General features: G+C 37.1%; 4 protein-coding genes and 1 pseudogene across 11 annotated transcripts; 2 read left to right on the top strand and 3 right to left on the bottom strand.

Moving 5' to 3' along the window:
- Positions 1–5,955: 5,955 nt before the first annotated feature.
- On the bottom strand, positions 5,956–14,937 carry LOC131153884 (uncharacterized). The gene is made up of 4 exons (XM_058106333.1): positions 14,764–14,937; positions 6,619–6,672; positions 6,306–6,464; positions 5,956–6,138 (listed from the first exon to the last, which is right to left on the bottom strand). Exons 1-4 carry the CDS (start codon positions 14,935–14,937, stop codon positions 5,956–5,958), a joined length of 570 nt encoding a protein of 189 aa, XP_057962316.1.
- Positions 14,938–34,727: 19,790 nt separating this feature from the next.
- LOC131154576 (uncharacterized) lies at positions 34,728–47,106 on the bottom strand. Of its 2 annotated transcripts, XM_058107431.1 has the most exons (3): positions 46,801–47,087; positions 36,154–36,283; positions 34,728–36,076 (listed from the first exon to the last, which is right to left on the bottom strand). In XM_058107431.1, the coding sequence occupies exons 1-3, from the start codon at positions 46,912–46,914 to the stop codon at positions 36,057–36,059; spliced, it is 264 nt and encodes an 87-aa protein (XP_057963414.1). In that variant the 5' UTR covers positions 46,915–47,087; the 3' UTR covers positions 34,728–36,056. The 2 variants fall into 2 exon arrangements, with proteins under 2 accessions (XP_057963414.1, XP_057963413.1); XM_058107430.1 differs by having other exon boundaries at positions 34,728–36,283; positions 46,801–47,106.
- A 4,646-nt stretch (positions 47,107–51,752) lies between these two features.
- On the bottom strand, positions 51,753–102,052 carry LOC131154575 (uncharacterized). 7 transcript variants are annotated; one of them, XM_058107429.1, is made up of 5 exons: positions 101,833–102,019; positions 100,623–101,694; positions 100,428–100,537; positions 82,948–83,012; positions 81,706–82,243 (listed from the first exon to the last, which is right to left on the bottom strand). In XM_058107429.1, exons 2-4 carry the CDS (start codon positions 101,680–101,682, stop codon positions 82,956–82,958), a joined length of 1,227 nt encoding a protein of 408 aa, XP_057963412.1. In that variant the 5' UTR covers positions 101,683–101,694; positions 101,833–102,019; the 3' UTR covers positions 81,706–82,243; positions 82,948–82,955. The 7 variants fall into 7 exon arrangements, with proteins under 7 accessions (XP_057963406.1, XP_057963405.1, XP_057963407.1 ...); XM_058107423.1 differs by lacking the exons at positions 81,706–82,243; positions 82,948–83,012 and adding an exon at positions 51,753–52,158 and having other exon boundaries at positions 101,959–102,052; XM_058107422.1 differs by lacking the exons at positions 81,706–82,243; positions 82,948–83,012 and adding an exon at positions 51,753–52,158 and having other exon boundaries at positions 101,833–102,035.
- Positions 102,053–103,039: 987 nt separating this feature from the next.
- Positions 103,040–103,459, top strand: LOC131153504 (large ribosomal subunit protein eL27y-like; annotated as a pseudogene).
- Positions 103,460–131,672: 28,213 nt separating this feature from the next.
- Positions 131,673–135,236, top strand: LOC131153341 (putative disease resistance protein RGA3). The gene has a single exon (XM_058105587.1). The coding sequence runs from the start codon at positions 131,813–131,815 to the stop codon at positions 134,981–134,983; it is 3,171 nt and encodes a 1,056-aa protein (XP_057961570.1). The 5' UTR covers positions 131,673–131,812; the 3' UTR covers positions 134,984–135,236.
- Positions 135,237–144,179: the final 8,943 nt, after the last annotated feature.

Here is a 144,179-nt window from a genome sequence, read left to right as displayed (position 1 = left end):
TGAAGTTCCTCTACGCTTTGCCAATCTGTGCTGCAGGCCCGCAGCTCTCCATCGGACCACCTCTCGGAGTTTACGAATCCCCTCTTCGAGTCTTCGGTAGCTTGGCTCTCTAGCCTCCCGGCCCTCTCCTTTAGATCTTCAGTCTCCTGGTTTTGCAAATCCCTCCTCGCCGTCCTCGGTTCTTCCCTCGCGGGGGCATGGCGCCGACTCTTCAGTCTTCACTCAGTGACTCAATGTCTCAGCCACTCCACTCGGCACTCAGATACCTTCGAGTCTTCGAAAGTTCAACGACCTTCCCTAATCCCCTCTTCCCCTCTTCTCTGTCTCAGTTTTTTATGTTGTTTGTTTTTTAAATATTCAAGGAATTTTATGTATGTTCTTTCACACTGTTTGATAATTATTGTGAAAAAATGATTCCTAATTTATTCTAATAAATTATTTTCCTAGATCATAATCTTAATTAAATTATTTTCCTATATTCAAGGCTGTCTGATCCTGTGTATGGTTGTCTGTCTATTGTAGTTGCAAGAAAGCAAGCCACTGGCTGCTTTGTTTCTCAAATGATAATATTTAGTTTAAATATTAGTTCTTAAAATTTAATATATACCTAGGCTCCAATTGTTTTGTTAGGAAAAAAAATAAAATAAGAGTACCAGATCATCCAAGAAGTGCAAGATTGTAGTTACAAGTCAACTTATACTGATACTATTGCATTACAAGAGCAACAGTAGTTGCTAAATTTCCAATTTGATCTCATAGATACACCAATAGGGCCTATCTGGTGCTTTGAGAATAATCACAACTCTTTTGGCCAATTCACAAATGAGTAAGATTCATGAAAATGCACATTCATGATTCAAAAGGCTGCCGTAACATGTTTGTAGGCCAAAGATGAATGAAATAAAATAATACACAAATATGATGTAAATTCAGGTTTAAGAAAATGACAAACCTTTTCCAAATCAGAGGCTTGAAAATTCAAGATCTTCATCTTTCCAACGGCCACCAAAAAGTTCCTCCTGTTCTCGAAATACTGAATGGCAAGTTGGGTAACTCCTTTTGTTGATTGCACGACAATAATGGGATTTTTCACCACCTCACATAAGAAAGGGTCATTTAGTGTCACAATAAAAAATTATGAAAAGGAAAATCATAAATGAAAACCAAAAACAAACAAGAAAATTGAAATCTAGCTACAGGTTTGATTATATTCCCAAAACTAAATTGAATGCATGCACATTTTTGTCCTTGGATCAAATAACAAATCATTATCATACCATTCTTCAATCAACAAGAAATTTTTCATCATAAATGAAATCTTAGATTATTATTGTAAATTTCATTATAAATTTTCAGAGGATTTTTTTTTAAAAAAATTTTGGATTAGTACTCTTCTATGATGGACTTTACCCTTCTTTATATATATATATAGATATTAAAGGGAAAATGAGCAAGGACTTGCCTATAGAGGTGGAGGTGCCAAACTTGGAGGATGCAATAATGACGCAAACTAATTCCCAACATCAGCCTTCAAATCCTAGCATGACAAGTGAGAGTGCTACTAATCCTCCTACTCAATTTAATCAAAAAATGAGGAAGAGAATGAGACCAAGATCTGAAGTGTGGGATCACTTCACTAAATTTGTGACGGAGTCTGGTGAAATTAAGGGTAAGTATCATTATTGTCATATAGATTACCGTGCTGATCCTAAAAAGAATGGTACGAGCACACTTAGATATCATATGGTTAGATGTGCACAAAATCCACATGTTAAAGAAACAAAATAGACACAATTAAATTATCAACCAGCTAAAAAAAACGTAGAGGGCTCAAAGGCAACTCTTACAAATTGGAAATTTAACCAAGAGGCAATTCGAAAGGCATTATCTTACATGCTTACTGTTAATGAATTGCCTTTTAAATTTGTAGAGAATATGAGATTCAAACATCTTATGAAAGTTGCATGCCCTCGTTTTCGAATTCCATCAAGATGGACAATTTCTAGGGATTGTTATGACCTTTACATGGAAGAGAGGTTAAAGTTGAAAAAGTTTTTGAAAACCTCATCTCAAAAGGTTAGTTTCACAATTGATACATGGATTTTCTTTGCAAAAGGTCAATTATATGTGTTTGACTGCACACTTTATAGATAATGATTGGAAATTGAACAAAAAATCCTTAACTTTTGTCCAATTTATAGTCATAAAGGTGAAGAGATAGGTATGGCCATTGATAGGTGTTTGCTTGACTGGGGAGTTGATAATGTGTTTACAATGACTGTAGATAATGCAAGTTCAAATGACGTTGCAATTGCCTACATAAAAAGAAAAGTTTCAAATTGGAGAAAAGACATTCTAGGGGGCAAATTCTTGCAACTGAGATGCATTGCACATATAATTAACCTAGTTGTGCAAGATGGTTTGAAAGAAATCGGGGATTTAGTTGCTCGTGTTAGAGACGCAGTCGGATATGTTAGACATTCACCTGCTAGGTTGAAAAATTTCAAGCGTTGTGCAGAAGTAGAAAAAGTAGAATGCAAAAAGATGTTATGCCTAGATGTTAGCACTCGATGGAATTCTACTTATCTGATGTTAGACACAACTCAAAGATATGAAATGGCTTTTGATAGATTTAGGGATGAAGATCCTTCATTTAGAATTGAGCTTGAGACTAGGGACGACATACCAAGTAGTTTTGATTGGGAAAAAGTCAGAAAATTTGTGATGTTTTTGGAACACTTCTATGAACTCATTATACGAGTTTTAGGTTCTTTGTATGTTACAAGTAATACATTTTTTTGATGAAATTAGTGGGATTGATTGTCTTCTAAAAGAATGAGAAAATGGTGATGATTTGGAGTTGAGTTTAATGAGCATGAAAATGAAGGATAAATACAACAAGTACTGGGGAAACATTGATAAAATGAATATGTTAATTTTTGTTGCATCTGTTCTTGACCCTAGATGTAAGTTGGGATTTGAGCAATATGCTCTTTCTACTATGTGTGAAGGTGAGAAAGGTTTATTGGTGGGGAAAAAGATTCAGGATGCAACATTTGAATTATTTGCTGAGTATAAAAAGTTGTCACAATCTAAAAATGAAGAATCAAACAGAAGTGAAACTTCAAGCTCCACTTACTCCACTGGTCAAGGTGAAGCAGCAAAACGAAAGTTCAAAGTTTTGTATCAAAAGTACAAGACTCAAATTGGAGGTGGAGATAATAAATCAGAATTGGATAGGTATTTGGGGGAGGATTGTGAAAAGGTCGTGGAGGGCTTTGATATTTTGGAGTGGTGGAGGTTAAATAGTCAAAGGTTTCCCGTCCTTTCACATATGGTTCTTGATGTTTTAGTAGTACCCATCTCTACAGTTGCTTTAGAGTCTGTTTTTAGCACAGGAGGGCGTGTTCTCGATGCCTTTAGGAGTTCTTTGACTCCTAAAATTGTTCAAACTCTTATCTGTACACAAGATTGGATCCGGGGTTCATATACTCCAATTAAGGTTGAAGAAGACATAGATGACCTTGAAAATCTAGAAAAAGGTAATATTATATTTATATATTGTCAAAAATTTTCATTTGTTCATTGAATGATTAATTATTACAACTTACAAGTGCTTCTATATAATTTTTTTTAGAGTTGTCAAAGGTTGCATTGGACTCCACAATTGGTGAATAAGCCAAACAAAGAAAGACAAAGGGTTAGTTTCATATTGAGATTATGCTTTAGTGTTTTGTCATATAAATTACATACTATCAATTATCATTATTTTGGTTTGTTGCAGGTGAAATAAGCGTAGGGAAATTGTAGTTTATATTTTGTAATGTAAGAAGATGAAGAGTGGGAGTTTCTAATATAGGAAGCCATGAAATTGTAGCTGTCACTTGTCAGCTTATGTATGAAGCATTGAAGCCCTAGTTTTTATTTTAATTTTTCAGAAATAATTTATATTTCATGTTTGTTTTTTATTTTTAGTTTGCACAAATTGTTTACATTGGTCTGTAATATAATATTAGGGACTTTGAACTCTTGAACTCAAAGCCAAGTAGACACTGCAAACCTTTAAATTTCATGCTTGGTTTGTGATTATATTTTTTTTAGGAAGATTTTCTAGATTGTTTTAAGAAGAATTTCAGGATTAAATTGATTAGAATTTCATGTTTGGTGTGCAGATGATTTTATTTTGACATTGATTAGAATTTATCTAAGCAGGGATAAGACACCTAATTGGCTAGTTGTGGGCCTCTAATGGTTTCATTATAGATTTTTTTTCCTTCAGAATTAAGAGTTTCTTAATTAAGCCGGGTAACGTAACTTGTTCAATAGTAAAATATCATTTTTATTAATAAAATTAATAGATAAGGTGTTTAATTAAGCTGAATTTGGTTAAAAAAATTATAATTGTATTCTGTTTCTAACAATTGATTTCAAATAATTTTGGTTAAAATTGGTTAACCGAATTACCCAAATTGGCAATTTGGTCGGGTTCTCGGTGTCCTCCATCAGTCCGGTCGGTTCGATTAATAGCACTATTTAATCGAATTTTTTGGTTAATTCGGTTAATTACCCAAATTTTGTTGAACCGACCGTTTACTCACCCCTAATTTAACATTCTCAAACACATGCAGAATAAATCATATCATATTTTAATTTTCAATACATTTCCAGTATTTCCTGCATCTTATGCATATATCATAGTTCAACACAGAAACTTCATTTTACTCATGCCACACAATTTAACAATATATTTCATACGTTTACTGTAAAATAAGTCAACCCACATTTATCAATCATATACTAAAAATATATATTTAATTTCTTACACAATTATCTAGAAAATCTATTTTTTTAACTTTCCATTTTTGCAAATAATATCTAGTAGCACAGTCCTAAGCTCAGAAATTTACAATTCAAACAATCGGCTTTTTAGAACTGACATGAAAATCATATACATATACACATAAAATTTCTATTTTTCACCAATTATTTTTCTCAAAAATCCTGGTTTAATATATGCCCTTTACCTGATTTCCTAACTATATCAGCAAGGACCCCAAAACGATACCTACGGCGCTCACCCGAACCCTGATTCAATAACCTTAATTTAATCAAATCAGTCTTAAATAAAATACTATTTTAACATTTCCTAAACACATAAATTTCAAATAACAATTAAACTCCCGAAAATAACTAATTTCCTTAATTCCCTAAAATAAGAAAAGATGTGCCGGGTAAAACTCCTCCCTCTGGAAGTGATTGTTAAAAATTCTTTTTTGTTGAAGTCTTTGAAGCTGAATTCCACCGATGATTTTCCTATATATGAACAGAATCAGTCAATGCCGAGCCATCATTCTCCTTGGCTGATGATCTAAAACCCAGAGCGGGAGAGATAGGGATTTATTTATTTATTTTCTGATGGCACAGATCCGCTCCGAAGAATATATTACTCGTGAATCATTTTAGTACAAGATGAATGAAAATAGTGGAATATTAGGAATGTAATAATATAAGAGTTAATTTTTTTTTTCTTTCTGGTTAAATATGTGCAGTAGTTGATTTTTACTGGCCAAAAATATTCTATCAAATAAAGATTTATTATTAATTCACATGAAAATTTCTTGAATCTGAATTCTTCAGAAAACTGAGATGCCCCTTGTACCCTAGCCAGAGCAAGGCAATAACAACAAATTAAAAGCACATGAGTGCTTTATTAATTAAGAGTTCCAGAAACCCACCTTTCTTTACATTAATTTATGCAAGAGAAAGCAGGTCAAGCCATTGGCTTAATTCCATGCATGCAACAGAACAAAATTCAAAGATAAAATGCGAGTTCATACATATATAAATAAACTTAAGAATAAAAAAAGAAAAACATTCAAACACAAATTGATGCACGAACAGATCAATGGAGCCCATCGACCAAGTTCAGTCTAAGGTGGTGAATTTATGAAGGAATTAGTTCTTGGTGTTCATGCATTGCTTCACTCTTTCTGCGTCTTGCTTGATGGATTCCTTCGAGTCTTGGGCCGCACCCACCGCAGCATTTGTAGCCTTCTGGGCAGTGTCCTTCGCCGCTCCCCATGCATTTTGAACTGTTTCGGACACCTTCCCCGCCACCTCTCTGGCGTTCTGGGTCACCTGTATGCATGCATGCGTATAAATTTACGTACGTACTTGCATGGAACCCAAAACTTGCATGATAATGTCCATATATATATATATATATATATATATAGAGAGAGAGAGAGAGAGAGAGAGAGAGGAGAGAGAGAGAGAGAGAGAGAGTTTGATTGAATATATATTACTTGTTGTGCAGTGGAAGCAGCCCTCTTTTGTATATTCTCACCGACCCCGGCAGCTTCATTGGCTCCTTGTTTTGCAGCATTGGCTACTTCATCTGTTCCTTGTTTCAGTACGTTGCTAGCGTTCTCAATTCCCGATGAGAACTGTCGACGTGAACTTGCCTGCGATGCATGCCATGGATAGCTTGTTAGGATTATGAAAGTGAATACTAAATACTATGCCCATACTTATCTGTACTCCTAATTCGATCCAACAAAAATTGTATTAAGGCAGCAAATCTCAATTTTGTAACGAAAAAACGTAATTAATCCATACACATGCTTTGCGATTTTCAATAGTTACAGTCCGCCTAGCTAGGGTTATTGGTAGCTGCAGGAAGAGGTATGTGCAGAAAATAAAAATTATCACTGAATTTTTTTAATTACTCGTTGTTTAAAAACTTTATTTTAATTATAAAATTGTGACAGGAGAAGGAATTTTTTAAATAATATGGGAACAGGGACTGAAAAAAGGCTTATTGAAAATTTAAAGAGTATTATATATCTATATTTTATTAAAATATATACTTATGGGATTATTTAAAATTATTTGTAATATTAAATGTTTTAAATAACTTAAATTTTTTTTTTATTAAATTCACTCTCTCTAATATCCTTCCCAACTAATTTTTCTTTTTTAAAATTTTTAAAAATAAAATTCAAGTAAACCTGTCTAGAAAAAGTATTAATCGTAGGAATTTTCAATATAAGACCCCATCATATCATAACTATGATAATAGGACAATTAAATCATTTAAAATTTAATTACATCTCTCATATTCCTCGTAAATAAATTTGAGGTATCTTGCGTAAATTTAATTAGTCAATTTTAATTTAAAATATGAAAAAAATTAGGATTAGATTATTCAAGCAACCTTAACTCAGAGCATGAATTTTGGATTTTAAATTTGGATACGGGCGGATTTGTGACAAATTTCAATATAATTTTATGTTACATCTTATCCAAATCCAATATAACTCTAAATCTAATGCCTCTCCAAGCATAGGGTAAATATTTTTCTCACTAAGAAAAAGTTATTATGAGTTTTATAATTCACTCATAAATTATTGTTATATTAACATTTTTTACTAAATAAAAAAGACAACATGAAGTAAAAAAATGATCCATGAAAATTGCTACAAGTGCACCCTTTTGCGTCGTAAATTTAATTGAAAAAAAATTAAGGAGAGATAGTAAGAAAAAGGAAAAGCATTCATTTGATAGTCTTTAAAGAAAAGAAAGGTTCTCTTGAATTTTGAAAAATAAATTCAAAATTTACATAAATAGTTAAACATATGTGTGCGAGTAATGAATCACCCATGTTCATACTAATTATGATTAACAACAACGTTAATGGTGCGCACAAATAATTAAGCAGAAAATAAAGTAAAATCAACTCACTTGAACAATTGCCTTTCCAAAATGACGACATTTTGGGATATAGGTGGAAGCCAAGCCAGAGAGCACCATTTCTGCTTGATCTCTTTTCCCTTTGGTTCTTGATTTGTGTTATCTGCAGATGGAGGTCTTCGATCTGTTTACAGATATTAATTAGTATTGAGCGCAGAGCAGTTGGAGCAGTATATATAAAGGAGGGGGAGAGTGCAACAGAGAAATTATAACGGGTTCCCGTTAACCGCGTTCAACGTGGGTGTTTGGACACGGAGAGTATTTTCCGCCATTGCTAGGTTTTAAAAAAGAAAAAAAACTGTCTTCCCTCAGCCCATGATCGGATGAAGGACCCAGTATTCCAGGACAGTTATATATTTACTCGTGGCCTCATCGCCATTTCTCTTGCATAACCCTATTCATGTTAAAGATTTGGTCTTCTCAGCGAATTTCGTCATGCCAGCCAGCCACACAAATCATTCATCTCCCTTATTACCAGCTGGCTAAACTAATACATAAATGATCTTATATATATATATATATATATATATGCATTGTAATAAGATAAATTAATGATCGTTCAAAAAATATATATTAAATAAATAACATATGAAATTTATAGAAAATTGTTAATTTAAAGAAAAATTTATAAGTTTTATCTGCTAGTTGGACAATCAAAGAAGAGATGATCTCTTGTTTCTTCCCGCTAGTGCACTAGAGGCCACAAGTGGAGTTTGATGTTGTCTCCCATTTGAGGATTCTATCTAGGGTGTTTAACTAATTGCAAAAATCAACCAAGATTATGAATATACTGCTTGAACCGAGGAATATTTGCCCAACTATTAGGGTGGGTTAGATCGGTTCTGGAGTACCTCCAAGGTTGATCATGAGGAGAAAGTAAACTTTCCATTCGTGGTCGAATTTCATCTAATATAGTCTTCAGTTCCATAGTTTGGAGCGGTACTGGAGATCGAGTTTTTAAAACGTTAACATATCACATCGGCAGTAATTCTTCTTGGCCATCTCCAAGACATGACTCCTAAATCAATTAAGATCCCAAGGTCAATAGCTGAATGATCTCCATAACTATCGTTGATGGGACTTTGAGCATGCCGATTTTCAAAGAAGAGAGAAGTGGATTGCTCATTTCCTATCTAATAATTGACGAGAGGAAATGCAAGAGTTCTTGCTTTAAGAGTTTGTCTCCATGTCTAGTTACTCCTTGCAGTTGCCTTGATTTTCCAGATGCTCTTACCTTTAAATTTATAAATATGAATCCAAATAACCCAAATGAAACTCTTTGAACTATAAAGATGCATGGCAAAAGGAGCTTGAAGCTTGAGATGAATTTCTAAGTCATGGAGGGGTTTGATGTTGATACCACCTTCTTTAAGAGGCTTAATTAGGAACATTACCCCATTTGAGCTTCGAGCCATAAGAGTTGTGTTTATTTCCTTTCCAAAGAAAATCTCAAATTCCTTTTCAAGGTCAACCATAGCAGATTGAGGTGAGAAGAGGGTAGAAAACCAATAACTATAAATTCTCTACAAAAAGGATTTGATGATGTTGAAGTTACCAGTATAAGAAAGGTGCTTGTAGGACCAAGTTTAGATTTTCATTGAAATTTTATCAATAATTGCTTCACAATCAACTTTAGAGATTTCCTTTTTCTCTTTTGTGACAAGAAGGACTCCCAAGTATTTGATAAGAAGGGTATCTTTATCACTTCACAATTTTCTCAATGCCCTTGACTTCATTATTAGGAATGTCATAGCAAAAGATCTCAGGTTTGTCAATATCACACTTAAGACTAGACTTCTTGTAAAAATGTTAAGGGTATGAAAATGTTGATTGCAGAGTTTAAGTACCTTTTGCAAGAATCAAGAAATTATCTACAAAACATAAGTTGACAAGACTAATATTTTTGCACCAAGGATGATAGGAAATCTTATAATGCTTAGCAAATTATTTTGGAGAAGCGCAAGAGATTCCATAACCATAACAAAGAGGTATGGGGAAATGTGATCTCTTTTTCTAATCCCTTTCCTTCTAAAGAAGAAGCTCTTGATAGTGCCACTAAAGAGAATTGAAAAATAGTTTATGCACTCTTTCACCCAATTCAGGAAGCAAGGAAGGGTTTTAATACTTTCAAATAGGCAAAGAATAAAATCCCAATGAATTGAGTCAAAAAGCCTTCATGAGATCAACTTTCACTACAAACCTTAGAGGGCTATTGTTATTATGGTAGTTGTGAAGAAACTCTTGAGCAATAAGTAGTCAATGTTTTTCCCCTTTATAAAGGCAGTTTGATTAGAACTAATAAAAGAGTAAAGGCATATTTGCAACATGTTACCAAGAATTTTAGTGATGTTTTTGTAAACCAAGTTACAGCAAGCAATGGGTTTGAAGCCTTTTGGGTATGAAGCGTTTTTTATCTTTGGGATAAGAGTAAGGAAAATGAAGTCAACATCCCTGAGGATCTAGGTATATTTGAAAAAAGGATGGCTTTGGTAACATCATGACCAACAATTTTCTGGCAGGATTTGAAGAAACAAGCATTGAAACCATCTATCCCATGGGATTTGCTATTAAAGAAGGAAAACATGACATCTTTAACTTCGGCTTTATCAATAGGATTGCTTAGAATGTTTTGTTCATCATTTGCCCATTTAAGCTCCAAAACTTTCTTGAGGAAATAAGGGTTCCAAGGTGTGACCTTTTTATACATTTGACCAAGCATCTTAACATAGAAATATCGTATGATATTAGAGATTGCCTTTGGGCCTTAGATGGATATGTCACAATGTTCCAGAGAAGGGTCTAGAATAGTGAGGGATGATAATAATGTTGATGGTTCGATGGAGTCGCCACTAACATGCTATTTTCTAAGCCGCGATTAGTTTACCTAATTACTACTCATTGATTGATCTCTAGACTAATCCTAAGTCCAAGGAACTAGTAGTCTCAATTTACTTTTACCAAAGTTAGGATCAAGAGTATAGTTATGCGAGGCGAAGATATTAGCACCTCTACACACCCGTTCTAAAAATGGTACCTAATTAACTATGAATTACCTCAAATAGAACAAATGGTCCTTAATTAACTCCTAAATAATCTAATAAATATTGAATTTCAAAAGAGAATGTAAGATCAAGTGTGATTTAAGAATGTCTAATAAAACCTCAAAAGGGAGGGGTCTTATTAAATAACCCTCCCCTCTAAAGTGTTATAAGAGGTTTGAAACACCTGTTTACCCTTTGTTTTATCATCGGGACACACACATATACACGCACACAAAACATGATATATATATACAAAATGATCATGCAAATGCACCAAATTTAAGAAAAATGATCGCCAAAACATTTTCCAAACTCCAAAAATTTTTCTAGTATTTTTCAAGATTTTTCTGCAATTTTCTAGGACTTTCAGGGAATTTTATCCAAATTTATTTATTTTTGGTATTCTTTATTTTTCATTTTTTTGGTCCCCTAAGTAAAAAATGACTCAAAGAATTTTTATTTATTTTTTCTGATTTTTACTATTTTTTTCTAATATTTGAATTAAAAATAAATTAAAAGTAACTTATTATTAAAAAAAAACAAAAAAAATTCAAGGGGCCATACCGATTCAACTGATTTGAACCGAGTCAATGGTCAACTTGAGTTGACCCAGGTCAAATCGGGTTGACTCGATTCAGCGAAGAGGAAGGTAGGAATTGGACTAGGCTACCACGTTCAGCCATTCATGGCGACGCATGGCAGCCAACGGGTGGCTCAAATTTTCTTTTCCTTCTTGAAATCTAGAAGGGTGACAAATAGTAAGGTGACTTCAGTGTGATGTCACTCGTCACGTGGTAAATGGCGATTGGTGCGGAGGGTTTAGTTGGAGGATAGACTTATGTTTAGGCTATGGGAGTTTAGGCTTCTGAGAATTTTGCTTGTTAAAAAAATTAGGCACATGCTAGGGTAAACCAAATATATCCTATAATTACAAAATCCTTTTCTATCAAGCCCAATTTCAATTTTCAAAATGCCATATTTTTCAAAAGCACTACCAATTAATTTAATCCTAAATTCTGCCTGAACATTCAACAAGTCATAATCTATAACATTCATTCTAATCATGGCCAAATCAACTCATGCTTTAGTTAAGATGAAAGAAAGAGCATTTGGATACTTGCCTTTCAAGCTCTTGTTTACTTTTGCCTAAATTCCTTTCTACAATCTTTATACTTTCTTTTCATAATCTTCTTCTGTCAAAGTCCTTTCCAATTTTTTGTCTTTCAATCTTCTGTGAGTAGCCACTATTTGCAACAATCTTTCCAACCCCTTCTCTCTCACTCCATTTCTTCATTTCTCTCCCCTTGGAAATTCTCAATCTTATTTTTTTGTCTCTCTTTTCTCAATAAAGGAAATCCTTCCACCTCCATTTTTTTTTTCAATTTTTCAATCTCAATATCCCTCTTTTTTTCCCTTCCCCATTTTTCCTAAGATCATATGCCTCCAAGGTAAACAAACCAACACAATTTAAAAAAATGACTACTCAAATTTGGGTACTAATACCACATGACTCCAAAATAGACGAACCAACAATATTTAGGAAGACAACTAGTCAAATTAGTGAGAATCAACCCTTATACCCCAAGTAGGACGTATACCATTTCAATCTCCGGAAGATAATGAATTAAAGGTGTGAAAAGTGAAATGAAAATAAAAAAATTTATGAAAGAAATTTGTATGATATGAGCATTATGATGCATGAAGTAAGGACATATCCTAATTTTGTTCATGCAATAAAAATATTGCAGAATGCATATAGAATGCTTCTTATTACTATTGAAGTAATGCATGTAATGAATGAAGATGCACAAATCTCCTCTTTAGGAATTCTTATGAACCAATAACTATCCAATTAACAAAAGAGATTATGAAACGAATCTTTACCATATCTCATTTTTGCCTCAACAGTCTTCATATTCCAATCTGTGGAGAATAGGGTTCATGCTTTGCCAATGATGCCCCTATTTAACAACTTTTAGGAGAACTATGCTTTTGAGTAGAAGATATCACCAGTTTTGTTTGATTTAACTACCTCTGGCCCTTGGCTTTTACAAGTATGTCAAAACTTGGCATAACATCTGTCCCGACCCACTTGGAACCAAGTTACTCAAGTTCACAACTTTACTTGTTAATCTCAAGAATGCTAATTAGCCGATACTTCTTCAAACATTTCCGAATAATGGTAACCCTTTAGGGACTGTACTCTTATTATTTAAATCATTTTGAAGCTAAATGAACAAGAATGCAATTAGATAACACAATCGTATTGGGGATATTAATGAAACGTTCGAACTTATCTATTTGCTTGGTTTCTCTGCTTGCTTAGCAGGAAATGACTCTATCAGTACTCTAATACCATGCAACCTTGATATCAACTTAGAACATCAAATCAATAGGCGAACACCTCTGATTTTCCCCCTACTCCAGATTCACTAATAACCTCATTTTTCTCCTCATAGGAAAAAAATAGAATTGGCACTACCCATCTGCTGCACATGCTTTTTACTATTCTAGCCAAATTTTTGGTTAGCCCAAAAGTTTAGTTGCTCCTTTCCAGCAGCTTTTTTATAGGCTAAATTTGCAGGTATATTCTTCCCCTTATCCTATGATTTCTCTTATTATTTTCAACCATTTTCATTATTATTAGTGGCATATCTAAAAGAAGCCTAACTCTAGGAATCTTCACTTTTTACTTGGCCTTTAGTTTGATCACTCTTCTTTTTTCCCTTCTTTTCTCTAGTCAGTTTCACCTTTGATGCTTGCTTCCGGTGGTACCTTTTTGGGCTTGTTTGCTGAAGTTCATCTAAGCCTTTCTACCCTTAATTATGATTAATGTCTTTTCAAGTTTTTGGATCAGTATTCTAACCTCAAGGTGGACTTTAAGGCACGAGATGAAACGTAGGCTAAATGTATAGGTTTCCAAAAGAATTAGGAGACTAAAGCTAAAAAACTTTCCCCAAAATGACATTTCTACCCCTGGTGGTGCAAGGGATTGACTGAACTTGTTCCCTCTGAACTAGCTGCCTATATGTACCCTATTAGGATCAAGTCATATCGTAGTTCAAACTCTATTAAACTTGACAATGCATTTGAGGCACTGACATATACCAATATTAGATCAAAACTTTCCTTTTGGATCGTACACTACAAGAAAATTGGTTTTTAGTGATGAGTGTATTAGTGACGATTCTATTTTTGTCACTAAAAGTTCCCTATTAGTGACGGTTTTGTCCAGTTTTCCTGTGCAAACCATGGCGGGAAACCACTTTTTGTTGGGTATTAGTGACAGTTTAAATGCGTCACTAAAATAATTTATTGGTGACGGTTAATAAACAGTTACTAATAATAGGGTATTAGTGAAGGTTTAGGCAATTCGTTACTAATAGTCCAGTGTTACTGACGATTTCATCAACCGTCACTAAAAAAATTCTTTATTTAAAAAATATTTGAACAATTTATTTGACTATATTAGTGACGATTACAAGCATTTGTCGCCATTAATGTATTATTAGTGACGGATTATTAAAGCCATCACTAATAGTGTTTCAATTTAAAAATATAAAAAATAATTTAGTTAAGAATATTAGTGTCAATTTACATTATTCGTCACTAATATTAGGGTATTAGTGACGGTTTAGAGTTTTTGTCACTAATAATCGGGTAGTAGTGACGATTTTATAAACTGTCACTAATAATTTTCTTCATTTAAAAAATATTAAAATAATTTATTTAACTATATTCGTGACGGTTTCCAAGATTCATTGTTACTAGTCCATTATTAGTGACGACTATGAAAACCGTCACTAATAGTGTTTTGATTTTAAAAAATATAAAAATAGTTTAGTTAAGAGTATTAGTGACAGTTTTGAGTATTCGTCACTAATAATAGGATATTAGTGAAGGATGGTGGATTTGTGACTAATATTCAGTTAGTAGTGACGGTTTTATAAACCGTCACTAATAATCTAACCTTAAATTCCCTCTTCCCGTGATCTCCCATTCGGCCTCTCCATTTTCCCTCCGATTTCTCTCTCCTCCCTCCTTTCCCAATCTCCCACGATAGCCAATCTCCCTGGTCAAACCCCCCTCCAGCCATTCCTGCCACCGCCGTCGCCGTTGCTTCCCACCGCTCGCCTGAGGTCATTCTGTCAAGTTTGTCTTCTTCTTCTTCTTGTTCATTTATTTATTTATTTATCTGTAAAGGTAAATGTATTAATCAAATTGAATATATACAACATTTTTTGGGCATACCCAAGCAAGCATGGGGGACAACTACCCCAATCATACTACTGAAGCAATACAATCAAAGGATAGGCTAGATGACTTTCCAATCAAAGGTTCTACATCAAACCCTCATTTTTAATAGATCATTAGAAATACATTCACATCTTTTTACTATGAGGGTGAATCATCCATTCCCAAAGTGTGACAAAGTTGGGAATTTGTAATAAAAATTCTATATACATGCATCTGGATAAATTTGACGATGGCATCAACCGACGTATCAACTTTTTCGATCTTGCTCTTGTTCCTGAAGTGCCATAGACAATACACTATTGTAGCTAGAACAACTCTCTTAGTCACTGATTGAACTCCTGTCCCCTTAGCTTCTTTTTTCATCCATTTGAGTGCAGCATTAAGTGTACCCATGGATCTTGTACATTGAAGCACCTCTTTATAAACTCCCAAACCTGTATGGCAATGCTGCATTTGCAGAAAAGATGTTCCTTTGTTTCAGCTTCTGCTTTACATAAGGCGCATGGTTCAACTCCTTTAGCACCCAGAAGCTTATCATTTGTCAAAAGCTTCTTTTTGGCATTTAGCCAAAGGATGAAGGAATGTTTTGGAGTGCATCCACTTTTCCATACAACATTGTGCCACGGTTTTGTTGATCCCTTCAATCTCCAGTAATTGTAAGCTTTTCAGCAATTTAGTTGATCATCAATTGTCCATTGACTTAACATTTGTTCAACACTTTCCCAGCTTCCACACTGCAGCAGCAACAGATTTTTGATTTCCATGATTTTCTTAAATAATGGGGAGTCCTCATGTTTTATTGTGGCCTCCCATATGCTGCCATTCCTGAGGTATATTTGGTTAATCCATTTTGACTACAGTGAGTCATTCTTTTTATGGATGTTCCATAGAGTTTTGGTGAGTAAAGCCTTGTTCCATGTCCTCAGATCAAACACCCCCAACCCACCTTCAGACTTGGGCAAACATATTTTCTTCCGTGCAACCAGTGGTTTTGCCCTGCTACCCCAAAGAAAAACTTTACATAATCTGATCACTTGCTCTAGAACTGCCATCGGGATAAGGAAAATGGACAACCAAAAGCATTCCACACCTTGCACAACTGAGTTAATTAATTCCAGCTTCCCAGCATATGTCAAAGTTTTTATTGGCCAAGACTCAATAATGTTACCAATTTTGGAAACCAGTGGGACATAATGAGTCATATTGAGTCTAGTGGATGCCAAGGGAATACCCAAGTATCTAAATGGGAACGACCCTTCTTTGAAGCCAGTAAGGATTTTGATACTCTCCAACTCAAATACATTCAGGCATGCAGTATACATATTTGACTTCATCAGATTAGCCTTCAAACCTGAGCATTTCGAAAAATTGTTCAAAGCATCCATCAGTTTCTTGATTGAGTCATAGTCACCCTTGCAAAACAAGATAATGTCATCTGAAAATGCAAGATGAGTAATTTTCAATTCACCACTTCTAGGATAAAAGTTAAATTATGGGTCTTCCTCTAATCCCTTCAACAGTCTTGATAAATACTCAAGGCACAGAACAAAAAGAATTGGGGATAATGGATCACCTTGCCTTAGTCCCTTCTTACCTTTAAAAAAGCCATACAAACTTCCATTTAGAGATAGTGAATAAGTCGTTGTTGTTACACATTCCATCACCCACTTCACTAGTTTGTCAAGAAAATTTAGATTTATCAGCATATCTTTGAGAAACTTCCAAGAAATAGAATCATATGCTTTTTTCAAATCTATCTTCAGCATACATCTTGGAGATATCCTCTTTCTGGCGTGCTTTCTTACTAGTTCCTGAACTAGATAAATATTCTCTACCATGTTTCTTTGCCTCACAAAGGCAGATTGTGTAGGGTTTACAATTTTGTCCAGCTCAAGGCTTATTCTGTTGGCTATGATTTCGCTATAACTTTATATGTAACATTGCATCATGATATTGGTCTGAAATCTTGAACAAAGTTAGCATGTTGGGACTTTGGGATTACCACTATAGTCGTATGATTTATTTGCTTCAGAATGTTTCCTTTTTCAAAGAATTCTTTTACAGCATCAGTGAAGTCTTTCCCTATTGTGTCCCAAGCAACCTTGAAAAAATTAGTAGTTGCCAATAAACAATGGTTCTTGGAATGCATGGGTGTTCAGGCTGTGTTTCAGCTACTTGACATTTACTCTAATCATGCTTCTTACATTGTTTCCTTACTTATGGAAGAAGATCTGAGGAGAAGATCATTTAAATACTTTAACATGTGGGGGCATCACTCCAGCTTCCAGAAAGTTGTTAAGAATTCATGGGTAAATGATGTTCAGGATTTTAAAATGTTCAAGCTAGCAATGAAGTTGCAAGCTTTGAAAAGCCCCTTGAAAAGCCTCTATGAGTCTCATTTCTCCCATATTTCTCCCAACTGCATGACTGATGCAGTGTATTATGAATTGCATGCTAGTAGTGGATTTAGGTTCTCGTATGCTCCAACTGAATGGTATCTGCATGATGCAGCATATTGTGATTTGTTTGCTTGAATCTATCAGGTTTTAGTGCATGAATTTTTTTGGAAATGTCCAATTTACAGATGACATGCTGTCGAAATTTCGTTAAAATTTTCCAAAAATAAAACCATGTACAACGATAATTATGATAAAATGAATGTTAAAATATTTTCAAAAGGATGAGTGAAAGTTAAAAAAATATTAAACATCATTCTTACATAATAAGTACTATCATTTCATGTGTTCATTGAAACTTAGACTCGTTCAAGAATGGTTACTATACATTCAAGACTAATCATATATGTGAGACAAATCAATTGTTAAAATTCAATTGATTATTAGTCATACTATGTAGACTAATAATCAATTGAATATGTTAATTATTTGTTTCACTTACGATTATTGATGTTTGTATTTCAACCATTCTTGAATTGTTCAGTGTGGGCAGTTTAGGAAGTTGTATTTATATTATTTTCATCGTTCATGCTTTGTTCATTGTCATTATATATTTCGAGTGTGTCTTTACTTGTCTTCTCTGGGTGCATAGTGGGGTGTTGTGGCAATTTACTAGTGATAGAAAACTAGCAGGTGATGTGCACTTCCCCCATCTCGTGTACTTGGAGAGCCATGGGAAGATGCTGCCGAAATTTATAATGACTATGATGAAGGAATTTGAGTAATTGATTGCAATGTAAATGTGACATTCTTGAATGGGATAGGATCCATACCCTTTAGACGGAAGGTGGTTGATTTTAGGATTCACGATGCATGCGTCATAAACATTCTGAGAATGTAATCAACACCATTTACTTGAACATGTTATAACGTAATTAATGAACATGGATAAGAGTTGGATGGAGGATTAGGGTATGTATTTGCCATAATACGTAAAAGGGATACATGATTTTATAGAGTTCGTGCGTCCTCTTGTAGACAAAGCCAATAGAATAAGGTGGTGTCCTTGCAAGAAATGCCCAAACTTAACATTCAAATACATTGATTTGGTTCATAAACATTTATTAGACTTTGGAATGGAGAGAAGGTACACAACATGGGTGTAATCTATCGAGTTGGAGCACAAAAGGTTACTTAGCATGCCTAGTGTGTAATAAGGATGCTGGGTCCTTATCCTTGAAGCGTGAACGCAAGTTATGATTTATGTTTCATCGTCGTTTTGGAGGAGTTTACAGAAGGCCTTGGGATCTCAACTGAATTTCAGTATCGCATTTTACCAGTAGAATGATGGACAATCAGAGAGAACAATTCAGGTATTAGAGGATATGCTGTGGGCATGTGTGCTAGATTTTGGCGGTTGTTGGATTCAGTTTTTGCCACTTGTGGAGTTCACCTATAATAACATCTATCAAGTTAGTATCAAGATGGCACCATATCAAGCATTGTATGGTCGAAGGTGTCGATCTCCGCTGTATTGGGATGAGGTTGGTGAACGACATATTTTGGGACTGGAGCTTATTCAATAGACTTCCGAGAAGATCAAAGTAATAAGGGATAGAATTAAGACAGCTCAGAGTTGGAAAAGGGGTTATGCTGACACTCACCGACGAGACCTGAAATTTGGGATAGGAGATAGGATATTTCTGAGGATTGCTCTGATGAAGGAAGTTGTGAGGCTTGGAAAGAAGGGTAAGTTAAGTCCTAGGTACGTCGGACCATTCGAGATATTGTAAAAGGTTGGTCCGGTTGCTTACACGATAACATTACTCCCAACTTTGTCTAGGATCCATGACATCTTTCATATATCGATGTTGAGAAAGTATCTCTTAGACCCTTCGCATGTGTTAAGTTATGAATTCCTGGAAATTAGAGACACCTTATCCTATAAGGAGGTACCAGTTCATATTTTAAATCGGAAGGAACAAGAACTCCGTACTAAAAAGATTCTGTTAGTGAAGGTACTCTGGCATAACCATGCAATGGAAGAAACTTCATAGGAGTTGGAAGAGGAAATACATCAGAAGCACCCGCAGCTATTCAGCGAGAACCAACACTAGGCAGGTAGGTACGACGGTTCAGGTAAGAATTTGATTGTATATATATATATATATATTGTGTTTTATGCAAGTTTTCCAGTTAAGTTTGAGTGTTTGTAAATCCATAGGTTTCGGGTTTAGTGTTTGAGTGGGGTTGGGAGAATTTTGTTGATCTACTTGTAATCTCCCAAAACCGTTATTGTAACCACGCTATTCCTCCGCCATAAGTGAGAGTAATTAATAAATGTGGGACGGGGCTGCCATGTGGGTGGCTACCGACTCTTCCTAAAGTTTGATGATCGATTTGGTAATTCCAGGAGTGATGATAAATATAAGTTAACAAATTTCGAGGACGAAATTTTTATAAGAGGGGGGGAGGATGTAGTAACCCGAACCAAGAAAAGGAAAAGAAAATAAATAAAAGAGAGAGAAAGAGAAAAGCATGGAAATGGTTTGGTTCAGCACCAAACCATCGACGGTTTGAGGCCATCTCAGAAAATCGTCGACGATTACAATGACTGAGAGCATTTTAACTGTCAAACCATTGACAATTTCATCAAGCTCAGGAAAACTGTCGACGGTATCCCGCGGCTAGCTCACCTATAATTAGAAGTTAGCTCAATTTTTTTAGAAAGTTTATTTCTCTCTCTCTCATCTCCTGCGCATGTCTCTCTTTCTCTCCCCCACGGCCTCTCGGGACTCCGGTTTGTCAGCTCACTTCCCACAGCAAGTAAAGGACGTTGGGATTTCGGTTCAAGAATCTATTAGGCATATTTCAAGAACATGTAAGGGGAATAGATTATGTCAGTTTTTTATTAAATTTGAACCTACTAAACTCGAGTATATGGACTCGTGTATGTTATACATGATTTTTTTGAATGATTCAGGCAAAGGAAAGTTAGAGTTTTGATTATTATTAATATTTGGGGAAAAACCAAAGTGAGTAGGGTTAATCATTTCCTTTTTCTTATAAAACCAGTATTTTGAGTTGAATAAAATTATAGAGATGGTCAGACCTAATTTTCAAGGAAAATATATTTTTCCCAGGTAGTTTAGTATATTATGTTTTATCAGTTAAAAATCACGTGGCCTGAGGTTAATCCAGTTTATTGTATAAGTGAATCTGCGTATTACTATGGGTACTATTCAGTGAAAAATGTGATTTATACGGTTTTATGGAATTATTGCAAATGTGATATGGGGGGTTTTGATATGACAAATGTATGCCGGGGTTTTGATATGACAGCTGTCTGCCGGGGTTTTGATATGACAGTTGTATGCCGAGGTTTTGATATGACGGTCAAATGTCGAGTTTTGATATGACAGATCTTATATGAAAATGTGAACGTGATAGGTGTTATATTGAATTATGAAATGAGTTTATATAACAATTTTTATTACTTGAATTGCATTATATGGTTTAAGAACCCTGAGGACCAGATGTGATGAGAGTACGGTACCGTAACTAGTATGTGAGATAGTGCAACTACACTGTTCTCAATAGAAGTGTTGGTAATGAAAAGTCGATTTGGCCACGGAAGGGTTGTGTACCCCCTATAGTCTAGACCAGGCTGGGTAGGCAAATCAGACTTGCAGACATGAGGTTTGACTTAACATGGTGGTAGGTGTAACATCCTCAAAATTCTCACCAATTTTTTTTTTTGTATATATAATAAAAAATTACTCCAATATTTGAATATAATGGGGCACCCCTATGCAGTGGAAGACATAAATCACATAACCACATATACATATATATATATATATACAATATCAGAATTCAGTATTTTCAACCATAACTACATAATATATCTCTCTCTCCAGTGTCAACTACCCCAAAGTACAAAACCCTACACAAAACTTACCCTATAACAAGGGTGACCAAGTGATCTCTATCCGCGAGCTTGATCTGCTCGCCTAGCTGGCTCACCTGAAAAATGTTAAAGTAATGGGGTGAGTCGACGCTCAGTAAGTGGAAATATACTATTACTAGTGTGTGGCGACCAAGTCATAAAATTATAATATTAGTATTTAAAACTGCATGATTTGGCAAATCTATAAAACACATGTATAGTAGTTTAAAACTGTATACATATAAATAACTGTACTCTTTCCCTAGAACTTTGTATGTCATGATTTTGACACCTCATGAAAGGGTTGTGCGGCCCGTAGGCGGGACTTAACCTGGTTGGACCTCCAGGTAAGTCACTATACTCTACACTATCTCAACCCGGCCAAACTGCATACTCTCCTAGGCGCGGGATTGGCTGCTACCTCGTCAAACCGCCCCTCCACCCAGCGAACTGGGGAGTTGCATACTCAACGAGCACGGTCGACGGTACCCACACACTATCTGAGATATGTGGTTGCCCTCTATCTGTATTAGAAACGGTACTGTGCTTTGTATTCTATATCTGTACTGTATCTATCTGTAATCTTTCCAAAAGGATCTGATACTATATATATATATATACTATACTCTTTATATTGTTTTCATCATATTTCCAAAATAACCATAACACTATTAATCTGTACTGTAAATACTGTAATATCTGTAGCATCTTGATGCTATAATTGTGTAATCTGTCTGTACTTTCTTTCTATATAATCTAAGAGTTATGGCATTTAGGAAAACATAACTTTCTATATATACTGAATATACTGTTCTGAATAAATATCTATATACTGATATATATCTGTCTATGTAATCATCTGAATAAAATTGTATGTGTGAACATATTCTGTCTATATAAAATCTGCAATTATCTATCTATAGCTGTATAACTTGAAATACTGAAAAACTACATATCAATATCATGTACTCAGACCACACATACTTTGAAAATTCACATTCTGTATAATATCTAGTATACATGCATAAATATATATATATATATATATATATAATTTTTGATAACATAAATAAATCTCCTAACATAGCATATTTCCCTTACCTTAAATATGAAAAGCCTTTCACTGAACTCTAGCCCTACACCCGTAGGGTTCTCCACTCAACACCCTGAAAATAAAATCCTCTAGAACAAAACATCAGTATTTTCTTACCTACAACATTTTTTATAATTACGAGGAAGACATAATCTGAATAAAATGTCTTACCCTGGATTTGGGATGAATTCCCAACCAACTTCTCCCACAATTAGCTCTGGCAGACTTGCAGAGAACTTCATCAGGAGCGTCGTGGTGGGCTCAAATCTTCAATCCGGCGAGAAATGGGGCCAAAATCGAAGAGAGAAGGAGGGAGAGACGTTTTTAGAGAGAGAGAGAGAGAGAGTATCTTTTGCTCCAGAATTGTGCTGAAAAATTAGGGTTTTCACTATTTATAGAGCCGGATTCGTCGACGAGACACGTCACCTCATTGATGAGTCCTTAAGTAATTTCGTTGACGAACCCAATCTCCTCGTTGACAAAATTCAGACTGTCCAAAAACCCCTCTCGGTATCTTCTTGTCAACGAGGCGTGGCTTCGTTGACGAGGCCTACTTATGAGCTCGTTGACGAACTCCCTCTACTCGTCGATGAGACCCTGTGTAAAACTTTCGAGTTATTACGTCCAAAGTGCAATGTTGTCGATGAACGTGGAGCATTAGTCGACTGCCTCCTTTTGTTTATGTTTCCATTTTCCTTCCTCTATATTATTTAAAAACCATTATTTTTTGGGTCGTTGCATTCTCCCCTCCTTATAAAATTTCGTCCTCGAAATTTACTATCTGTATCTCCATCTATCATCTCATAAAGGCAAATGGTCTTCTTATTTTATTACCTACCCTCACTTATGGCGGAGGAATATCGTGGTTACATTATATGTTCTAAGAGATTACACATATAAAACTAAAAACTATCTACTAATTAAATCCATACATGTACCTGCAAAAGAAACTTATCTAACTATTATACTTTACCTGATTACCTCTATACCTCTTGGAACAATTGCGGGTATTTTTGTCTGATCTGCTCCTCAAGCTCCCAAGAAGCTTCCTCTATGGTATGATTCCTCCACAAAACTTTAACTAACTGTATTTCTTTAGTGCGTAGAGTCTGAATCTTTTTATCCAAAATCTGTATTGGTACTTCTTCATATGTCAATGAATCCTTAAGCTCTATCTCTGCATAGCTAATGATGTGGGATGGGTCTGGGACGTATTTCCTTAACATAGAAACATGAAACACGTCTTGAATTTGAGCCAAAGTTGGCGGCAAAGCTAGCCTATAGGCAACTGACCTTATTCTCTCTAGTATCTCAAAAGGACCAATATACCTAGGGCTCAACTTGCCCTTCTTTTCAAACCTCATAGCTCCTTTTAGAGGAACTATCTTAAAAAATACTCGATCTCCCACATCAAATTCTAACTCTCGACGGCGAGTGTCTGCGTAGCTCTTCTGCCGACTCTGTGCTATACTGATTCTTTCTCTAATTAATCGGACCTTGTCAGACGCTTGTTGTATTATTTCTAGACCCAAAACTCGCCTTTCGCTTACCTCATCCCAGAAGAGAGGAGAACGACATCTCCTATCATACAATGCCTCATATGGAGCGATGCCGATACTAGCCTGGTAGCTATTATTATAAGCAAATTCAACTAGTGGTAGAAACTGAGTCCAACTACCCTCAAAATCCAGCACGCAAGCATGAAACATATCTTCTAATGTCTGAATCGTCCTCTCAGTTTGTCCATCTGTCTGGGGATGAAAAGCAGTGCTAAAAGCTAACTGTGTAGCCATAGCCTCTTAAAAACTTTTTCAGCATCGTGAAGTAAATCAAGGATTTCGATCTGAGACTATGGATATCGGCACTCCATGGATGCGAACTATCTCCTGAACATAAATTTCTGCCAACCTGTCCTTGGAATAACCAACTTTAATAGGGATGAAATGGGCGGTCTTCGTCAAACGATCAACCACCACCCAAATTGCATTCAATCCCTATCGCATTGGTGGTGACCCCGTAACGAAGTCCATTGAAACGTGGTCCCATTTTCGCTCTGGAATGAACAATGGTTGCAACTGTCCTGCTGGTTTCTGGTGCTCAGCTTTAACCTGCTGACACGTCAAGCACTATTGTACAAACTTGGCTATCTCCATTTTCATTCCACTCCACCAAAAGTACTCCTATAGATCACGATACATTTTAGTGCTACCTGGATGTATGGTGTATAGGGATTTGTAAGCCTCCTCTAATATAGTCCTCCTAATCTCAGTATCTGCAGGAACACAGAGCCTAGCACGAAATCGTAGGGCTCCGTCATCTGATATGCTGAACTCCTCTCCCTGACCATCCCTCATTCTAGCCATCACCTCTGCCAACTCTGCATCATCACCCTGAGCTGCCTTAATCCTCTCGTATAGCGTAGACTGAACCACTAAATTGGAAATAACTGCCTGAGGACTCTTCTCTACCAATTCTATATTGAGCCTCTCCAAATCCATCAGAATTGAGTGCTGAATCTCCATAGCTGCCAGTACGGGTCCCCCTGATTTCCAGCTCAGAGCATCCGCCACTACATTCGATTTTCCTGGATGATAACTAATCGTGTAGTCATAATATTTAATAAACTCTAGCCACCTTCTTTGCCTCATATTCAACTCTTTCTGGGTGAAGAAATATTTCAAGCTCTTGTGATCCGTGAAAATCTCACACTTCCCACCATATAGGTAATGCCTCCAGATCTTGAGAGCATACACCACTGCAGCAAGCTCTAAATCATGGACATGATAATTTTTCTCATATTCTTTAAGCTGCCTAGACGCATATGCAATAACCCTGCCATGCTGCATCAACACACATCCAAGACCCTTCAAAGAGGCATCACTGTATATTACAAACCCGTTCTCCCCTAATGGAATAGCTAATACCGGTGCTGAAACTAACCGTTGCTTTAACTCTTGAAAACTATGCTCACAGTCATCAGTCCATTCAAAATTTACATTTTTCCTTGTGAGTCGCGTCAATGGACTTGATAAACTGGAGAATCCATCTACGAAGCGCCGGTAGTAGCCTGCTAATCCTAGAAAACTCCTGACTTTCTAAACATTTCCTGGCCTTTCCTAACTCATCACTGCCTCTATTTTACTTGGATCAACTAATACACCTGCTTCTGAGATCACATGGCCGAGAAAAGTAATTTGCTTTAACCAGAACTCACATTTCTTTAATTTTGCGTACAATTTCCTTTCTTTCAATATCTGCAACACTGGCCTCAAATGATGTTTGTGCTCCTCAAAACTCCTCAAATAGACCAGTATATCATCAATAAATATAACCACAAAATGGTCCAAATACTGATGGAACACCTGATTCATCAAATCCATGAATACTGCTGGTGCATTAGTCAACTCAAATGGCATCACTAAAAACTCGTAATGCCCATATTTGGTACGAAAAGCGGTCTTTGAAATGTCCTCTGCTCTAACTTTCACCTAATGGTAGCTCGATCGCAGGTCAATTTTAGAGTAAACCTGGGTCCCCTGAAGCTGATTAAATAAATCATCGATCTTAGGAAGAGGATATTTATTTTTGACTGTCAGTTTGTTTATCTCCCTATAATCAATGCACAATCTCATAGTTCCATTTTCTTTTTCACGAATAAAACTGGCGCACCCCAAGGCGACACACTGGGCTTGATGAAACCCTTCTCCAACAATTCCTGTAGCTGATCTTTAAATTCTCTCAACTCAACTGGAGCCATATGGTATGATGCTTTAGATACCGGTGCTGATCTAAGCAACAAATCTACAGTAAACTCAATCTCTTAGTCTGGTGGCAAGTTAGGCAATTCCTCTAGAAATACATCTGGAAACTCTCTCACTACTGGTATGTCAGCTTGTCTCAATTCTTCTTTTGGAAAATATTTTATGTATGGGACATAGCCCTGGCAACCACCTTGTAACAGTCTCCTCACCTGAATAGCCGACACCAACTGTGGCGAGGCACGCACACGTGAACCCACGAATCTGTATTCTTGCTCATTTGGGGGTCTGAAAATTACTTCTTTTTTATGGAGCTCTATGCTAGCGTAATGAGTAGCTAGCTAGTCCATGCTCAGTATCACATCAAACCCCTGCATATCTAGGACCACAAGATCGGCTAACAGCACTCTCTCCTGAATATTTACTAGAAAATTTTGAAGCACTTTCCTACATTTTACCACGGATCCCATCGGCGTGCCCACAGATAACTTTATATCTAATAGCTGTGTCTCCACCCCAGTTATTCTAACATAACCTGCCGATCTAAAATAGTGGGTGGCACCCGTATCAAACAAAAAAATAATTTTATATGGTAAAGAAGTAAGAGTACCTGTGACCACGTCTCCAGCCGTCTCAACGTCTCCCAGTGTCAACGCGTAGACCCTCGCCAGCGCAGTGTTCCTTTGCTGACCACCCCGAGGCACTCGATATCCACCTCGAAACGATCTGGGAGCCTATACATAATTCAACGGCATCTAACACGATCGAGCCATATGATTGGGCCTCCCGCATCGATAACAAACATTTTCCCCCAGTCGGCACTCACTAGGATGTCTCCACCCGTATCTAGGATAAATGATAGGAAGCTGTCTGTCCTAAAAGCCACCGTGCTCTACCATCTGTCTCTGGCCTTTGCCAAATTTACCCCCTCTCCAAGGGCCTCGGCTAGGACCCACCTGAAAACTCGAGGGCGTAGTCCTCTTCCTCTGACTTTGTGTCTCTGTCTCTCTGGGCAAACTTTCCTCTGCTATAATAGCCCTAACAACCAACTCTGAGAAGTCCTAGATCCTCAGTACTACCGCTTGCCTATAAATATCACGCTTCAAGTTTCTCTCAAACATTCTAGCCTTCTTCGCTTCATCTAGGACAATACAGGGGCAGAAACACAATAGCTTGATAAACCTCGCGACGTACTGCTGGACAGTCAATGATCCCTGGGACAGACTCAAAAACTCCTGTACTCGAGCATCTCTAACTAAAGTAGGATAGTATCTATTAAAGAACATGTCCCTGAATTGGGCCTAGGTCATCGGCAATGGTATCGCCCTCTGCTCCTCCAACAGTCTGGTGGCTGACCACCATCTCTCGGCCTCCCCCGCCAGCCTATATGTAGCATATAAGACTCTCTGCTCATCGGTGCAGTGAAGTGCTGTTGGAATCTTTTCTATCTCCTGCATCCAATTTTCAGCAACTACAGGATTAGCCGCTCTAGAAAAGGCCGGCGGATTCATTTTCATAAATTTCTTTATGGTATATCCTTGACCTAGAGATGGACCTCCCTGCTCTCTAGAGCTTCGTGCTATCTCAGCCATAACCTACTGAGCCACACTACGTAGCACAGCATCAGAATCTCCACCTCCTACACCAGAAGGTACAACTCCATCATCCCCACTGGCATGAGTGTTACTGCCTCCTGAGTCCATCCTGAAAACATATAGAACACCGTTTTCAAAATCCTATTTCCCACACAAATCTAGCTTATTTCCTTTAACTAAAACCTCAAATTCATTATCAACTTTTCCCCTTGATCCTATCCCACAATCCTATCCTGCAACCTAAACACATGACTCGTCGACAGTTTACTATGATTTTCCTAGAATTGTAACCCCAGGAAAAACACAGAAACAATCACAAAATCCCATATCCAGATCACAGAATAAAACCTCAAATCTTTTTCCTATATTCTGGTATTATTTTTCGCTGTACTCTAGAGTCTACAGAACCTAACAAGCTAGGTTCTGATACCAAATTGTAACATCCTCAAAATTCTCACCAATTTTATATATATATATACACACACACACACAATACCAGAATTCAGTATTTTCAACCATAGCTACATAATATATCTCTCTCTTCAGTGTCAACTACCCCAAAGTACAAAACCCTACACAAAACTTACCCTATAACTAAGGTGACCAAGTGGTCTCTATCCGTGAGCCTGATTTGCTCGCCTAGTTGGCTCACCTGAAAAATGTTAAAGTAATGGGGTGAGTCGACGCTCAGTAAGTGGAAATATGCTTTTACTAGTGTGTGGCAACCAAGTCATAAAATTATAATATTAGTATTTAAAACTACATGATTTGGAAAATTTATAAAACACATGTATAGTAGTTTAAAACATTTATACCATCTAAACTTTCTATCATTCATACTGTTATATCATACTATATACAACAAAAGCTGTAAAAATGTATAGATATAAATAATTGTGCTCTTTCCCTAGGACTCTATATGTTATGATTTGACCTCTCATAACAGGGTTATGCGGTCTGTAGGCGGGACTTAACCTGGTCGGCCCTCCTGGTAAGTCACTATACTCTACACTACCTCAGCTTAGCTAAACTGCATACTCTACTAGGCGCGGGACTGACTATTACCTTGTCAAACCGGCCCCCTCCACCCTGGAACTGGGGAGCTGCATACTCTCTGAGCATGGTCGACGGTACCCACACACTATCTGAGATATGTGGTTGCACTCTATCTGTATTAGCAACGGTACCGTGCTCTTTATTCTATATCTGTACTGTATCTGTCTGTAATCTTTCCACAGGGATCTGATACTATATATATACATACTATACTTTTTATACTGTTTTCATCATGTTTCCAAAATAACCATAACATTATTAATCTGTACTATAAATACTGTAATATTTATAGCATCTTGATGCTATAATTGTGTAATTTGTTTGTATTTTCTTTCTATATAATCTAAGTGTAATGGCATTTAGGAAAACATAACTTTCTATATATACTGAATATACTGTTCTGAATAAATATCTATATACTGATATATATCTGTCTATGTAATCATCTGAATAAAATTGTATGTGTGAACATATTCTGTCTATATAAAATCAGCAATTATCTATCTATAGCTGTATAACTTGAAATACTGAAAAACTGCATATCAATATCATGTACTCAGGCCACACATACTTTGAAAATTCACATTCTGTATAATATCCGGTATACATGCATATATATATATATATATATATATATATATATATATATAAAATTTTTGATAACATAAATAAATCTCCTAACATAGCATATTTTCCTTACCTTAAATCTGAAAAGTATTTCACTGAACTCTAGCCCTACACCCGCAGGGTTCTCCACTCAACACCCTGAAAATAAAATCCCCTAGAACAAAACATCAGTATTTTCTTACCTACAACATTTTTTATAACTACGAGGAAGGCATAATCTGAATAAAATGCCTTACCTTGGATTTGGGATGAATTCCCAACCAACTTCTCCCACGATCAGCTCCGGCAGACTTGTAAAAAACTTCGTCAAGAGCGTCGTGGTGGCCTCAGATCTTCAATCCGGTGAGAAATGGGACCAGAATCGAAGAGAGAAGGAGGGAGAGACATTTTTAGAGAGAGAGAGAGAGAGAGAGTATCTTTTGCACCAGAATTGTGCTGAAAAATCCGAGTTTTCACTATTTATAGAGCCATATTCGTCGACGAGACACGTCACCTCGTCGACAAGTCCTTAAGTAATTTTGTCGACGAACCCAATCTCCTCGTCGACGAAATTTAGACCGTCCAAAAACCCCTCCCATTATCTTCTTGTCGACGAGGCGTGGCTTCGTCCACAAGGCGTGGCTTTGTCGACAAACTCCCTGTGTTCGTCGACGAGGGCCTGTGTAAAACTTCGGAGTTATTACGTCCAAAGTGCAATGTCGCCGATTGCCTCCTTCTGTTTATGTTTCCATTTTCCTTCCTCTTTATTATTTAAAAACCATTATTTTTCGTGTCGTTACAGTTGGCCGGTTAGGGCTAGGTCTAGTCTTTGGACCGCACAACTTGATCATGGGGGTTTATACATGATGATGTTGTATGTCCAAAAGGGGGTTTCTTCTACACATATATGTGAATTTATGTAAATGATATTATTTATTGAGTTGATTTATATTATGAAGAAAATGTACTTTCAACTGTATAGGTGTGAGTTATACTGTACAATTGTCATATCTATCAGATAAAGTAAATTAAAGAATGTGTTTAAGTTCATAAAACTCATATTAGCCACACACTGATAATAACCTGTTCCGTCTTATTGAGAAGTATCTTACCCTAGTAAATATTTCAATTTTTCAGGACCTACAATAATTTGAGTCTAGGAGCTCTAAGGCCGAATCTTGACGATTTAGCCGAGAGTGGGCTTAGTAGGATACTATTTTGTTATGTTTAGTTGTTTTCGAACATTTTGGGTTGTATAATGTTTTGGGAAATTTTAGTATGACTGGATGAGAATTAGTACTCTAATATGTATGATTGTAAAAGTATATTTTGCTTCCGTTGGTTGTATGTTTAAATTAATTATGGAATGGTATGACCTGGACCTCATTGGATCCGTGGACATTGATATGGTGGTGTCAGAGTTTTATAGGGTTATTTATGGAATATTAGCACTTCGGGCCCCACTGGGTTTGGGGCGCTAAAGAATACATGTACAAGAGAAAACATAGTTGAAAACAAAGTTGTTGGCCATGCAGGAGGAAACTGTTGACGATTTTTCCAGGTGCAAAATAGTTGACTATTTTTGTCCTGTTACATCGACGATTTGGTCTCGACTTTAAACCATCAATGATATGACTGAAACCGTCGATTGTTTTGCTTGGTTACTTGGCACTAGTTTTCAAATTTTGAATTAGGAAGTTGTATAAGTTGGGTTTCGGGGCGAAAAACTCAGGGAGGGTTATACATACATGTTGTATGATATAACTCTATGTCTTTGTACAAAAGATAGTGAAAAATTACTGTTGTTTTGGTCTCGTGGATGTAGGTATTGCCGAACCACGTAATTCTTCTTGCCATTGTTTATTGCTTTCATATAATCTACGTGATTGTGTTTTCTATATATTTCACTGTTGGTTGCTGTGTCGTAAGATCGTTTATTTTTGTTGCGCATTAATTTGCACAACATAAGGTAAACCAAAGATATCCCAAAATTACAAAATCATTTTCTCTGAAGCCCAACTTCAATTTTCAAATGTCATTTTTTTTTAAAAAGTACTACCATTTAATTTAATCCTTAATTTTTCCCAAACATTCAACAAGTCCTAGTCTACAACATTCATCCCAATCACAGCCAAATCAACTCACACTTTAGTTAAGATGAGAGAGAGAGAGAGAGAGAGAGAGAGAGAGAGAGAGAGAGAGAGAGAGAGAGAGAGAGAGCATTTAGGTACTTGCCTCTTAAGCTCTTATTTGCTTTGACCTGAATTCCATTCTTCAACCTTTACACTTTCCTTTGGTAATCTTCTTCTGCCAAAGTTCTTCCCAATTTTCTATCTTTCAACCTTTTGTGAGTAGTCTCTATTTTGCTTCAATCTTTCAAGCCCCTTCTGTCCTACTGCTTTTCTTTTTTTTCTCTCTCCTTACAATCCTACTTTTTTGTCTCTCTTTTCTCAATATAGGAAATCCCTCCACCTCCCTCTTTTTTTTTTTTTCTTTCAATTTTTCAATCTCAATATCCTCTCTTTTTTTTGTCCTCCCCTTTTTTTAGAAGCTTTATTTATAGGCAAGAGGGTAAAACAATCAATCAATTTTAAAATAAATGAGAGTTAATGCTCTAACTGATTGATAGATTTTTGCATTTGATTTTATTTCCATTTATTAGCCTATTGCTAACTGAAAACTTTCCCCTTTGTGTGTGCAGGTATAAAGAATGGAAATTTTTTTTCCATGTATTTATCATTATTACATTTTTTAAAGATCTGACATGGGTTCTTATTTTTTTGTTGTTGACCATAACATAAAATAACTTATTATTTTGTTCCCCAAGTGCAGCCAATCAACCTTAGATTTCTGCTTCAGCCTTTCACTTCCAGGAGAAGCTCCTTGAACCTCCAAGAAGATGCATTTCAGTTTGCTCCTTTCTGAGACCATGCCTTGCTTCCTACATCTTTTATACCAAGTTAAGAGAAGTGCAACGTTTAGAAGACCTTCACATTTGCTTTCAACCTTTTTAGTTTTGCAGCTAAGGCGAGCATTGGGGGTTCTATTAACAATCACATTCTAGGAGTCGTGGACAATTTCAACAAATATGAATTTTTCTTTTCCAACAATTTAAGAATCTGAAAGGCCAAAGATGGTTCTCCTAGTCAATGGGCATAGCAAAGTGAAACTTAGCTGGCGTGTGATGTAAAATTCCTAGAGCCAAAAATTTAACTTTCAAACAAGGGAAAGATAAATTACAAGAAGTAGAGGTGAGGATTCTGTCAAGTTTCCCAGTAATGAAGACTTGAACTCCTTGCTACCAACAATCTCCATAGAGGAGATTTCATCACTGTTTTCATCCATTTTGTTTTTAATGACACTGAATCACCAAGGACAATCTAGTAACAACCTGCAATGGTTTTCGAATGGGAGATGAGGTCTGATCTGCCCACGAAATCCTTCTCTCCTAAATGACATTACAGGCATGGACAAAAGATATCCAGGTGTCTGTATCTACCAAACAAGTTTTGATTGTGATAGCTTGCTGGGATTTCAAAGTTTTCAAAGAACATCGAGCTGCTGCGGAGGGAAAATTTTGAGCAATACAAATTCATAAAGGCCGTGAACTGCATGTGGCAACAGTTAGTATTTGAAAGTATGAAGTTCAAGTCTTAAATTTGAATTTTTATATATTTTAAAAAATTATTATAATTTTATATTATATTTTGTCCAAGTCAATACAAATAGAAAATTCAAATTTTAAGTATAAATTTCATACTCTAAAATGCAGATTAACAAGAAAAAAAAAAATCCAAATTTTATAAATACCAAATGTCTATTCATTGAAGAGTCTTGACTCAGTGTTTGAAAGAGGACTTGAATTTAGTTTGATGTAAATTTAGATATAACATAATACATAGTTGTATTGCCTTCAATTTAAGACCTAAAGTTCATACACCCAAATACAAAAGTATATTATTTCTATCTTTTTTCTATTAGTTCATTAAAAAGATATTTCATCAAGATAAAAGAACCTGAAATTCATATACCCAAATGCAAAAGTATATTTCTATCAATTTTTTTTTTTTTTTTGTTCATTAAAAAGATATTTCCTCGAGATAAAAGGAAGAGAGAGAGAGAGAACAAAAAACAAAAATCACATCAGTAAACCCTGTCCATTCCACTGAAAATACACAAAAACATGTTCCCTTGAAACATCCAAATCCAAGCGCAAAAGCCCAAAGAGAGAACAAAATCTGTGTCATAGGCTCATAAGCCCACAACAATAATAATGTCAACCCCTTCCATCGAAAATAGGCACTCGCCTTGACAACGAAATCCCCCACGAATCAGTAAAAACTACGCATCTCCACAATTTATTTTCATCTTTACTCCTACTTTGCAGCATATTGTTGATGTTGACGCTATGAATAATTACTAATCAGATGAAAAGCTTAGAAGGGACCTTTTGCCTTCCAAATAGTGTGATGAAGAAGAAAAGACAAACAAATCTAATAACTTGAAAAAAAACGTATTCATAACAAAAAGATCACCCCAACAGGCCCAACCATTCTCCTCCCAAGCCAAAGCATTTGGGAGCATTTTTTTGGGACTTCAATTGAAATTGTATTTGGAAGAAATTCTGTATAATTTTACATTACATTTTATCCAAACCTGCACATCTATATCCAAAAATTCATGCTCCCAAATTCAAGGTTGTGCCAAATGGACTTGACCCCCAAAGAAAACCACCATAACCATTTGCCATTAGAGCTCATATTTTAGGATACCAACTTATGAAGACCCAAAACTGTCCTTGGCCTCAGATCTATTAAAAATAATAATAATAATAATAACCTCTCAACTAACACGGTACTTCTTTCTCTACCGCCCCTTGCCAAATCCTCTCAATTTTACCCCTTACCTGAACTAAAATTCTAAATAGAGATGAAAAAAGATGGTTGCAACTTGCCAGACAAGACAACACCAGCCATACAACTACCTAGAGATTAAGCCCCCTTCATACATCGGGGCATTTGGCAATTTTCAGTCACCAGAGGCCCCAAAAAGTCGAAGACGAAGGATAACACCCAAGGTAACTCTTAATAGGTAGCCAGTCTAAACATTGCACAACCAAGCCAAGAGAAGTAGCTAAAACAGTAGTCACTTCATTAAACTGCAAATATTAAATTGGTAAAACAAACTGTAAACCATTCTATCAACAATAATATAACACCACCAATCCAAACAATATTTCCCATCATATAATTACTAAATCAAATTTTACATTAGATTGTCAAGACAAACAATCATAACAATTTGTTATATAAAGTTTGAGGTCCTTCAAAAGTAAAACACAGCAGGGGGAATGTCGAAAATCAGAAGGGGAAAAACTAACTAGGCTAAAATCTCTTACACTCCAGGGGAAGGTGCTTCATTACCCACTCTCTTCCAAAGCTTGATCCATTCCACCATAGAATCAGCAGCACGAGCAAAAACAGGATGCACCTGTCCCAGCTGTTCTTTCACAATTGCAGCCATCTCAACTACACAATCTTCTACTGTAATTGCTGTTCGTGGCAATCTCACCGACTGAAAGAAAGGAACCGCTTCTTCCATCAACTTCACTCCTTCCCAATCTTTTTTCAAGCTATCAATTGCATTACCTCCTTCCTTTCTCCAAACATAAGGCAGGCCACTTTTCACACCAAGGCCCAGATGATCGCATATCACCTTGACACACATTCCGCACCATATGTCTTCAATTGTTTCCCACCTTACCTTTCCTTCACCAGCCAACCTCAAGCCTGGGAACAAAGCAGGGCCCAACAAGTTTCTATCAAAAGCAATGTTGATTCCACTCACAGGTATCAAGGCCTTTGTAGGAACTGTCAGAACCGCATCAACATACCGAGAATTCTTCTGACCTTGCTTCAGAGCTTGTGTGGGAGCATCATAGTCTGCTAAATTAAGCCAGAGCCCACATGACAGAGCACACGTCACCCCACTCCGCAGGCTAAATGGGTATCCACGAACAAAATCTGCCCCTTTGCGGAAAGGATCATAAAGTGTGTTGAAGAAGAAAGGAGTTGCCGGAGTACTTAAGTTGGTAATATGCTGCACCACAGCATCCACTACAAGGCCCTTACCATCCTTTGCTGGGATGCAGTCATCATCGACTGAGATAACATATTTCTTCCGGGAAACAAGGTAGCCGAAGTACCTGCACGAGTATCCAGAAAAGAGAACAGCAGCAGAAGAGCCTACAACTTTGACAATGTCAGACTTGGTATACACATCAAGATTAAAGCCTTCTGGTAATTCGAGTTCCTCTCTGACATCAGGGTCTTTTACAATTATAAGGTGGAATTGAGAGAATATTGGTCTCCATTCGTTCATGAAAGATGTGAGATCAGAATGAAGTGCACAGATCACAATGTCAACATCATCGTTGTTCACTCTTGTTTGAGACATTTTCCCAGAATTACAATGAGTTGATACAAAATCAAATTGTTGTTAGGCCTCAAGAATAGCTACTTTTTGAGTTCAATCTTTCGCGCTCTCTTCAAAATTAGAATTTCTCAGAGCATCCTGTCAAGAGACATTCTCATTGTCATACAATAGCTGTTCCAAATTTCACAACCAGGATATTTTCAAATATGACTCACTAGTAGGAAGGACAGGAAGGATGACATGCTGGATATTCATTGCCTCGATTAGTGAAAGAACTTCATCTTTTCCGGTTGCTATGAACAGATTCAAAATCTTCTCAGTCAGTTTTCCAGCTCTCAATGTTCTCTGCACATTCATTAAGGTACATCACTGTGCTAAGCATGTTCATAGCACATAGAGGTCAAAATTGAATGAACAAGGAGATTAACGATTCTTTTGGAAAACAATCCGAGTACATTCACAATGCCCCATTAAGGCTCATAAAGCAGCATTGAAGCTCAAATGCGAAAAAGAAAAATACAGTGGAAAGAAGGGGGGAAATTCAACCATTTAGTGGAAGATTTGTGGCGGTATCAATTGTTTGTAGGTCTTCTTAATACATAAAGGAAACATATTTCTTCCCTCAAATCATATACAAACTTCAGACTGACTGAAATTTAGACCACCACCAAAATACAATTTGAAATAAATAAATGCCAAGTTATTCTGGCTTCATGGCTGTAAAAGCAGAACCAAACCTCTACAAAGTACACTATAACGTAAGATGTGTTAAGAATCCATCTCCATGATGGTGACAAAAATTAGTTAAATAAATCTGCATGAGCAACATTGGCGGTCTAGGAAGTATTTTGCCAGCCTTGTAGGACAAAGCAGAATGACATACATACACACACCCTGGAGAGAGAGAGCATATGAAGTGAATGGCATTGCTAGGGTGGGTGAAATACATGTTGAACCCAACAACCAGAAATAGGTACACAAGCTACAGATTTGCCTATTCTACAATGGGAATCCTTGAAAGCAAAGGCATGTGCTAGAATAAGGAAATAATAATAATAATAATAATAATAATAATAATAATAATAATGACTAAATCAGAAAACAGATACTGCCCTGTAGAAAAGCTATAATGCCAATGAACAGTGCTTACAGCATATAGCTTTGGAATTATGAATCACAAAACTTCAAATTTGCAAAAACAATTGCATTTAAATTTTCAATTCGCAAAAGTATACATTGTTTAAAACTAACACACACACACACACACACACAGAAACACATGTAACCAACTAAACAAATATAATTGGACAGAGTTCTGATCTGGCCTTGTGGCCAGGTAGCATATTATGGCTTATGCTACCATCCCATGAGGGAGTGAGTCAAAGCGGATCAAGTCTTCAAAGTCCGTCCAGCAGTGCATAAAAGGTGGTGTATGAGGTTTGCCTATGGACTAAACCAAGGAACCAACCACAACAAAATATATCATTATTTAAATTCTAGATCTTACTATCTTTGTCAAAATCATTAAATCAAAATTTTGCATGAACACAGTAAGATTGTACTAGTTTTGGAAGAATCAGGGTAGGATCAAAGGATCCTACAACCTATGTTTTTTTTAACTCTAAGTAGCTTTAAGCCGTAGACTTGGTTTTGTAGTACACCATCATGTAACTAACAAAGACACAAGCTAAGAAATGAATTTGTTCATTTAATATTGATAAAATTATGAACTCATAAATATATTTGATAAATGGTTATATTAAGGTTCATGATGAAGCTAAAATTAATAACCTTGTGCATTTGATGATAATGATGATGGTGATGATGACTTTGGTTATTGGCCTTGTGATGTTATTGATGATATCAATGATATTGAAGCAGACTCTGACTTGGATGACCCCAATTAATGGGGAAGACAGAGGATCTAGCTTCACAGATTGTTTTTTTTCTCATCTGTTACTAAAACATCTTTGGTATTTTAGCTAGTCATGTTATATAACTATATATTGAGTTCTTTGTGATAAACTAGCAACCTATTTGGTTAATATTTCTAAAACTAAAACAAATAAAAAACTTGATTAAACAAATGCTCTTTTTTGTCCTTGAATCAAATAACAATTGCTAAATATGATTAAAATAATAAAAGTACTAAGTAATGTAAATTAAAAATACTATAATGAAAATAAAAACCATTATAATTATTTTACTTAATTATTTCAAAATTCACATCACAAGAACAATCTTATTTTCTATGACAATTAAAATTTAGTAAACATATATTGCAAACTGCTTTTATTATTATTTTTATTTTTTTTGAAATTTTGTGGGCATTTTCATTTAATTATATTTTAAATTTATATGAATGTTTAACTTAAATTTTAATTGAAAAGTATGGATAAATGAATGAATTAACCCAAAAAGGTTAATTCTGGAAATTTAAAAATTCTGGCAACAAGTTGCCGAAACGGCTTTTATTTTTAGTTTTTTTTTTTTTTGAAATTTTGTGGGCATTTTTATTTAATTATATTTTAAATTTATATGAAAGTTTAATTTAAATTTAAATTGAAAATTATGGATAAATGAATGATTTTATCCAAAAAGGTAAATTCTGGAAATTAAAATATTCTGGAAACACAACTAAAAACTATAAAATCTGATTTTATATTTTTTTGCAAATGGATGAAAACTATCAACGGAAACAAAAAACAGACAATGTAAATAAACACATTTTCATAATCTATTTCTTCATCATACAGAAATGAAACAGAAAACAAAAAATAGAAACAATAGCAAACAAGCTTTAATTTTTTACATTATTCAAAATTTTAGGTTTATATCATTAAAATTTATGAAAAAAATAACATATAAATGCATTTTTATGTTTGTTAAAAGATTGGCAGAATCTTACAATCCTCAATCTGATCCTATTAATGAGACAGCCCCAATCTGCTGAATCTGGATAAGAACAACAAACATGGCCCTACTTCAATTCCACGCCCCAATACAAGATCCTCAATCCCACAAGTTCCATCCATCTCTACCATCCAAAATAGTTTAAAGTCTAAGGATGTTACAACTTCCTTGTTCTCTATCTACTATCTAGTTCCACTATTGCTTTCGGATAAGAAATCCAAGTTCTATTCAAGACAAATTGGCTAATTAGTGAGGTAGCTCAAGCAATGTTCCCATTAGGCCTTTACATCTCTGTTAAATTGCAGCTTAAAGGCCATCACTGAAGTTCCAAAATTCACTAGTCCCTCCTTAGAGGATTATAATCTATATCCCAAAGCGAAATCCAGTATAAAATGCAAGTAAACAAATGCTTTATAATTAACAGAAGGTGTTATTGCCACTCATAGTAGGGTGTACATGAGCTCCTCTCAGCCAGTGGCAATAACTGATTCATAAATAAATATCACTAACAGCAGAGTTCCAAGTTAATAATCATAGTGGCCCTCAAAAAGGAATATGAGTCTGTGTGGTGTGAACTTGTTATAAAAACTCTCATTCCATGAAAGGTTGGGTCACGGTTTCCCATGTCTTCTATATTATAATAAATGGGTGTCTTAACAATTTAGGTGGCAAGGGCCTGATACAACAACATTCAATCTCAAGTTATTTTTTTGTATTAGTGATAAAGATGTTTTCTCTTCTTCTCTTGCATGGGATCAAGTATTTGGGTTTTAATTATCCTTTCCCAATGCTCTATGTTGGAATTATCTTACTTATCCATTTGGAAGATCTTTCAGTTTTCTGCAGTGATAGACTTGGAAGTCAATAATCCCTATGCTGTTGAGTTTTCAGTTACCCCACTAGGTCTAAAGCATAAATGCTTATCTTCTTCTTGGTAATATCTCAAGAATTAAAGCCCCATAGTCTAAGATGCCTTTAATTTGAGGAGAAAATGTCCAAAAGATATGGAGTGTTTGGTCTTCTATAAGCTCCAGGCAGTGGATAACAAAACTCCGATAATGGAATAGCAGAACCTTGTCTTCTGTAAGTAGGCTGCTGATGCAGAAGCAGTCAGGTTCAAAAAGAAGCCCAAGGAGGCCAGATTTACTGCAAAAATGATTGTAGCAATTAGAGATCACTTTACCGTAGCAGTTACTGCTCACAATATTTGTTTCAGGGGATTTTATGTCTTTCGAACCTTTTATTCTGTCCTGTACTTTCATAAATAATTATACGGCTGACATTAAAAGCTTACAAAGAAGATTAAGGGCTGGGGAATTTTTTTTACAACATTTATATAAAACCCCTTTCTCTTGGAAGCTGTAATTTCATTGTAGTAATAACATTTCAAATGTGAGTTCTCTGTTGTTGTCTTAAGGACTAGATATTCATCTAGTCCTATTCATTCTTGATTTATTCTTTAGCTATTTGTCAATTTATTGATGCTACATATTGTAATCAGGTGCTGAACAGCAACTTTTACTTCCCAACACATTGCATCACGTGGCACCAGAGCCACAGATCCAGAATCATGTGTTGGCTGAGCATGCAAGAGGTCGTAATGGAAGTGGAAATCCAATCAAGCAGGCAGAGATGGCATTGCAAGTGATGTCGGCACAGCAGCAATGGGAACAAGCAGAAGCCTGCCTGGAGACCCCAAAGGGTGACCACAAGGCCTTGGATACATTAGAAGGTAGTATTGAGGGATATTTTGATGTGGAGAGGAAAATCTCCAGTTCATTGATAAATTGGAGATGGAAGTTTAAAAGACTTGTTAGTCCATGCACTTGATTTAAATGGTGGCAGAATCAAGATGCAGGTTTTGGATTTATTTGGAAAGATGCATATTGAATATTATTTGGATTGTGAAGCATCTATAGAAAATTATTTTGAATGGAAGCCTATTGCAAAGGTGCTGTCTGGAAAGATTAAGTTGCAGGGAACAGCACTTAAACGGCGAAGAGTTAAAAGAACAGCATGCCAATTAAAACAAGGAAAAAATCAGCTAGTGGAAGCACATGAATGTAAAACTGCAGAAACAACTCTTAGCAACTGATAATGTGAGGGAATTGTACAAGAAATTTCAAAGCTTGAGGCAAAGAGGGCTGTCTGCAGAGTATTACTCTGACAACTTAATCTCTCTGTTTGGGTTGGTTTAAGGGAGAGTAATAAGCAACAAACAGCTCACTATATTGCAGGCTTAAACCAATCCATTAAAGATGAGATAAAAGTGATCCTCTTGTTAAAACTAGATGGCAGACAAGAGGGTGTGGCTTTCTGGAGAGCAATGGAACCACTATATTGACATTCTGAGGGTGCACAGCAACAAAGTTCATCAGTCATTTTGGGTGCACAAAGGGCAGAAACAGACCCTAACATTTTGTTTCATTAACAGAATATGGAATAGGATGGGCTGGAACAATAATTTATAAGAGAGAGAGGAAAAAATGCATCATTCGAGGACAAATGATGCAGAAGTTGGTGTTGTTCCAAACAATATTAAATAGACAAGGAATTGACTGCTCCAATATCTCACCAATTTGCATGATCATTGGGCTTAAGAATAGTTTCAAAAAGGGAAAAAAAAATTTCAGAATAGCACTGCCATTTTCTGTAAACTATTATCTCCCCATATAATAGCTATTCCACACCCACCCTATTCCATTCACACACCAAAACGTAACATAAAGGTGATTACACTGTTACTAATGCACAGGCACCTAATGAACCTTTAGGCAACTGGCCCGATTCTTTCGAGTATCTCAAATGGCCCAATGTACCTAAGGCTAAGCTTACCCTTCTTCCCAAATCTCATTACTCTTTTCATCGGTGTAATTCTCATAAATACATTATCTCCTACACCAAATTCTAGTGCTTGTTGGCAGGTGTCTACGTAGCTTTTCTATCGAGTGGGTATGCTTCAAATAGGCGAGATCTCGGTGTTGGTGAATAAAGCTACGGTGACTGAGACCGGTATCCGAGAGGATGAGGTGGATAAGGAATTGAGGAAGAGGATAGTACCTTCTGGTTCTCAATTAGGATCTCGTCAGGGATCGTGGAAGAAGAGGAACAAGGGCTCAGGTTACCGATATTACATCAGCATGTGACTACATGAGTTTATTCTAGTTAAAAACAGTTGCACAGTATTACATACACAGTACAGTACTATCAAAGATATATAAACATAATATAGCATCATTACAAGCGAGAGTTCCCGAGGTTAGGGTAGGGTACAGGCCCATACACTGTACGATTCCCTCCACATGGGTCTAATATCCAATAGTTTAAACTTTTGGGTCACGTGGTACTCATATATGTATATCTAGTCCACTTGAAGACTTTAGATTTGGTTGTAAAAGTGATATTAGAGTCGAAAGTAATTCTATGTTCTCATTCAAAAGGGAGAAAGAAATTCATAAGTGAGGGAAGAGTTTGTTAGAATTTCACTTTTGAAAATTATCGATGAGGACTCTATAATTCTAACAATATTTGGGGAGTTAACAAGAGTGAGAAGGGGAAAGAAACAATCAGATGTTGACCTCAGCTGCTCAGCACAGCACCAGTGCAAGCCGTTACAAGGCTTGCAGCAGTTTTCTAAGAAGGTGCTTCACTCGTGGAAAGGAGGCACACATCTCAAGTTTGTCTGCACCCTACAACAAAAAATGAACCTAGCTGAAGTTAAGGGTGAAGGTGAGAAGTGATTGGGGCCCGCATAGGATGAATGGTGAATACCATGATAAAATGGAAGATATTGACAATTACCTACGGAAGGAGAGCCTTTAGCAGCCACTTAGCACAAAATGACATCACCCAAAGTTGAAGAGGGGGGTTTGCAGGCGGAAAAATTTTATCAGACACAAGCTTTTAGTCGTAGTAAAGTGTGCAACATAATTCTAAATGGGGTGGCGACAATAACAATCTCAATCCTCACCCTTAAAAGGATGGTCAGTGCCAAAAGGGGAATGAGGCGCAAATCACTTCTTGTTGCCTAGTGAAATTTACTTAGGTTGATAAGATTCATGATTAGGCTTGGTATGATATCGTCCCTATGTCATATTCTACCAAAAAAAAAAGAAAGCAAAAAGAGTGGTTGCATGATGGGGATATTGTCCATTACACTAGAGCCAACAATTGCTCTTTAGGGAAGATGGAAGATATTGGCTTTGGAACAATTGAGCGGGCAACTAATAAGGAAATGCCACTTAGTAAACATAGATGATTTCTCACCTTCCCAACAATTTCATCTTGAAGGCAGAGATTTGGGGTTTATTTATGCACAGTTAGCTGGGCACTACATCAGAAATAGCATAAGGTATTTGGTGACTATCCAGGTGAAGCCCAGCATTTATTAAAACAGTTTTAGGAGCTCATTGCGGATGAAATACCACTGATATGCACCAATAAGGAGCATTCAGCATGCTATTGACCTTATGCATGGAACAGCTTTTCACCAAATCAGCATGCCCACTGAGTGCCCCCACACATAAAGATGAAATGCAAAAACAGGTTGAGGACAGAGGGTGGTGCATTAAAATTAGAGTCCTTGCATTGTTCTAGCCTTGCTCACACTTAAAATGGATGGAACATGGAGGATCTATGGAGTCTATGAGAGTGGTTGGTGATGCCATTTGAACTCTCTATTGCATCTAGTTCTTTAACGAGGGAGATTACTAACAAAGCAAACCTTACTTAGAATCATTCCTAGTTGATTCTTTTGATAATGTACTAATATTTAATTAGACAAAAGAAAAGCATTTTGTTCATTTGCATCAAATAATGAAAGTTCTTCTCAAAGAGAAACTCTATAACTATGTTTGGTACAATGAAGTAGTCTTGGATTTGGAATGATGTGGTTATGATCATAACAGAATAAAAAAATTGTATTGCATTTTGTCCAAATGCACACAATTCCAAATCCAATGCTTTTGTCCTCCCAAATGCAGGGCATGTGAATATGAAAAGGCGCTCTTTCTTCAAGGACAAGGTTGTGTTTCTTGGGTTTATTATTTAGTAGATGGATACACATCAGGTCCTCAGAAAGCTCTAGCAAACAAAGAGTGGCTAGTACCATTGCCCATTGGAGATCTTGTAGCTTCCATGTATTTGACTTCTTTTTATAGGAGAATTATATGAAAATTTAGCTCCTCTATATCCCTGCTATTTGCCTAAAGAGATGCTTTTGAATAAGCTCACCATATTGAACAATTAATGACAGCAGAATCAATCCTAGCCTCACCAGATTTTAGTAAGCTCTTCACAACAGAGCATGATGCATCATATAAAAGGTTGGGGCTTTTCTTAGCCAAGAGAAGAAGCCGGCAGCATATTTTTTAATGAAGAGTTATCTGATGGAAAGCACCATTATTTATTTATTAATTTATTTTTTATAAAAAGAAAAGACGTTATCAGAAGAAATGGGACCATATGCATAGAAGAATACTAAATAATAAGATCTCCTCAAACTCTTACAACCCTTAGACAAATCTCCCCATCCCTCTCCAGGAAAATAAAAAGACAAAGTTGGACACAATTCTCTAGAAATCCTAACACCAAAACTGTTCTTGGACAAAATTACCCTATTTGCCATCCTAAGTCCAAATTAGTCACACTGACCTCAACCACTGCAAGTCTAATAACCTTCTCTTCAATTACAATCCTGCGCTGTGCCTCAATCAAAAAAGAAAACCCAATTCCAACATCACTTAAAGCCTTATTTTGACGCATTCCAAGGTGTGTAATTAATATCAAGCCTTAAAAAAGGTGCTAAAATGGACAAGATACCAACACCAAATAAACCTCGGAAAGAAATAGTCAAAAGATCTTTTATCATCTTCGAATAAACCTGTGCAAATGAATTAAAATTCCATGCATTTGTGAGGGCATTATTTAGCATATAAGGAGCTTGTGATATACCCATCACAGTATAAGTCTCTGGAGAAGATTAATTCACACCATGCCAATTGAGATGCCTATCTTAAGGGGTTTATTTTCTCAGTTAAATGAAAGATGGCGAATCAAACAAGGTGGCAGATGCCTAGAGCAGGAGATCCTTACTAGTGAGTCATGAGTACACAGGCAATTGAATAATAGCGTGTGGGATGCCACGCTACTACTCACCTATGACATCACAATTAATTGCATTACGAAATTCCATGATATCACAAAGTTATCAGCCTTTTGACATTCAATAAGCAACTGCACAAATCCAACCCTCGCATTATAGGTTTCCCAACTAATAATGAATCATAGGTTTGAAAAACCTTTCCAAAATACATTGATCTCCACCATTTTATTCATAGAAAGTATAATTCTTAAATAATAAAATACATGGGCATGCATATGTATCACATATAATACACATACGCCATAGGAAAAAAATCAAGATGCAAGACAAACCATGTTATCTTTAAAATGCATAATATCAATTTGTGTATCATAATAAACTGATGACTGATGTTTAGCAAAGAATGAACTTTTTAGTACTATAACCAGGTAGATGGAATCAATATTGTAAATTGTACTAAAAATGGGAAAGGGCTTGTTTGGTATAGTTGATGTTTTCTACTTTTTGTTTCTGTTTCTGCACAGTGAAGAAACATGTTATAAAGATGTGTTTGTTTGCATTGCTAGTTTTCTTTTTTTGTTGTAAATTGTTTGCAAAAAAATTAAAAACTAGATTTTATAGTTCTCAACTATTTTGGCATGTTGCCAAAAAATTTTAATAACCAGAAATAGTTGTTTTTATTTATTTATTAAATAATTCATTTTATACACACTTTCTAATTAAAATTAATAAAATGATCAAATGAATTTAAATAAAATAAAAATAAAAATATCCATAAATATAAAAAAAATAAAATAAAAGCAAATTAGCGAAACATGTACAATAAGATTGTTATTGTAAAGTGAATTTTGAAAAAAAAAATATAACAATTACGTAAAATAATTATAATAATTTGTACTATAATATTTAATTTGTATTATTTTGCACTTTATTATTTAAATCATATTTTTTTAAAATATCATTTGATTTAAAGATGAAAATGAGCTTTTTTAATTAAAATTTTCATTTATTATAGTTTTATAAATGTATTAATCAAATAAGTTGCTAGTTGGTTCACTTTTCATTCCCATTTTTTACAGTGATACCAAACAGTCCCATATAGTTTATAAAAACACAGTCAATATTCATTATGGATCCTATACTAAATAACACAAATCTAGCATGATTCCAACAATATTGTGTATTTCTAAAAGCAGCTACTGCTTTGTGAACCAGCAGTTCTAGCATGAGTTACATGAAATATATGGATCCAAAAAAATACGAAAATAAAAACCTAACAATTGCAGCGCAATTTTGGACATCATGCTGACAAATATTGTCTTTAATTTAACCACTTTGATCGTGAAACTAATAGTTAAACAACCCTACAAAGATCATTCCAACCATTCAAGGTGAGTTTATTTCAACATTCAACTGAAGCTAAAGCCATCGTTCACATTATATTCATTTGTTCTTTATGCTGCTCAAGTGCACATAACAAAATGCCCAAATAGCAAATGCTAAGAACACTTGAAAAATCCTCATCTGATCTGCCCAAAAGCATTCGCACAAAAGATGGATACAACAATCTAGACAAAAATTAAACAAAATCCACAAACCTCAAATAATTAAAATCAAATCAAAATCGAGATTTCAAAATTCCACAAAATGATCGAAAAGACTTTTCCATAAAATAAATCAGAAACGATCTAAACAACAGATCATTTGAAATCTTAGTATGCCCTTTTTAGAGATGAACTCGAACTCAAATATGTCAGTTTCAGATAACAGCAATCTGGCACGACAAAAGAGAGAAGAAATTCAAAACCCATATCCATTTAGAGAGAGAGAGAGAGAGAGAGAGAACCAGGAAGAGCTCGAGAAGGATGTGTTCGGGTAGGGAGGAGAGATCGGAGATGTTGGAGATGTTAAGAAGGGCAGAGTCAATGGCCAGCGAAAGTAGGGAAGGCGGAGTTCTCATTCATTCTCCACTGAAACGCTCTCTCTCTACCGCTCCTCTTCTCCCGCAATTACTCTCTCTCTCTACAAATATGCTTTCTCTCTCTAAAATTTATGGCGGAAAAGAAAAAGTCTTGTGTTTGGGCCGCGACGCCAGCCTACGAACCTCCAATTTCTCTGTCGACCTGTCGCCACCAATTACAGGACCGACACGTGTAAATTTACGCCCAAACATTCATGGAAGAGCCCGTTTACTTCAATTTTTCTCTCCTTTTCATCAGTGAACCCACAGTCGACTTAGGTTATTTTAGGAGCCTTTTTCACAGAGAATCACTCTATTTTTCATTTACCTAAAGTGTAATAGAGCTAGGCTTGTATAATAATAAGATTGTACCATGTTGAGTTGTAATCGCATTCATTCATTATATAATGACTTAAAAAACTTCTATTTCAATTAAGACTGTGATTGAGAGATCATGATTTGAATAGTGAGGGAATTAAACTCACACTCTATCAATATTGAGGGTAATTCTCATATCACAATATCTATCCTTTACTATCCATTTATCGGAATTAAAGAAAGTTGCGTCATACACTATTTGAGCAAGATATATGAAGTATTGATATTCCTCAATAGTCCAATCAAATTTGAGATGACACCACCCAACAGTATATTCGACAACCAACAAATGCAAACATCTCAACTTTCAAGTTGAGAGCACTGAGTAACCTCGTTCTCAAATAGATCATTAAGGCTTTCAATCTCAAGAGATGGGTGAATAAGGTATTTAAAACTTATTTAGCGGAATCGGAGTTTATTTTAAACCTTTTTAAAATAATCAATCACAACTTCACTACAATTTATGTCACGGTATACTAATTAGCGAACGTACTATACCAATCAACAACCCTATGTATATAAGAACAATTGAAATACAATCCAAATATTTATTTTCAACACCTTAAATATTCAGTTCTGGATTTCAGCAATTAGTCAAGGATTTAATCGATATGCAAATATTGATTTTGAATTTAATTGATGAATATTACAAATTCAACCAGTCTCAACAATTTAACAAGTAATTTCTTTTCTTGTATTCAAACACTTAATCAATCAATATGAAATAATCTCAGTTGATTAAATCAATTTAGAACTTGCTATTTCAACAGCATTTGATTTGCAGTGAAGACTAAACCATTCACAATATTCACAAGTGACCTTGAATCAATTCAGTTTTCCAAGTTAATCTCAGCATTCAATACTTCTCAACTTAAATCTAAATCATGCACAACAGTTAATAATCAATAACCAATTACAGAAAAGTAAAGAGTTTAAGGGAAAGAAAAACGAACACCAGATTTTTTACAAGGTTCAGCCAGCAGCCTACGTCCTTGCCTCAAGCAACCCGCTTTGAGGATTTTGTTTACCACTTCATTCAACAAGTGAAGCAACCCTCTCTCCGTTTGCAGGTGGAGACCTCTCTCTAAAAAGAACGCCCTCTCGCTAGGCAATGATTCAATAACCTGAATTGTTAATTGCAAAAGTAGCAATACAAGTTTGTTTTTACAATAAAAATATTCTCAATTGAGCATAGTTTGTACAAGTTAAAGTACAATATACTTCAATAAATCAATAAAGAGATTAAGCTCACGAAGATATTAACAATATTTTGATTGTAGAATGAAGATTTAAAAATCAAACCAGAATTTTCGTGTAGGGTTTTCAGCAAAAACTCACGTTCAGAAAGTTTTTCAAGAGTAAAGCATGGTTTTGAATGTATATGTGAGTAATGTCTTACCCTAATCACGTGATAAACATCTTTATATAGGGTATGAAACCTTCTGACCGTTTTCCCCAAGTTTGGAACATAACTTAACATCTCTTCAAGCTATTATCCTAGAGAATTAATTGGTTGTAGTCACTCGACATGACTTCGTTTTGTTTCAATGTCCAAAAGAGTTCATTGACCAACAAGATTCTTTTTAAGCTTGTTACAAGTCAATACCTAACACAATAGATGATCCATACGAAGGAAAGAGTCCAAGAACATAAATCTTCATTAAATAATAGAGATAGAATATGAAGATGGTTAAATCTTACATTGATAAAGATTCCAAGTGGATTAATAAGTGGACAAATCAAGGGAGAAAATTTTTACACTTCAACATGGCTGACTTGGTTCTTGTTAAACTCAATCCAAAACAGATCAATCACTATGGGATCGAGATAGGGGATTACTTCACAGATATGACACAAGGTTGACCTTTGGGTTTGGATAAAGGGACACCCTATGCTTCACGTCAACTGCCTTAAGCCACTTATTCCAACACTAAAGATCCAACCTAAAGTCAATCAACCAAAGCCCCAATAAGGATCTCAACTTGATTGGCTAGAAGTTGAAAAGAGATCTTAATAGACCAAGACTTAACATTATGGTAACAATTACACTAGTTCTTAGTCATGTGGGAGACCTCAAAGATGAAAAAAATCAACTAGATATTAGTAAAAATACATAGAATGATTCATAGAAAAAGTTGAAAGGTCTAACACCAAAGTTTATGGGGACATCCTCCAAATAAATGGGAGAGTATTTCACTAGCCTTACTTGTTTAGGGCATTATGCTTGCCTAAGATTGCTTGTCTAGTTCAAATTGGGTTGGTAATGTAAATGCTAGTGTAGCCTTAATTCCTTGAGTATAGGATAATGCATTAGTGAGAACGAGGAGTATGACTTCTTGATCATATTGATGTTTCCTCATATTAGAGTAGGAACTACATGTAAAATTTTTAGGGGAAGGTGAATGTTCATCAATCCTATAAAAATAATTAGCTATTGTAAACATATTTAGTCTACTTGCTTCCCTGACTAAATACATATTGCTTACAAAATTATAATAAATGAATAGTGTTCCTTTATGAATTTCTTTCATGATTGTTTACCGCTATTGCTTAATTTGTATTTGATGCTTTCAAACTTATGCATGCTATGAATAAGTAGTTTACTTTTAACCAGCTATGCTTGTGTGCTATGACTAGTGCTACTTGGTCCCTCGCTTGGTTGGACTGTGACACACCAACGTGAAATGTAATACTTCCTTTTTTTCTTTTTTCTTTTTTGGTTTTGTTAAAGAAAACTTGCATTTGGAGGCAAAATATTTTGATTTTAAAGAGATTTGTAGTTACTAGCATTTAGAAAAGAAGAAGAAGAAGAAAATAATCAACTTAATTTTGAAACATGGTTAGTTAGCTAATTAAAAAATGTAGTCAAGAGTCTAATATTGCGTAGGGAATGTGATCTTTACAAATTAGCACCCTAATCATCATGTGTTTAAAGAATAGTTACCATTGGACTTTAAGTTTACTCTAGAAAATTTTGAGTGTTTGGTTTCTTTCTTGGAGGAGAAAAAAGATTTAATTTGACAAAAAGATTAGGCAATTTTGGTAAAGATTTTGAAAACATGAACCTAAGATCAAGTATATTTATCAAAATCAATTCTCTTAACTTGTCAAAAAATGATTAATAATCGTTATTGTATCTTATTTGTGCTGAAAGAGAAAATGTAAATATATTAAAGTTGTGTCGAAGTTTATCTTAACGCCAACATGAGGTATTATTTTTGTGCTCCTTGCCATAATTCAGTTGATGGGTGACCCTCTCTTCTCAATTTTATAGCATAAGAGGAGATGAGTTACTTTGTTCTATCTAAGAAAATAGAGGAACAATTCCTACCAATAAAGTCTTTTTGACTATCCTTCATTAATTGGATTAAGATATTAAAAAAGACATGATTTTTTTTAAAGATAAAAATAGAAAAATCTAAAACCCATTTTGAAATGAAATGGGCAAAAGATTACAAATGTTTTTTTCGCCCAACACTTTCCTTTGTCTTTTACCCCACAACCATCCCGTGGAGAGGTCGAGACCTATGAATTTTAAAATATCGTATCGTCAAATTAGCAAAATAGTCAACCTTTGAATAGATTAATAAAGAAGTAATAAAGATAAATGGAAATTATTAGCTAACTTAGGTAGTATTATCATTTGAATTTTTTTTTTAACGCAACTTGTTTCCTCCTCTTTCTAGTATATAAAAAGATTAGTTGCCCACTCAGACTTATGAAGAGAAAAAGGAAAAATAAAAATAAAAAGCCTTGTATCCGCTTAATTGGCCGAAAAATTATAATTTAGAAGACAAATATGCATAGATATGAGGGAATTTTTCTTTTATGGTCCTTGTTATGATAAAAATGATTATCGAAGTCATTGCAGTAATTTCTGAAAACTTCTCTCCATTATTAAGTGAGCAATAATAGAACATAATTTATTTAAAATTTAGAAAAAAAACAGATGGGAAGTCCCATATCACCCTTCAACCCACTGAAATGTTAAGGGAATTTGTCACTCTAGACTTATCTCAGCAATATATGTTCCTCAGCAAACCCAACATCGACTATCCATTCCCAATGGAACCTTTTATTAGGGCTTTTGTTGCCACACTACCAAGTTTTTACTCAAGAAATCAAAGAAAAATACAAGGTAATCCTGTCTCTTACTCCAACTGTCATTTTGTTTAACAGCTGTGCTTTAATTTACAAGTTTACAATTATGAGTTTGAGCTTTCCCGAGTGGCCGAGCTTAGAAACTAGACCTTAAATTTGAATTTATGTGAATTTTAACGGAACACATATTAGGATCCACATAGATCGTACTACAAACCCTAAAATTCATGCTCTCCAACACAACAAACCTAAAAGTAAACTTTCATATGCTCTTAAAAAACAGAAAGGAGAAGGGAAATTAAAACTATTACATAGATAAATTAGAGTAAAAAGGTAGAAAATCTACGAGCCAGTTATGAAAAACCATTTTTTTAATTTCAATTTCTAATTTTCCAACAAATACAAAAGTGCACATCTTTTTATTATTTTCCAACTTTCTCATACTGATGCAAGAAAATTTAAAAACGGAGCGGCATTTTTTGTAATTGTTTAGAAAATTAAAAATCAAAACTGAAAATTTGTTTCCGCAACACAACTCCATGCATAAGCCTACTTGACCCCAACAATGCACTTGAGCAAGTGAAGCTTATCATTGACTTCTGCAAGATCAGAATGGGCTTGGAATGAGAGAGGTGGCTCTATCCCCGTGAAGATGTAGAGAGCTTTTAGTTCTTCTGAGCAAGTAGCATGAGGTGTGCCTCTGTATCCTATTATTGTTCGCATAGCATGGAGTTGTTCCCATATTTTCTCTTCATTGCACGATGCCTGAAGCAATTAGAGCAAGCAATATCGAATGTTAGCATCACATCTCCTCCCCATGAAAAGACTGCAGAAACAATAGTGATCAGACAGCTCTTTTTCTAGTGTGCCATGAAAAATTCACATGCAATATATACTACTCAAGAAATATGAAGGCATGATTTGACAAGAGGGTGTGGTTTAGGTTATATTTGATTTGTGGAATGTGTATTCGAATGATTATAATATAAGAGTTTGACAGCGTACAAGAGGAAATATTTGATCACAATAAAGCAAATAACATTGTAAACTTTTATTAATCTATAACAAGAAATGACTCCCTTCAAATTTCACTGATGAAATGTCCATTCCTATCCTATTCTATGTTGGATGAAGTAACACCACTTGTTTTTAAATTATTGCATCTGTATACAATTATTAGTACGTTTTCATCATATATATACATATATTCCATATATTCATAAGGATAGGTATTGTGCAAAACAAAGATAACCTTAGCAGCAAGGGTTACTTCTGTGTAGCTCAAAGGATAGGCCATAATTTCATATTCCATGGAGATGATAACTACTCCTGACCTTTGAACTCAGGCCTGTAGTTCTATACTACTTCGTTCTTAAGGAGTCTCTGTAAAGTTATGGTTGAACTGCCTTGAGAGAGCACCTTTGGATCCCACAATGGCCACTAAACAAAAACCATGGTAAAATATTTTTGAGTTTGTCTATCCAGATTGCTCTTGGTTGTGGTTCCCAACAGTTGGGGACCCCGTCTTGCACTTACCACATTTCGCATAACACTGGTTTAAAAAAGATAACCAATTCACATTGATGCTACCTGTATGAAGACATCAAGGCTAGGCAAGTTTAAGCTCATCGGAGGTCCAGTTCCAAGTGTTGGCTCCAGCCCATATTAAATATATATAAAAAAAGAGGCCCATGCTTTTTTGAAGCCCATTAGGGCAACCAAATTAAAGAGGCGGCAGTGTGTGTGTGTGTGCGCGCGTGCGCGCCGCTGAAGAGAGAAAAATTTTGAGCGCCGGCAGCAATGCGAAAAGGTGTGTGGGGCAGTGTGTGAGGCAAAAGTGTGCATTGCACAGTCTTCATCAACTTGATGATCGGAAGGCCTTTTATAATCCAATTTCACTGAAATTTGGAGAGCACATTTGGGATTCTTCGACCTTCGATCTGGACGGTGGAGATCTGTTTTAGAGCTTTGGAGGACCTCATTTTACAGTACTGATAGTAACCGAGTTCGGGTGACTGCTTTTCGCTCATTCTTATTTTATTGTGATTCCTTTGGGGATCTTTTTGCTCTAAGTTTGTGAGCATTTTTTGTGATTGTATAACTATGATTTTTTGCCTCTATTATAGTGGAAATTTGTTGGGTCTCATAGGCCTTGTGGTTTTTACCTTTCACATTGGAGGGGTTTTCCACATTAAAAATTGTGGTGTTCGTATTGTAGTGTGTGATTTATTATTATTGTTGTTTGGTTATTTTGCTTGTCACAGATTTAATTTTTGGGAAAGATTTATCCGCTGTGCTAGTTGTCTTGTTACTTTCCCAACAAGTGGTATCAGAACTTGGTTCATATAAAATATGAAAGACAAAGACAACGTAGGTACTATGTGCAAGCTCACAGGTTCAAATTATTCAATTTGGAAACCAAATATGGAAAATATTATTTATTGTAAGGATTTATTTGATCTGATTGAGTTGGGCAACGATAAGCCGAAAAAACAAACTGAAGCTGATTAGAGGAAAATGCATAGGAAAGTAGTTGGCATAATCAGACAGTGGGTGGATAATAGTGTTTTTCATCATGTGGCTCAAGAGACAGATGCCCAAATACTTTGGAAGAAGTTGGAGAGTCTTTATGAGAGAAAGACTGTCCACAACAAAGCTTTTGCAATTAGAAAACTTATAAATTTGAAGCTTAGAGAAGGAAAATCTGTTATTGAGCATTTGAGCAATTTCCAGAATTTGGTAAACCTGTTAACTAATATGAAGATAATTTTAAATGATGAACTACAAGCTTTATTGCTATTAAGTTTTTTGTCAGATAGTTGTGAGACTCTTATAGTATCTCTTAGCAACTTAGTCCCGAACGGTGTGTTGACCCTATCATTTGTTAAGATAGCATGTTTAATGAAGAGACCAGAAGGAAAGAAATGGGTACAGATAATACCCAGGTACTTGTTGTAGAAGATAGGGGGAGAAGCCAATACAAAAATGAAAGGAGTAGAAGTAAAATTATAACCAAGTCAAGGTCACGATTTAAAAATCTTAAGTGTCATTGTTGAGGTAAAAATGGTCATATCAAGAAGTACTGTTATAAGTGGTAGAGAGAAAATAAAAATAAATAGTGACAAGGAAGAAAAAAAGGATCAGGATAATAATGATCATGTCACCGCTACTGTTGGAGATGATTTGGTTCTTGCTTATGATAATAATGTAATTAGTGTTGCCTATAATGAAATGGTTGACAACGGTGCCTCTTTTCACATGACATTAAGGATTTCTTTAGTTCATATACTTCTGTTGACTTTGGAGTTTTGAAGATGGGAAACGACGTTGTGGTAGCGATAGTTCATACTGGAACTGTCTGCTTAAAGACCAACAATGGAATAGAATTGGTACTCAATATTGTCAGGCACACTCCTAGTGTTTGTCTGCATTTGATCTCTGCTAGAAGACTTGAGGATGATCGATATTGCAACTTCTTTGGTAATGGATAATGGAGACTTACCAGAGGAAATTTAATTGTGGCCCGATGTGACAAATTTTCTAATTTATATTTTATGAATGCTTCCATTTGCTTGAATTCTGTGAATGTAGTTGATAGTGATAGCACATTAGAGTTATTGCACAAACGACTTAGTCACATAAGTGAGAAAACACTCGATTGCTTGGTCAAGAAGAATTTGCTATCAGACTTAAATGGTGCAAAACTAAAAAGATGTGTACACTGTTTGGCTGAGAAGCAGAAAAGGGTTTCATTTAAGAGTCATCCTCCTTCTAGAAAATAGAGTTACTTGAGTTGATTCATTTAGATGTTTGTGGCCCAATGGAGGTAAGGACACTTCATGGTGCACTTTATTTTGTTACTTTTATTGATGATCATTCAAGAAAACTCTGGGTTTATGTTTTGAAATGCAAAGATCAGGTGCTCGATATGTTTAAAAATTTTCAGGCTTTAGTTGAGAGAGAAACAGGAAAGAAGATAAAATGTATTCGCACTAATAATGGTGGCGAGTATTGTGGTCCATTTGATGTGTACTGTAGACAACAAGGCATCTGACATAAGAAGGCACCTCCTAAGACTCCTCAATTGAACGGTTTGGTAGAAAAGATGAACAGAATACTGGAAGAGAGAGTCAGATGTTTGCTTTCAGAAGAAAAACTACCTAGATCATTTTGGGGTAAGACATTATATACTGTTGCTTATGTAATTAACTTGTCTCCTACTATTGCGTGGCTGACTGATGTCCCTGACAGAATCTAGTATGGGAAGGATGTTTTCTATGACCATCTACGTGTGTTTGGCTGCAAATCCTTTATTCATGTGCCTAAAGATGAAAGGTCCAAGTTAGATGTCAAGGCAAGGCAGTGCATTTTGTTGACTTTTTGAGTCCTATCTCGTTTTTGATAATGACAAATACAAGATATTTAATGTCTGTCAAGTTTGTGTGCAGGCTTATATTAGTAAGATCATTTGATGGCACGTGAAAACTTGAAGACTAAAGACTCAAAAGACTTATTTTGTGTTGTAATTCATATCATGTTTAATTTGGGTATGTAATAGTAAAGTAGGATTGGTCTGTAATAATTGATGTGCATCATACATGTAGGAACTTATAAGCTCAAGACCAGATTAACCTTAGGGATCACCCTTCGGTCGACCGATGCCAGGTTTTTTAGGTTATGTTAAATAGCATTAAAAGACCTTAGAAAGACCTTAAGTCCATGCACAAACACATAAGATGTCCCCAAAATCAATTAACATATCAAGGGAATTAATTAAAGTGAAAATGAACATAAAGGGCAAAACTGTGAGGTTTTGGGTGACCGAACCTCGAGTGTTTAAAACACCTCAGGCAACCGAACACTTGACGATTCAAAATGTTGACTTTGGTTTCAGGCGACCGAACCATTTTGAATGCTTCGTCCATGGGTGACCGAACCTTGACTTTCACTTTTCCCACCAACTCGGCATTGCAAACTTATACATTCAAAATAGCCTCGGGCAACTGAACACATGAGTTCAGTAAATCGAACTATGGATTAGGTGACCGAATCACGGACCTTTTGGAAATCACCTTGGTTCAACCAACCAAACCTTAACTCGGGCACTCGAACCTTCAAAAATCACTTTTTTGACTGAGTCTGTCTGAGCGAACGAACTGTGGATCAGCCACCCGAAACTTTTAGGTTGTTTTAATTTTTACCATGGTTAAGCATGGTTAAACAAGGTAAATATTTCTAAATGGTTTTAAAACAATATTAAGAATTACCTTGGTGTCCCCAACGGTCATAATTTGACCCACTTCTATATATAGGGGTTTATTTGTGAAAATTAGCAAGAGATAAGAAATTTGATTAGTGAAAAAATTCTCTAAATTTTGGGAGATCCTTTTGTTCTTTCAAGCCAAAAATACTTTTCCATTTAGCATTCCTTTGAAAAGTAATCTTGTGTGGGAGTGTCCTACTTCATCCTACATTGGTTCTACTCGCCTAAACTCTCATTTGTTTAATTGATTGAATGATTTTTATTGGAGAGTTTTAGCACAAGTTTTCCCCCAATTTAAATTAATAAATCTTTTGTGTGGGAAACTTGAAAGCTTGTGGGTCTTAGCATCTAGATTGCAAGACACCTTAGCTTATAATTTTTGTGTGCACAAAATTTTTTGTACAAGCTAAGTTTTGAATTTCTCTTGTGCTGGAATATTGAGTAAATATTTGTTGAGATATTTTGATTTGTCTTGGTGAAAATATTTGAACCCTATGTTGTGATTGAGATACACTTTCATATATATTTTCAAAGATTAGCTTGTTCATACACTCTTATGTTTGATTGGGTATTGACATTATCTTGAGTGTTGATTACACACATTTAGCACTGAGCTTATAGACCTTATATTATTGATGTGCATTGATTAGTGCTTGTGTTGAATCGGTACATAGTCTGCTTAGTTAAGAAGCATTTATTTGTATGCCAAATTATATTGATTGTTGTATTCCAGGCGTGGGCCTGAAGAGGGAGACTAGCCCTGTTGAATAATCTCAGATTGACTTAGACCCGGTTAGGAAAGTTAGGTGCACCATCCTGGTAAGGTGTAGGTTGAGGTCAGTCCCGTGAATTGACTTGCTTGTAACCGGTGCCACTCCACCCGTGAAGTGAGCTTATTGTGGAATCCTTGTGCTGGTGAGTCAAGGCAGGGACGTAGGCACTTTGGGCAAACCTTGATAACATTTCTTGTGCATGCTTTTAATTTCTACATTTTAAATTCCGGCACATGAATGTTTGTATTTTACTATTGTGAATGATTGAGTTTATAATTGCATAGAAAGACCCTAGGTTGAGTAATACTATTGCTAGATTAGTTGAACCTAGGAAAGAAATTTTAAATACCCAATTCACCCCCTCTTGGAAATACACCAAAGCTAACACATTTTTATTGCGTATGGTTAGGATGAGTTTGGCTATAGGTTTTATGATCCAGTGGAAAAGAAACTTGCGAGAAGCCATGATGTAGTCTTCATGGAGGATCAAACCATTAAAGACATTGGCAAGATTGAAAATTCTCAGTTTTAGGATAGTGATGGCTCAATTGACTTGGATCTGATTCCTTCTGAAAATTTTCAGGATACAGTTGAGATTGGCAATCAGTATGATACAAAGGCAGATGTTCAGAATGATCATGTGGTGGAAGATCAAGAAAATGTTGATGAGGAAAGTACTTTGAATATTGACCACCTACAACTTCACTCAAGAGGTCTACCAGAGACTGAAAACCCTCCACAAGATATCCTATAAATGAGTATATTCTTCAAACATATGAGGGAGAATCAGAGTGCTATGAAGAAACCATTGAAAGTGAGCGGAAGCAACAATAATTTAGTACAATGGAAGATGAAATGAAATCTCTGCATGACAACCACACTTTTAAGCTAGTAAAATTACCTAAAGGTAAGAGAGCTTTGAAAAATCAGTGGGCCTATAGATTAAAACAGGAAGACAATTCTTCACACCCATGGTACAAAGTTAGATTAGTTGTCAAAGGCTTCAGTTAGAAAAAAAAAGGATTGCTTTTGGGGAGATTTTCTCACTGGTAGTGAAAATGTCGTCAATCCGTGTTGTTTTGGGCTTGGCTACTAGTCTTGATTTAAAGGTTGAGCAGATGGATGTGAAAACTGCTTTCCTCCATGGCAATCTCAAAGAAAAAATTTATATGAGCTAGCCTGAGGGTTTTGTGGTGAAAGGTAAGGAGAATTATGTTCGCGGATTAAAGAAGAGCTTCTATGGCCTGAAACAAGCTCCTAGACAGTGGTATAAGAAGTTCGAGTTTGTCATGGTTCAACAAGGCTACAAGAAGTCGACTTTAGACCATTGTGCATTTGTTCAAAAATTCTCTAATGATGATTTCATTATTTTGTTGCTTTATGTTAATTACATGCTCATTATTGGTCACAATGCTTCTAGAATTGACAGGTTAAAGCACGTGTTGAGCAAGTATTTTGTCATGAAAGACTTGGGACTAGCGAAACAGATTCTTGGCATGAGAATCTCATGTGATAGAAGTTCTAGGAAATTATGATTATCTTAGGAAAAGTATATTGAGAAGGTACTTCAACAGTTTCACATGGAGAAAGCCAAAGTGGTAAGTACTCCTCTTGCTACACATTTCAAGTTAAGTAGTAAACATACTCCTTCTAATGATGAAGAAAAGAGAGACATGGAAAGTGTTCCATATGCATCTGTAGTTGGTAGCTTAATGTATGCCATGGTTTGCACAAGGCCAGATTTAGCTCATGCAGTTGGTGTAGTTAGTAGATTTCTCTCTAATCCAAGTAAAGAGCATTGGAATGCTGTGAAATGGATTATGAGGTATCTCTGTGGTACAACTGATTTGAAAACTCTATTTTGGTTTTGAAAAACTTCTAGTTAGCTATCCAGATTCAGACATGGCTGGGGATTCGGAATCAAGGAAATCTACTTCAGGTTATTTGATTACCTTTGCAGGGGGAGGCAATCTAGGTTGTAGAAATGTGTGGCTTTGTCCACTAAAGAATCTGAGTTCATTGCAACTATCGAGGTATGTAAAGAGTTATTATATGTGAAGAAATTGGTTCTTGAACTTGGATTCACTTAGAAGAGGTATGTGTTATTTTGTGATAACCAAAGTGCTATATGTGTTATTTTGTGATAACCAAAGTGCTATTCATCTCAGTAAAAAATCAACCTTTCATGGTAAATCAAAGCATATTGATGTGAGATATCATTGGATTCGAGATGCTTTGGATTCTAAGTTACTTGAACTTGAGAAGATCTACACTGATAAGAATGCTGCTGATATGATGACAAATGGGGTGCCTCGTGCGAAGCTTGAGTTGTGTGCTGAGGCAGCCAGTATCAAAATTGTTTGATAATCTTAATGAATGTCTCCTTCCTTTTATAGGCTGGAGGGGGAGATTTGTTGGGTCTAGCCCATATTAAATAAATAGGTTTTTTGTAATTTTTGTAATTTTTATTTTCGATAAGTTACCATAGTATATATAATAGGTTTTTTGAGCAAGAATTAATTGAATTTCTCTTATAACGGCAATTTTCCCTATCCTTCTCCCCTTCTTCCTTTTCCCCTTATTCCATTGGCCTACAACAAGTTCTAAAGGTCCCTCCTCCATCCTTTTGTCTTCTCCTCCTTCCTCATCAACCTCCATACCACTTCTTTTAAACTCCTTGCCACTTCCCTATTCTTAATCCATGCTTCCCCCTTCTTAACCCACGGTAAGAATTCCAATAAAAGAAGAAAAAAATTAGTCATCACCAAGGAGATTTTGGAATCTTCCTAAATCGCCTCCACAAGTTCACAATGCAATCATTAGTCCTATCATCATTTTTCGACCATTTTTCTTATCATCCCAACGCAACAATGCTAGATGTCACATGCCAAGCTTGTTCAGGGCATTATTCTTACTCACAACAACTTGTCTTGTGCAATCATCATGAAAATACTAATATAGGTTTATTCTAAACATGGTAATCCTTTATCGGAAAAGAAGAGTATGACTCCTCAATTAAATTGATGTTTCCTAGTGGTAAGAGTACAAATCACAAAGAAAGCTCTTTTGGTGGGGTGGAGTATTTATCAATCATTCTAAAACTCACTAGCTACTATAAAAACATGAGTAGCCTGCTCATCCTCTCACTAACCACACATTGCCTATAGAGGTAAGATAATAAGAATTGTATTGCTTCATGATTTACTACTTAACTTGTTTTTACTTCCATAATGCTTATAGCTTCTACTTAATTTTTATTCGATGCTTGTGAACTTGTGCATGTGGTGAATCTGCAATTTCCTTTTGGCTTACTATTTAAGTTCGTGTGCCACAACCACTGGTGCATAACCTTTTTACATGATGTTAAGTGTTAGGGCCATGATAGTTGGTACAGAGTTTAATTAATTACTTCATAATTTTTTTGCCTTCAGATTGTGAGTTTTGGGAACCATCAATGAGAGAACCATTCCACAAATAAGAATCGATGCACTAGAGGGTAGGCCAAGATCATCTACCATGCAGACATAGAGGTGGCCTAACTTACAAAGAATCTTGATGCATTAGATGGATCCTAAATATAGCAACAACATCGAATTTTCTAATTATCAATGATGTAATGGAAAACCACAACACATCTAGGTAAGATTACTACAAAGATGAACCCAATGGTTCATACTTTCAGAATTCCATTTCTACATAAAATAACATGGACGAGCAAGGGTACCAAAACCAAGAACATCCAGTGATGCTTGTGATTCTAAGGAGTTGAAGAACTACATATTTGGCAAGGATCAATACTTTCATGTGGTTAGAGCTGACTCAAAGCAAGCAAAAGTATCCATGGCTACTATATACTTGAGCGGGGGATCTAAGCTATTGTCGATAGTCATTTTTTACCGGACTGTCAAAACCAAGCGACTAGATCCCTCACCAAAGATTGACCCTAGTCCCTTTGCTTAACCAATTTTTAACTTACTTGAGTGAATCGGAACGATCCTAAAGGTTTAGAAGCGTTTTAAGAGAATTTTGGGTTTTGAAGCAAAAATCGAGAAAATCCTTATCTCTACATTTTTCCCATTTTCTTGTGTTTTTCTACATTTTTTAAAATTTTATTTATTTTATTTTTTTTCAGAGAAATCATTAGTATTTTTTTTTCCCACTGTAGTGAATTAATTTTTTTTCCAAAATAAAAAATTCTTTATTTTTAATTATTTAAAATATTTTTAAGAAATAAAAAAACAAGGAGTGCATGCGAACACATATGGGTCAAAACAATGTCGTTTTGGTTGACCGGTCAATGGTCAATGGTCAATACGTATGCATGGCCACATGTACTAGCATGTGCTAGCCCATGAGCACCTATGCGAGCCCATGCACATGTGTGCTAGCCCACGCGCACGTGCGTGAACACATATACCGAAAACGTCGTCATTTTGATGTGGCCATTTTTGAAATGAAACAAGTTTCTCCTCCTCCTCCTCTCTCTCTCTCTCTCTCTCTCTCTCTCTCTCTCTCTCTCTCCTAACTTCCAAATCTGTGTTTTCTCTCCCACTAACCCCCACTTCCTAACTTCCAAATCCCTATTTTATCTCCCATTAATCCCCACTCTCTCCTAATTTCCAAATCCGTATTTTCTCTCCCATTAATCCCCACTCTCTCCTAATTTCCAAATCTGTATTCTCTCCCACTATTCCCCACTCTCTTCTAACTTCCTAATCCCTAAAAACTAGTCCCACATCCCTCAACCTCTCCACTAAATCCCCCCACACTCTCTCCTAACTTCCAAATTTCTCTTTTCTTTCCCACTAACCCCCACTCTCCTCAAAATTCCTAAAAATCCTCTAAAAAAACCAAAAAAATATCTTAACTTCCCACTTCCCCCATTTTCTCCCCTATTTTCTCTCTCACTTTTCCCTATCTTCCATGTTCTATAAAATCCCCTAAAGGGGCTAAGGGATTGAAAAAAGAAAAAACTTTGGAGATTTTGATGAAATCTCTCTCTCTCTCTCTCTCTCTCCCTCTCTCTCTCTCTCTCTCTCCACCTCTCCTTATTTGTCCCTTATCAATCCCCACTCCCTTACTAACTCTCCCCCTTTTATCTCTCTCTCTCCCCCCCCCCCTATTCTTATCTCATATCCATCAACTCTCTCCCCCTATCTTTCTCTCCCTCTCCTTATTCCACTCAATCAAATCCCTCTCTCTCTTCCTCACTAATTGTCTCACTACATCCCTCCTCACACCCTCATTCGAGATCTCTCCTCTCCTCTATAGGTTATATCAGTGAACCTGGTAAGTACATATATATCTTCAACAACTCATGTATATTGTCCATTAGCATAGAGATTAGAGTTTTTCTTTTCATAAGAAATGTCTAATTTTTTTTTTCTATGTATCATGCACATATATAAGGTAGTTTCGTTTCTTCTAAAAATAACTTTTAGGTGTGTTTTGAAAAAGTAATGTATCTTTTGCATGAATTTTGCATCGTCTTATAAGACTAACATGCATGACTTGCATCTTTTAGAAAAAAAAAAGAACTTTCCTTAGGGTTTCATATGGTTATCAATGTGTGGTCTCGCATACTCTCATCTTCATGAAAATCATGCAACATTTCAATCCTCATATTTACTTTTACATAGTTTCTTTTTAGCCCTTTAAAAAAAAAAAAAAAAAAAACTGTACTATGTTGCTTTGAAAGAATTTGCAACCCCATTGAAATTGGGATTTCCCTTCTAAACAAAATCCAAATCATATTTCTTTAACGGTACAACTAATCTAACATTTGGGCGATGGGTTACAAGTGTTGTTTCGGGAAACTAATGGGACCCCTATGGGATTAATTTCCACACAAGGGTCCCAAAAAATACCTCGAATTCATTCCCTTTGATTTCAAAATATTTTAGAAAATTTTCTATTGTTTCGGGGAAGTATTGGGACCCCCATGGGATTAATTTCCCCCGCATTGGTCTCATGAAAGCTCCCAAATTCGTCCCCTTGATTTCAAAATTTGAAAAATTTGGTAACTACTCTTTTATAAAATTTCCTGCAGTTTCGGGGAAGTAATAAGACCCATGTGGAATTAATTTCCTTGCATTGATCCCACGAAATCCCCCAAATTCATTCCCCTTGATTTCAAAACTAGGAAATTTAGTACACTTTTTAGAAAATTCCCTATTGTCAAGGAAGTAATGGGCTCCCATGGGATTAATTTCCTCGTATGGGTCCTACTTCACCCCCAAGCCCTTTTTGAAATAAAAATATCATTTCTAAAATTTTTGTCCTCAAGGAAGTAATGGTGTGGGATTGATTTCCTCATCTAGGCCCTATGGAATCCTCTTTCAAAAATTATTTTTTTGCTTCATTCATGAAAACTAATCCTGATTTTGTTTCCTCAAGATTTGATTTTGTTCCAAAATGCTTTCTCAACCTTGAAAGCATTTAGGATTCTCCTAATTGGGTTTTCCCGAATTGTTTCAAAAAAATGAGGTTATCCCCTTTCTTTTAAAAAATACCAAGTGTCATTTTCAAAGACCTAGATTTCAAAATCGTGGATTCCCCTCACCTTTTAAAATTTCTTCTCTCTTTTCAAAATATTAACCCTTTTGGGAAGAAGGGGGGGGGGGGGGGGGGAATTATTTTAAAAATACCTAAACTCAACTGGGACACACAAGTGCGAATGGGTGTTGATAGGGGTGCTAAAAGGCTAATCAACATTGAGACGGTTGACCAATCACCTTCCTTATGCACAAATGTACTCCCAAACTCAAAAAATATGGTTTTGGCATACTTTTTTTTTTGTTTGAATTTTTCTTTATTTTCCCTACATTAAAAAAATAAAGTGGCGACTGTGTATCATGTGTCTCGCCCCTTTTTTATTAAAGTTTTTTTCCCCTTCTAATTTGGGGACCCCTTTTCCCTCTTGTGGCCACCTCGGACGGAATCCAGTGTCAATAACTTTGGCAACTCCACTAGGGACCTTTGAGAGTCAAGCTGCCTGTGTTCTTGTGTGTGGGTTTTTTTTTATTTTATTTTTTATGTTTTCTTTTTTATATTTTATATTTTCATGTTCATGCTATTTATGTCTCTTTTTTGTGTGTTTGAAGGTAATATATGCATTATTTGCTATCCAATACATGTTTTGTGATGCCATGCTCTCACTAACCACTTAGCATTGAGACTTCACAAGTCTTATACCTGGACTCCCACCCTTTAAGGATTAGGAGAGGGGAAAAGTAGCACGGCCTCTATGAGGCTTAGTCCTCTGTATAGGTCTCATGAAAATCCCCTCGCTATAGATATTCTCTTCGAAGATACCTTAGCAACCTTTATAATCGTGAGTTAGAGCTTGAGCCATGCACTAGCAAACCAAGAATCCCACGCCATTAGTTCAGATATAGGGAGCATACCTTTCAACTATGCATAATGTTAGGACACGGGGAGCAATGTACATAGTAGGTTTATTTATGTTGTGGTTTGTCATTGTATGTCTTGTTTTTTCAGAGTCCTTTGTATCTACATAGGACGTGCCTAGGGAAATACTTAAGGTATCTAAGGAGGCACCTGTAAAAGGTAGCAAACCATTGAATCAGATGCATTGCTCAGAGGTTATCATAGCACGTAACTAGACAAAATAAAACTATGGCAAAAGCAGCAAGACGTTAGCGGCATCCTAAGTTATTGGAATCAATTCTCATAGGGGGACTAGTAGGACTTTAGGACCAAATAGAGGTGTATCATCGACATTTTAAAGGTATATTTGGTTGGAGGGTTCTTGATATCTTGGTTAACACTGGGACCCATCATATCGGTGCTTCACCTTTGGGTCCACAAACCTAGTGCTACTAGTGGAGGAATATGAAGAGTTACTGTTGATTTCCAAACTAGCACAGGATAGAGTGTGTACCTATAATCTAGAAGTCAACTTGAGCTGAGCATTGATCAGGGCCATTGGAGGCCAAGCTAAGAAGATATTTGACAAAGTACAGAAGAAAAGAGAGATGGATGGATAACATTGGACCAATATAGAGAGAATCTTCAAGAATCATCTCGCTTATGCTACTTCCCATTTCTGTCTGCAACTATTGGCTTTCGCCATTTATGGTCTAATCCTCTTAACTTTAGTAGCACACATTGTTGATTATGGAGCTGCCACAATTTTCTCATAAATAAAACACAAAGGAGAGGGTCATGTACCATCCATCCTTGCAGAAAGCTTCCTCGCTCTTAATATTTATTGGGAAAAGGGGAAAGGAGAAAGGATCTCTTCTATGTTGCATGCAATTTCAGTATGTGTGGTTCATTGGCCACATTGCGTTGAACCTCTTTAGAAGCGCCTTCATGGGGGAAAGGAACCCGATAATGGAGTGTGCTCGAAACTACAAGAGAGTGAATGTGGCAGAGGCCGTCAATAGTCTAAAGTAAAATGGGTAGCTAAGTGGATAACTATTGTTGTGTTGGGCACCCCACTTGTGCTAAACACCAATACTACAACTAGTATAATTTTATTGAATATATAAAAAACTAAAGTAATGCACAAACTAATAATAAAAATAGTAAAAAGAACAAACACAAGAAATTAACGAGGTTTAGTATAGAATTACCTATGTTTTCGGGCGCCAACGATCAATCCATTACTTCTTTACAAAGAACAACTTTGAGGTGTGTTTTAGAAATGGAGAGTTGAGCTCTTTATATAACTTCAACCTCAAGTCCAAAAAACACTTCTCACCAATATGGGACAAAAAAAAAAAAAATTCAAAACAACTTTTCTACCAATGTGGGATAAAAAAACAACAAATCTCCACCTTGACAATAAATTCAACAAATTTTGAGTCACCAACATTCTCTAGAGTTCTACATCATTGGCGGCTTTGAAGAACATACAAACTTGTAGGATATTGATCAAGTCCAAACAATGTTTAAACTTGATTGTTGTCACAATCTTAGTAACATATCTGCGGGATTTTCAGCTGTAGCAATCTTTTGAAGAAGTATCTTACCTCCATCAATAATATCCCGGATAAAACGAAACCGAACGTTGATGTGCTTTGTTCATGCATGGTAGACTTGGTTCTTCGTCAAATGAATAGCACTCTATCTATCACAAAACATAACAATGTGCTTTTGAGTAACTCCTAAATTTTCATGTAAACCCCGCAACCAAATAACTTCCTTAACAGCCTTTGAAGCTGCCATGTATTATGCTTCTGTTGTTGACAAGGCAATGGTAGACTGTAAGGTATACCTCCAACTCACTGGACCATTAGCAAATGTAAAAACATATCCAGTAGTTGATCGATGATTATCCAGATTATCGGAAAAATCAGAATCCACACATCCAACAACACGTTGATCAATAGTAGCATTTTTCTCAAATACTATACCAACATCAATCGTATTCATAATATATCTCAAAATTCATTTCACAGCTTGTCAATGTCCTTTACCTGGATCATGCATATACCTGCTCACCATACTAACAGTTTGTGAAATATCAGGTCTAATTCAAACCATTACATACATCAGACTACCAACAACACTTGCATAAGGAACTTGTGACATATACTTACGTTCCTCGTTTGATTTAGGAGATAAAGCTGCATTAAAATTTGAAATGAGGAGTAAGAGGAGTGCTTATTGGTTTTGACTGCTTAGACATGTCAAAACTATTGCTTACTGGTTTTGATTGCTTAGACATTCCAAAACTATGTACTAGCTTCTTCAAATATTGTTTCTGAGACAAACTAACTCTTCCTCTTATTTCATCTCTACGAATCTCCATGCCAAGTATCTTCTTTGCTTCACCAAGATCTTTAATCTCAAACTCTTGATTTAACTGACTTTTTAACTTGTTGATTTTTTCTCTTTTCTCTGAAGCTATCAACATATCATCAACATACAATATTAAATATATATAAAAGATCCATTTTGTAGTTTGTGAAAATAAACACAATGATCATGTTTATTTCTAATGTACTTGTGAGCCATCATAAACTGATGAAATTGTTTGTACCATTGTCTTGGAGACTGTTTTAAACCATACAATGATTTACCCAGTTTACATACCCAATTTTCTTTTCTAGCAACCTAAAATACATATGACTGAGTCATATAGATTTCCTCTTCCAATCACCATGTAAAACTACAACTTTTACATTGAGCTAAACTAGTTCAAAATCAAATTGTGCTACCAAAACCAAAAAAATTCGAATGGAAGAATGTTTGACAATTGGAGAAAATACCTCATTATAATTAATGCATTCCTTCTATGCATAGCCCTTAGCTACCATAGCTTTGAAGCGAATATTATTTGCATATGAAAATCCTTCTTTCTTTAGATAAACCTATTTGCAACCAATTGCTTTCTTACCCTTGGGCAGCGGGGCTAGCTCCCAAGTCTGATTCTGATGAAGAGACTACATTTCTTCATCCATCGCTTTTTTCCACTTGTCAGATTCAGAATTCCTCATTGCTTCTTTGAAAGTGTAAGGAACATTATCATCCACAACTGGAAGTGCATAGGCCACTATATTAGTATACCGAGCAGGTTTTCAAATTTCTCATCTTGGCCTCAGAGAAACAATTGATTCTTGTTGTTGTGGAGATTCTTGAATTGAAATCTCCTTTTCTTGTACACTATTCCCCACCGTAACTGGAGAGTTACCGTGTGCAATCTCATTTGTCACTGGGTTTCCCAAAATTGTCTAAACCTCCACCTATTGTTGAGTACCACCGATCTTCTCTCTACTTTCTAATGTATTGAATTATTTTAAGTGAGTAAATGAAGTGCATGAATAGCAAACTGCAAGTACAAATTGTAATTAATTCTTCCTAAATTTATGAAAAAAAAATTTCTAGTTCGCCTTCTTCAAGTAGTGTAATTCTATGGATGAATGCATGAAAGCTAGAGCAGTACACCCTCGTGGGACGAATAATCCCCGCATGGGCTACGAAATCAAGCACCCTATAGCATGTCGTGTTCATGCATGATGCAGATATTATATTTTTTTTATTTGTTTTGTTGGCTTTTGTTTTGAATTTGTGTACAACAAAGAGAAAACTTTCAAAATTTCACCCCAAAAAAAGGCATCAATAGGTTTCCTAGGACCCTATTATTACTCGAGAGAGGTCTAGAAGCATGGATGAACCAGAGTCAAGTCAGAGCGGGGAGACATTGACAGACAAGAGGATAGAGTCCTTGGAAAATACTTTAGTTGAGTTGGTGCGATTATTGAAAACAAAACCCCTTCAAGCAGCACCGATCCCTTCGAAGCCAATCTTCATAAACGTCTCGAGGAAAACCCCACTCATAGAACAACCTAAGCTAAAAGAAAAATAACAATCTATTGACAAGGATAGAATGGCCTATATAGAGGAATAATCGAAGACCACAAAGGTTTGTAAGACATTGGGGTAGGAGACTTTGATGATCTGTGAATTTTTTTTCTTTTTACAGATTTGGTGTTGCCTGAAAAGTTCAAAGTACCTAATTTTGACAAGTACAATGGAAAGGGGTGCCCAAAGACCCTCTCCAGATGTATGTTAGGAAGATGACACCTTGTGCCAAAAATCAAAAGCTTTAGTTGCATGTGTTCCATGAGAGTTTCAAAGGTCTGGCTCTAAAATGGTATGCATCCTAAGACAAAAGCCGGATTTAGAAATGGAGAGACCTTAGTAATATGTTCTTTAAGTAGTATCAATTCAATGCTAATGTGTGGTCTACAGAAGATGGAAAAGAAAGATTCAGAGACCTTCAAGGAATATGCACAAAGGTGGAGGGAAGTAGTTGCACCCACTCTGATAAACATAGAAATTATGTCCACATTTATGAGGACTTTAAAGGACATATACTTCGATAGGTTTATCCCCTACAGTATGTCTAGATTTGCAATTGTTGCGGCTATCAAGGAGAAAATTGAAAATGGGTTAAAGACATGAAAGATGGTTCACTACACTCGACTTTTTGAACTAAATGCAGGAAAGAAAACAAATGGAAGGAGAGGTCGGTTTGGTAGCCTGAGGTAAAGCCTAGATTCAACCAATCGCGGCCTAGAATATATATACCTACACCACCTGGCACACCCTTGGAACCAATCTTGAAGCAAATGCCACCCCCCTCAATTGCTGTAAATGCCAACCGAGCTGACCCAAATACCAAACCCCGACTAGAGTTCACTACCTTGCCAATTACTTTGACCAAACAATATAGGCAGCTTTATGCCCAAGGGAAGATAGTATTTGTCACACTGAGGTTGGGAGAATAGACAAGGTATCACAAACCAAGTGTGACATACAAATTCCATATGAATTCCCCTAGACATGCCACATATAATTGCTTGACCCTGAAGCATCGGCTCCAAGACTTGATCAATGCTAACATTTTGAATTCCAAAAAATGCCCCACCCTAGTGTTAACAATAACTCATTACCAGATCATGGAACCCCATTTGTAAACCTAATTAAAGTCATCCCATCATTTGAACCATCCACCAATCAGCATCCTCCATTTGTAAACCCGTCAACCAAATCCATTGGATTGTTTAAACTCGTTAATGTGAATGTCATTAGCTCATCTTCACCCCTAGTCATCATTACCTACACCCCACCAACAGTTCGTCTCATTATCGCTCAGAAGAACGACCCATTAACCCTCCAACTCCTTGCACCTTTCCTTTATTCAATTGACCAAGTTGTGCCCTGGAGGTATGAGGTAGAAGTCATTGATTCTAATGTGATTGGGAATGTAGCCAACCTCTCTGGAGTTGGGGGAATGACTCAAAGTGGAAGGTGTTACACTCAAAAAGATTTGGAGAAGAAGGAAAAGAAGAAGACGAAGACAAGAAGAGGAAAGTCTGTGGTGAGGAGATCACCAAGTTTATGCAGAATCTCAAGACCAGCGAGTATAATATTGCGGAGCAATTAAGCAAGACCCTAACTCGCATCTATATATTTAAGTTGCTCATGGCCTTTTAGGGTAATTGGAATGCTCTAATTAAGGTACTCAACAATGCCTATATTCCTTAAGATATGTCGTTAGAGCAATTTGAGAATCTTGTTAATTTGACACTAGCTGTTAACTACATAGCATATATAGACAACGAGATCCTACAAGAAAGGCGAGGCCATGTGAGTCTATTGCACATCTCAGTTAAGCATGGGAAAATGATTATATCCCGAGTATTGCTGAAAAATAGGTCCGCCCTTAATATGTGCCTATACATCATACTAATGAGATTGGGTGTGGACAAGTCACTGATGAGAAAGAGCAACCTCACAATTAAGGCCTTTAATGGAACAACTAAAGAAATCATTAGAGAGACTAATCTAGACATGGAGATTGGACACTGTACCTTTTTTGTCTTGTTTCAAGTCCTAGATATTTTGTTGTCGACATGTCATTGGGGCATATGCGGATACACACAGAAAGGGTCGTACCATCCTCCCTGCATGAAATTCATATTCAAGAATCATTTGATAACGGTGAAGAGAGAAGAAAGTTGTGGGGTATACAATTCAAGAATAGTGCCTCACATTGGGGCGCGATTATAGAATTGAGAGTTCCTTTCAATCTTTTGAGATAAGTGTCCCTCATCTATGTTGGTCGGTATTTTGAAGCCACTAAATCAAAGATATGATAAGCGTGATGTCCGTCTAATAGATGTTGAAACAAAAATATGAGGAGGGAAATTTAGTGGGAAAACATTTGCAAGGGGTAACCATGATGAAGAACCATAAAGATACTTTTGGCCTCAGATTCCACCCAACCAAAAAGGATAAGGTCGATGTTATAGCCCTACGAAGAGAAAGGAGGTTGACCAAGATTCAGGGAAGACTTCCATATGAGTCTAGTTTAGTATTTCTGCATATCTGCTACACTTTTCCAAGGCTTTCCTGCATTGTTCGTCCTAGATAAGAAGTCGTTCCAAAAGATACTGAGCTTGAGGGACTTCCAGACTTTTTGGAGAACCGCTTTTCAATCAATGTGATCACACAAGAAGGGAGCAATCCAACTGCTCCTGAATTTCCTTCCGGTCCTTTAGACAATTGGATCGTCACGGTTCTTTCAATATATGCATGATTGGCCAAATGCTTATTCTCCCGATGGTTTGACCTATGGCCAAAGGGAGCTCCTATTTTTTTTTTCTTCTTCTTTTTTTCTTTCTTTCTTTAATTATTTTTATTGTAAGCAGGCTTATCCTTTTATTTTTAATGGTTATGTTTGTTTCTACTCCATTTTCTTCATTTTTTTTTGTACCCCTTGCTTTTTTGTTTGTAGAAAGATAAAACCATCCCTAGAATGCCCTTTTAATGATATGGATTGCAATGAGAGTGCCTCATATGACCCCCAAAAAGGAGTTAATGAACTTGAGCTATTAGGGGAAATCGTAAGGCTATTAGAGTTGGAGAGTAAAGGAATTTAGTCACGTGCGAAAGCAACAAAGATTGTAAAATCTGGGGATAGAATAATCCCCCCCCCCCACCGGCAATTTAAGATCAAAACATTGATGGACCCTTCGGTAAGGAGTGAAATAATATGTTCGTTGCATGGGTTCAAAGATTTCTTTGCCTGGTCATATGAAGACATTCCGGGTTTTGATACTGATATAGTAGTCCATCAAATCCCGATTTGGCCCAGGTGTAAGCTAGTTAAGCAAAAACCTAGAGGGATGCATCCTTAATGGCAAATAAAAAAATATGAGGATTTTTTGGAAGTTCTGAAGTAGGTGGTGAATATCGTCCTCGACCCCAAAAAGGACAACAAAGTGTGGATGTGTGGACTATAGAATTCAAAAATGAATGGAGTAGTAGAAGCTACCAATAAGCACATCAAGATATTGGAGAAGATGGCAATCACATACAGATATTGGCACGATATGCCACCATTTGCATTACATGCCAATTGGACCTCCTTTGGGACTTCTATAAGGGCAACTATGTGGAGACCTGGAAAAATATAAAAATAAAAATAATTGAAAAGGATGGAAAATGGGTTGGAGATGAGAAAACCAGCGACAGTTTTCTAGATCATTAAGAAAACCATCGACGGTTATATGGTTTTACTACAAGCCGGTAACAGGTAAAACGGTAAAATTAGGTAGATTAAAGAGAAAATTGGAGACGTTTTCCTGAGAGCCTGAGAAAACCAGCAACGGTTTCCCGAGAGCCTTAGAAAATCGGTCTGTAGTGCTAAATATAAGAAAGTCCCGTGAGCTGATTTCATTAGTTAAACAAAATTATTTTTTCTCTCTCTCTCTCTCTCTCTCTCTCTCTCTCTCTCTCAAACCCTATGAACCCCTCTCCTTCTCTCTTTGATTTTGGCTTCATTCTAGGCTAAATCAACAATCCAGATCACCATGAGGTTCGTGGAAAGATTCTTTACAATTTTACTGGAGTGGATCGTTGAGTTAGGGTTTTGGGGCACCACTCCGAAACTGAGGTAAGGGTGTTAAATTTTGGTTTTATGTTAAATTGAAGTAATCAGAACCTAGGAAGTGTTAAATAAGAATTATTCTAAGAGTTGAGTTGATTAAATTGGAAAAATGTGAATTTCAGGCTTTTGAGCTGCGAAAGTCATGGGGCGTAGAATTTAGGTATTTTAGCGAGATCTTAGTAAGTCAGGTAAAGGGAATAAATTATAGTAGTATTTTCTGAAAATTACTGGTTGGAAAATATGAGAAATTGAGATATGATATTTTACTTGAAATTATTATGATATGAATATCAGATGAAAATTGTGTGGCATATGATTTATACTGAAATATATTTGAAATTGGGTTAAATGATTTACACTGAGAATAATGAGGTTATGAAATGTATATTAAAATATGAGATTTGAAATGTGGAAAATGATGAAAAGTGCTAAGTCAATGAGTACTTTCAAAAAAATGATGAAAAATTGAGCATAGATCTGTATGCTAGAAAATGGAAGAAATATGAAATGTTGACATTGTTTTACTAAGATATGTGGAAAAACGTGAAATGAAATATATATATATATATATATATATGTATGTATGTATGTATGTATGTATGTATGTATGTATTGAAATGTTGAGAATGGAATAGAAGAGAATGAGAACCTAATGTGAATATTGAACTGTGAATATTGATATATGAATATGAAAGTGGAAATATTGTGATGTGAATTTTGCAATATGAATATTGAGATGTGGAAATTGAAATGTGAATCTTGAAATGTGTATACTAGATTGTGAATATTGAAAATGGGAACATTGCAATGTGAATGCTGTAATATAAATACTAGAATATAAATATTGAAAATGTGAATATTGCAATGTAAATGCTGCAATGTGAATATTGCAATGTGAATACTGCATGGTGAATACTCATATATGAAAGTGGAAAGGTAAAAATCAAAATCCTGATGGATGGATTGCGATAATGAGCACGATACCATTTCTGGTGGTGATTATGTGCAACCACACGGACTCGTGGAGCGTGACAGTCGAATGAGCCAGTGTGGAGGGTAGTTTTGCTCCCTAGAGTTCGGACCAGGGTGAGGCAGGCCATTTGTACTTCAGACGGGTATATGGAATGTTTATTTTGATCTAACCAAGTAGGCCAATCGCGATTAAGATCCAACCTTTGGGCTGCACAACCCTGACCATGGGGGGAAAGTATGGCGTGGAGAAATATCCTCAGGGCAGCCATGAGTTACAAACGTGATACGTACTGGTCATCGATGACACTCATGGGGTGGATGGTGAGATGTAAATGAGAAATGAAAAAACGATGAAAATGGGAAATGAAAGAGCGTGAGTTAATGACATAAATAATTAAAGCAAAGTAAAACACTTCACCTGAGGGCTTACTGAGTAAGGTGAGTGCCCTGATAAGTATCAGTTGTAATCGAACCAGAGTTAATCGGGAAAGAATACAAATGATATCAGAGCCAAAGGAAGCTACATGTATGGGCGTGTAATCTCCCCCATTCGCGTGAATTTGAAAATGGAATTAAAAACTTATAAAAACTTGTATTTTATATCTATATGATTATGAGCATATATCAATTTATTTTCTCAGATGAAATGATGATTTAAAAGAGTATGTCATGATATAATGAAACTCATTTTGGCACATACTGTAAATAATTTATTCCATTTTACTGAGATATGTCTCATCCAAATATCTGAACATTTTAGGAAACCGAGATAGACTAGGTGATAGAGCTCCGAGATAGAGGGTAGCTGGTACCCTGATATACAGGGTGAGTGTATGAACTAGGGATGTATGTTCCCCTAGAGTTTTATTGTTTTTGGGATGTGTTAGGCATGCATATATGGAAGGGTTAGTACTCTGGTATGTGTATTCGCTATGGTATGTAAATATAATGACTTCCGCTGATAGGGTTGTTTATAATACTACTTACCCGATATCCTCTTTGGGTCGGGTTATGTGGTTATGGTATCAGAGTTTCTGACATGACCGATGGTTGAGTATATTTGATTAATAATTATTCGAGTATACGTAATTAATAATTATTATTTAATGGAAAAAAAAAAGAAAAAATAGTATGAAAATCGGGGCGTCACTGTTTAGTATCAGAGCCTAGGTTGCTAGGTTTTGTAGGCTTTAGTAAACAGCGGAATACAATACCAGAGTATAGGAATGGATTTTGATGAGAATAAAGGATGGGTGGATGAGATATAAGTCAGTGGTTGTTAGAGAATGAGATTGGGAATTTAGGATTCTATCTTACGACCTGGAGGCGGGAGTTTCGTGGTTGCTTGTGTGATTTTCTTGGGGTGACTATTTCTAGCTAACCATAGATACTATCATCGGTTCTTGTTTCTAAGTGGTAGGATTGAGTTTTAAATGGGAATTGAGAATGTTAAAAGAAATACTTATAGCAAAATATCTTGTGGGTTTTAGTTTGTTGGGTGTGTTAGTGAGTTATGATGATGCAGTTCTAAGGCTGTTTTGTACCACTTGTAAGATGGATCCAGGGAATAGTAGTGCACATACTAGGGGTGATGATGCAGGGCTTTCTAGTGTTGGGGGACAGAGACCTTGATGTAGCGTTACATAGCATCACCCAGCAGATGATGTCAGAGATGGCTACGAGTTCAGGAGGGCGGAGCCGCACGATTGAGCAGTTCACGCGTATGAGACCCCCGTCGTTCTATGGAGGAGATGACCCACTAGTAGCCAAGAATTGGGTCTAGGATATAGAGGATGTGTTGGCTGTTCTCTCATGTACAGATGAGCAAAAAGTACTGTTTGCGGTGTTTAAGTTGAATGGGGAAGCTAAACGCTGGTGAAGATCAGCAAAACTATTAAAGGAGCAGAGACCTGAGCCTGTAGCTACTTTCAGAAGTGCAAAGGCAGTGGAGGTTCTGCACTTGATGTAGGGGCAGACGACAGTACAACAGTATGTAGCCAGATTTGTTGAACTATCCCGGTTTGCTCCGTATTTGGTACCAGATGAGGAAAGGAAGGCGAGAAAGTTTGAGGAGGGCCTAAGACATAGTCTGTTTTAGCAAGTCATAGGCTTCTAGACCCAGATTTTTACAAAGGTAGTGGATAGAGCCACAGTGATTAAGAATGACCTACAGAGAGGCATTGCATCACAGAGCCAGGGAAAGAGGCCTGTGCTTCCAGATTTTCACTCAGGGTCCAGCCGAGGGCCTTGGAAGAGGCAAGATAACAAAGGAGGATGGAGACTGATAATGGGAGATCGGGCAATAAAGAGCAGACATATGCCCCCTTATTGTCCCACATGCTACAAGAGACACTTGGGAGAGTGTTTGGTCAGGGAGATTGTTTGTTATCGATGCCATTAGCCAGGGGATATGGCGAGAGACTATCGAGCACCGCTAGTTGTTGTGGTTGTTTATAGACCATGCCGAGGACGTCATCAGGCACCCTGAGGCAGACAACAGAGGAATACTACCCCAACACAAGTCTATGCGCTGACACCAGGGGATGTTGAGACGGTAGGAGATGTTGTGACAGGTACTGTTTCAATTCTGTCATATACAATTACTGTTTTGTTTGATTAAGGTGTGACTCATTATTTTATCGCCCGAGAGTTTGTTAAATTTTGTGGGATAGAGACTCAGTAGTTAGGCATTGGTTTGTCAATTGCTACGCTAATAGGGGGTGTAGGGATATGTGAGAAGGTACTTAGGAACTGTTCAGTTTGCATTCAGAAGAGGTCTTTATTAGCTTATCTGGTGGTCTTTGATATGCATATGTTTGAGGTGATACTGGGGATGGGCTAGCTAGCTGCTCACTATGCCAGTATAGACTGTCATCGGAGAGAGGTAGTGTTCAGACCTTCGAGAGAACAGAAGTAGAGATTTTTGGGGTCATGTGTGCACATCCCACTACAGCTGTTATCCGCCATTCAGGCAAGGAGATTGTTTCTAGAGGGTTGTTAGGGATATGTGGCCTGTGTGAAGGAGATATCAGAAAAGGAGTTGAGGCTAGAGGACATTCCGATAGTGAGGGATTTTATCGATATTTTCCCTGAAAATTTGTCGGGACTACCTCCTGATCGTGAGGTAGAGTTTATTATTGATCTAGTTTTGGGAACAGCGTTGATTTCGAAAGCTCCGTACAGAATGGCACTAGTAGAACTAAAAGAGTTGAAAAAATAGTTGTAGGAACTATTAGATAGAGGGTTTATTCGGCCCAGCGTGTCACCCTGAGGAGCGCCGATTTTGTTTGTGAAGAAGAAGGATGAGTCGATGAGAATGTGCATCGACACTAGAAAATATAATAAAGTGACTATCAATAATAAGTTCCTGCTTCCACGCATTGATGATTTGTTTGATCAGCTATAAGGGACAAATTTTCTCAAAGATTGATCTACGGTCTGGGTATCATCAAGTAAAGGTCAGAGTAGAGGATGTTCCAAAGACAGCATTCAGGAATCAATATGGCCATTATGAATTTCTAGTTATGCCATTTGGATTGATAAATGCTCCTACAGTGTTTATGGATCTAATGAACAGGGTCTTCCACAAGTATTTAGATCAGTTCGTGGTAGTGTTTATCAATGACATACTGGTATATTCAAATAGCCCAAAGGAGCACAAAGAACATTTGATGATAGTGCTGCAACTGCTGAGAAACAGGAAGTTGTATGCAAAATTCAAGAAGTGCGAGTTCTGGCTGGAGCAAATTACCTTAGACACATGGTATCAAAGGGTGGTATATCAGTAGATCCGAGTAAGATTGAGGCAATGGTGGACTGGGTACAATCGAATAATGTGCGGGAAATCAGTAGTTTCTTGGGATTGGCTGGATACTACTGCAGATTTGTTAAGGGCTTTTTTAAATTGTTGGGTCCATTGACTAGATTGACTAGGAAATGTGTGAAATTTGAGTGGACCAACAAATGTGAACGTAGTTTCTAGGAGTTGAGCAGAGACTCATCACTGCACCGATTTTGACGATTCCTTCAGGAGAAAAGGGTTTCGTAATTTACAGTGATGCATCATATAAAGAACTCAGCTGTGTTCTGATGCAGTAGGAGAGAGTTGTAGCGTATGCCTCTTGACAGCTAAAAGAATATGGCAAGAATTACGCTAACCATGATTTAGAGTTAATAAGGGTGGTTTACACATTGAAAATTTGGAGACATTATCTCTATGAGGGTAGGTGTGAAATTTTTACTGATCATAAGAGCCAGAATTACTTCTTTATGTAGAAAGAATTAAACATGAGGTAGAGTAGATGGTTGGAGTTGATAAATGATTATGACTGCACCATCAGTTACCACCCCAAGAAAGGCTAATGTAGTAGCTGATACTCTAAACCGGAAATCAGTGAGAGCAGCAGTATTTGTAGGGATGATTCAGTATCCAATGAAGATGGATTTGGAAATACTTGGGATTGAACTCTTAGAAGGCGATCAACAGACATATATTGCCAATCTGGTATTACAGCCGACCCTACAGAAAAGAATTAAAACGGCTCAAAGGAGTGATGCAAAGTTAGTATAGCGTATAGATCAAGTACATGATGGTCAGGAGGCAGATTTTAGTATATCAGATGATGGATCTTTGAGGTTCCGTAGCAGGCTGTGTGTACCTGCTGACCTTGAGATTAAGGAATTTATTCTGGAAGAAGCGCACCAATCCCTGTATACTGTACGCCCTGACAGTACTAAAATGTATAGGGATCTTCGGGAATCTTTTTGGTAGAGCAATATGAAAAGAGGGATCACTAAGTTTATAAGTCAGTGTTTGACATGCCAGCAAGTGAAAGCTAAGCATTAAAGACCGACGGGATCATTACAGCCACTTCGCATTCCTAAATGGAAGTGGGAACGTATAGCGATGGATTTTGTTACAGGATTACCGTCGGCACTACATGGAGTGACTTATGATGATGAAGTTCTAAGTTGACCTACGACTACCCAAATGACATCCTGTCCATGTAGTGCTGGCGGTAATCCTGTAACAAAATCCATCCCTATATGTTCCCACTTCCATTCATGAATGTGGAGTTGCTGTAATGATCTTGCCAGTCTCTGATGCTCAGCTTTCACCTACTGACATGTCAAACACTGACTCACAAACTCAGCGATCTCTCTTTTCATATTACTCCACCAAAAAGATTCCCAAAGATCTCTATACATTTTAGTGCTGTCAGGGTGTACAGTATATAGGAATCGATGCGTTTCTTCCATAATAACTTCCTTAATCTCAGGGTCAGCAGGTACACACAGTCTGATACGAAACCTCAAGGTTCCATCATCTGAGATACTGAAATTTGCCTCTTAACCATCTTGTACTTGATCTATAAACTCTACAAACTCTGCATCACTCCTCTGAGCCGCTTTAATTCTTTCCTGCAGGGTCAGTTGTAATACTAGATTGGCAATAAATGCCTGATGATCGCCTTCTATAAGTTCCACCCCAAGTCTGTCCACATCCATCTGGATCAGATATTGAATCATCCCTGCAAATACTGTTGCTCCCACTGATTTTCAGCTCAGAGCATCAGCTACTACATTAGCCTTTCTCGGGTGGTAACTAATGATGCAATCATAATCTTTTATGAACTCCAACCATTTCCTCTGACTCATGTTTAATTCTTTCTGCGTAAAGAAATACTTCAGGATCTTATGATCAATAAAAATTTCACACTTACCCCCATAGAGAGAATGTCTCCAAATTTTTAGTACGTAAACCACCGCTGCTAACTCCAAATCATGGGTAGGATAATTCTTCTCATATTCTTTCAGCTGTCGAGAGGCATATGCTATAATTCTCCCCTACTGCATCAGAACACAGCTGAGTCCTTTATGTGACACATCACCATAAATTACGAAACCCTCTTCTCTTGAAGGAATCGCAAAAATCGGTGCAATGATGAGTCGCTCCTTCAACTCCTGAAAACTCCGTTCACATTTGTCGATCCACTCAAATTTCACACATTTCATGGTCAATCTAGTCAACGAACCTAAAAATTTAGAAAAGCCCTCAACAAATCTACAGTAGTACTTGACCAATCCTAGGAAATTTCTGATTTCGCGCACATTTTTTTGTTGTACCCAGTCAACCACTGCCTATATCTTGCTCGGATCTACTGAAATACCACCAAAAAGTTAACTTGCTATAGACAGAACTCACACTTCTTGAATCCTTTCCCTCAGTACCCGAAGCACTATCCTCAGATGTTCCTCGTGCTCCTTTGGACTCTTTGAATACACTAGTATGTCGTCGATAAACACTACCATGAACTAATCTAAATACTGGTGGAAGACCCTGTTCATTAGATCCATAAACACTGTAGGAGAATTTGTCAATCCAAACTGTATAACCAGAAATTCATAATGGCTATACCGAGTCCTGAATGCTGTCTTTGGAACATCCTCTACTTTAACCTTTGCCGGATGATACCCAGACCATAGATCTATCTTCAAGAATATTTGTGTCCCCTGTAGCTGATTAAACAAATCATCGATGCAGGGAAGCCGTTACTTATTCTTGATTGTCATTTTATTAATTTCTCTATAGTCGATGCACATTCTCATCGACCCATCCTTTTTCTTCACAAACAAAACTAGCACTCCCTCGGGTGACACGCTGGGCTGAATAAACCTCTTATCTAATAGTTCATGCAATTGTTCCTTCAACTCTTTTAGTTCTATCGGTGCCATTCTGTACAAAGCTTTCGAAATCAATGGTGTTCTCAGAACTAGATCAATAATAAACTCTACCCCACAATAGGGAGCTAGTCCCAACAAATCCTCGAGAAAAACATCAGGAAAATCCCTCACTTTCGGAATGTCCACTAAACTCAACTCCCCTTTTGATATCTACTTCACATAGTCCACATATCCCTGAAAACCCTCTAACAACAATCTCCTTGCCTGAATGACGGATAACAATTGTGGTGAGGTGCGCACACATGACCCCACAAATTTGTACTCTTGCCCTCTCGGAGGTTTGAACACTACCTCTCTCCAATGACAGTCTATATTGGTATAGAGAGCAGCTAGCCAGTCCATCCCCAATATCACCTCAAACCCATACATATCCAAGACCACCAAATTAGCTAATAAAGACCTCCTCTGAATGCAAATTGGACAATTCCTAAGTACCTTCTCACATATCCCTACAGCCCTTATCGGCATAGCCACAGACAAACCAATGCCTAACTGTTGCGTCTCTATCCTACAAAATTTAACAAACTCTCGGGCGATAAAAGAATGAGTTGCCTTTTAATCAAATAAAACAGTAGATGTATATGACAGAATTGAAACAGTACCTATCATAACATCTCCTACCGTCTCAGCATCCCCTAGTGTCAGCGCATAGACTCGTGCTACGACAGTATTCCTTTGTTGTCCGCCTTGAGGTGCCTGATGACCTCCTTGGTATGGTTTATAAGAAGGCACAACAACTGGCGGTGCTCGGCACTCTCTCACCATTTGCTCAGGTTGATGGCATCGATAACAAACAATCTTCCTGACCCGATACTCTCTCGAGTGTCTCCTGTAGCATATGGGACAAGGAGGGGGCATCTATTTGCCATGTACTGCCCGATCTCCCACTCTCGGTCTCCGTCCTCCTCTGTTATCCAACCTCCTCCAAGGCCCTCGACTGAACCCCGGCTGAAAATCTGGAGGCACGGTACTCTTTCCTTAGCTCTGTGCTAAGACGCATCTCTATAGGCCATTCTCAATCACTGCGGCTCTATCCACTACCTCTGCAAATGTCTGAGTCCAGAAGCCTGTAACCTACTAAAACAGGATGTCTTAGGCCCTCCTCAAACTTCTTCACCTTCCTTTCCTCATTTGGTACCAAATATGGAGCAAATTGGGACATCTCTACAAATCTGGTTGCATACTACTGTACCGTCATCTGCCCCTGCGTAAAGTGCAGAAACTCCACTGCCTTCGCACTTCTGACAATAGCAAGAAAGTACTGCTCAAAAAAATCTCCAAGAAGTGGCTCCAGGTCACTGCTACAGGCTCAAGTCTCTGCTCCTCTAACAGTTTCGCTGATCTCCACCAGCATTTAGCTTCCCCAGTCAACTTAAATATCAGAAACAATACTTTTATACTCATCTATACACAGGAGAACTACCAACACATCCTTTATATCCTGGACCCATTTCTCAGCTACTAGTGGGTCAGCTCCACCTGAGAACGATGGGGGTCTCATACGCGTGAACTGCTTATTCATGTAGTTCCGCCCTCATGAACTTATAGCCCTCTCTGACATCACCTGCTGTGTGACGCTATGTAACACTGCATCGGGGTCTGTGCCTCCCATACTGGATGGCCCTGCATCACCCCCCAGCATTTGCACTACTATTCCTTGGATCTATCCTGCAAATAGTATAAAACAGCCTTAGAACTCCATCATCATAACTCACTAACACACGCAGCAAACTAAAACCCACAAGATATTTTGTTATAAACATTTATTTTAGCATTCTCAATCCCCATTTAAGATTCAATCCTACCACTTAGAAACAAGAACCGACAATAGTATCCATGGTTTTTTTGAAATCGTCACCCCAAGAAAATCACAGAAATAACCACGAAACTCCTACCTCCAGATCATAAAATAGAACCCTAGATTCCCAATCTCGTCCTCTAACAACCACTGACTCATATCCCATCTACCCATCCTGTATTCTCATCAAAATCCATTCCTATACTCTGGTATTGTATTCCACTGTTTACTAAAGTCTGCAGAACCTAGCAACCTAAGCTCTGATACCAAACTATGACGCCTCAATTTTCATACCATTTTTATTTTTTATTTTTTTCATTAAATAATTATTATTTATCACATATACTCAACCATTGTTCATGTCAGAAACTCTGATACCGTAACCACATAACCCTACCTAAAGAGGATATCGGGTAAGCAGTCTTACAAATGACCTTATCAGCGGAAGTGATTATATTTACATACCATAGCGAATACACATAGCAGAGTACTAATCCATCCATATATACATGTCTAACACATTCCCCAAAACAATAAAACTCTAGGGGAACATACATCCCTAGTTCATACTCACCCTGTATATTAGGGTACTAGCTCCCCTTTATCTTGGAACTCTATCGGCTGGTCTATCTTGGTTTCCTGAAATGTTTAGATATTTGGGTAAGACACATCTTAATAAGGCGGAATAAATTATTTACAGTGTGTGGCAAAACGTGTTTCATTATATCATCACACTCTTTTAAATCATATATGAGAAAATAAACTGATATATGCTCATAATCATATAAATATAAAACACAAGCATTCATAAGCTTTTAATTTCATTTTCAAATTCATTCACACGCAACCCATGTTTACCAGCAAAGTTCCCGAGAATAGGGGAGATTATATGCCCATACATGTAACTCACCTCTACTTTGATTACGTTTGTATTCTTACCCGGATAACTTGGGTTCGACTACAAATGATACTTATCAGAGCACTTTTCTTACCATGAGTGTCCTCGATAACCAGTGCATATCGCGTCTGTAACTCACGGTTGCCCTGAGGATATTTCTCCATGCCATGCTTCCCTCCATGATTAGGGTTGTGCGGCCTAAAAGCTGGATCTTAACTGCGGTTGGTCTACCCAGTTAGATCAAAATAAACATACCATATACCCGTCTGTAATATGAATGGCCTGCCTCACCCCGGTCTGGACTCTAGGGAGCAAAACTACCCTCCACATTGGCTCATTCGACTGTCATGCCACACACTCCATGAGTCCGTGTGGTTGCACGTAATCGCCACTAGCAACGGTACCGTGCTCATTATCACAATCCATCCATTAGGATTTTCATTTCCACCTTTCCACTTTCACATATCAATATTCACCATGTAGTATTCAAGTTGCATTATTCACATTTTAATATTCACATTGCAACATTTACATTGCAATATTCACATTTTTAGTATTTATATTCCAGTATTTATGTTACAATATTCCCATTTTCAATATTCACAATCCAGTATACACATTTTAGGATTCACATTTCAATTTCCACATATCAATATTTATATTGCAGAATTCACATCGCAATATTTACATTTTTATATTCATATATCAATATTCATAGTTCAGTATTCACATTAGGTTTTCATCCTCTTCTATTCCATTCTCAACATTTCAATACACACTTCATCTCATATATATAAATATTTCATTTCACGTTTTTCCACATATCTCAATAAAACAATATCAACATTTCATATTTCTTCCATTTTCCAGCATACAGATCTATGCTCAATTTTTCATCATTTCTCAAAAAGTACTCATTAACTTATCACTTTTTATCATTTTCCCTATTTCAAATCTCATATTTCAATATACATTTCATAACCTCATTATTCTTAATGTAAATCATTTAACCCAATTTCAAATACATTTCAGTATAAATCATATGTTACACAATTTTCATCTGATATTCATATCATAATAATTTCAAGTAAAATATCATATCTCAATTTCCCATATTTCCAAACCAATAAGTTTTAGAAAAGACTACTATAATTTATTCCTTTTACTTAACTTACTGAGATCTTGCTAAAATACCCAAATTCTATGCCCCACAGCTTTCGTAGTTCAAAAGCCTGAAATTCATATTTTTCCAAATTAATCAACTCAACTCTTAGAATAATTCTCATTTAACACTTCCTAGGCTTTAATTACTTCAATTTAACAATAAAACCAAAATTTAACACCCTTACCTCAGTTTTGGAGTTGTGCCCCAGAACCCCAACTCAACGATCCACTTGAGTAAAATTGTAGAGAATCTTTCCACGAACCTCGTGGTGGTTTCGGATTGTTGATCTGGCTTAGAATGAAGCCAAAATCGAAGAGAAAAGAAGAGGGGTTCGTAGGGTTTGAGAGAGAGAGAGAGAGAGAAGAATTTTGTTTAACTAATGAAATCAGCTCGCGGGACTTTCTTATATTCAGCACTACAGAGAAAACCGTTGCCGATTTTCTCTTTAACCGGCCTAATTTTATCGTTTTACCCGTTACCGGACCGCCGTAAAACCATATAACCGTTGACGATTTTCTTAATGCTCTAGAAAACCATTGCCAATTTTCTCGTCTCCAACCCATTTTCCATCCTTTTCACTTATTTATATTATTATATTTTTTCGAGTCTCCACAAACTATGCATTCCTTAGTCTATAGGATAGATGCAGTGTTGCTAATAAAAGTGGAGATCCCGTCATTTAAGAGTCTTAATGGAAATCGAACTTACTGAGACTGAATGGGTTCAAATTTGGATGGACCAACTAAATTTAATAGATGAGAAAAGGTTTAAGACAGTCCACCATGGTCAATTATACCAGCAAAGGATGGCTAGAACATACAGCAAGAAGTTTCGTTCCCGAGTTTTCAAAGAAGCTAACTTGGTTCTAAAAAAGATCCCTGCTAATAGAAATGTTCTTAGGGGAAATTCATTGAAGGACCACATATGGTAAAGAAGGTATTTTTAGGAAGAGCTGTCATCTTAGCTGATATGGATAGAGATGAATCCCAACAAACGTTTAATATTAATGTAATTAAGAATTTTCATGCAAGAAAGTTTCTCCATACATTAATTTGATTGTAACTAAAGCTTTGAATCCCAGTGTAAATATAATCCTTTGCAATAAAAATTTGAGTTTCATCCAACTTTGCTTGTTTATCCTACTATTTTTGTTTGTTTCCAAATCTTGCTTAGTTAAGGAGAGTGGAAGCTTGAAATGATAAAAGGCCATCTTTCAGCTTCCCTGACATATATGTTTTGCCCCTAGTCAACCATCTTAAGCCTGATAATCTCCTTAGCATACCTTGAATTGAAGATCATCGAGATACAATCATCTCAATAAGGAATCAAACTATAAATTCAATCAAGAAAAAAAAAGAAACAAAAAATGAAAAGGGTAAAAGGAAGGAAAAAGAATAGGGAAAATTCCACAAAAGGGGAAGATGATCTTCAATAACCCAAAAATGAAATTCTAGAGCCTAGATATCCTTTTTTCAAATACCCTGAAACCCTATCCCTATTACCCAAAAAAAAAAAAAAAACCCTTTTTTTCAATTAAAGGAATCACTCTCCTTAATTAAATGACTTTGTAAACTACGATCGAACTTGATCCTTATTATTGGGTACGTAGGCAGCTTGTTGCAGTTTGACAAGTTCAGTTTAGTCACCTATTCTCATAAAAAAAATCAACATGAATGTTCACAAGTTATGACCCCACAATGTTCAACATGGAGTGAGATTTTGAGCCTAACACTTTTTTTTTTCAGGGTCATTGCAAAGTTACACATGGGATTCATTGATTTTTTATACAAATCAAAACACAAATCACACAGTGGTAGTTTGTTGGGTCATCGTGAAGATAGGATTAGAAGAAAATGTTGTTATTAAACAAGGGGCAGTTTTCATTTTGAGACAGCAACATTAAGGACCACATGCTTATTACACAAGGGGCAATTTTGGATTAAAGAGAGAAGGGCTAGTGATGAAACAAGAGCGGATTAGGGCAGTCACCTCAAGGATTTTATTTATTTAGTTTAGGTTTAGCCGAATTCCTATAAGGTAATACAGACAACGTCAAGGCAATCAATAGCATTCTAAGGCGCCTCACATAACCCAACTTCTCCTTCTTAGCCAACCCTTCCTTTTTCTTCTTAGTGTAAAAATCCCTCCATAACAAGTTTTTGGAAAATCATTCATAAAAAAGAAAAAAGTCACACGATCTCCATGAACACTTAAGGAGAGCTAACATGACCTACAATAGGGTCAAAAGTTAGTATTAGCAATTCTGCACCTTGAGTAATAATGGGGCTAGGAGCACTTACTGATAAGACTTTGACAAGGAGTTTGGAAAGTTTTCCTTTTTGTTTGGTAGGCATCAAAGTTTTAACCCTTGTGACCGAAACTTATAGGAATCAAGGTTTTAACCCTTGTGACCCAGACTTATAGGCATCATGTTTTAACCCTTGTGACTTGGTTTTAGCCTTCTGATCGAGACTTATAAGCATCAAGGTTTTAGCCCTTGTGATCGAGACTTATAAGTGTCAAGGTTTTAACCCTTGTGACTGAGACTTATAAACGTTGAGGTTTTAGCCCTTGTGACCAAGACTTATAGGTGCCCAAGTTTTAACCCTTGTGACAAACTTATAGGCGTAAAGGTTTTAGCCTTTGTGACCGAGACTTATAGGCGTTAAGGTTTTAACTCTTATGATCAAGACTTATAGGCAAGGTTCTAACCCTTGTGACCTAGACTTATAGGAGTCAAGGTTTTAACCCTTGCGATCGAGACTTGAAGACATCATGGTTCTTATGCTTGTGATTAAGATTTATAGGCATCAAGGTTTTAACCCTTGTGACCGAGACTATTAGGCAACAAGGTTTTTTGTCCTTATGGTTTAGTGCTAGCTCCAAAACTTTGAATTCATTCACATTAATCTCGTTTTGATAGTTGGTCAAAATTACATCTTTATCTTTTTATGACATTTTCATTCAAAGTGGTCGACAAAATAGGGGCAGCTGTTAAAAATAGGTTTTTGTTTGGGCTATCAAAACCGAACGACTACATCCCTCACCAAAGATTGACCCCGGTTCCCTTGCCTAACCAATTTTGACTTACTTGAGCAATTCAAAACGGTCCTAAAGGATTAGGAGCGACTTGATAAAATTTTGGGTTTTCAGTGCAAAAATCGAGAAAATCCCTTTCTATATTTCCCCCCCCCCTTTTTTTTTTGTGTTTTCTACTTTTTTAAAATTTTATTTATTTTATTTTTTTTCCAAGATTTCGTTGGCATTTCTTCCCACTTTAGTGAATTAAATTTTTTGTAGTTATTTAAAATAATTCAAAAAAAGAAAAGAAAAGAAGAAGCACGTGCAAAGACATATATGTCAAAATAGTGCGTTTTGGTTGACCAGTTAATGGCCAATGGTAAGCTTGCACGCCAACCCATGAGCACTTGTGAGACCATGCACACCTATGCCAACCCATGCGCACGTGTGCGAACACGCACACACAAAATGACGTCGTTTTGATGTGGCCCTTTTTGAAATGAAATGGGTGGGTGTGTGTGCACATGCACCCATGCAGAGACTCCACATATCCCATGTCCATTTCAACCATCCCTTATTTTTATCCACTCTCCTTACCTCCTAATCTCTAAAAACTAGCCCCACATTACCTAACTTCTCCACTAAATCCTCCCCCCACTCTCTCCTAACTTTCAAATATCTCTTCTCTCCCACTAACCCAGCCTCTTTCCTAGCTTCCAAATCCCTGTTTTCTCTCCCACTAGCCCCCACACTCTCCTAATTTCCTAATCCCTAAAAACTAGTCCCACATCCCCCAACTTCTCCACTAAATCCTCCTTCACTCTCTCCTAACTTCCAAATCCCTCTTTTCTCTTCCACTAACCCCTCTCCTAATTTACAAATACTGTCCTAATTTCCAAATCCCTCTTTTCTCTCTCATTAACTCCCACTCTCTCCCAATGTCCGAATCCTTCTTTTCTTTCCCACTAACCCTCTCCCCCCCCCCCCCCCTCTCTCTCCTAACTTCCAAATCCCTCTTTTCTCCCCCACTAACCCCTACTCTCTTCTAACTTCCTTATCCCTAAAAATGATCCCCACATCCCCCAACCTCTACTCTAAACCCCCCCCCCCCCCCCCAACTCTCTCCTAACTTCTAAATTCTTCTTCTCTCCCACTAACCCCAACTCATCTAAAATCCCTAAAAGTCCTCTAAACCCCCCCCCCCCCCCAAAAAAAAAGAGCTTAACTTCCCACTTCCCCCATTTTCTCCCTTATTTTCTCTCACTCTTTTCCCTATCTTCCATGCTCTATAAAATCCCCTAAGCGGGGCTAAGGGATTGAAAAAAAAAAAAAAAAAATCTCAAGATTTTGATGAAATCTCTCTTTCTCGCCAACTCACTCTCTCTTTCCTTATTTCTCCTTTATCAATTCTCTCTCTCTCTCTCTCTCTCTCCCCCCCCCCCCCCTCACTTTCTCCCTATCTTTCTCTCCCTCTCTTTATTTCCCCCCTCATCAAATCCCTCTCTCATCAACTCTATCTCTTCCTCACCAACTCTCACAACATCCCTCCCCACACCCTCACTCGAGGTCTCTCCTCGTAGGTTGTCTTGACGAACTAGCACATCTTGGTAAGCACATATTCATCCGCTTGCATATATTTTCTATTGGCATAGAGATTTGAGTTTTTCTTTTCATAAAATATGTCTCCTTTTTTTATTTATTATTATGTGTACCATGCACATAAATGTAGTTTCTTTTCTTCTAAAAAATCATTATTTTGGATGTTCTTTGAAAAAGTAATGTATCTTTTGCATGAATTTGGTATCGTCTTACAAGACTAATGTGCATACTTGCATTTTTTTACAAAAAAAAGAAAAAAATTCCTTAGGGTTTTATATAGTTGTCAATGTGGGGTCTCACATGCTCTCATCTTCATGAAATCATTCATTATTTCAATCCTCACATTTACTTTTACATAGTTCCTTTTTAGACCATTTTTTCAAGAAAGTGGACCATGTTGTTTTGAAAAAAAATTTGCAAACCCATTGAAATCTAAATTTTCCTTTCAAACAAAATCCAAATCATATTTCTTTAAAACAGTATAGCTAATCCAAAATTGGGGTGATGGGTTTCAAGTGTTGTTTTGGGAAAGTAATGGGACTCGCATAGGATTAATTTTTCCGCATGGGTCCTACGAAATCCCTAAAATTCATTCCCCTTAATTTCAAAATTGAAAATTTTGGTACCTTTTTTAGAAAATTTCCTATTATTTCGAGGAAGCAATGGGACCTCGATGGGATTAATTTCCCCACATGGGTCCCATGAAATTCCTCAAAATTCATTCCCCTTGATTTCAAAATTGAAAAATTTTTACTTTTTTGTTAAAAAATTCCCTCTTGTTTCAGGAAAGTAATGGGACCCTGTAGGATTATTTTCCCTAATCGGATCTCACAAAATCCCCTGAATTCATTCCCTTTGATTTCAAAATTGAGAAATTTGGCACCCATTTTAAAAATATCCCAGTTGTCAAGGAAATAATGGGGCCCTCGTGGAATTAATTTCCTCGCATAGGCCCCACAAAATCCCCCAAATTCACCCCAAGCCATTTTTGAAACAAAAATGAGTATCATTTAAAATTTTTGTCCTCAAGGAAGTAATGAGACCCTTGTGGGATTGATTTCCTTGCCTAGGTCCCATGGAATTCTCTTTCAAAAATTATTGCCATTTTTTTCCTTATTCGTGAAAACAAATCCTGATTTTTGTTTTCAAAGATTGAATTTCATCCCAAAATGCTTTTTCAACCCTGAAAGCCTTTTAAATTCTCTTAATTCGATTTTCCCAAATTGTTTTTAACAAAAAAATGAGGTTATTCCCTTTCTTTTAGAAAATACAAAGCTCCATTTTCAAAGACACACTTTAGGGATGGCCACGCTGATTTCATAATCCAAGATTTCTCCTACCTTTTCAAATTTCTTTTTTCTTTTTTCAAAATATTAACCCTTTTGGGAGGGGAGGGGGATTCTTTTTAAAATACCCAAACCCAACCTTTTCCCGAACAACGTCAGTTTGAACTCGGACTTTAGGTATGTAGGCAACTTACCCTGAAAGGGATAGGTTCAGCCCAAAATTTTCCTTTCCTTCTTTTTTTTTTTTAATAATTTTTAAGACTAGTGGAGCCTCCATGGGGTTCAGTCTCCCGTATAGGTTTCACAACCCCACAGACACATAAGTGTCATAACCATTCTTCGAATAGGTGTTGATAGGGGTGCTGAAAGACTAATCATCATTGAGGTGGTTGGCCAACCACCTTCCCTATATACACATGTACTCTTGAACTAAAAAAAATATGATTTTCATAGATCCCTTTTTTAGGAGTTTTCTTTATTTTCCCTATATAAAAAAAATAAAGTGGCGACTCTATATCTTGTGACTCGCCCTTTTTATTGAAAACTGTTTCCTTCTAATTTGGGGACCCCTTTTCACTCTTGTTTCTACCTTGAAATGAATTCCGCGTCAACAACTAGTGGCAAATCAAGTATTATGAGATTCATAATTATCAGTGTATAGTCCATATCAAGGAAAACTTGAAGAGAGAACTTAAAGCCCAATTCTTTCTTAAGATATGTTGAGTACAATATTAGGTGAACATTGTGAGATCTTAAGCACATTAAGAAAGTAAGAGAATATGTCAAATAATTCTTCGCTTTGATGCAAGAAATCTATGACATGTTAAAAAGGGACAAGTCATTCTACTTCCTTGAAGATTTGAAACCTTTTGGCAAAGGCTGTTTTTCAACAACAAAAGGTTTAAAGCTTGTAGCATAGGCTGCTGCAAAACTCTTAATTGATTATGCCAGAGAGAATTCCTTTACACCTAAAGAGAGTGGCTCATCAAGTGAAAACAATGAAAAATCTTTCAAGAAGGGCAAACCCAAAAATGGGGAAGTTGATACCAACGTATCAACTTCAAATGAAGCATCCTCACCTCATGACTCCAACACATCCAATGATAATGATAACAATTGCAAACTTCTTGTGTCAAGGCCCACATAAAGTTATTGTTTGTCATTATAAGTTATCACTCAATGCCTTGCAAGATACCATTGCAAAAGGTCAGAAGGACAAAAGGATGATAAGGAGGAAGGGCAAACCCAAAAGTGGGAAGTTGACACCAACACACCAACTTCAAAGGAAGCATCCTCCCCTCACATCTTCAACAAATCCAACGATAATGATAATAAATGCATAGTTCTTATGTTGATGTCCACATAATGTTATTGACTGTCATTATATGTCATCACTCAATGCCTTGCAAGATACCATTGCAAAAGGTCAAAAGGACACAAAGATGATGTGAGGAAACCCCGATGATGGCTACATTGTGCTTAGTGAATTGGAGAGCTAGATGAAAAACCCAAGGTTTCCCAACCCAAAGGGTTAATGTTCATGGATTTAGAGATCAATGGGAAGAGCACATGTGCTATGGTGGATAATAGGGCTACTCACAACTTTGTCTTATGAGGTAAAGAGCAAAGACTCGACTTCAAACACATAAAAGTCTTTAAAGTTGCAGTGCACCCTACACTAGGACATGCAAGGATGATAGTTTAGCTTGCTATAGCATAGCTTGTTTTTGTGTATCGATTGAATTGTTATTATATAAAGCTACTGACATTTTATGTAGTATTAATGGTTGTTATATGTGGGATTTAAGCAAGTAGGGATTGTGTATCCCTTGATTCCCTTGTGTGTTAGGCCCTAAACCTTAAGATGGTAAGTGGTGATTGGCCAAGCTAAAAATTGGCACTTGTTTGAGATAAAAATTGCACTTGTTTTAGACAACATTACTACGTTGGAAAAAAAAATGTTCAAATGCATGCTATTTCAATGTTTTGTGATAGTAAGCTTTAAATGAAGATATTTGTTAGAATAAATAGTGTTCATACATATTACTAAGAAAAAAGTGTGTATTTTCATGCACTATATAATTACGCACGCAAATAAGAAATCATGTGTTAAAAGTATTAAAATCCTTCTTTGAATTAAAGGGAATTGAGAATGCCTACTGAGCTTGTGCTTACCCTACCAAACAATTTCAAGTTTGATTCAAAGGAGAGCCCTGCTTGTTAATTTTTTTAAGAGTAACATTATTGACATGTACTACAAGTTTTGACAGGAAGATATTGGAGACACTAAGCATGTATATATTTGGTCGATGTGTGTTTAATCTAGGAAGTGTGAAAAATGTTATATATAAAGTTTAGTCTAATGTAAAAAACTTGTCAATGAAAGTAAAGATTTTTTGTTGGGTTGCTATGTGAGATATATGTAAGTATTTTGTCCCCATACTACAAAGCTCCTCACTTTATAAAGGTAAGGGTAGGGTCATCATAAATTATACAATCTCACCCCTATTTTTATGTAAATAGGTTATTTACTTAGTCGTCTTTTTACTTGCACTCAAGTGTTGGTTTTGAAAACAAATTCTATCCCAGGCCCAATGCCTCTATCATATTTGGATGAAGTCGCGATTGGTCATGTGTCAAAAATAGGGGCGTGAGATGACGGGGCCAATATAAAAGACTAACGAAAAATAAGAATGACCAATACCCATCTTGGCCAACATTAGGAAGGCTTGTTACAAGGTTGATCCTCTAGCATGGATGAAAGTGCACTTTGTGTTTCACATTAGCTGCCTTAAGCCATTAATTGCAAATGCTAAAAATCCAACTTGAAGTTCGTCAATTAAAGCACCATTGAAGACCTCTACTCGACATACTTTAGAAGTTGAAAGGATCCTCCCAAATAGACATCACATCATTGCACAAATTCTTAGTAAAGTGGAAGGAACTTGGAGATGCAAGATGTTGTTGAAGACATGCATTGTTCATAGACAAGGTTAAAAAGTATTTATCTTCAAAATCTACAAGAACATTGAACATATAAATGGAAGAAAATGTCGTAAGTAAAGCTTGTTCAAGGTATTATTCTTGCCTACAACCACTTGTCTTGTGCACATTACATGGGTGGGTAATCATCATGCAATACTAGTCAAGTTTTTATACTTTGAAGTGAATAAAGGGTGGGACTCTTCAATTAGAGTGATGTTTCCTGATGCTAGAGTATAAATTTGCATAGAAAGCTTTTTAGAAAAGGTTGAGTGGTCATCAATAATTTTAATATTCACTAGTTACTGTAAACGTCTTTAGTTCACTCGCCTCCCTTGCTAAATACATGTTGTCTACAAAGGTTTAATAATAAAAAAAATTTCATTACGCTATCTTTTATCACTCGACTTGTGTTTACTTTCATGATTTCTTACTACTGCGACTTAATTTGTATTCAATTCTTGTGAACTTGTTTCATGGCTTACTTTTTGATTAGTTAAGCTTGTTTACTACAACTAGTACTGCAACACAATGTGAATCATTCGATTCGTGACACTAGACATGCCATTCAATTTGTTGCCCCTTTTGTTGGGCTTCTATATGTCTTCACCTTGCTAATGTTGCATCTAGACATCAACCTCAATGCTTGCACATCAAATCCTTAGTTGTTTCATCTAATTCACCAAACAAAAGCTCCACTCTAAGACTACCGCAATCCATGACCAGCAGCTTTCTATGTTGCATTGCCAAAGCTAATTCTTCGGCAGCTCTAGCACTCATCAAAAAGCCCTAGCCTACATACCTATCTTTGTTATTCAAAAGGCAGGCCTCAAGCAAAGCCCCATATGAGTTAGTGAGTGAACAAAAAAACCATCCTCAGGAACAATGGAACCAATTCGAGTTTTCTATAGTTCATTATTATTTCTTCCTTTTTTTCTTCTTCTAGATGGAACAAGATTCGAGCAAGATGATAATGTCATCATTGTCAAAATCAAAGTTCAACTTACTAAAGGCTTCTAATCCAAATGATTAGATGAATAAAAAATTAATAGATTATGTTAGTTAGTTAGTTTTAGATTGGTTCACATTTCCATATATTATTCATTAACCAACCATGACTGAACCTAATGATTTCACTCTCTTTATATTTCTTGGATTGGATTGATTGATTATCATTGTAAATAGGAGGCAAATAATGTTGGCGTGAGCTGTCATTGTAAACAACCAAGAGAGATTTGAGGCATTTGAAATTTGTAACATCCCATAAATCAAGGTGAGAGATTTGAGGCATTTGAAATTTGTAACATCCCATAAATCAAGGTGGGTAGCTTGAGTCTAGGAGATGAAAAACTGTATAGTAAAGTAAAGTTTTTTATATATAAGAAAGGAAAGACAGCTGAAAAAAAAAAAAAAAAAAGAAGAAGAAGGATGAAGAAGGAGTAGAATACAAAAGACAGATTTTTTACATGGTATCAGAGCCAAACGAGTTCTGGCTTCCTATATTGCATCCTAACCATACCTCTATTCATGGCAGACTCTGATGATCTGAACTCTTCTGGAGACATGTCTAATCTCTCTGATTCTATCCTTGAATTGACTACAAGGATGACCGAGGTTTTGAACAACACTCAAACCCCGACCATCACCACTGAAACATCCGCTGCTCCGATCGGCATTAAGTTGGATGGTTCCAACTATGCACTGTGGTCCCAAGTTGTTGAGATGTATATCTCTGACAAGGATAAACTGGGGTACATTAATGGTGACTTTCCCCAGCCGCTATCCACTTATCCCTCCTTTTGCAAGTGGCGCACCGATAACGCCATTGTTAAAGGTTGGTTAATTTCTTCCATGGATTTGTCCTTGATTGGCAATTTTATTCGGTTTCCTACGGCAAAGGCGATTTGGGATTCCATTGCCACTACCTTCTTTGATGGTAGTGATACATCACACGTGTATGATCTTCGACGCCGTGTGACACGGCTGAAGCAAGCCGCTGGCTCGCTGGAAAAATATTATACTGAGTTGCAGGGTTTATGGCGTGAAATTGATTTTCGCCGGCCAAATCCTATGGAATGCTCTATTGATATTCAACATTATAATCGGATCATTCAGGAAGACCGTGTTTATGTGTTTTTGGATGGTCTTGACGATTGGCTAGACAAAATACGAGCTGATGTTTTGCAGATGAAACCATTTCCTACTGTCGAACAAGCGTATGCGTGTGTTAGACGGGAGGCTATTCGACAGCAGGTTATGACTACCCATGACCCCAATGGGCTCCAGGGGGCTGTCTTGGCCTCAAAATCACTTACGTTAAGCACCTCTGCCCCCGATAAATCTTCCAAGCCCCGAAACTCCACTGATTCGAAAAAATGTTCTCATTGTGGAAACCAGAAGCACACACGTGAAACCTGTTTCAAATTGCATGGGTACCCTGATTGGTGGCATGACCTTCAAGCCCGTAAACGTCCTGTTGGAACCAGAACGAATGGAATTCAGGCACAGCTGCTGTTGCTACTATAGAGCCTCCTCTCTCCCTTATACAACCAGCTGCAACGTCCACGGATACTCCTCCTAATTTGAACTCAGGTATCCCTGATCTTGCTTTTCCTACCTCCCATCGAGATGCAGACTGTAGTGCATGGCTTCTTGACTCAGGGGCCACTGACCATATGAATTTTGCTGCCTCGAACTTCTCTCATACCTCTCTTCCGCGATGCACCAGCATAGCCAATGCAAATGGTGTTATCTCACTAGTCACTGGCGCTGGTTCTGTGACTTTGTCTCCATCCCTGCATTTATCTAATACTTTACTTGTTCTGTCTTTATCCCATAAATTGTTGTCTGTAAGTCAGCTTACTACAGACCTTGGGTGTGTTGTGCTTATTTATCCCAATTTCTGTCTTATTCAGGATATTCTCACCAAGGAGATAATTTGGCGTGGTACTAAGAGGGAGGGATTATATTATGTGGAAGACTTTAGTATCGGCCAGGCCAATCACATGAACCATCCGCATGCCGATAAAGAGACACTACTTTGGTTGTGGCATCGACGCTTGGGACACCCATATTTTCCTTATTTGAAGCATGTTTTTCCTGATTTGTTTAAGCATTTACAGACTCCTGATTTGAAATGTGACACTTGTATTTTGGCTAAGAGCCATCGCGCTACTTATCCTTTAAGCATGAATAAAAGTGACACTCCATTTACGTTAATTCACTCTGATGTATGGGGGCCCTCACCTGTTACTAATATGTCTGGCTTTCGTTGGTTTGTGATTTTTGTGGATGATTGTACTCGTATGACATGGCTTTACTTGATGAAACACAAAGATGAGGTTCTTAGTGTGTTTGAAACATTCCATGCTATGGTTGGTAATCAGTACGGTACCACCATGAAGGTTCTCCGCTCTGATAATGGTGGTGAATATGTCAATAAGCACCTTAAAGCGTACTTTACTCAACATGGTTTAATTCATGAAACTTTATGCTCACAAACACCTCAACAGAACGGTGTTGCCGAGAGGAAGAATAGACATGTTCTTTAGACTGCCCGTGCTTTGCTTCTCGGTGCTCATATGCCCAAACGTTTTTGGACCAATGTCGTCTCAACTGCTGCCCATCTTCTTAACCGAATGCCTTCCAAGGTTTTATCCTTTAAGACACCACTCCAATGTCTTTCTACTTATGTGTCACTACCTACTGCACTAATGCTTCCTCCTCGTGTCTTCGGGTGTGTTGTCTATGTGTATCTCCACAAGAACCAATGCACTAAACTTGATCCGTGTGCATGTCGATGTTTGTTTTTGGGCTATAGCATCCATCAGAAAGGGTACCGGTGATATGATCCTACCACCCGAAGACTCTATGTGACTATAGATGTCCAATTCTTAGAGACTGATATGTTCTTTTCCTCTTTGGCACCTACTTCTCCTCTTCAGGGGGAGATACATAATGAAGAGTTGAATTGGTTCCAACATGAGGCGCCAAATGAGTTTGATTGGTTGGCGCCAAATGAGGGGCCACGTGAACATGAGGGGCAGGCTGGGCCGAATAATAACTTAGGCATTGTGAACTATGAAGCTGAGATATATCCTACTGCAGAGTATGCAACATCTGAGACTAAACCTATATCCCCTCCTTCTGAAGTGCCAGCCGAATCATCTCCTGAGAATACTCCTGAGGTGCGTAATGTTATTACACCCTTACATACCGATGATATAGATGCTTCTGTGGGTTATGTCTTACCTCACAGGTACAATCGTGGCAAGCCACCTAATAGATACTCTCCAGATATTGAGGAATGAAGGTCGAGGTATCCTATTGCTAACTATGTATCCACCAAGGAACTCTCTGAACCGATTAAGAAATTTGCATAAGAACTCTCCATATGTCAAATTCCTACCAATGTTCATGAGGCATTGGCAGATCCAAGATGGACCCGAGCTATTGAGGAAGAAATGGAGGCACTACTAAAAAATGATACATGGACTCTTGTTCCATTACCTAAAGGAAAACAAACTGTGGGGTGCAAATGGGTGTTCTCCATTAAACACAAAGCAGATGGATCTATTGAACAGTACAAAGCACGACTGGTAGCGAAGGGATATACGCAGACATATGGTGTCGATTATCAGGAGACTTTCTCACTTGTAGCCAAGCTAAACAGAGTTAGGGTATTATTGTCTCTTGCTGCAAATCTTGATTGGCCTTTACATCAATTTGATGTAAAGAATGTTTTTCTCAACTGTGATCTCCAAGAAGAGGTTTATATGGATGTTCCTCCTGGTTATACAATATCTTCAAAGAATGGAGTGGTGTGCAAATTGCAATGAGCGTTGTATGGACTGAAACAATCACCACGAGCGTGGTTTGGAAGGTTTAGCTTGGCAATGAAGAAATATGGCTTCCAACAAAGTAACTCTGACCATACTTTGTTCTTAAAGCATCAGTTAGGCAAGGTAACTGCTTTGATAGTTTATGTAGATGACATTATTATTACAGGAGATGATGAAGACGAAATCTCTCTGCTTCAAAAGCAATTAGCAACTGAATTTGAGATGAAAAATCTGGGAGGACTCAAGTATTTCTTGGGAATTGAAGTTGTCAGGTCTAAGAAAGGCATATTTCTCTCCCAACGGAAATACATATTAGATTTGCTAACCGAAGTAGGGATGTTGGAGTGTAGGCCTGTAGACACCCCCGTAGTTCAGAATCACAAGCTTGGAGAATACCCAGACCAAGTACCAACAGATAAGGGAAGATACCAAAGGTTAGTTGGTAAACTCATTTATCTCTCCCATACTCACCCAGATATTGCCTATGCTGTAAGTGTCGTAAGTCAATTTATGTATAATCCAAGTAAGAGTCATATGGAAGCAGTGATTCGAATACTTCGATACTTGAAGTCATCCCCGGGCAAGGGACTTATGTTCTCAAAACATAACAGTCAGCCGATGGTTTATGGGTATACGGATGCGGATTGGGCAGGTAATATCACTGACAGAAAGTCTACATCGGGATATTTTACATTTGTTGGAGGAAATCTTGTAACTTGGAGAAGCAAGAAACAAAAAGTGGTAGCCTTGTCAAGTGCTGAAGCTGAGTTTAGGGGAATGGCTAAAGGTCTTTGTGAACTCCTTTGGCTAAGAAAGCTACTCACTGAAATCGGGTTTGCCCTCACTTTCGAGATGGATCTCTTATGTGACAATAAAGCTGCAATTGCCATTTCTCACAATCCTATTCAACATGATCGTACTAAACATGTGGAGGTAGATCGACACTTCATCAAGGAGAATCTTGAAGCAAAAACAATTAGGTTTTCGTTTGTGAAATCCGAAGATCAATTGGCAGACATCCTTACAAAAGTTGTATCTAGTAAGGACTTCTACAACTCACTTGACAAGTTGGGCATGCGAGACCTCTATGCATCAACTTGAGGGGGAGTGTTGGCGTGAGCTATCATTGTAAACAACCAAGAGAGATTTGAGGCATTTGAAATTTGTAACATCCCATAAATCAGGGTGGTTAGCTTGAGTCTAGGAGATGAAAAACTGTATAGTAAAGTTAAGTTTTTTATATATAAGAAAGGAAAGACGGCTGAAAAAAAAAAAAAAAGGAGAAGGATGAAGGAGTAGAATACAAAAGACAGATTTTTTACAAATAATAAAACCTTTTTCTTAGAATAAAGATTTTGATATGAATGAAGTAATTATTACATAGTCAACATGTTACTTGAGCAATGAAACAACAATTCATACATGGTTATTGACAAGAAAATACTTCAATAAGCATTCAAGAAGAAATCATTAGCTTAAGAGGCATAAAAAATTAAGCATGCATCCAAAAAAATCATTGGTTGTAAGTTAAGATGAATAACAATATCAAGACTTCACAAGGATATTTGTGGCAGGATCCAAGTTATACCATGGTTATGGTAAAACTAAACATGGGTTCACATAGGACTATAGGAGAAACATGTGAAAACAATGCATTTATAGAATCCATTGAAAACTATGAATGTGATTTTCAAACAAAAATGAGATGTGATATATATATATATTTCTATGAAAAGGGAGGAAGGGGCAGAGCATGATAGGTCTATAGTATGCAGCCTTTCCTTGCATTTTTGCAAGGGTAAAGTTGTAATTCTGAAGAAAAAAACTTAAAATTGTTTATGGTAAACCATGTCAATTGGTGATCGTAACATTACAAAGTTCAAAATGCTAGTGGTTCAAATTGTGTTCGTTATCCAAGATGCAACTTTCAATTGTTATTTAAAAAGCTGAGATTCAAAAGTTTTAGAGAATGATTTAATATTACAGCACTTCCTAATTCTTTCTTTGATTAAATATTGCTTGCCTAGTTCCAAATCATTTTCTACTTAAAATGCGCAAGCCTCACCCAGAAAAGCGCCCTTGCAAATGCATAAGCACTTCAAGACTTTGCGCTTATGCCTCTGGACGTTTCAGGTATGCCTTGTCTTTAGGCTGGCCTAGATTGCACTTTTCAAAACATTGGCATAAGATTCAATTGAGAAAAACTAGTATTGAGTCCTGAACTCTTAGGAAGACAATGACAAACTAGTGTATGGTCCTGACCTCATGGAAAGAGATTGCCGTGCTGTTCCTTTCAGAGGCAACTTTAGACTGTTCTGAGTCTGGTTCGTCGGCCAAAACAGGGAGCTCAAAAACAACAGTACCTTTCCGACCTACATTACCAAAATCAGGCTTTCAACCATGAGATTCAAACTAAATGATGCAGAAAATAAACATGCTCTTTCATAGTAACATTACCTTCCAGGGTCTCATAATCTGGGAGAGGGAACTCTGTAGTAGTGTGTGTTGCAGGAGCAGTTCCTTGATCAAACAAATCAAACCCACTTTCCACCGCGATTTCTCTCATTTCAGCATCCGACCTTATCCCATTTTTATTCTTCCTTTCCAATTGATGATTTTCATTCGCATCAGCAGCATTATTATCCTCAGCAGCTGCTCCTTCTACAACATCTTTCTCATCCCTCACAAGCTTCGCCTCGAATTCCATCATGCTACCAACAATTCCCACAAGTCCCCCTTCCTCTAAGGCTCCATTCTTTAACCCAATTTGCACATCTTTTTCTTTTGCCTTTCCTTCTAATGTACCTTCCACCTCTTTCGCTGCTTTCACTTCACTTGCAACGGTATCCATTTCTCCACCTCTTCCTTCTGGAATCCCCTCATTTCCCTCTTCTTCCTCTGTTCTTTCCATCTCTCCATCAGCTTTTTCCCCATTCCCATTACTAACAAAACTTTCATATTCACATGGTTTCCCAATCTCATCAATATCAGAGATAATTTTTTCAATTATTTCCTCTTTTCCCATTCCTTCCACTGTCACATGAATATTTTCTAATGGTTTCTCATCCTCTTTGACAAATTTCTCATCATCATCTTCCACATACCCTTCTTCCTTCAGTTTTTCGTCAACATTTTCTACTAATTCCCTCTCTTCTCTGTCATCTTCCTTCATTCCCTCATTGTCTTCTCCATTTTCTTCTTCCCCATCACTAGTAGCCCTTCCTCCATCTGCAAGAGGAGTTGGTTCGGGCAATATCGGGAGCAGGTTGCGTACAAGATTCTTGGTGTAAGCATAGCCCACGTAGCAGAGCCCCAGAGGCACAGAAAAAGCCAACCCAAAAGCAGAGAATACCAGGAGCGGAGGAAGAACCAGTGGGGCAGATGATATCACAACACCCGCAACCAAAATTTTCTTACCCACTCTCAGTCCCCTGCTCAATAGCCAGTTTTCCCTGCTTTCGCTCTGTTCCGATGGTGTGAGTTCTTCAATCTCCCATTCCCCGCTCGGCTTTTCCATCGACCTGTAAGACTAATGATTACACAAACCAAAAAAAAAAAAATTAGTAAATTGATCGAGATTGTTGAAGAAACCCAGCTTACTGCCCACCCTCTTGTTTGTTTCCTGAGAAAGGTGAAGGAAAATAAATGAATCCCCAAGGCAACATACCTGGACTAAGATTAGATTCCTTTTCTAGAATAGACGAGAAAATAATCCGAAGCTGCTAGAATTCGAATATATGTATCTCAATTCTTTTCAACGCTTTTAAAAATTCTCTAGAGAAACAGAGTTCACCTGGTGATAAAAAGCTTCGACAGTGCCGCGACTTTGCGTGAGTTGATCGACTTGAAATGAAGAGCCGAGTGAGTTTGGCTCCCGGTTGCATGGGTGATGCAAGATGGCGTGCATGCAGATGCAGGTGAATTATGGGTTCAACGTGGCTTGAAAGGAAGAGGCCACCTGCACGCCCTCACGTGGGTTGTTGCATGCTAGCCTCTGAGGTGGCTTTGGTGTCAAACCAAGTACCGAGGTAGTTTATTAATTAAAAAATTAATAAAGTTTTTATTAAATATTAGAGCCATCAAAATTTTCTGGGAATCACTTTAAGTTTTTTTTTTTAAAAAAAAATAAAAAATAAAAATTCAAATGCCATTTTTTAAACATTTCCATAATTTATAATCATGTACGTATATGGTTACACTTTGTTAAGAAAATATCCATATGTACATTTCACGATTACTAGATTCACCTAGCGTTGATACTTGGTGCTGATTTTTTTATTTCTATTTTTTTTTATTTTGATCAATGTATTTTTCTTCTTTTAATTGATGTAGTGTAATCTTTTATAGTAGGACTCCATGCAAGTCCCACAATTTTAAAAAACTCAAGCGGGACTCGCATAAATCCTACTAATTTTTAAAAATAATTTTCTACTTTTTAAAAATTTTTAAAAAAATTTCCTTCCTCTCTCAACTGCTATCAAAAAGAAAGAAACAAAAGAAATTTTCAAATAAGATGGTGTATGAAGATGGGCTGTAATGAATGGTAAGTAGGTAGGAATAGGAGTGAGTAAACGGTCGGTTCGACCAAATTCAGTTAATTAACTGAATTAACCAAAATTTTCGGTTAAAAAATACTATTAACCGAACTGACCGAACCGTTGGGCTGAATTGAACTGAATTTTTTTTTTTTTTTGGGAATTCGGTTAACTGAATTTAACCGAAAGGCAGGTGCAGAATCAAAGTAGTCCCAAACTCCCAAACATTGACAAAATTCTTCTTTCGAGCTGGTGGGTTCTTCCATTTGGGACCCAAATTTTGAATTGAGCTCGTTGAGTTGCTTTAGGGTTTTGCTCAGAGAGAGAGAGAGAGAGAGAATGGTGAAGTTTCTAAAGCCAAACAAGGCGGTGGTCCTCCTCCAAGTCCGCTATGCCGGCCGCAAAGCGGTGATCATCTGATGATTCCAATCGTTCGACGATGGCACCTGTGACTGTCCATATGGGCACTGTTTGGTTGCCGGGATAGCCAAGTACCCGAAGAAGGTGATCTACAACTGCAAGGACTCCACCAAGAAGACAGCGAAGAAGTCTTGCGTGAAGGCCTTCATCAAGCTGGTGAACTACAACCACGCTATGCCCATGCGGTACACCCTCGACGTCGATCTCAAGGACATCGTCACGCTTGAAACCCTTCAGTCCCATGACAAGGTCACTGCCACCATAGAAACCAAGGCCAAGCTCGAGGAGAGATTCAATACTGGAAAGAACAGGTGGTTCTTCACCAAGCTTAGGTTTTGAGTATCCAAAAACACAACCTTCGTTATTAAATCGGTTAATCGGTTAACCGAATTAATATTATCTATTCACCGAATTGAAACCCGATTTACTGAAATGTTGGAAGGCATAACCAAATCGACCGAATCAGTTTTTTTAACTGAACCGAACTGAACCAACCAATTTCGGTCAATTAATTCGGTTAATTTGGGTTTCCCCAAATTATGCTCACCCCTAGGTAGGAAGGCAAAGAGCGATAAGACGCAAATATAGGAGCCCCACATAGACCCTCACTAATTTTTTAAAATAATTTTCTTAAATCTATTTAAAAATTCTTTTCTTTCTCTTTAATGCTATGTGAAGCCCTAATTTCCTCTTTCTTCTACATTGATTCCATTAATTTTTTTTATTTTTAATTTTTTTTCTTTTTTTATTAGATCAACTTTAAAAATTCCAACATTAATGAGTTACATTAAATAATTTTTTCAAAAATAATCTCAACTCAACAACTTCCCATTACTTTATTTCTCAACACTTTTCAATTTTAAAATTAATTCAAATTATTAGTTCCTAATTTCTTTATTATTTATTTATATTTATATATGCTAAATGTATAGAATTAATTTTAATTTATATTGTTAAAAAAAAATATAAAAATATATATACCATGGTACATTTATATTTAAATACATTATATACATTAAAATTAAAATAAATGATTGAAAATATTTTTAAAATATTCAATATAACTGATACAATTTCTCTCTATTATAATTATAAAATTTATTTTTATTAGAACTATTAAAAAATATAGAAATATATATATAGTGTATTAAATTTCCTGTTTACGTATATTATATACATTATAATTAGAATAAATGATTTTTTTCTCACTTACCTTCCACCAAAAAGTTGTAATAGTAAAATATTACAATTTTATATATATAAACACTTAAACACATGTAAGTCACTAAGTGTTGAACTTTTCCATATGCTATAAAATTAAATATTTATGTTTTACTCAAATTTGACATTTCAAATCTTCATTTAATATTATTATAATTTTTATCTGTTTTTTATTTTTCAAAATTAATTTTAAATTTAAATTGATCTAGCACAAATAAATTTAAATCATATGTACATGGCCATAATATGTTAAAGTTTTATGTACCACATGCAATTTTTATAAATATTATATTATTCATATGAATTTATCAATATTTGTCAATTATGTCATACAAATTATATAAAATTGTTGTTTTTGGTGTAATCCCAAGAGAGGGGGGGGGGGAGGGAATTGGAGATTTAAAAATATCTAGGTTTAGTATAGAGACCCGAAAATTTATTTAGGAAAAATAATAAAGGAAAAGGGAAAAGAAAGAAGGAAAAAGGGAAAGGATTTTTTTAAAGGGAGTCTGCGGGGATTCGTCGACGAACCAACTGACTTCCTTGATGAACATCCTTCTTTGGCCCGTCGACGAAGACGTGTCTCATTGACGATGATTTATCGAGAGAGGTTTCAAATATTTCTGAGATTCATCGACGAACGTTCTTCTTAGGCTCGTCAACGATCCCACGTGTCTCGTCGATGAAGTCTTGCCTAAAAATAGTGTGACTTTCATTTTAAGCGAGGATTTCTCTCTCCTCACGCTTCTCTCTCTCTACCCTACGGCTCCCTCACTCTCTCTCTTCGATTTCAGACCCATTTCAGTCCGGTTTAACGATCAGGAATCGCCACAAAGATTTGGGAAAGATTCTCTACAACTAAATTGGGATGGATCATTGATTTGGAGTTTTAGGGCACCATCCCAAAATCAGGGTAAGTGAGATATTTTAGGGTTTATGTGTGTATTTGGAGTATGCTAGCCTAGGAAAGGTAGTAAATGATTTTTATACTGGGTTTGAGTTGATTTTATTGGGGATAATGTAATTTCAGGGTTTGGAGTTTTGAACGCCTCGGGCGTGGTTAGAATTTTAGTAGACTTTTTCAGGAATCAGGTAAGGGGATTAAGTTAAATCAGGATTTTTATTAAATTTGAACCGATTAAACTGGTATATATATATATATATATATATATATATATATATATTTATTTATTCGTTTATGAGTTCAAAGGCTATTTTGAAAACCAACCGTTCAACAGAGATTTTACAAACCTAAGATATATGGTACAATATTTTTGAATATTACAAACGGTGGAAAATATGATTTATTTTATGAACTAAAAAAGACTGTATATCTTTGGTTATCTCCTAGACTGTATTCAAATACTGAAAATGTGTAGCAGGTGAACGATTTTATGGTTTATCGTGAAACTGAATTTGGGAATGATTGTGAAATATACTAGAACTGTATGTGAAACATACTAGAACTGCTTGTGAATAATACAGGATTTGATAATGTGGTCGGGGGTCGGGTTTTATATGATGGTCGAGGGCCAGGTTTTATTTGGCAGTTGTGAGCTAGGTTTATTTGACGGCCGGGGGCTAGGGGCTAGGTTTTATTTGACAACTGTGATCCAAGTTTATTTGACGGTCGGGGGTTGGGTTTTTATTAAATGGCAGGTGTAAAATGAAATGATTCAAATTACAATTTTTATTACTTATTGCATGATATGCTTTAGGAACCCCGAGGACCAATTGTTATGTGAGCACGATACCATTGCTAGTGATTGATTACTAGACCATGTGCACCCACACTATTCTGGATAGAGGTATAAGGGGGTCTCAGCTGACTGTCTACGTGAGGTTGAAGTAAAGGCGTCGAACCTACAGTTTGGTTGTGGATCCCAGCAAACGTACTTGCAGAGGATGATGTTTTAACTTTGTTTTGGGCTGATCACCCAAGCTTAGTCTAACCTTCAAGCCGCACAACCCGTGCCATGGGGGAAGTAAATGATTTTAGTCACAGGGAGTTGTCTTATATGCATATCTATAAATTTATGTAAATGGTGTTAAATATTTACTGAACTAGTTTATATTGTGGAAAGGAAAAAGGATATTTTCAACTGTATGGATTGACTATATGTTTTTAAATGATATTTTTCGGTTAAATGAGGAACTAGTTATTTTCAGTATACACTAAAATTCATGCTGGCCACACACTAATTTTAACTTAGTCTTTCTTATTGAGAAGTGTCTCACCCCAATATACAATCATCTTTTCAGGACCATATCGGGATCGAGCTTAACGAGCTTCAGGGCTGGGTGGAAGCTAGTTTTATTTGTGAAGGTCTGTAAGATGTTTTATGGGTTTTAGTTATGTTTAAAGTCCTCGGTTATGTTTTATGGTTGTTGGGACTGGGTTGACTTTATTCTGTACTATGGTTTGTAATAAGGATATTGAGATACTCCTATGTATGTTAGAAGTTTAGAACTCTGGTATTATATTTTGGATAATGTATTACTTTTTCTGCTGCAATTATATTATGAATATGGTAACAGGTATGAAGACGTTTTTTAAGTAGCACCCCGGGCCCCACATGGCGGGTCGGGGCGTTACAATTGATATCAGAGCCTAGGTTTGCTAGGTTCAACAGACTTTAATGATTAATGATTACCAGAGTATAGGTTGAGATAGAATAAGGAGTAAGAGTGGGTAGGTTAGGTTGGGTTTTGGTTTGGAGACTTGGGGACGGAGTTCTTTTGATGATTTTTTGTGTTTTTCGTAGAATGATGATTTCAGGAAAACCATGGTAAATCCATCAATGGTTTCGTTTCTAGGTTGAGTGACTGGAGCTCGAATGTAGAGACTCGAAGAATTCTAATAATTAATAATAAAGAAAGGAAAGGAAAAGGAATTTTTAAAAAGGGATTTCAGTAAGGTCTCGTCAACAAGTGTAGAAGTGCTCGTCGACGAGCAGGACTTTCAGGTTCGTCAAGGGGAGCGCATGTCTCGTTGATGAGAAATTACCGAGAGGACTGGTCCAAAACCTGAAACTCGTCGGCGAGGAGAAGGTGTTCATCAACGAGCTCCCTTTGTTGTTTCATTAATGAGGCGACACGTCTCGTCAACGAGTCCATGTAGACAAGCTTTCTTTATAAAATCGAAAATCATATTTTCTGCAGAAATTTCAGGCTCATTTCTCTCTCTCTCTCTCTCTCTCTCTCTCTCTCTCTCTCTCTCTCTCTATAAAATGCATCCTCTGCCTTCTCTCTAGGTTTTCGGCTCCGTCTCTCCCCAGTTCGATGATCAAAAGCTACCACGGTGATCTTAAGGAGATTTTATACAACATAGCCGGAGCGAAATGTTGATTTGAGAAGTTTGGGAACCATTCTAAAGTCAGGATAAGAAGATTATTTGGATATTGTTAGTATTACCAAGTTTATTTGAGCCTAGATTTTGTATTGAATAAGAATATACTAGAGTTTTTTGAAGTAAAATCAGGGTATTATATTTTCAGGAATACGGTGTTTTGGAACCCTGTAGGCATGGGTTGAGGACCCTAGTGGGTGGTATTTCAAGAACCCAGGTAATATGTATATGGTTTATAGTCTAGAAATTATGCACATATAGATTTGGGGAGAATATGTATATGATAATTATTTAGGTGAATTCAGTTGTTTGATTGGGAAATTATACATGTATTATCTCGGGATGTTGAGATTATGAATGTTGCACGCATGAGATTGTAAATAGCAGTTAGTACTTAGATAGCCAAGTAAGGGAAATATGCTATGCTAGGAAATTTTAGTATGGTTATCAGTATAAATTATATGTCTTACCAGATTATTATTCTGATCATAAAATGTTAGTATAACCGAAAATACAAATTTCAGAGTATGTGAATTTAATTATTTAATTGTGTGGCATGAGTTCGAAATAGATTAGTATAGTATGTATACAGTTTACAAATACCATGTTTTACAGTACTTTAGCAGAAAATATCATAGAATATATATATTCTATGGAATGATGAATTTTCAGTATACATACAGATAGAAATTTTACAGAATATTCCAAAACATGATTTATAATATTTCCAAGATACCATGAATTACTGTATATGTACAAAAACATATATTTTCAGCATTTTCAGATTACCATGATTTCAGAACCATAACACCTAGATACATAGATATTCAGTCAGATATTTAGATATAAATATATTAAATATTCAACCAGTTATTCAGATTTTCAGATTACTCAGATCAGTTTTACAATGTTATGGTTTTTTCAAAATCATGGTAAAACAGTAATATAGAAATACTAGTTACATGTATATTTATAGAGTATCAGACCCTGATGGATCAGATTCAGTCAGCAGAGCACGGTACTGTAGCTATTTTTAGTTTAGAGTGCAACCACATAACTCAGATAGTATGTGAATTTTTAGCAATAGATCGTGCCTATGTTGTGGACAGGCTCCCCGTCAATTAGGGTTGAGGGGTCAATTTGACTTTCGAAGTTTAGTTGACTTATCCTAGTTGACCAGCCAGTGATAGGTCCCACCTACGGGCAGCACAACCCTGTCATGAGGGGTTAAATCATGACTTTCAATTATCCATCCATGAAATTTTCTCAGTTATTATTTATATATATCCAGATTTACAGAAACCATAGACATATCTATGAGTATTATAAGTATTATGAATAGAAAATTTAGAAAAACAGTTTATGTTAAGTAACATAGGTATAAACTATACTGTACATTATTTATACGTATTTTCTCAGACTCAATTATTTACAGTACTTCTAAATCAGATTTTACAATTATCTAAACTCATCTGCCACACAATAGCAATAGCATATTTCGTCTTACTGAGCATTCTCTCATCCTAGTGATTTAACATTTTTCAAGTGATCCAGTTAGGCGAGCAAATCAGGTTCGCAGATAGAGGGGACTATAGTACTACCTTATCAATAGGGTAAGTGTTTTTGGGAAGTCATTTTTAAGTAGTCCCTAGGTCTAGATGAGGGCATTTTGGGAATAGTTATGTATGCATATTTTAGGAAAAATTCTGACACTCAGGTATTGTATATATATATTGACATGGTTGTATGTATTCCACTTTCTGCTGCATAGGTAGTTTATTAAGTTCTGGATTCCACGATCCTTACTTGGTTCGTGATGATGATTTGGTCTTTATTAGATGGTATCAGAGCAGTGAAATTTTATAGTTAAATAAAAAAATGGCATGAAAAATCAGGTCGTTACATAAAAAATTTAGGTTGTGACGTTAAGGCGGTCGAGTACGTGTGTGGAGTCAGTGTTATGTTGGAGACTGATACCTTGTTGGTATTGTGACAGAACTAGGGGAATGAATCTTTAAACTGGGAATTCATACTTATTAGTAGCTTTTTCATTTTATACTTGTTTCAATTATAATAAATGAGGAGTTATAAGATTGTTTCTATCCTATCTTCAAGATGGATCCCAAAGGAAAAGATATCATGACTGGAGGGGATAATCATGTGGATTCCTCCAGTGAGGATGATGCTGATGCTTCGGTAGTACTGCACAGTATAGCACGGTAGACTAGGAAGGAAACTCAGAGGGATTCTCGAGAGCAAAGTCAACTATCGGCTGATAAGGGCTGCACATTCCAGCAGTTTACCTTGGCAAATCAGCCAGAATTTTTAGGAGGAGCAAACTCGATTGTAGCTGAAGATTGGGTTCAAGAGATGGAGGAGTTGCTGAGGGTGCTGGAGTGCACAGAGGAGTAGAAGGTGCGGTTTGCTGCCTTTAAATTGGTAGGGGAAGTGAAGAGGTGGTGGAGATCGGCGAAGATGGTTGAGGAATAGTGTCCAAGGCATACATCTATCACCTAAAGCTGTTTCAGGGAGGTCTTCTTCGACAAATACTTCCCTACTGCCATCCGAGAGGAAAAGGCTTAGGAGTTCCTACATCAGACCCAGGGATTCATGACTATATAGTAGTATGCGGCCAGGTTCATGGAACTATCCTGTTTCACTCTACATATGGTCCCAGATGAGCTGAGGAAAGTTTGGATGTTTGAGAGAGGTTTGAGGTAGAGAATACGTGCACAAGTGGTGGCATTGTTGACTAAGAGTTTCTCTAAAATGCTGGACAGGGTCATGGCAGTTGAGGCCAGTATTCAGAAGGAGAAGAGAGTCACAAACCAGAAGAAGAGGCCCTTGCCTTAGAGTTTTAGACCAGCACTAGTAAGGGCTTATGGGGGTGGCCTGGTAATTTCTCAGGTCAGCTATAGGATAGGGGATCTCAAGCCCGTCAGGGGAGTTTGCAGCGTCCTATTTGTTCCAGATGCCATTAGAGATATTAGGGTGAGTATAGGGGAGGACCAGCTGTTTGCTACCTATGTGGTGGGGCTGGATATATGGTGCGAGACTCTCACGCAACATTGAATTATCCTCCCCCACAACATCAATACCGAGAAGATAATCAAGCATCCCGAGGGGATCATCATAGGGGTACTGCCCAAGCGTGGGTGTAGTCGCTTATGCCGGGAGATGTGGAGAATGTCGGCGATGTGGTGATAGGAACTATTTCCTTTCTGTCAAGTAGTGTTGTAGTACTATTTGATTCAAGTGCGACGCACTCCTTTGTGTCTTGGGTTTGGTTAAATTATGCGGGGCAGAGACTCAGTTGTTAGATGCCGAGTTAGGGGTGGTAACGCCAACGGGGTCAGTTGTGCTATGTAGTAAGGTGATCAAAGGCTACCAAGTGGAGATTCAAGGGAGGATGTTGCCTGCTAGCCTAGTTGTTTTTGACATGCATAGGTTTAACGTCATTCTGGGGATGGATTAGTTAGCATCTAGCTACACGAGCATTGATTGCGACAAAAAGGAGGCAGTGTTCAGACCTCCAGGGGAGCAAGAGTTCAAATTCATCGAGTCATGTTTGCGTCCTGCACCATAGATCCTTTCAGAGATTCAAAAAAAGAGGTTGCTTCGAGATGGTTTCCAGGGATACCTTGCATTTGTGAAAGAAGCACTAAAGGAGGAACTAAAGCTGGAGAATATCCCAATGATAAGGGAGTTCTCGGACATCTTTCCAGAGGACTTACTAAGATTGCCTCCTAATTGCAAGGTAGAATTTTCCATTGAGTTAGCTTTAGGGACGACACCCATTTCCAAAGCTCCGTACATAATTGCTTCGACTGAACAAAAGGAGTTAAAAGAGCAACTACAAGAAGTTCTAGATAAAGGTTTCATCAGACCGAGTGTATCACCCTGGGGAGCGCCAGTGTTGTTCGTAAAGAAGAAGGATGGGTTGATGAGGATGTGCATCAACTACCAGGAGATTAATAAGGTGATAGGGAAGAATAAATACCCATTACCCTATATAGACAATCTGTTTGACCAACTAAAGGGCACACAGGTTTTCTCCAAGATTGATCTGCGATCCTGATATCATCAGTTGAGGGTGAAATTAGGGGATGTATCGAAGACTGCTTTTTAGACCTGGTATGACCATTATGAGTTCTTAGCGATGCTATTCGGATTCACGAATGTGCCTGCGACATTCATGGACCTGATGAATAGGGTTTTCCACGAGTAATTAGATCGATTCGTGGTGGTTTTCATCAACGACATCCTAGTCTATTTAAGGAGTCCAGCAGAGCATGAAGCTCATTTGAGATTGGTTCTTCAGGTACTCAGAGAGAAGAAGTATTTTTCTAAATTCAAGAAATTTTGAATTTTGGCTGGAAAAGGTTGCATTTATGGGATATTTAGTGTTTAGGGAGGGGATTTCAGTGGATTTGAGTAAAGTGGAGGCGGTAGTTGACTAGGCGAGATCGAAGAGTGTGCATGCGATTAGAAGTTTCTTAGGTCTAGCGGGATACTATCGCCGGTTCGTAGAGGGTTTTTCTAGATTTTTGAGTCCTCTAACACATTTTACGAGAAAGAACAGTAAGTTTGAGTGGACTGGGGAGTGCGAGCAAAGTTTTCAGGAATTGAAGCAGCGGTTAGTCACGGGCCCAGTGTTGACCATTCCATCAGGGGATAGTGGTTACGTGATCTACAGTGATGCATCGCAGAAAGGGCTTGGTCTGTCTTAATGCAGTAGAGGAAAGTTATTGCGTACGCTTCTTGAAAACTCAAGGAGTAGGAGAAGAACTACCCTACGCACGACTTGGAGCGGGTAGTAGTGGTTTTTGCATTAAATATCTGGCGGCACTACCTATATAATGAAAGGTGTGAGATCTTTACTAACCATAAGAGTCTTAAATACTTCTTCACCTAGAAGGAGTTGAACATGATGCAACACAGATGGCTTGAGTTGATAAAAGACTATAACTGTACCATTAGTTACCACCCAAGAAAGGCAAATTTCGTAGTTGATGCCTTCATTCAGAAGTTAGTGGGTGCGTCAGTTTTTGTAGTGATTGGACAACATCATATCAGGATGGACTTGGAGAGGCTAGGTATAAAGTTGGTGGACGGGGATCCATAAGCGTACACTTCCAGTTTGATTGTGCAGCCAACCTTACAGGAAAAGATTAAAGCCGCTTAGATGAGAGACACGAAGTTGATGAAAATTGTGGAGAAGTTACGGAGTGAGCCGCAGACTGACTTCAATGTTTCTGAGGATAGGGTTCTCGAAATTTCACACCAGGTTGTGTGTACCCGATGACACAGAGATAAAGAGCATGATTTTGGAGGAAGCTCATCGCTCTCTCTATACTGTTCATCCAGGGAGCATGAAGATGTATAAAGATCTGCGAGGATCGCTCTAGTGAAGTAACATGAAGAGGGAGATTGCCAGATTTATTGAGCAATGCCTGACATGTCAACAAGTAAAATCAAAACACTAGAGGCCAATGGGACCACTGCAACCACTTGATATCCCTAAGTGGAAGTGGGAGCATATCTCGATGAATTTCTTTCGACGTTGCCTTCAGTGGTGTACGGCCAGAATGCTATTTGGATTTTAGTAGATCGGTTGACGAAGACTGCACACTTCATTCCAATCAAAGTCAGTTAATCTATGAATAGGCTGACAGAGATTTAAGTGTAGGAGATTGTACGACTTCATGGTGTCCTGGTTTCCATTGTTTTAGATCAAGATCCGCGGTTCACCTCTCGATTCTGGAAGAGTTTGTAGGATGCCTTGGTATCGCAACTCACTTTTAGTATGACATTTCACTCGTAGATGGATGGATAGTTAGAGAGGACCATTCACATTCTAGAGGATATGTTGCAGGCCTGCGTACTGGATTTTGGGGAAGGTTGGATACAATATCTACCGCTGGTGGATTTTGCATACAATAAAAATTATCAAGCTAGCATCTAGATGACATCATATGAGACTTTATATGATCACCGGGGTCGATCTCCGTTGTACTGGGATGAGGTAGGCAAGTGGCATATTTTGGGACCAGAATTGGTTTAGTAGACCTCTGCGAAGGTTGAGCTTATCAAGGAGAGGATTAAAGCAGCCTAGAGTCGGCAGAAAAGTTATGCGAATACTTGCTTATGGGAGCTAGAATTAGAGATCGGTGATACGATATTCTTGAGGATTGCTCTGATAAAGGGTGTAATGAGGTTTGGAAAGAAAGGCAAGTTGAGCCCTCGGTACATTGGGCCATTCGAGATTCTGGAGAGGATTGGTTTAGTTGCTTATCGAGTGGTGTTACCCATAGCATTGTCACGAGTTCATGATGTTTTTCACGCATCAGTGCTGAGGAAGTGTGTGCCAGATCCTTCACACATGATAAGTTATGAATTTTTGGAAATCGGGATGCTTTGACTTACAAGGAAGTACCAGTTCAGATTCTGGATCGAAAAATACAAGAATTGATTACTAAGGACATACCGTTAGTAAAGGTGTTGTGGTAGAATCACATAATTGAGGAGGCTTCTTGGGAGTTAGAGATAGAAATACGTCAGAAGTCCACAACTATTCAGAAAGGTTCAGCGATAGACAGGTAAATGTTGATTTTGTTTGCAGGTTAGGTAAGGTAAGTTGTTTAGTTTATTAGTTATTTATATTTTTGTATATGGATGGTCTTTGGGAGAATTTTGTATGGTATTGTAATCTCCCGAGACATTATGTGTAACCACAGTATTCCTCTTTCATAAGTGAGGGTAGTTAATAAATTTGGTACGGAGTCGCTATGTGGGTGGCTACCGACTCTTCGGTAGAGATGGGTCGTGATTCAGTGATATGATCGGTAATAATTAGAAAATTTCGAGGACGAAATTCTCATAAGAAGGGGAGAATGCAGAGACTTGAAAATTTATTTAGAAAAATAATAAAGGAAAAGTGAAAAGAAAAAAGGAAAAAGGAAAAGCATTTTTTAAAAGGGAGTCTACGGGGATTTGTCGACGAACATCCTTCTTTGGCCCATTGACGAAGATGCATGTCTCATCGATGAAGATTTAACTAGAGAGGTTTCATATATTTATGAGATTTGTTAAAAAACTCATGGCTTCGTTGACGAACGTTCTTTTTGGGTTTGTCGACGAACCCACGTGTCTCATCGACAAAGCCCTGCCTATAAATAGTGTGGCTTTCATTTTAAGCGAGGATTTCTCTCTCCTCATGCCTCTCTCTCTCTCTCTCTCTCTCTCTCTCTCTTTACCCTATAGCTCCCTCACTCTCTCTCTTCAATTTCAAACCCCTTTCAGCCCGGTTTGACGATCAGGAACCACCACGGAGATCTAGGGAAGATTCTCTACAACCTAATAGGGACGAATCGTTGATTTGGGATTTTTGGGTACTATCCCCAAATCAGGGTAAGTGAGATATTTTAGGGTTTATGTGTGTATTTTGAATAAGCTAGCCTATGAAAGGTAGTAAATGATTTTATATTGGGTTTGAGTTGATTTTATTGGGGATAATGTAATTTCAAGGATTGGAGTTTTGAACGCCTCGAGCATGGTTAGAATTTTAGCAAACTTTTTTAGGAATTAGGTAAGGGGATAAAGTTAAGTCAAAATTTTTTTTAAATGTGAACCGATTAAACTGGTGTGTGTGTGTGTGTGTGTGTCTATATATATATTATTTATGTGTTCAAAGGCTATTTTGAAAACCAACTGTGTTCAACAGGGATTTTACAAACCTAGGATATATGGTACATTATTTTTTAATATTACGAATGGTGGAAAATCTAATTTATTTTATGAACTAAAAATACTGTGTATCTTTGGTTATATCCTAGACTGTATTAATATACTGAAAATGTGTGGAAAATGAATGATTTTATGGTTTATCGTGAAACTGAATTTGGGAATGATTGTGAAATATACTGGATGATGTTTTGACTTTGTTTTGGCCTGATCACCTAGGCTTTGTCCAACCTTCAGGCTGCACGACCCGTGCCATGGGGGAAGTAAATGGTTTTAGTCATAGGGAGTTGTCTTATATGCATATTTTTGGATTTATGTAAATGGTGTTAAATATTTACTGAACTGGTTTATACCATGGAAAGGAAAAAGGATATTTTCAACTGTATGGAATGACTACATGTTTTTAAATGATATTTTTGGTTAAATGAGGAACTGGTTATTTTTAGTATACACTAAAATTCATGCTGGTCACACACTGATTTTAACTTAGTCTTCCTTACTGAGAAGTGTCTCACCCCAATTTACAATCATCTTTTCAGGGCCATCTCGGGATCGAGCTTAGCAAGCTCTGGGGCTGGGCGGTAGCTAGTTTTATTTTTGAAGGTTTGTAAGATGTTTTATGGGTTTTAGTTATGTTTAAAGTTCTCGGTTATGTTTTATGGTTGTTGATTGGGAACGTTGTGAATCATCCCTAAGTTAAAGTAAGGCTTTTTAAGCCAAATTTGACTCTGTGGCTGTTATAGAAAATGTTGTACGTGCGAAAATACTGAAGTTTAATACTGGGAATTTTTGGTTTCGGGTTATTGGTTAGGAAATCTTACAGGGGTTAGACCAGATTGTTTTGGGGGCTTTCTCAGTAGTCAGGTAAGGGGATAAACTAAGCTAGTTCTTTTTGAGAATATATATATAGCATTTAATTCTTGGAAAATAAATATATTTATATATATATATATATATATATGATATATGATTTATATTTGGGAAATATTGTTGAATATGATCGTAAGTTGAATATAGAAAACTTGTTCAGTGTGGCATGAGTATAAAATGTTGTGAAATACTATTTTCTGGAATGGGATTATGATATGGGTTTTACAATGGGGAAACCAGCGTATGGGCCGAGATTTTTATATATGTGGTTTGTCGGCGTACGGGCCGTGCTATGTTGTGATTTGCCAGCATACGGGCTGTGCTATGACGTGATTGCCGGCGTACGGGTCGTGCTATGATAAAATGTGTAATACCGGCGTACGGGCCGATGATTTTCATGATATATGTATATATGCAAAATGATATGATTAATCTATAAATTAACGATATGAGATATCCCTGTATCACAGTTTTAACATATGTTATATAGTATCAGAACCTGGTTGGCTTGGTTTAGGCTAGCACTTGCACAGTACCGTTGCTATGTGTCCATGGTCTTCGCGATCATGATATTTGTGTTAACGCCGCTATACGGAGTGGTGTGAGATTGGTGTGAGATTGGATGGTCGATGTGGTTTATAAGAAGTGTGCTGATCGCCCCTGGTGTACGGACCAGGTCTGACAGACCCATCGGACCTACAGACTACTGTTTGACTTGGCAGTGGTCGGCCAACCATTGTCAGGTCCCGCCTTCGGGCCACATAACCCAGTCATGTGGGGGTAATACATGACAACAGCTAGCTAACCTACCAGGAATGTTTTATGTTATTATTATTATGAGATGAAATATGATTATGAAAAATGCAGTATGTTCTGCAATGTTTTGATGGTATATGTATGTTTTCCCAGATTTGATAAACAGCACTGAACATGTTATGTATGATATATGTTGAACACAAAATACTCATGTTGCCACACACTAGTATTAGTTTATTTCCCTTACTGAGAGGTGTCTCACCTATAAATCTTATAAACTTTTCAGGAACCCCAGATAGGAGAGCAGGAAAAACCCCGCAGATATAGTGCTATGTATCTACCCCTTTTGAAGGGTAAGTTTTGTAGGGGCAGTTAGATTTTGGGAATTGTCCCTAAGTTTTATTTTTGGGATGTATATATTAAGATACAGTAGTTGTAGTAACTCTGGTATTGTGATGTATGATATGACGGTATGTATATGATTGTATATTTTCTGCTGCTTAGGCTTCCGTTTTGTGCTCTGATGTATCCCTGGTACCCACGGGTCCAGGTGGACTATGATTTGCTGAGTTGGAATATGTGACATTGATTTTGTTATTATTATTTAAAAAAAATTACGTGGAAATTAAACAGGTCGTGACAACTTGGTATCAAAACCTAGGATGCTAGGTTCTGTAGACTTTAGAGTGTGGCGGAGACAATACCTGAGTTTAGGAAATGATTTGAGATTTTGTTCTACAGTCTAGAAGAAGGACTTCCGTGGTAGTTTTTGTGTTTTTCTTAAGGTGACGATTTTCAGGAAAACCACAGTAAGCTATTGTCGGGTTGTGTTCCTAGAATGTAGGACTGGGGATTAGAAATGAGTTAAAAATGTTGAGATAAGTGATGAGGATAGGTGGGTATATTATAAGGATAGGATTACTGAATTGAAGTTGCTATTTTCCAAGATGGATCCAAAAGGAAATAGTACCCATGCGAGTGGCAGTGATGGAGCAGGACCATCAGGTGCAGTTGGGACCGACTCTGACGCGGTATTACGTAGCGTGGCTCAGCAGGTTATGGCTGAGATCGCTAGGAGTTCGAGGGAGCAGAGTGGTCCATCTGTAGGCCATGGGTGCACCATAGAGAAGTTCATGAAGATGAATCCTCCAGCGTTCTCAGGTGGAGTTGATCCTATAGCTGCTGAGAACTGGATGTTGGAGATTGAGAAGATCTTGGATGTACTGCAGTGTAATGAGAAACAGAGGGTCCTCTTTGCCACCTATAGATTGACAGGAGAGGCTGAGAGGTGGTGGACTGCGGTGAGACTATTGGAGCAGCAGAGGGTGACTCCGATAGCTATGACATGGGACCGATTTAAAGATCTGTTCTTTGACAGATATTTTCCAGCTACTGTGAGGGAGGCTAAGGTAGAAGAGTTCCTGAGTCTGAAGCAGGGATAGCTATCCATCCAGCAGTATGCAGCACGTTTTATCGAGCTCTCTCGTTTTGCCCCTTACATTGTTCCTGATGAGGTGAAGAAGGCAAGGCAGTTTGAGAGAGGCTTGAGGAGAAGCATATTCAAGCGGCTAGTGGTGCTACGGATCCAGGACTTTGCTGAGTTAGTTGATAAGGCAGCCTTGGCGGAGGTTGGTGAGCGTCTTGATGCAGAGTTGCAGGGACAGAGGAAAAGATCTACATCTATCAGCTACTAGCAGGGTCATAGACCGAGCCAGTGGAGGAGAGGAAATCATGGCAGAGGGTGAAGGCAGGAGACGGGAGGACGCAAGGTGCAGACAAGGCAGGGCCCTCCAGTCTGTCAAACATGTGGTAGGAGACACTGGGGAGAGTGTCAAGCTAGTGGTGTAGTGTGCTATCGCTGCGGTAGATCGGGGCATATAGTGCGGGATTGTCCTACCCCACCAGATGCAGCTCCGGTGTGCTATCGCTATGATAGATCGATGCACATGGTACAAGACTGCCCTACTCCACCAGATGCAGTTCCAACTCCTAGACCATACCGGGGAGGTTATCAGGCACCACGTGGGGGCCAGCAGAGGAATACAGCTCTAGCTAGAGTGTTTACTCTAACGCCGGGTGAGGCTGAGACGGCGGGTGACGTGGTGACAGGTATGGTTGTTATGTTTTCTTTTAAAGTTATTGCATTATTTGATTCAGGAGCTACACACTCGTTTGTATCCTTGGGGTGTATTAAATTATGTGGGGCTGAAACACAACTATTAGATGTTGAATTGTTGGTATCTACACCGATTAGGTTAGTAGTAAGGTGTAATAGGGTGCTTCGAGGTTGTCCAGTTGATATTCAAGGGAAGGCTTTGTCTGCCGATTTCATAGTGCTGGACATGCACGGGTTTGATGTTATATTTGGCATGGATTGGCTAGCAGCTAATTTTGCCAGCATAGATTGTTGTGCACGAGAAGTGATATTCAGATCTCTGGGGGAAGCAAAATTTAAGTTCGTAGGGTCGCAAGTACAATCCCCGCCTCAGCTAGTTTCAACTATTCAGGCCAAGAGACTATTACTGAGTGGGTGTCAGGGGTTTGTGGTTGTGGTGAAAGAGATGTCAGAAAATGAATTGAAACTTGCTAGCACGCCTGTAGTAAAGGAGTTTATAGATGTTTTCCCATATGAGTTACCATGCTTGCCACACGATCGAGAGGTAGATTTTTTCATAGATCTACTTCCAGGTACATCGCCTATTTCCAAAGTACCTTATCGAATGGCACCAGTAGAGTTGGCTAAATTAAAAAATCAGTTGTAAGATCTGCTTGATAAGGGCTTCATATGACCCAGTGTATCTCCATGGGGAGCTCTGGTGTTATTTGTGAAGAAGAAAGACGGGACTATGAGGATGTGTATAGACTATAGGGAAATTAATAAAGTAACAATCAAGAATAAGTATCCTCTACCCCGTATTGATGATTTGTATGACCAGCTCCAGGGTACATGGGTGTATTCGAAGATTGACCTCAGATTCGAATACCATCAAGTGAAAGTGAAAGCAGAAGACGTCTCGAAGATGGCCTTCAGGACTCGGTATGAGCATTACGAGTTTCTCGTTATGCCATTTGGATTGACGAATGCTCCTACGGTATTTTATGGACTTGATGAATAGAGTCTTTCACCGATACCTAGACCAGTTTGTTGTTGTTTTTATTGATGATGTACTGGTCTATTTAAGGAGCTATGAGGAGCATGAGACGCACCTAAGGCAGGTTTTGTAGACACTTTGGGAAAAGAAGTTGTACGCCAAGTTTAGTAAATGTGAATTTTGGCTTAAGAAGGTCGTGTTCTTGGGGCATGTTATATCTGGAGACGGTATTTCTGTGGATCCTAGCAAGATTGAGGCAGTAGTAAATTGGGTTAGACAGAGAAATGTCCAGGAGATCAGGAGTTTCTTGGGCCTAGCTGGATATTACCGTCGTTTCGTTGAGGGATTCTCAGCTTTGTCAGGACCCTTGACACGACTGATGAGAAAGAATGTCAGATTTGAGTGGAACGACTATTGTGAGTAGAGTTTTCAAGAACTGAAGCAGAGGTTAGTCACAGCACCAGTTTTGGTTATCCCATCTAGGGGTGAGGGGTATGTCATTTATAGTGATGCATCCTTGAAAGGACTTGGCTATGTATTGATGCAGCATGGTAGGGTAGTTGCGTATGCGTCCAGATAGTTGAAAGAATATGAGAAGAACTACCCTACACATGATCTTGAATTGGCTGCAGTAGTACACACGTTGAAAATTTGGAGGCATTACCTGTATGGTGAGCAGTGTGAGATTTTCTCCGACCACAAGACCTTAAAGTATTTCTTCACGCAAAATGAACTAAATATGAGGCAGAGAAGGTGGTTGGAGTTGATTAAAGATTTTGATTGTACCATCAGTTATCACCCAGGGAAAGCGAACGTGGTAGCTGATGCGTTGAGCCGGAAATCCAAGGAGTTAGTGCTGGAGGCTATAGGGATCCAGCATCCAATCATGATGGATCTGGAGAGACTCGGCATAGAGTTAGTAGAGAGTGATCTCCCAGTATGTATTGTCAACCTAGTGGTACAGCCTACTCTGCTAGAAAGAATTAAAGCCGCTCAAAAGGAAGATCCAATATTAGTAAAGGTGATATGCAGAGTACAAATGGGTCAGGGGGAGGATTTCAGTATTGCAGATGACGGAGCTTTACGGTTCCGTTCTAGATTATGCATTCCTGCCGATACTGAGATCAGGAAGACTATTTTAGAAGAAGCTCACAGATCTTTTTATATCAGTCATCCTGGTAGTACGAATATGTATAGAAACTTGCGTGAAACATTCTGGTGGAGTGGCATGAAGAGAGAAATCTCCAAGTATGTAACCCAGTGTTTGACGTGCCAGTAGGTAAAGGCTGAGCATCAGAGGCCAGCAGGGCGATTGCAGTCGTTATTCATCCCAAAGTGGAAGTGGGATCATATATTGATGGACTTTGTGTCAAGACTGCCGACGGCATTACATGGCCAGAATGTCATCTGGGTGATTGTTGACCGTTTGACTAAGACCGCCCACTTTATACGTATCAAGATCAGCTACTCCCTCAGCCGTTTAGTGGAGATTTACATTCAGGAGATAGTACGTTCTCATGGGGTGCCAGTATCGATTGTGTCGGATAGAGACCCGCGATTGACATCACGATTTTGGAGGAGTTTGCAGGAGGCTCTGGGGTCTCAGTTATCATTTAGTACGACATTCCATCCTCATTCAGACGGCCAGACTGAGAGGACGATACAGATATTAGAGGACATGCTCTGAGCGTGTGTATTAGACTTTGGGGGTAGTTGGACTCAGTTCATGCCGCCAGTAGAGTTTGCATATAATAACAGTTATCAATCCAGCATTGGCATGGCACCATTTGAGGCTCTGTACGGTATGAGATGTCGATCTCATTTGTTTTGGGATAAAGTGGGTGAGCGACGAGTTATGGGGCCAGAGTTGGTTCAGCAGGCGCGTGATAAGGTTCAGCTTATCAGAGATAGGATCAGTGCAGCTCAGAGCCGACAGAAGATTTATGCCGACCATCGCCATAGGAATTTAGAATTCGATGTGGGTAATCATGTGTTTCTGAAGATATGAAAAGGGTTATGCAATTTGGGAGGAAAGGTAAACTTAGTCCTAATTTATCGGTCCATTTGAGATTCTAGATAAAGTAGGATCGGTAGCCTATAAGCCAGCTTTGCCACCTGTGTTATCCAAGATCCACGACATATTCCATGTTGCTATGTTGAGAAAGTACGTCTCAAATCCTTCTCATATCATCAGTTACGATGAATTGGAGCTTTGTGATTCACTAGGACATGAGGAGGTACCGGTACAGATTTTGGATAGAAAAGTACAGGAGCTACGTAATAATAAAATTCCTCAGGTAAAGGTTTTGTGGAGGAATCATGCGGTAGAAGAAGTTTCTTGGGAATCCGAAGAGCAGATGAGACAGAGATATCCATATCTATTCCAAGAAAGTTGATGAGATAAAATGCAAGTAGTTAGGTAGTTTCTTTTGCAGGTACATGTAATGGTTTAATTAGTATAGTATTTTAGTTTTGGGAGAATGATTTTCTTTTGTATATGTAATCTTCCAAGACTCGAAATGTAACCACGGTATTCCTTTGCCATAAGTGAGGGTAGGTCATTTTAGTGAGGGTAGGTAATAAAATGAGTAGACCATTTTTCCTGATTAAAGGATGGCGAGTTACGGGAACAGTAAATTTCGAGAACGAAATTGTTTTAAGGGGGAAGGAATGTAGTAACCGGGAAAAAAATAAAATTAAAAAATAAAAAATAATAATAATAAAATGAAATAAATTAATTAAATTAACAAGTAAAATGAATAGTATGATAAGGAAGAAAAAAAAATATATATATATATATATATAAAGTTATACAAGCTTCTCCAAGAAGCTTTGCTTCAATTCGTAAGTTATTATAATATTAATATATATATATAAAGTTATACAAGCTTATCCAAGAAGCTTTGCTTCAATTAGTAGGTTATTATAATATTAATATATATATATATATAAATAATTGTACAAGCCTCCTTAGGAAGCCCCATTGTTCTCTCTCTCTCTCTCTCTCTCTCTCTCTCTCTCTCTCTCTCTCTTTTTGATTCCTGGCCAGTTTTATGTCGGATCGACAAACCGAAGCCACCACAATGCTCCTGACGAAGTTCTCTACAAGTCTGCCAGAGCGGATTGTCAAGGAAACGAAGTTGGATTTCATCTCAAATCCAAGGTAAGGCTTTATACTCAATATTTGGATTTTTGACAATTGAAGAAAGTGATATACGCGTAAAAATACTGAACTTTAATACTGGGAATTTTTCGTTTTCAGGGGTGTTGATTAGGAACGTTGGGAATCATCCGTAAGTTGAGCTAAGGCTTTTTAAGCCAAATTTGACTTTGTGGCTGCTATAGAAAATGTTGTACGTACGAAAATACTAAAGTTTAATACTGGGAATTTTCGGTTTCAGGGTATTGGTTAGGAAATCTTATGGGGGTTAGACTAGATTATTTTGAGGGCTTTCTTAGTAGTCAGGTAAGGGGATAAACTAAACTAGTTCTTTTTGAGAATATATATAGCGTTTAATTCTGGGAAAATAAATATATATATATATATATATGATATATGATTTATATTTGGGAAATATTATTGAATATGATCATAAGTTGAATATAGAAAACTTGTTCAGTGTGGCATAAGTATAAAATGTTTTGAAATACTGTTTTGTGGAATGAGATTATGATATGGGTTTTACAATGGGAAAACCGGCATACAGGCTGAGATTTTTAAATATGTGGTTTGCCGGTGTACGGGCCGTGCTATGTTGTGATTTGCCAGCGTACGGGCTGTGCTATGATATGGTTTGTTAGCGTACAGGCCATGCTATGTTGTGATTTGCTAGCGTACGGGCTGTGCTATAATGTGATTGCCGGCGTACGGGCCATGCTATGATAAAATGTGTAATACCGGCATACGGGCCGATGATTTTCATGATATATGTATATATGCAAAATGATATGATCAATCTATAAATTAACGATATGAGATATCCCTGTATCACAATTTTAACATATGTTATATAGTATCAGAACCTGGTTGGCTTGGTCTAGGCTAGCACTTACACAGTACCGTTGCTATGTGTCCATGGTCTTCGCGATCATGATATTTGTGTTAACGCTGCTGTACGGAGTGGTGTGATATTGGATGGTCGATGTGGTTTATAAGAAGTGTGCTGATCGCCCCTGGTGTACGGACCAGGTCTAGCAGACCCATCGGACCTACAGACTACTGTTTGACTTGGCAGTGGTCGGCCAACCATTGTCAGGTCCCGCCTTCGGGCCACATAACCCAGTCATGTGGGGGTAATACATGACAACAGCTAGCTAACCTACCAGGAATGTTTTATGTTATTATTATTATGAGATGAAATATGATAATGAAAAATGCAATATGTTTTGCCACGTTTTGATGGTATATGTATGTTTTCCCAGATTTGATAAACAGTACTAAACATGTTATGTATGATATATGTTGAATACAAAATACTCATGTTGCCATACACTAGTATTAATTTATTTCCCTTACTGAGAGGTGTCTCACCCCTAAATCTTATAAACTTTTCAGGAACCCCAGATGGGAGAGCGGGAAAAGCCCCGCAGATATAGTGTTGTGTATCTACCCCTTTTGATGGGTATGTTTTGTAGGGGCAGTTATATTTTTGAGGAATTGTCCTTAGGTTTTATTTTTGGGATGTATATATTGAGATATAGTAGTTGTAGTAACTCTGGTATTGTGATGTATGATATGAAGGTATGTATATGATTATATATTTTCTACTGCTTAGGCTTCCTTTGTGTGCTCTGATGTATCCCTGGTACCCACAGGTCCAGGTGGACTATGATCTGGTGAGTTGGAATATGTGACATTGATTTTGTTATTATTATTTAAAAAAAATACGTGGAAATTAAGTAGGTCGTGACATCTGTATTCAATTATCTAAGTAGTACTATCAACAGGTAATCATAAACATGCAAATACCGAAATGTTAAAGAGTGTAGGGAAAGAATATCACTAGGTTTTTATAAGGTTCAACACACCGGCTCACGTCCTTGCCTTGGGCAAACCACTCAAGGATTTCACTATCTGCTCCTTCAAATCGGGAGAAGCTTCCCATTACAATCCACTTCTTCACATAGGCCGAAGCTTCCCTTTATAATCCACTTCTTAACATAGGGTGAAACTTCCCTTTACAATCCACTTATTAACACAGGGTGAAGTTGCTTCCATACTCCGCTTCTTCACACAAGGTGAAGCTGCCTCTCCACGGTTCACAATCCGAATCATATTTACAAATGATAAAAATAATTTTGTGTACAGGTAAAATGCCTCTTGAAAGCTAGTTGTACAATTTAAAATCAATGCACTCTTGTATGATGGGAGTTTAAGCTCAATAGAGTTTATATGATTTCTCTCAAAAATGTATTTATGAAATAATGTGATAAATGATGATAAATATGATCTTTGATTCAAAATATAATATTTTTTAAGTGTATTTCGAAGATCTTTAAACACTCAAGTAATATCTCCAAAAATATTTTTCAATAATAAAGTGTAGGAGATAATGATGATTAGCTTTACAACAAATATTTTCCATTAAGCACAAAAACTACCTTTTGAATCTTGCAATGAGTGTGCAAAGATTCCCAAGTTGTAGAGATTTTTCTCAATAATATTTATCAATCAAATAGTATGGGAAAAACTCAAGCTCATTCTCTAAAAAATTTGTATTCAAATACTAAAGAATGTGAGAGAGTATAAGCTTAACAATGAGATGTAAAATGCTCACAATAATGAGTATTCAATCACTCTTCATGTATCGCCCTGAACAAGGCAAGTGGGGCCCAGAGGTCACGTGTTACATTCACCTATTTCTGATACCATACACCACAATCATGCAGCGGAATTAAAACATTATACCTCAAATTTAAATACCAGAGTCTACCTGTATGCATATATGCACCCCATAAACAACTATCATTACTTGTTTATATTTCACACTAGTACTTAAAAGCATAAACTATACATAAGTTGATTAAACAAACTTTCCAAAATACCCAAAACATTACCCTTCCAGAGCCCTAAGTTCGATCTCCTGATAGACCTGAAAACATGATCATCCACTAGGGCGAGACACATCTCCGTAAGGAAGAACAAATCATAGCAGTGTGTGGGAGAATGTTTAAATATTACAAAATATATATATTCTTTTGCCATTCACCATCAATCGCAGCTAAGAAACACGTCATTAATATCAACATTGATCTCTGATTTCATACTCACATCCATAATTATTTTTAATAATAATACCCGAGAATAGAGAAGATTACTCGCCCATACAAGTAGCTTCCCTCTGCTCTAATATCAGTATCAGGGCACTCACCTTACTCAGTAAGCTCTTGAGCTATGTATATAGACAAAGTCTCCGAGAATAGGAAAGGCTACCCACCCATACAAGTAGTTTCCCTCTGCTTTGGCATCAAATAGAAAATACCAGGGCACTCTCCTTTCTCAACAAGCTCTTGGAAAATGTTTTACCTTGCCATATATATACATATAATTAAATTATTATATCATTCATCCTATTAGATCACATTCCACATAAACATACTGTCCACACAAGACTCTCATTCATACAAAACACACGGTTCACACAGGACTAGTCCACACATGACAAACATCAATACATGGTCCACACAAGACAAACATCAACACATGGTCCACACAAGACTGGTCCATATATGACAAACATCTCATAGAATATATATCGTGGCCCACACAGGCACCACTAATCTCCAATACCAATTCCCATGACCTACTCGTAGTATAACAGTAGAACAACCTCCTCTGGCCTGCCAATGCTCTACCCCAATATATAATGACAATATACGAACTCCTTAGGCTTGCCAACGTATATCGTGATTACATCTAGGTAATATAACAAACTCCTCAGGCCTGCCAATGTTATATTTTGATACATACGAATAACCACACAAAATGACCCATATACACATCACAATATTTGTCACGCAACAATCTCAATAGCAGCATTTACAATCAATCAGTATTCATCACCCGTCAGTATTCACAACATGCCAATATCCATAACCAACACATGATCATAATCCAACAGTATATCTCATCATTCTGTACCCACAACAGCCAATTAAAATTATGAAAGTTGTATTCCTGCCACAATTTATTTTCATATATATATTATATTCCCAAATTAACTGGTTTAAACTTTAATAAAAACCCTACTATACTTAATTCCCCTTACTTGGTTTTCTAGATTACACCTGCGAAAACCCTGAAAAGTCGCCTGCGGCACTCACTGATAATTCAAAAACCTGAGTTCATCAACCCAAACTTCAATACAATGCTATTTTATCATTCCCTAGGCCCTATATTTTGTCGTGTGTTGAAAATGCTTGGATCAGGAATGACTCAACCTCGAGTCTCTTGAAACTTGCTATTCATCTTAAGAGAACTAAAGTTGCTTTATATGCATGGAATAAAAATGTCTTTGGGAGAGTGGGAGAAAACCTACAAGCTCGCGAGGAAAGGATGGAATCTCTATAAAATCAGCTACAATTAGGTTTTTCTAAGGAGGTCGAAACCGATTACTTGACTACTAAGTTGGAGATTCAGGTATGGGAGAATAACGAAGCATCTCGCCTAGGACAAATTGCGAAAAAGAAAATGGTTGATTGAGGGGGATCAAAACTCTAAATTTTTCCATTCTTATCAATTAGAGGTGGAATAAGGGTCGTATAAATAGTATGGTTCTGAATGACAAGAGGATATTGGATGGTGTAGAAATAATACATAATGAAGTCGCTGCTTTTTTTCATAATTTTCTCTCAGAGTCATCGGTGGTTGAACCTTGTGATCTTCCCAAGTTAATTCAAAGGCAGATTTCAGATGCTGATAATAATTTTCTCTGCACCGATCCGACGGAAGAAGAAGTTAAAAAAGTGGCATTCTCTATTCCCAAAGAAAGCAATCCGTGACCAGATGGATTTGGTTCTGAATTTTATATATCTTGCTGGGACATTGTGAAAAAAGATGTCCTAGATGCGGCAAAGAATTTTTTTCGTGGCACTCCTATTTTCATATTCTTCTCCTTTTCATTATTATTTTAATTTCGAAGGTGGACAATTCTTCTAGTTTTGATAAATTCTGGACTATTAGTTTGTGCTCTGCGGCTTACAAAATTGTTTTCCAAGATTATTGTTTTTAGGCTAACTGAGATTGTTGATAAGTTGGTCTCGCATGAGCAAGGTGCTTTTATTCTCAAGCGTAGTATTTTTGAGAATATTACGCTTGCATAGGAAATGGTTCATTCTTTGCACAAAAAAATGGCTAGCGGCAATATGATAATAAAATTGGATATAGCTAAGACTTATGACAGAGTGAATTGAAATTTTCTTATAGAGGTTTTTAAGGCTTTTGGCTTCTTTGAGAGGTTTCGTAAGCTCATAAGAAATTGTGTGGAGTCCCCATGGTTTTCCATTATAATGAACAAAATATTTAAAAGGTTTTTTCAATCGAGTAGAGGCTTGAGGCAAGGGGATCCACTTTCTCCTTATTTATTCATCATAATGGAGAAGGTTTTGACAAAGTTGCTTAGGAAAAACTATGAGATAACTTGTATTGGACAATTTAATCATCTGATTTGGGCCCCTTTGGTTTCGCATTTGCTTTATGCAGATGATATTCTTATTTTTACAAATGGTGGGAAAAAGGTCTATTAGAAATTTGGTTTACACTCTAGACATGTATGAGAAGTGGTCGAGTCAAAAAATCAACAAGACAATGTCTATGTTATTCCTTTTGAAATACATTACTCCTGCTCGAAAATGTGGTTTATTGAGAATCACGGGTATCATGGAAGGTAAATTCCCAATTACGTATTTGGGTGCGCCTTTGGTTTCTAGAAAATTCTTTTCTAGTATCTTGGAGCCTCTTGTGGAGAAGATTAGGAAGAAAATTACAAGGTCTCACAAGGTGGAAGATTGATTTTATTAAGACATGTGTTGTCTAGCATGCCGATACATTTGATGTCGATTATTAATGTTTCGCAGGTCACATTTTCTCGCATCAACTCTCTTCTTGCTAATTTTTAATGGGGAGAGGTGAAAGGTAAAAAGAAGATTCATTGGCGCTCTTGGTAGAAAATTTGTAAACCTACCTCAAAAGGGGGTATCGGCTTGAGAGATCTTAAAGAAGTCCAAAAATCTCATCTTATGAAATTTGTCTTCAGACTGCTCACTTTTAACAATCTATGGTCAGGTTTTTTCAAGACTAAGATATTGTAGAAATGATTATTTATTAATAAGGAAAGGGAGACCAAATGACTCTTGGTTCTGGAAATCAATGATGGCCACCATTTTGGAAGTTATGGATAATGTTAAAATTTTGGTGAGAGATGGGAACTCTTCTTTTTGGTTCGATAGGTGGCTTACATCAAGCCCCTTAGCTATGTGCACTGAGGATATTTCGAACAAAAAGTTGTGTATTTAGGATTGTTGGCTGAATAACAACTGGAACTCTGATTTATTAATGGAATTTGTTAGAGCCGACAGAACAATGGAAATCTTGCATAGTGTGTCAGTTGGTAAAAGTGGTCGGGATATATTCATCTGGAAGCCTGCCCCTCATGGCAAGTTCTCTACAAAAACGGCATGGGAGGTAGTGAGGAGCAGAAGTGATAATTTTGAGTGGCATGGCTGGTTTTGGCATTCTTTATTGCTTAGAAGAATCTTAATGTGTTTATGAAAGGTTTGGTTTAAATGCTTGGCAGTAGATGATAGAATTTAGGCCAAAGAAATATCGATGGATTTGGCTTGTGATTGTTGCGTGCAGAGAAGTCAAGAAAACACTGATCACATTCTTTCTTTAGGCGAGGCGGCTTCAGAGGTTTGGCGTTGGGCTAGTGTGGTGTTGGGGATTCTTTTCCAACGGTTCTTTCCCTAGAAAAACAGAATTGCAAACTGGTTCCACTATACTCAAAAATCATCTATTAAAGGTATTTTAATTGGTCTGATCCTGTGTTTGATTACATGGTGCCTATGGAATTAAAGATGCAAAGCGAGAATGGAAGGAGTTTATTAAAGTGCGAATCGGACGTGGAGAAGTGTTCGATACTTGGTTAGTTCTTTAGCTGAGAGCTCTAATTCTTTTTGAAAATTGAAGATATTAGACATTACGATTTTGAAAGAGTTTCAAATTCAGCATCAGGGAGTTTGCGCCAAGCTTGGAAAAATTATTTCGTGGGTTAAACCCTCAGCAGGGTGGATAAAACTTAATTATAATGGGAGTTGTAGGGGCAATCTGAGTACTTCAGGAGGTGAAAGAATTATTCGGGACTGCTATGACATGGTGAAAGTGGTTTTTTCAAACTATTTTGGTAATAGTACGAACAATAGTACGAACTTAAAAGTAATTCTAGAAGGAATTCGTTTGTGCAAACGACTTCATTATTTTAATGTGATTATTGAAAGTGACTCGTGAATTGTTGTTGATTGACTTCAGAAAGGTAGATGTATCTTATGGTATCTTTAGGATTTTTGGAAGGATCTCGTGGCAGAACTAGAAAGAGTGAACTTCATGGTAATCCATCAATATAGGGAAGACAATAGTGCGGCTAATTTTTTCACTAGAGATTGAGAAATGAGAAACAATGTCATTTACAAAAAACAACATCTTTTACCACATTCTCTAAAATGTGATTTGGATGGATAGTTTGGGTCTCACTTCCTTTCGTCATTAGTTCAACCTCTCGATTTTTGTTTGGTAGGTTTAGATTTTTTGATTTTTTGATTTTATTTTATTTTATTATTTTTGTTTTTGATTGGCCTATTTAGATTTGTTTCTTATTTAACTTTATTTGAATTTATAATCCTATTTTGATTGATTGTTGCTGTTATTTTTGGAAGGCCTTTAATTTTTTTATCTGTAATCTCTCAATGCTTCTCTTGTAACTACGTTATTCTTTCATCAAAAGTGAGGGCATATCAATAAATAAATGGAAGTGCCGCCCCCCTTATTTTATTTGAAAAAAAAAAATCCTACCAAAATTTTTCAGTTTACAAACAGCAGAAATCCAATTGACAGAAAAATGAAGCAAATGCATATCCAGAATTAAATACATTGGACACCCAATCAAACTCAGGTTGTTTTGTATTTCTGGCTTTGCTGTGAATTGTGTACAATTTATTCCTGCACTGATACAAGGATACTATTTGCTTTAGAATTGACTTTCCAACTCCCGACCTTCGACACTTACCTGCGTACTCTTTACTGCATACAAGGATACTATTTGCTTTAGAATTGACTTTCCAGCTCCCTACCTTTTGACACTTATCCACCGACTCTTTGTTGTCTCAATTCTATAATTGTTCGTATTATAAGTCCACCAAACAATTAACATCAGTACCAACTGCTAAGACTTCCGCGTCAAAATTAAATTGCACGTAATTTGAACCAGTGGTTCTAGTTTCTAAGCAGAATCCACGGCATCCACTGCTTCCACCCTCATCACCTATTCTCTTTCCATTCACCAATTACAAACAAGTCATCTTGACAGACCAAACAGCTATTAATATCAGTTTCAAGACTTCCCAAACTTTCTTTCAAAAGGGAAAACAGAAGAAGAGGAGCAAATTAAGATGGCAGCAGAAGTTCTCCTTCAAGTTTTATCTGAGATAATCCTAAATAAGGTTGTTGTTCTTGCATCTGAATCAATCGGCCTTGCCTGGGGCCTGAGGGAAGAGTTGAATAAGCTGAGCAGACAATTACGCATGATTCAAGCTAAGCTGCACGATGCCGATGGACGACAGCAACAACAGCAGTCCGTGAGAATTTGGCTAGATGAGCTCAAAGATGTGGCTTATGATGCTGATGAGGTCCTGGGCGAGTTTGAATACGAGACTCTCCGGCATAAGGTAGATGCTCAAAACCACACGAAGAAAAAGGTGTGCAACTTCTTTTCGCTGCCCATCCTCATTGCTTTCCATTTCAAGATGGCTTCTAAAGTTAAGAAAATTAACGCAAGGACGGAACAAATTTCAAGAGAAGCAAACGACTTGCAACTAGTAGATATGCTACCTTTGGAAGACATCACTATGGAACCAGTTCGAGATAAGTCTTGCAGGCAGACACATCCCTTTGTCGATGATTCAACAATTGTGGGAAGAGACCAGGATGTATCCAAGATACCAGACAAGTTACTTGGTCCCAGCAATGAGGGAGAAGATCTACCCATCATCTCAATAGTCGGGATGGCAGGTCTTGGGAAGACAACACTGGCGCAGCTAGTTTACAAGAATGAGAAGGTGGTGAGGCATTTTGATGAAAGAAAATGGGTTTGCTTATCAAGTGATTTCAGTGTCATAAGACTTCTAAAAGAGATGGGTGAATTTCTTGCAATAACTATCCCTGAGATGTCAAATGTTGAAGCAATAGTGAACAAGCTCAAAGAAATATTGCAACATAAAAAATATTTGCTCGTGCTCGATGATGTGTGGAACACAGATCCTAAGAAATGGGATCTTATGAGAGATGCTTTGCTGGGAATTGGTTTTTCAAAGGGAAGCAAGATTTTGGTGACCACTCGCAGCAATAAAGTCATTTCAGCCATGCAAACAATTCCCACACATCAATTATCAGGGCTATCGAGTGATGACAGTTGGTCTGTCTTCAAGCAGAGAGCGTTCGCATGTGGTGGATCAAAAGAAACCCCATACTTGGCGAGCATTGGGAGAAGGTTGGTGAAGAGGTGTGGGGGCGTGCCACTGGCGATAAGGGCACTTGGAGGTTTTATGTACTCTAATAAGAATGAAAGCGAGTGGCAGTCAATCGAAAAGAGCGAGATATGGACATTACCCGAAGATGAACTTGGAATCTTGCCTGCCTTAAAGTTAAGTTACAACTATTTGTCGCCACCATCTCTGAAACAATGTTTTGCATACTGCTCAATTTTCCCCAAGGACTATGTCATTGAAAAGGAAATAATAATCCTACTTTGGATGGCTCAAGGATTTCTTCAACCATCTCAAGAAAGCAATTTAGAGATGGAAGACATAGGTAATTTCTACTTCAATGTTCTGTTGAAAAATTCATTGTTTCAGGATGTTGTAAAGGATGCATATGGTGAAATCAAAACCTGCAAGATGCACGATCTTGTGCACGATCTTGCACAATCTATTTCAAAATCTGAAATCTTTCTTTTGGAGGAAACACAAAAGAGGAAAGAAATCCCTCCAGTTCGACATTTATCACTGATTTCTGATAAAAAAATTGAGCAACGAATTGGGAAGGACAACGGTCAAAAATTGCGCACCTTGAATTTTTTAAGACCTTGTGATGTTCGGGGCGACACGTTAGCCAATTTAAAATGCTTGAGAAGTTTAAATTTGAGCCGTAGTCCAATCAAAAAACTGTCAAATTCAATTGGAAGGTTGACACAATTAAGGTATCTTGACATCTCAAGGACAGAGATCAGAAGGTTGCCCAATTCTGTTACCCAGCTGTACCATTTGCAGACATTGAACATGGCGCACTGCAACAAGATGGTGGAGCTACCGAAAGAACTCAGAAGATTGATCAATTTGAGACATTTGCGCCTTGACTGGTACAACTCTAGGAGATTAATGAAGGATGCACCAATTGAGATGGGACGACTAGTTCATTTGCGGACATTACCGCTTTTCATGGTGGGTCCAAACAAGGGACACCGAATTGAAGAGCTGGGATCCTTGAACAGTATTGGGGGGCAATTAAGGATCTGCAATCTTGAGCATGTGAGGGATAAAGAAGAAGCAAAAAGGGCAAACTTGCTAGGAAAGGTTAACATTGACAGACTGGAGCTTGAATGGAGCACGGATACATTCAAGAACAACAACAACAACAGGATCTTTAATCATCATGATGAAGTGTTGGAAGGCCTCCAACCTCACTCAAATCTAAAGCGGTTATGGATCGAAGGCTATAGGGGTGGTGCAATCCCATCATGGATGACAACAATGCTGCATCTTCAGGTGTTGAACATAAGGAACTGCCCAAAAATAAACTCCATTCTCTCAAGTTTAGAGAGCTTAATATCCCTACAAGAGTTAATCATTGTCAACTGTGAAGAATTGATTGCTCTGCCAAGTGGATTTCAACTATGTGCATCTCTTAAGAAAATAAGGATATGTGGGTGCCCAAATCTGGAATCTCTGCCGATTGGTTTATCGGAGTCGACTTCCCTTTCAGTTTTAAAAATTGTTAAATGCAAAAGATTGAGTCGTTTCCCCGAAGGACTACTATGCTGCTTCACCAGTTTAAAGATATTGGAGATTGGAGGATTTTGGGAAGAGCTTGATACTTTCCCCTCTCTTCTTAGCAGTAACTGTCGCAGTGGTAGTTATAACACCACAACTAGCAGCACTACTACTGCCACTGATGCCAACGACAACAACAACAACAATATCACATTCCACCAGCACCAGCATCACCACCTATACCACCTTGAACAACTAGAGTTGTTCGGGTGGCCAAAGCTGAAGTCTCTCCCCGGCCAATTTCTTCGGCACCTCTCATTGCTGAAATCTTTGTGGATTGAGGAATTCGGTGGTTTGGAAGCTGTGCCAGAGTGGCTACCAGAAAACCTTGAAGAGCTACATCTTTTGCATTGCAAGAACCTAAAGTATCTACCTCCAGCAGAATCCATGCAAAGGCTCACCAAATTAAGGAAGCTGCATACTCATGGTTGTCCCATTTTGGCAGAAAGATGTGCCCGTGAAACTGGCCCAGAGTGGCACAAGATTGCCCTCATCCCAGATACAATTATTTCATAATCTCAACAATATATTGGTTTTCCTAGCATTCGGCACAGCGAATCAATGGAGGCCAAAACAGTTAGGAGCTCACTGATGGCGTTGCATGGAGAAGATGAAGTGGGGAGTGGGGGTGGTGTTGCAGCACCATGGGAGTTTTTTTTTTCTTTTTCATTTATGTTTTTACTACTTGTTTTATCTTTGAAACTTTGCTGTAAATGTCTTTTGGAAACTAACATTTGAAAAAAATAGGACTTCTACTTTCATTTTCTTGTTTGCAAAGGACACAGGCCTGACATTGAGTTCTTCCCCATTTATAAACTCTATCAGAGTGGCCAATCTATTGCGAATTGCAAGCCAGTTGATGAAAGCTTGTGTCTGGTTATATTGAGCTTAAACCGAATAGCAGAATGCCAACAGACTTTAGGGAGACCAGATCTTACGTGATCTTGTTAAAGCTTGATATACATTGTTGGTCCCTAACCTAAAAGCCCTAAAAGCCTAAGCTTTTAGGTGACGTGGTCATCTAACATGGTATCAGAGCTGGTTACCAGGAGGTCGTGGGTTCTAATATTATCGCCTGCATTTATTCTATAGTATTTAAAAATTTATTATATGTTTATATCTCCACGTGATGTCGGGTTGCATGTGTAGGGGAGTGCTAAAGTTTGATATACTTTGTTGGCCCACAACCTAAAAGCTTAAGTGGTAATTTAACAGATCCCAAGCAAAGTAAAAGGAAAAACTTTGCTGAAGGATTAAAAGCCTAGCATATTTTGTCATCAGAATTGATATTAAGGGTGACCGTGATTTGATTTATTATATCAATAGTCTTGAATGAAGGTCTTCTAAGCCATTCCACCCTTGAAAATAAATGTGAGTTTTGTGGGAAAACAATTTAAAAACCCTAATGTTTAAGACCCTTCAAAGATCACAAGAGACACGACCCGTGGGAGACAAGGGTACGTAATTTAGCATATTAGCTAGTAAGAAAGACTCCAGGGAACGTTGGTGGCCAACAAGGACACATGGCACAATGAAAGTCACAAAAAATTGACTTTCAATAACAAATGGTGACTCCCTAATTATGAACATTTATGCTATGTTCGGGAGAGAGCTTCAATTTGCTTTTGTGTGGATTTAAAGAAAATGTAGTTCGAAATTGTATTTAGTTTCATCAAAATCCACCCAAATTCAAATTTTGGGCTCGAAGTTCATACTCTCAAATGTAAAGTTAATGCTCAAAATAGGCATCCATGGAGGATATTGTTTGTGCAACCTCTGTGCACATTCTTACAATTTGATTTCCAAACTGATGACGGGGATAGGGGAATAGAGACAACTTGAGACCACCTAAGCAAGTATCACCCTAATACCTAGTCGGCTAGATGGAGCAAGCCACGCATCGTGCCACGATAGGTTGTAACATCAACTCAAGCAATGGAAACTCTCCCTCGGCTAACTGATTGCTAGAAGCCAAAGACCATCTGAAAAGTATGGGTTACAAGATCCACCTACAATGCAATTGGTAAAGATGTAACAAAATTGCAAGCAATAAAGAAACACAAGAAATTTACTTAGTTCGGTATTAGGCTTGCATCCACGAGCAATCCTATAAGAATTTAATTAATATCAAGGTATAGAGAAGAAGTACAAAGAGTATCACTCCTCTCCCCATAATTGTGAAATCCTACAACCCTTTTCTAACCCAAGAAAAGAATTTTTATAGGAATAAGAACACAAGATGAATGCCTTGTACAATTCATTCTCTCTTGAATTTACACTCACTCTCTACTTGCTCTACCCACATGGCAACAAGACCTCTCTTCTTCTTATATAAACCTTGCATATATATAATGTCTAACCATCCAATAAGTAACCATGCCATGGTTGTCAAAACAGGTAACCCCAAAGTCAAGACATTGACTTTGAAAATACTTTTGCATGATTCGGAAGTTAAACTATACACATCATAGAAGGAGTCTTCATTTCAAGAAAGAAGGCACCAAGTTAAAAAGCCAACATTCATGCCTTGGAAAAATATGCCTCTGCTTACCAAGACTAATAAATTAGCTTTGAAAACAAGTTTAGTATGACAACCAAACATTTATGCCCTATACAATAATAAACTACCCACACCCTTCTTCCTTCATTTTTATTTTATTTTATTTACCATTTTATTAGTTTAATCCCACCATATGTGCCAAACCAACTCAACAAGATACAATAGGGCGAAGATCACAACTGCTATCAAAGGAAAAGAGCCAATGAACAAGCCTAACCTATGGTCCTACAAGAAAGAGTTCAGACAAGTAAAATGAAGGTTAACCAAAACATGCATTGCAGATGCACACGGACTTAGAATACAATTCACCCATGATTAAAATTGGCTAAAGAGCTAACTTCAGACACATTCCAAAAAAATATAGCTTGGGAAAAAGTTAGGAGAACAAAGTCAATTACAATAAAGTGTCAACATTAAGGGAGATTCTACTTATGTTAAAAAAATTTGTCAAGTGTTAGTTAAATTAAGATTAGCTATGTTTTGGGCACATCCTAAGCATTGGTTGTAATTCCAAGTTTGACTTGGAGAGGAATGTAAATATATGTAATTGTTTTTACCTTGTAAAGACATTTAATCAACATATAAAAAAACCTAGTGCTAATACAACCAACCTCAATGCCACCCTATCCCTCTATCTCTCATATACCTTTCTCTCTAATTTATCTCCTTTTATCTTCTTCTTTCCTCTTCTAAAATGAATCTATTTGCTTCCCTTTTTTTCCTATTAAGATTAGCTATGTTTTGGACACATCCTAAGCATTGGTTGTAATTCCAAGTTTGACTTGGAGAGGAATGTAAATATATGTAATTGTTTTTACGTTGTAAAGACATTTAATAAAACATATAAAAAAAACCTAGTGCTAATACAACCGGCCTCAGTGCCACTTTATCCCTCTCTTTGCCTCTCATATACCTTTGTCTCTAATTTATTTCCTTTTATCTTCTTCTTACCTCTTCTAAAATGAATCTATTCGCTTCCCTTTTTTTCCTACTCCTTCTATGAAAATTTTATGATTTCTAGGACTCTAATATCCTATTTCACAAGATATTCCTCGTGCGATACTGATAATTCCACTTGTAAGTTTTTCTCACATTGGAAAATTTGAGTGGATGATGAGTGCTTATATACATAGTTGTGGCCAAGACCCAATAGGCTTAAGCTTTTGGATCAAGTTGGTGTTCACCTATGTGTATCAAGCCCACCCATAGGTTCCTCCGATTCTAACAATGCAATAGGATAATTTTTCCTACAACTTTGACAGGGGTAGCATAATTATCCAAATACACACTATTTATCATATTCATTTTTTTGCCAATAACCCCCACATACTCCACGCCTAGAAGGTGTTTGCACCAAAAAAACAACAAACAAATGGAAAAATAAACATTGAGCATTTTGCACAAACTTTGAAATTCTTAAATGGTGGATTTAACTCACATTGCAATAAAACCAACTGTATAGAAATTTAAGACTCCTTTCAAAATATGACTAGAGAATATTCCCATTTGAATCAAAGATTTTGTTTGGGGAAAAGAAATGAAATAAAATAAGAAAAAAATTCATTTTTCATTATATTTTCTTTTGGTATTAAATACTATTAAAAGAATTATTCTAATACGATTAAAAAATTAATAAAAAAAAATCAAATTCTAATTATGTGTAAAATCAAAATTTTACTCATTAAATTTTTTTTTTTTTCCTTTCTTGATAAACAAACATGAAAAAGTGGATTCCTTCAAATTCTCTTTTCTTTTTCCTATTGTTTTCCAACTTTTGGAATCTTAAATACTAGAAATACCATATATAGACAAGTCACTTGTGGAAAACAATTTAATTTTCCATTTCTATCCACTTTTGAAATGAAATACCATCTTCTTCTTCTTTTTTCAATTTTTGCTTGCTTTATGTGATTGCATGTTATTTGATTGGTCTTTTATGTCTCTAATCGATCTTTATTTCATGATATTGTTATTTTTTTTCCCAATATCTTGAAATGTTAAGTTGGTTCTTCAAAGTTAAATCTTTAATTTTATTTTGATATAACGGTTTTTATATTTGGATTTTAATATGAACTATGGTTTTTTGCATTGCAAACCAAATATCTATCTTTTGATCCATGTTGCATTCTCACCCCAAAACTATTGTAGGAACCCAACCTACATTGCCCAAGAGGTCCTATTAAGAAAAGAATATGATGGGAAGGTAATAGTAGCTCAACAGGAATTTTTATTTATTTATTATTTTTTGTCTTCTCTTATTATTTTTTATCATTTTTTTTTTATTACACACCGGGTTTCCACGTGTCCGTTTTACTTACGACTCGATAGGTTTGTTTTGAAATTTGAAACCCTGGCCTATTTTTTTTATTTGTTACACTAAAATAAGTCATCTTGGTAGCATAGGTCATCCAATTTTATAAATATATTGATATATTTTTATATATAAAGAATTTATTTCTAAATATGTTTATCAATTTTTTACTTTATAAGCTTGTGTCTCTTTTCTATGTGTTAACGTCGAATTCTATCTGGAGTGCCGAAGAAAGGGATAGTGATCCCTAGACAATAAGAGTGTTGAAGAAAAGGAAGTAAAATAATTGTAAAACATATGACACGAAGTCGCCCCTTATTTTTTGAAAACAGAGGGAAAAATCCTTAAAAAATCTACAAAATCAAAGTTTGGGTTGGAGAGTATATTTGTGCATAGGGAAGGTAATTAACTAACCATCTTAGTGATGGTTAACCAACCAGTACCCGAATCGACACGCGTTCATATGGTTACCGCAATCACGTATGTTCGCCTTCAAAAAAAAAAGAAAAATTGAAAATAAAAGAGTAAAGACCCCTTTTGGTCCTCCAACGTTAGTATTACTATCTGAACACTCTAACATGATTTTGAGAAGTCCAAAGTATTTCTCTAAAAGGGGTTGACCTAAGAACCCTAATTTTGAACAAAACATGATGATGATTGTAATGACCCAAAGAATAATGGTATTTAAATAATAAAGAAAGAGGGAAATGGAAACAGTAACAGAAGGAGGCAGCAGCGTTCGTCGATGACGTTGCATATTGGGCTCGTCGACGAGGGTGCGCTTTGTCGACGAGAAAATACCATGGGGATGTTTTGGGCGATTCTGAATTTCATCGACGAAGGAGAGAGTTCGTCGACAAATTGCCTCTTGACCTCGTCGACGAGGTGACGTGGCTCGTCGACGAAACCTATAGTATAAATAGCCCAAACCTTGAATTTTTACGTAGAAAAATAAAAAATCTTCACTCTCTCTCCTCCCTATGGTTTCTCTCCCCTCTCCCTTCGATTTTGGTTCCGTTAGCCATCGGATCGACGATCTGAGGCCACCACAACGCTTCTGGGGAAGTTCTCTCCAAGTTTGCCAAAGCGAATCATTAGTGGGGCAGAGTTGGAATTCATACCTGGGTTAAGGTAAGACTTTAATGCAAAATTTGGTCTTCCCGTAGTTATAGGAAATGATATTCACGGTAAAATACTAAAGTTGAGTTCTGAGAATTTTTGTTTTCAGGGTATTGAACGGGGAACCCTACAAGTGCAAGACCAGTAAATTAAAGGGGTTTCTTTTCAGAAGTCAGGTAAAGGAATAAACTAAAGTAGTTATTTTCCATGTAAATTATTATTATTTATCAGTAAATTAATTTTTAGAAAAGCATGTATTATATTTGTATATTATGAAGAAAATGCATATTTGGGAAAATACTGCTATTATGTTGAAATGTATATATATGTATGAAATGCCAAAAATTATGAGTTTAGAATATAATGTATGGTTTTATACAGCAATGTGTGGCATGAATATTTTTTTATATGGAAAATGTTATGTTATGGCAATTTTATGAATAAAGCATGTTTTTAGGGATTATAAAATAGTATAGTACATTATGTTTCTTGAAATACATGATAAATGAATTATTTATTCAGAATGATATTTATGAATACTCGGCGTAAGGCCATGATTGATAGCCGGCGCAAGGCTGTGTATACGTATGATTTCGGCGCAAGGCCGTATTTATGAATGTTCGGCGCAAGGCCGCAGATATGTAAGAAACCGGCGCAAGGCCGTATGTATTTATGTTATTATAGAAACTTCTTTCAATCTTATATTGTTAAACTGTATATTATCATGTATTATACGTTATCAGAGTGTGGATGTTAGTTTAGTTTAGTTACAGGAGTATGGTACCGGAACTATACAGATCAGATTACTATGTTTATACTTGTGCTAACCGTCCCACAAGGGAGTGGGAGATGGATAGTCGATGTGGCTTTTAGTGTAGAGTTGTAGACGTCCACTTGGAAGTCCGGACTAGGGTGTGGCGGGCCCATCGTACTTATAGCCATTTTTGACTCGGCAGTGGTCAGCCAGCGATTGTCAGGTCCCGCCTTCGGGCTGCACAACCTGTCACGGGGGGTGATACATGACATCAGTTAGCTATACATCCTGGGTAAATTTTTAGTATTATTAGCTATACCAAACAGTTCATGAATAGTATGATTTAATAGAAATATGAAAGTATATGTTTATGCGGTTATTAAATGATTAATGTTTTCTGGTTTGCAAAATGTATTGTATATCTATATTAGCATTAAATATTCATGTTGTCACACAACTGTATTTAGTTTATTTTCCCTTACTGAGAAGTGTCTCACCCCCGAACTTAAATAATTTTCAAGAAACCTAGAAAGACCGGTGGATCGAGGCCGCCGTTGAGTCAGTCGTACTACCCCACTAGGAGGGTAAGTTTGAACTAGGATCAGGAGATTTTGATGTGAGATCCTAGAGATATTTTTTGTATTTTGGGAGATTGTATATAAATATCGTGTTTTGGATTATATTTGACTCTGGTATTTTGTATTTTATGGTTTTGAGAATGATGATTTACATTTACTATTATCTAGGTTTCGCTATGTATGACAAGTGTCCCCGTTACCCACGAATTCGGGTTGACTATTTTATTTATTATGTTTTATTATAGGATAAGTTAAGCAGGTCGTTACAATGATGATGATGATGATGATGATGATGATGTTGATGATGGTGAAAATAGATGGTTTGAAAATATCATACTTGTATTGCCAATTTGAAAAACCAAGGTTAAGAAAAGAAGCACCAGATTTGTATTATCGGTCTTTGAAATGAAAGTAGTAAAAACAGCAAGTTTTAAAAAGGAGAGTTTAAGTTGAAAATGCACACTTCCGATTTTGCCCTGTCATAGTATAGCAAAATTTGAACCTTTTTTTAGGCTTATTTAGGTAGTCTTTGTTTTAAGAAAAAGGTGGGTGTCATCTAAGGTCTTTCCCTTCTCTCATTTCACTTATCTTCACCACCCTATCTTGTGTGTCCATCCATTAGGAGTTGTACAACATTTCATTTGCATTTATAGGGTACAATTAGAATGATAAATATAGAAAAAATAATAAAATTAAAAGCTACAAAAAATAAGAAAAGCAAAACACAAAAAAAGAAAGCTACTCCCGACTATCCTTGAAGCCCTTGGGCCAGCCTTTCAAGTTCTAGTACCTGCATCCACAAAACCAAAACCTAAATCAATAGAATCTTAACTCGGCTCATTTTGGAGTTTAAAGCAATTGGACTTAAATTAGGAATCCAGACCCACTATAGGTATGTGCCCATTCCCAGTCCCTTGAGGCCCATTTCTTTTAAAGCCTAAATCCCCCTAAGCCTACCCATGGGGGTTCTTACCCCCCCCCCCCTCCCTGCTCCACCCCCTGCCTCAAGCAACTCCACTACCTTGTCCCCCTGACCCGGCCTTTGCCTTGCCTCCCATGCCAACCCAAGTAGATCTTGGCACCCCAAGATCTTGTTCCCCCTCCCCAGCCAATAAATAGAGAGAGCCGCCCGAGAGATAGGGGAGGATTGGAATAGCAAAGATTAGAGAGAAAAAAATAGAGGGAAAGAAATAGAGAGATTAGAAGGAGAGAACTTTGCTAAGATAGAGAACAAAAGCATGAGAAAGAAGAGAATCCAAACAATAAGAGACCGAGAAGAGTAGAGGTAGAAAAAAAGAAGAAGCAAAGAAGAAGAAAAAATAGAGAAAGAGAAAGAGCAGAGGAGGAGGAGTGAGAGACTAGAGGTAGGCCAGTCTCTGTTTATATTTCTAGTTCATTAGATCTCTAGTGCGTCTTCTAGCACTACTATGTCTTCTTAAGCCCCAAGTCCCCCATCATGAATCTAATTTCTCCCCTTTAATTTCCAAACCAAACTCCTTAAAATTCCCTAAAAAAAATCCCCAGAAGTCCCCAAACCAAACCCCCTAAAACCACAAACAAAACCCCTTAAAAACCCTAAATAGAAGCCTCAAAATCTGAGTTTAAAACCAAATCAAAAGCTTTAAAAATTCAAAAAAAAAAAACAAAAACCATGGAAAACCTAGGTTTTTGACTCAAATTCGAGAAGACCATACCCGTAAACTTGAGTCATCCTACATAAACCCAAGTCAAAGATCTGGATCCATGAACTCAAAACCCAACCTAAGGACCCAGGTCAACCTAACTCGAGGTTCAAGCCAACTGACTTGAGACCCATGTCAGCTTTGACCTGGGTCAATTGACCTACATAAATACTTAAAACCCAAGCCCATAGCCTAGCCTGACCAAACAGCTCATGCTAGCCCAACTAGCCCTAGAGCCCAACCTAAGCCCTTTCTTCCCCTGTCCCTTCTCTTTTCCTAGCTGTTCTCTGCTCTCTCTTTTGCCCATTCTCCCGTTTTATTCCTCTATTTATTTTTTTTTTCTTCTACTCTCTTGTATTTCCAGCCTTTTAGTTCTTTGTTTTTTCCCTTTTCTCTTATCTCTTCCCTTCCCCTTGCTTCCCTGCTCCCTTGTTGCAACTCCCTCTACCCGTGAACACACAGCCGCTGCAACTGCTGAAGGAAGGCCACCACTGCTGCCCTTTTGTTTTGCTATGCTGTTTCCCTTTGTTGCTGCTCTAGATTTCCAGCCACCTGCTGCCGTGAAGATCCAAGACCTCTCCAGCACAAGCCTCTGCTCCACTCTCCTTCAGACTGCGACATCAACACAACCTCAACCTCAGCAGCTCCACTTCCCTGCCTGCAATTCCACAACTGCTGTCCAAGCCACACACAGCAGCTACATCTGCT

This window comes from Malania oleifera, chromosome 4 (assembly GCF_029873635.1).
Source record: "Malania oleifera isolate guangnan ecotype guangnan chromosome 4, ASM2987363v1, whole genome shotgun sequence".
NCBI classification, from domain to species: domain Eukaryota; kingdom Viridiplantae; phylum Streptophyta; class Magnoliopsida; order Santalales; family Ximeniaceae; genus Malania; species Malania oleifera.
This window is presented reverse-complemented; position numbering and strand designations above follow the sequence as displayed.

Coding starts and splice junctions, on each gene's coding strand:
- LOC131153884 (XM_058106333.1), bottom strand. CDS start 14,937: ATGACCTCAGGCGAGCGGTGGGAAGCAACGGCGACGGCGGTGGCAGGA. Junction 6,465..6,618: donor TTGAAAATCGCAAAGCATGT/GTATGGATTAAT, acceptor CATGCATCGCAG/GCAAGTTCACGTCGACAGTT. Junction 6,139..6,305: donor CTGCTTCCACTGCACAACAA/GTAATATATATT, acceptor GCATGCATACAG/GTGACCCAGAACGCCAGAGA.
- LOC131154576 (XM_058107430.1), bottom strand. CDS start 46,914: ATGAGAACTCCGCCTTCCCTACTTTCGCTGGCCATTGACTCTGCCCTT. Junction 36,284..46,800: donor TCCTTCTCGAGCTCTTCCTG/GTTCTCTCTCTC, acceptor ATGAATGTGCAG/AGAACATTGAGAGCTGGAAA.
- LOC131154575 (XM_058107423.1), bottom strand. CDS start 101,682: ATGGAAAAGCCGAGCGGGGAATGGGAGATTGAAGAACTCACACCATCG. Junction 100,538..100,622: donor AGATTATGAGACCCTGGAAG/GTAATGTTACTA, acceptor TTGGTAATGTAG/GTCGGAAAGGTACTGTTGTT. Junction 52,159..100,427: donor CGGCAATCTCTTTCCATGAG/GTCAGGACCATA, acceptor TAATTGCTTCAG/GCATCGTGCAATGAAGAGAA.
- LOC131153341 (XM_058105587.1), top strand. CDS start 131,813: ATGGCAGCAGAAGTTCTCCTTCAAGTTTTATCTGAGATAATCCTAAAT.